This window comes from Salvelinus sp. IW2-2015, linkage group LG11 (genome assembly GCF_002910315.2).
Source record: "Salvelinus sp. IW2-2015 linkage group LG11, ASM291031v2, whole genome shotgun sequence".
NCBI classification, from domain to species: Eukaryota; Metazoa; Chordata; class Actinopteri; order Salmoniformes; family Salmonidae; genus Salvelinus; species Salvelinus sp. IW2-2015.
Window position 1 is genome coordinate 21,607,225 of NC_036851.1, and position 144,179 is coordinate 21,751,403.

General features: G+C 42.9%; 2 protein-coding genes and 1 long non-coding RNA gene across 3 annotated transcripts in view; 1 reads left to right on the top strand and 2 right to left on the bottom strand.

Moving 5' to 3' along the window:
* Positions 1 to 10,523: 10,523 nt before the first annotated feature.
* Positions 10,524 to 28,453, bottom strand: LOC111969969 (hematopoietic progenitor cell antigen CD34). Its single transcript, XM_023996391.2, has 8 exons — positions 28,285 to 28,453; positions 18,023 to 18,130; positions 17,622 to 17,866; positions 17,025 to 17,105; positions 15,132 to 15,252; positions 14,984 to 15,036; positions 13,399 to 13,548; positions 10,524 to 11,807 (listed from the first exon to the last, which is right to left on the bottom strand). The coding sequence occupies exons 1-8, from the start codon at positions 28,370 to 28,372 to the stop codon at positions 11,661 to 11,663; spliced, it is 993 nt and encodes a 330-aa protein (XP_023852159.1). The 5' UTR covers positions 28,373 to 28,453; the 3' UTR covers positions 10,524 to 11,660.
* Positions 28,454 to 50,169: 21,716 nt separating this feature from the next.
* LOC111969957 (plexin-A2-like) lies at positions 50,170 to 108,480 on the bottom strand. Its single transcript, XM_023996359.2, has 32 exons — positions 108,066 to 108,480; positions 97,308 to 98,651; positions 95,939 to 96,121; positions 83,095 to 83,229; positions 78,355 to 78,455; positions 73,894 to 74,017; positions 73,420 to 73,573; positions 73,143 to 73,239; positions 70,211 to 70,325; positions 68,231 to 68,431; positions 67,592 to 67,688; positions 67,056 to 67,255; positions 66,166 to 66,317; positions 65,212 to 65,329; positions 64,925 to 65,061; positions 62,834 to 63,001; positions 61,949 to 62,042; positions 61,551 to 61,790; positions 61,294 to 61,437; positions 60,336 to 60,570; positions 60,063 to 60,205; positions 59,649 to 59,917; positions 58,201 to 58,267; positions 57,835 to 57,981; positions 57,018 to 57,177; positions 56,772 to 56,875; positions 55,532 to 55,628; positions 55,208 to 55,401; positions 54,934 to 55,103; positions 54,608 to 54,820; positions 53,830 to 53,980; positions 50,170 to 53,616 (listed from the first exon to the last, which is right to left on the bottom strand). Exons 2-32 carry the CDS (start codon positions 98,526 to 98,528, stop codon positions 53,521 to 53,523), a joined length of 5,727 nt encoding a protein of 1,908 aa, XP_023852127.1. The 5' UTR covers positions 98,529 to 98,651; positions 108,066 to 108,480; the 3' UTR covers positions 50,170 to 53,520.
* Positions 108,481 to 143,073: 34,593 nt separating this feature from the next.
* Positions 143,074 to 144,179, top strand: part of LOC111970610 (uncharacterized) — a 1,668-nt gene continuing 562 nt past the window's right edge. The window contains exons 1-2 of the long non-coding RNA XR_002878133.2: positions 143,074 to 143,350; positions 143,570 to 144,179. The exon at positions 143,570 to 144,179 is cut by the window's right edge and continues 562 nt beyond it. This is a non-coding gene — a long non-coding RNA (uncharacterized lncRNA). The remainder of the gene's footprint in view (positions 143,351 to 143,569) is intronic.

Below are 144,179 nucleotides of genomic sequence, written 5' to 3' on the forward strand. Positions count from 1 at the left end.
GTGTTGAGGGTATACTGCATTCCTCATCGCCCTGAGAACTTCCCCAGGGACTCTGAAAGAAAAAGCAACAAATTGAGTCAGAGATGAGCTACATTAGTGGACAACCTGATCAGGCTGCTGATAAGCGTGACATTGTGTTTGGCTGGCAGGAGGGTGGGGTTAGCGGCGGGGCTATTGACGGAAGAGTTGGCTTACATCCTGTTCCACCTCTTGCTCTGCCTGTAGTGAAATATAAGCAGCACGTCACATGATCTGAGAGTAGAAGACAAATGATCTGCAGGTTTTTCTGTTTCGTACAAATACTTTGGTCAGTAGTCCATGAGTTCACTAGGCTTCTTCTGCGGTATATGCAGATAATTACTCTAATGGAGTTTTGCATCTCAGTGACGTATTGGAGATAAATGGTATTATTAACAGGGACGATAGCAAAGCGACGCAAATAAAAAAAAATGCGCAAGAGGTTTTCCCCTCAGCAGCACTTTAAGTGCAGAGCTGATAATGATGCCTGTGAACGAACACCGCTTCTTCCCACTTGTCTATTTATACATCATCATCCAGCAGGCAGTGGGGTTTAATTTTAGCACTGTCATCTCTCAGCAGTATTCCACCTTCCAAACTCTCATCTCCATGTAGGAGGGATAAGGCTCTGTTGTAAAGACAGGTGCCAGGGTCTCTTTTTTTCTCTAAATGTAATTTACATGTGATTCAGTTCCTGCAGTAAACAACAACATTTAGTTTGGATGTTTTCCTGCCATTGCTACGGATTGACAGATGCAGAGTATTGGCAGACAGAGATATAGCGCCTGCTTTTGCTAAATTAATTTAAATTGCACATTTTAAGTTTTTGTTTCATAGTCCTCCAACAAAAACATTGTGAAATACTGCAGCTATTTTAAATTAAGAAAAGTTGTTCTTAAACACGTGTGTCTGCTTCTGTTTGTTTGGCTGGAACAGCAGAAAACCTGCTATTAATGTCACAGATTTTCCTTGTCTCTGAAAGTGGGCCAGATCATTAAATGGTCAGTAGAGGGTGGGTATGGTAAACGTTTGAATTGTTTGTTATGAAACGGCTGTTTTTATATCAAAATATATAGAAACATAAAATAATCAAGTCAGTCTACAGCATCTTGCAAGCTTTTAATGCACAGTTGCTGAATATGTCTTTCTATTCAGAATATAACATGGGAAGTTATTTTAATGCACCTTTCTTTTTGACAAACTAGCATACTGACGGACTCTTTTTAGTGACTGGGCAGATCTACTTGGTGGGGGCGATCAGTGATGGTCCTGTACTGTGAATCACTTTCACCTGTGGAGTTTCATGACCTGCCCCCCAGGGTAAAGCAATGGGATGGACCTAGACATCGATAATTAGGGTCATTAGCCTGGGCAGGGAAGCTTCCCACTGGAAACAGATGTCAGTTCATCATCTAGTTCAAATTTACATTTGGTTGAGTTGTCAGCTAACATGAATTCAACATGAAATTAACAAAAAATGTCACTAGGTCATTGGATTTAGGTTAAAAGTTGAGAGAAAAAAATACTAAATTCCATTTACGTTTATGACTTTTTTCCAAATCCAATCAGTTTTCCATGTTGATTCAACATCGTCATATAAAATATTGGGGTTGAAATGACATGGAAACAACATTGATTCAACCAGTTTTTGCCCAGTGGGTTGTGGTTTGACTGTCAACAATAAGTGGCATCACAAACAGGTGTGTCGAGCACCTATTGTGAAAAAGGCTTTCTCTGGCAGGTGTACATTTAATTATGTTCCCAATAGAAACGAGGCAAGCCTGCTAACTGACTTAACGTATTTGTACATCCCGTCATGCCAATACAGAATAGGAGAAATCCAGGGGGTTAGCTTCTCTTATTTTTCACATTTATAAAACTGGGCTCATTTAGGCCCCTTCAGTTGATTATTCTGTCTGTAAATTATTGTAATATGGTGCAAAAATATCTACTTAATATGAAGCCTATATACTAGAGCTGGAGATGATAATGCAATGCCACGAATGGAGAAAAGTCAAGTCATGTGAATATGCCCAACAGCGCCCCTACACTCCTGGGAAGTAGCCTACATGGTGTTTTGGTTTGTTTACATCTAGGTATATCAAGTGCGCACTGTCATGCAATCACAACACCAAATATGTCAGTATGGCCTTCATTCACATAAGTCATAAGATTCATATTAATATATTATGTAAGTAGCACGCATAGTCCTTTATTAACGCGAACTTACTCATTATAAACATGACTATAGTCTACAGTAACTTAATTTAATCAGTAACAGCTTGTTTGTATACAAGTACTTTTTATTTTATTTTTCTGTCTTGTTTTTATTATTGGGCTTTGTTGTGTTTGATGATGTTTTATACGGCCATGAGGAAATAAGTAGTGATCATGCCAATATAAAGTGCAAGTGCGTAACATCCTCCTCGCTCCTATTTACGCACATCCATCTCTTGCGCAGCATCCTATTCCCAATCCCCGCTATCTCGTCGCCAACAGTTTTAGCCTGCCTAACATTCCTCTATCCAAAACAAATAGCCTATATTAAGTAATCGGCTTCATGCTATGTTTCTGAGGGGTTTCCAGTATCTGGGGTAGGCTACAATTCCCACCGAATTCCATTGCGTTTGTCACAATAGCACTCGCTCTGACGCAGACAAATTTAACTATACCTGTCGATCATAATTGAGAATAGTAATTGTATTTGATTAGTTTACTACCTCCACTATATGTATCGTTTACTAAATTGTCATTTTCATATTTATTTGAAGGCGAAGAGCATTTTAAGAGGACCATATCCACAATCACTATATTATAGGCTATATCAGACTTGTTTATATATGTTTGTGATAACACATTGTATTAGATAAATGTGTCGTTACTACATCGTTTGCATTAGGCTACTGAAATTGGCAACACGTCTCTGTAATTCCTAGAACAAAACTGATTTAGCCTGATAGCTTACCTCAACGTATGTCTTCTTTCCTCCCTTGGCGACCCTTTCGGCTAAATCATGTTTTCAATAACTGGATAGCACCTGTTTCCATGAAGCACCCCTCACATTATTACAGTATCCCCATCGATTTTTCCATAGCGCAACACGCGAAACCCGCCCCTGACACTCCCCCTTTTGCTGGTTGGCCAGGCCTTGGTGAATTATTTTGACTACGTCGGAATCACATGTGGTTGACGCATGTTTACAAACATTGGATGAGATCACATGGTGATGGGACCCAGTTTACCGTAAACCATTCGACATTAAGCATCAATTAGTGCTCGTCAGCTTGTAGTCCTAAAAACCGAAATGAGTTACCTCTGGTTCGTTCGGACATTCCTATGGGGAAAGTTGATGGGGTTTTGGGATAAACACCGAAAATAAAGTCTAAAGGTAACAAAGGCTTAGGAGATCTTATACGTTTTGTTCTGAGATATCAATCAACATTACCTGTATGAATTATGAAGCCTTTATGTGCTTGTTTTGATTAAACAAATGCTTCAAAAAGTTAGCTGATTTAAGATGATCTCATAGAACAAAAAACCTATAAGATCTCCTAAGCCTGTGTTTACCATATACCGTATTTTCGGTGTTCATCAAAAAACCTTCAGAAACCCCATTAATTGGCCAACTAGCCATGCAGAACTTAGTGCCTACAAAAATACGGCATTACTATTGCGCTTTATAGAGCTCGCCAGACTGTAGTCCTAAAAAACGGAAATTAAACCTCTGGTTCGTTCCGCCATTGCTATGGCATTGTGAATGCAGAAAATAAGGTCAGAGGTTAACACGGGTTTAAGAGATCTTATACATTTTGTTCTATATAATAATAAGTCAGTTAAAACATGACCTGAATGAATTATGAAGCCATTATGTGCTTATTTTGATGACATAAGTGCTTCAAAATTCACAAAAAGTGATGTTAGCCGATTAATAATATCTCAGAGAACAAAACCTATAGATCTCTCTAAGCCTGTGTTTACAACAGACCTTATTTTCGTGATTTATCCAAAAACCCTACAAAATCCCATTAATTTCCGTTAGTGCCTACAAAGAGACGGCATTACTATTGCTCTCTATACTAGTAGTTCTAAAGTATTATATAATCCCCTCGGCCTCAAAATAAACATATTCACATGGCTATACTATTGCCTTTAACATATATAATAGGCCTATGGGATTTTATAAGCTTATAGTAGGAGTGTATAAGGTACAAAAGCATTTTTCAGATATTAAAATGTATTACATAAGTATTACACAATGTCTAATGTTCTTGGAGAAAGTGGTACTTGATGTTCTGTTCCCTCCTGTTTTGGTATGCGGGCAGCGGGAGGAAAATTCGATTTAGCTCGCCCGGGTTCCGCCCAATGAGAGGAGCTACCACGGGGTTAAAAGTGATTGCATTCGTTTTGAAACCGAGCTGCCTTCCGGGAATGAGCCGGATGCCCCTTTGAATGCGGACAGCGAAGTCGGCGGGGGGGAAAAGTGTATGTCAAGCATATGGAGTAATGAGTTTGGATTCAGTATTTTCACGTGCAAAAGTGTAGAAATGCATAAGCTGCCTTCCACAAGGAAAACTACTTTGAAAATGTTATTATTAATTTGATGGAATAACACGTTTTATATTTCTCAAAGATTCATGCTGTTTTGTTGTCATTAAGGCCTGGTGATTCTCGATTTGAGCCGGACGCTCCCCCCTCACCGCTTTTGCCTCGTAATGTGCCGTTCTTAGCCTAGTTCACCCCGGTTCAGTCTAATCCAACTCCCTTAGTGTCCCTGAACTGTTATTGTAATTCCTTCTTCAATACAGCAGAGGGCAATATGATACAGAGTCGACATTGGCTTACACAAGTTGCCATTACTTTGCTGCGTAGTTTGAATTGAACAGCCATACGAAGTAACAGGCTCCTTATCATATCTCATTTTCTGATCGAAGGGTTTTGTCTGGCTTCGTGTCTTCTTTGCATCTCTATGCCTGTGCATTTTTACAACAAATGAAAATCAAAACACATTCATAATTTCAGCAGTGATTAAAATAATCATTGCTGACTTTTTGGTGGTATGATTACTGGCATGTCATGGCCTTCAGTTAACTTTTTTCCATTACACAGATTTGTGGAATGAGAAAGTACTTGTCTGAGACTATCATATGTGCAATATATCAGTGGTTGTAGGAGGAGGCGTGTTGATGTAATAGGATTGAAAGTGTATGTCAAAGGAATGTGTTACATTTCTAGCAGCGTCTATATCATATTTTACATGCTGTTGACTGTAATGACTGAGAGCCTGGGGTGTCCTGAGAGAGGGGGTCACCCTAATGCAGAGTTTCCCGAACTCAGTCCTCAGTCCTTGTTTTTGCCCCAACACTACACAGCTCATTCAAATGATCAAAGCTTGATTAGATGATTATTTGAATCAGCTGTGTAGTGCTAGGGCAAAAACCAAAACGTGCACCCCCGTTTGAGAAACCCTGCCCTAATGGAAGGGGAGAGGGTGGTCCTTCCGCTCTGAGCCAGAGTGAGGTAAGAAGGGAGGGGCTACAGGGTTTTCCTCTTGTGTGTTTTGAGAATTTMGGGTGGCTAGAAAACAGTTTTTCCCATTGCTCCTTACCTTATAGTATTTTATGCATGAGTCTCTGAGAAATGGATTCAAAATATTGTCTCTTACCCAGTACCCCTAAAATGAACTTCATGGTCAGCAGAAATGGGTGTATTGGGATAAACCTGATTGGTTGTAGGAGTCTGCTTTGTCTGCTCCTCTCTCCATGTCTGCACATGTGGCCCAGGAGATTGAACAGTCATGGTTCTACACCATTGATATCAATTAAGCAGATCAGTGCCGCCATTTCTACTTCCCATTATTTGCTGTTTCTAGCTAAACAGTTATACTACTGGCTTTATAATCAGAGATTCTTTTCAACTCCTTATTTTGATTGGTTAAAGTTAGTACAAGAGATATAACTAATGATGGAGACATTTTGATTTATAGCTTGCCATATAGAGATCCATAAATACATTTTGGTAAATCATGTAATATTCTGATAATGCATATCTGTACTGCACCTACAGTTGAAGTCGGAAGTTTATGTACACCTTAGCCAAATACATTTAAACTCAGTTTTTCACAATTCCTGACATTTAATCCTTGTAAAAATTCCCTGTTTTAGGTCAGTTAGGAGCACCACTTTATTTAAGAATGTGAAATGTCAGAATAATAGTAGAGAATTATTTTATTTCAGCTTTTATTTCTTTCATCACAATCCCAGTGGGTCAGAAGTTTACATACACTCAATTAGTATTTGGTAGCTTTGCCTTTTAAATTGTTTAACTTGGGTAAAACATTTCGGGTAACCTTCCACAAGCTTCCCACAATAAGTTGGGTGAATTTTGGCCCATTCCTCCTGACAGAGCTGGTGTAACTGAGTCAGGTTTGTAGGCCGCCTTGCTTGCACACGCATTTTCAGTTCTGCCCACAAATTTGCTATAGGATTGAGATCAGGGCTTAATGATGGCCACTCCAATACCTTGACTTTGTTGTCCTTAAGCCATTTTGCCACAACTTTGGAAGTATGCTTGGGGTCATTGTACATTTGGAAGACACATTTGCGACCAAGCTTTAACTTCCTGGCTGATGTCTTGAGATGTTGCTTCAATATATACACATCATTTTCCACCCTCATGATGCCATCTATTTTGTGAAGTGCAGCAGTCCCTCCTGCAGCAAAGCACCCCCACAACATGATGCTGCCACCCCGTGCTTCACGGTTGGGATGGTGTTCTTTGGCTTGCAAGCCTCCCCTTTTTGTCCTCCAAACATAACGATGGTCCATTATTGTTTCATCAGACCAGAGGACATTTCCCCAAAAAGTACTATCTTTGTCCTCATGTGCAGTTGCAAACCGTAGTCTTGCTTTTTTATGGTGGTTTTGGAGCAGTGGCTTCTTCGTTGCTGAGCGGCCTTTCAGGTTATGTCGATATAGGACTCATTTTACTGTGGATATAGATACTTTTGTACCAGTTTCCTCCAACATCTTCACAAGGTCCTTTGCTGTTGTTCTGAGATTGATTTGCACTTTTCGCACCAAAGTACGTTCATCTTTAGGAGACAGAATGCGTCTCCTTCCTGAGCGGTATGACAGCTGCGTGGTTCCATGGTGTTTACCATGGGTACCGTGGTACCTTCAGGCATTTGGAAATTGCTCCCAAGGATGAACAAGGAGGTCTACAATTCTTTTTTTCTGAGGTCTTGGCTGATTTTATTTTGATTTTCCCATGATGTCAAGCAAAGAGGCACTGAGTTTGAAGGTAGACTTGAAATACATCCACAGGTACACCTCCAATTTACTCAAATTATGTCAATTAGCCTATCAGAAGCTTCTAAAGCCATGACATAATTTTCTGGAATTTTCCAAGCTGTTTAAAGCCACAGTCAACTTAGTGTATGTAAACTTCTGACCCACTGGAATTGTGATACAGTGAAATAATCTGTCTGTAAACAATTGTTGGAAGAATTACTTGTGTCATGCACAAAGTAGATGTCCTAACCGACTTGCCAAAACTATAGTTTGTTAACAAGAGATTTTTGGAGTGGTTGACAAACGAGTTTTAATGACTCCAACCTAAGTGTATGTAAACTTCCGACTTCTACTGTACGTAATTGTGGGGTACAACAAGATACATTTTTCTATCTGTAAGAGCTACCCAATAAGCCTACACTAATTGTTGCATCTGAAATAGAAAATTATCCATGATATGAATTTGAAGTAATCAGTTTGAGCTGTAAAAAACGATGGGATGGGATTAGACCCACAGCAGACCGCTCCCTAATGAAACATAGTTTGATAAATTAGATTTAGTTAGACCACTCTCTGATTTTCCTTTGAGATTAATTGACTTCCTAGATAGTGGTACATTAGCAAACTCGGACTAATCACTTTARGGAAAAGTTCAAACAACATAGAATGGCGAAGCTTTTGTTTAAGCAGTATAGATTTATGCAATACCACATGGTATGTATGACATGAGGGATATTCCAGGTGTTGTTTTTCTTTATATGGAGAGTTTGACTTTGTTGTATGATTTTAACTATATTTACAGTCAGGTTCAAAATTATTGGCACCCTTGATAAAGATGAGCAAAAAATACATGATAAAATAAATCATACATAACTACTGAGCTTTGTTGTTTGCAACAAAATAAAGGAAATTATATTATTTTATCCTAATGCAGTTTCTCAAATGTTTTTGGTTGTTTAAAGAAGTAATACATTTTTCTTAAAATTATTGGCACCCCTGTTTTCAATACCTTACAATACCTCACCTTGCAAGGATAACAGCACTGAGCCTTTTTCTCAAATGTTTAATGAGATTGGAGAACACATTGGGTAGGGATCTTAGACCATTCCTCCATACAGATCCTTAATATCCTTTGTCTACTCTTATGGACTGTCCTCTTCAATTCAAACCACAGGTTTTCAATGGGTTTCAAGTCTGGAGACTGAGTCTGTGTTTGGCCTGATATGGTTCCCAATCAGAGGCAGGTGTTGGTCGTTTGTCTCTGATTGGGAGCCATATTTAGGTAGCCTGTTTTGTGTTGGGTTTGGTGGGTGGGTGGTTGTCTTTGTGTCTATGCACCAGATAGGACTGTTTCGGTTAGATTCACTTTRGTTATTTTGTATTGTGTCTTGTTCAGTTGATTATTATTAAAACATGGACACTTACTACGCTGCGTCTTGGTCCGATCCCTGCTACACCTCCTCTTCAGACGAAGAGGAGGAAATCTGCCGTTACAGAGGCGAAGGTCGAGAGCCGTGTGTCCTCCGAAACACAACCCAACCAAGTCGCACTGCTTCTTGACACAATGCTCACTTAAACCYGAAGCCAGCCGCACCAACGTGTCGCAGGAAACACCGTACACCTGGCAACCGTGTCAGCGTGCACGGCCCACCACAGGAGTTGCTAGTGCGCGATYGGACAAGGGCAACCCTGTCGGCCAAATCCTCCCCTAACCCGAATGACACTGGGCAAATTGTGCGCCGTCCCATGGGTCTCCCGGTCACGGCTGGCTGTGACATAGTCTGGACTCAAACCCAGAATCTCTAGTGGCACAGCTAACACTGCGATGCAGTGCATTAGACCACTGCGCCACTCGGGAGGCCCCTTCTTTGTGTATTTTGATATGTGGTTGTCTTGCTGGAAGATCCACTTGCGGCCAAGTTTCAGCCTCCTAGCAGAGGCTACCAGGTTTTTGGCTGAAATGTCCTGGTACTTGGTCAAGTTCATGATGCCGTTGACCTTGACAAGTTCCCCAGGACCAGTGGAAGCAAAATATCCCAATAACATCAAAGATCCACCACCATATTTTACAGTTTCTGAATATGCTTCAGTTTATTTGAAACCCACCACTGGTGTTTGTGGCTAAAGAGCTCTATTTTCATGTCATCTGATCATGGCACTGTCTGGAGTTTGCTGAATAGCTTTGGCACTTGGATTGGAACTAGTGCTATGGTCAGATGACATTTAATAAAATAGAGCTCTTTGGCCAAACACACCAGTGATGGGTTTCACGTCGAAATAAGAATGCATAAGGGCAGAATACTTCCTATGACTTCTGTACAGTACACTTTGTGCAGGGGTTGCTCTGCATACACCTCCCTGGAGATTTAAACATTAACACCCATAGTTGTTCCCTGGGCCATAGGGATCTACTTAAAGCCTGATGTAAGAACTTTTATAGTACAGATGTAGGATCTTAATTTAAACCAGTTTGCTACAGCAGGAAAAGAATCCTGCAGCAACAGGAAATGTGGATTATAATTAATGGACATTTTTGTAGGGGATGATACATTTTTCGTAAGGGAAATCATGTCTGAAATTTCAAAGTGGAAATTACAAACTTCAGAAGCCTTTTAAACCTCAAATATACGACAAGTTTGAAAGTTCTCCTGCAACAGGGTGATCAAATTTAAAATCCTACACCTGTACGAGGGCAGGCCCACTAACTCCCATGCTATCCCTGTACCACAGATGCTGGTCAGTTCCCCATAGAATAGGGTAGATCTATTTCTGTATGGACTCAACAATTAACACACGCAACAATTAACACACGTCATCTCTATGACCATAAACAAACATTTGTGGCTGTCATATGATCATGATATCTAGAATGGTTTTGCTAGAAATATACATGATTAGCATACACTGTCAGATAATTCAATGTCCAAAATAATGTAATCTGTGGGTAAGTTCATCAGGCAATGCTAGTTAATACTGTAAACTGTATGTAGTTGAGAATTTTTTTTTATAGCCGTTGATACCTTTTTGATTACACATTAAACATTTGGTTAAAAAAAATCTTTTTAAAAGAGGCCCATCATATCATAAGAACCTCATTGGAATAATGCCTTCACTGTTCCTCATATGGGGTCTATAAAGAGATAGAAGTGTGTGTGCCTTGCTTTGTGACATGGTTAGGCTAGTGTGACATGGTCAGAAAGACAAAAAAACAGTAGCAACATTGACACAATCACAATTTATGGGACACAGATATTACGAACAGAGGAAAAATGGCATATGTACACATGCAATATTGTATGAAAACAATCAGTCCTTAAAAAACAATAGCTAAAATACAGCTTTACTTTCATCCATGTATGTTTCATGATGAACTGATTTATTGAGGACATAAAGTGTCTTTGGAATGTTGAATATGTTATTAGGGGTTTTGTCGAAATCTAACGGCAGTGCACCATAGAGACTAATATTATTGATCAAATTCGCCACACAAAACTTGTCTGTTTGTTTTCCTGAATGATAAAAGGAGTCTACCTGGTTCAACATTCTCAAAGACACAGTGGTAAGTCAGAACAGAAAAAACATGTTTTAAAAAACTACAATAGAAAGTTTGTCTTGATAGAAATAGTGACGCACTAAGCCTACTGTACATCATTCTGAAACAAACATACGGCAGCCCCTCACAACTTATGACAGGCCTCGATTTAAAGGCAACAGGATTCAACTCTGAGCTCTGCACTAGCCAGTCATATTGATACTTATTTTAAAGCTGCCTATTCAACCTCTTTAATGGTTCAAATAATCTCCAGTAATTGAATCACTCTTTCTCCACTTCTGTTACCCAAATTTGACTTCTTACCTCGAACAGGCGAGTCAAGCAAACAATCACATAAGATCATACAAACAAATGAACCAAGCAATCAATACTTTAAACTACGATGACCCTTTAGTTCAAATGAGTATATTTCAGATCTGAAAGTGTTTAAGATATAGCATATACCTTGATTTATACTTGAATTTGGAAACAGCAACACAAACTGTCAATTCCGGTGATCTGTTGCCCTTTTTTTGCTGTGATTATTGTTTCTGGACTGCAGTCTGTCCCAGCTGTCCAGTCCCCCAAACTCAGAGTTTGGGCTCCTTCTCTGACGCTACTGAAACCTAATAGAGGCCAGTGATCACAATCTCTTTTTCACATTACAGACATCGTCATCATCAGTTTCCTCATTGTCATCATCCTGGGGGTGGAGGGTTGGATGTTGAATCTGTGTCAGAGTGCAGTATCCCCAGGTAACTGAGGGGGAGAGGTATTGGGAATGTGGTGATTGGGTGTGGGGGGTGTCATTCAGAGCTTGTTCACATTTCGGTGTCGACAACGGGGGTCTGGGTGGCGGAGTGGCCGTTGGTGGGGGGCTTGTCCAGGGGCTCCTGTGGTTGCAGAGGGGCCACAGACACCAGGGTGTTGGCCTGGTTCTCCTCATCCACCTGGAAACCCTCTTCGGCCTGCAGGCACAACAGAGGAACCATATAGATTCAATTAAAGAAACACTGATGGCAGGTTGGGATGGGCCATAAGTGTTAAGAGGTATAGAGCTTGGACTTAATACTGAAATATTGTGATAACAGTACAGATTCAACTGAAGGAATAGCAAACAACGGCACATCACATACAGTTTGTATTGAGTTTAGGACATGTTTTATATAGTGGCAAGAAAAAGTATGTGAACCCTTTGGAATTACCTGGATTTTTGCATAAATTGGTCCTAACATTTGATCTGATCTTCATCTAAGTCACAACAATAGACAAACACAGTCTGCTTAAACTAATAACACACAAACAATTATACTTTTCATGTCTTTATTGAACACACCGTGTAAACATTCACAGTGCAGGGTGGAAAAAGTATGTGAACCCTTGGATTTAATACCTGGTTGACCCTCCTTTGGCAGTAATAACCTCAACCAAACGTTTTCTGTGGTTGCGGATCAGACCTGCACAACGGTCAGGAGGAATTTTGGACCATTCCTCTTTACACAACTGTTTCAGTTCAGTAATATTCTTGGGATGTCTGGTGTGAACCTCTCTCGAGGTCATGCCACAGCATCTCATTTGGGTTGAGGTCAGGACTCTGACTGGGCCATTCCAGAAGGCGTATTTTCTTCTGTTGAAACCATTCTGTTGTTGATTTACTTCTGTGTTTTGGGTCGTTGCCCTGTTGCATCACCCAACTTCTGTTGCGCTACAATTGGCGTACAGATAGCCTTACATTCTCCTGCAAAATGTCTTGATAAACATGGGAATTCATTTTTCTGTCAGTGATACTGTAGCAAGCTGTCCAGGCCCTGAGGCAGCAAAGCAGCCCCAAACCATGATGCTGCCTCCACCATATTTTACAGTTGGGATGAGGTTTTGATGTTGGTGTGCTGTGCCTTTTTTTCTCCACACATAGTGTTGTGTGTTCCTTCCTTCCAAACAACTCAACTTTAGTTTCATCTGTCCACAGAATATTTTGCCAGTAGTGCTGTGGAACATTCAGGTGCTCGTTTGCATACTTCAGACGTGCAGCAATGTTTTTTTTGGACAGCAGTGGCTTCTTCCGTGGTGTCCTCCCATGAAAACCATTKTTGTTTAGTGTTTTACATATAGTAAACTCGTCAACAGAGATGTTAGCATGTTCCAGAAATTTCTAAGTCTTTAGCTGAAACTAGGATTCTTCTAAACCTCATTGAGCATTCTGCGCTGTGCTCTTGCAGTCATTTTTGCTGGACGGCCACTCCTAGGGAGAGTAGCAACAGTGCTGAACTTTCTCTATTTCGGACAATCTCATGAGGCTTTTGTAGGAGAGAAAAAATTTAACATATGTGGCCACCTGGTATGAGGATGAAATAGAAACAGCAGAGAAGACTTAGAGCTGTTTATGTGAGTGTGGGTTTGAGTGAGGAAGCAACCAAAGGATAACCTCTCCTCAAATCCAGTCATAACATTTTAAATAGACAAGCAAGAGGTGCATCAACCACCCAGTCTTCCCAGTGAACTTGGTCCTTTACACTGTTTTAGTTTTCTATGGGTCTCTCTCATATCATGACCACTCACCAGTCTCGCCCCCTTGGGTGGTGGGCGGTGGGTTTTCAGGTAGTAACCTGCGATGAGCAGAATAGCCAGGAGCAGTCCAGTGAGCAGCAGGGAGACCAGCACTAGCTTGGAGTTCTTCCCCCAGCGAGGAACAGCTTCCTCAAAATCAATCTGGAGAGACGAGGAGAGTTATACATGTTAATATCAGGAATTCAGGGTTTTCATAAATAAATGTAAGGGGGACGCAGAGGGGAGGGGGAAAAAAGTTCTAAATAGTTCTACAAGCAAAGAATCCACAATCTCTGCATGGCTGGAACTGTACATGGTCTTTCTTACAAAATACCCTGTGTGAATTACAGCAGTCATCTGCATTTTTCTGGTATAGATTGTATACTGTCACTAGTAATAGCAGGGCCTCTGATGCCATCTGGATCAGGATATTTTACCCCTAGACTGTAGAGCCGGGATAGGCAACTGGCAGCCCCCTTCAGTAGACCATGAATCAATTAAAACAGTCAGGGTCTCAACTTCCTGTTGAGAGATAGAATATACAAGGTGCAATTTAAAAATTTGGTTGTGTAACTGTTGTTTTTGTCACACTGCTTTGCTTTATCTTGGCCAGGTCGCAGTTGTAAATTTGAACTTGTTCTCAACTGGCCTACCTGCTTAAATAAAGGTGAAATTAAAATAAAACAAATAAAACTCAATTAGCCTATGTCAGCAATTTTATTTTAGATTGGTAAATTAGTTTAGCGGCCAGCTATCTAAACTTGTGGTAAGCATGGTTGAATTACTAACCAGGGTACTGCCCATTTGATCATCAGTTARCATATTAAAAACTGCAAACATTTGCCTCCACCCTATGGTAAAGTGTGTAGAACTGCAGTAAAATAGCTGTAAAACTACAAACGCAGACCCCCATGAGTTATGTTTTTTTTGTGGCCCCCATCAAAGTTGCCCATCCCTGCTGTAGAGGATGACTATAGGCTTTATGTACCCAGGCTTTACAGTATAGAGATAACTGACTGAGTGGAGAAAGGGCATAATCTCCCAACCCTCCACAGCAAAGTCTGAACACAAAGGTGCTATTGAACTGACTGACCAACATAATGAGAAAAGTGTGGCTGGGTGCAGCTCACTTAACTGTTTTTAGTGTTGCAAGGGGTGTAAGGACGGGTGTAGAGATGGAGCACAGTYTCTAATGTCAAAAGGACAACATGGTTGGAGAAGGAATCACCCATTCCTCCTTCCCGCTGGGAACACTCAACACCATGTCCACTGGGAAAAAAAGGAATTCCAGCGTATTTTTTTTCTTCTGTTTGTCATGCAACATCTTCCCGGCAGCTTGGAGCCTGGAGGCGTGTCTCCTTGTTTATTTCACTGTGGTTAGATCAGGAGCCAAATCAGCACTGTGACTTTTCCTCACTTACCACAAATTAAAGCCCTTTATTGTAGGTGTGACTGCAGTGGCCACTGAACATAATGTCTTTCTCATGACTCAGGCATGGAAGTGTACGTGGTGTGAATTATGTGAACTTCATATGTGTAATTGGAATAATGTGTTTTCCTGGTATTTAATTAGAAATAAAGAGACGTGAGACTCTACCTTGTCTTTTATATTGTCATTGTTGAACTTCTCTGCCATTCCTTTAGCATCAGCTGTAAGAAGAGAAAATGTGATTTGGTTAATATTTTTTCAACAACAGACTATCGGAGTCATCCCACATTATTAAAAAGCAGAGGAGGAGGCTAACCTTCTATGTATTGGCCAAAGATCAGGATTTCTTTAGAGTTGTCCTCCTGAAAGACCTCCAGTTTACAGTCGACCCCACACAGGTGCTCCAGAACACTTTCAATTTTAGACCTGGTCTCTTCCTGTGGAAAGACTAGTTGGATTAATAAAGTGTTTGCACTTGGGGCTACAGAACTTCTGGTTAGTCCTTGTCATTTAGATAACTGAAGTGTGAATTGTCTTCCCGAAGTGTGCTCACATACAGTACATTATTGTGCATACACATTCACAACTATGGCTCTTTAGAAATGTATACCCTGAAAGGAACCTACCTCATCCCATATTTCCCTCTTTCTTTCTTTCTTTCTTTCCTTCCCATAAGCCAAAAAATGATACCAAAACCTTGTGCAATTATACTCCACCCTATGTAACATGATCCAAATAGAGCCACCAGCCCCCACAGACAGCTCTGCTCAAACCCTTGATCCCAGCCCCAGAGTGGACAGCTGGCCTCATTACAAAGCTCACGGGCTCTGCCAAGGAAACTAGACCGCTCTCAAGGCCTCATCTGCTATGGCACTCAGAGCATGTACAATATAATGCATGTACAGCACACAAACCATAATCTTTATGTTGAAAACAGTTTTATTCACTTCTCTTTTCCCTGAATCAACTTATTTTCGAGTACTCTCTGTAAGGGGTTAGAATTGAGGGGTGAGGGGTCATTGGATGACATGTATTTGATAGCCTACTTTATGTTATCATTCAGGAATGTTCTATTAGAAGTTTGAGTAGTTGCTGTTAGCTCAAGGTAAAACATGTTTTGCCTCCAGCCCCTGGTGCAGCTATATTGTGTAGTGCACCAGTTTGTATCAGTAATTTGTTTATAATTGAAAACTTTTTATATATCTAAATATGATCCTCATATAATTGGACACATACATGGATGTGTCATTAAAGATCCCCTACTTCAAAGGAAATGTGGTGTCTAACACGGATGAAGCCAATCAAGTCATAACGCTTAGTCTGGTGTAAGAGTGAGCGTGTCACTGATTACATGCCATGCTGCAGGGGCATTCCCATGCAAGCCTAAATGGAGAAAGAGTGGGGGGAGCTCGGTCCCATTCAATACTGTTACATAGGCCCCTTAATGGGGGATAGACTCCTCTATTCCAAGGAACCATTTAATACAATTTAATCGTGACTGAGATCAGAGGAGCTGGAGCTCCAGACGGCAGGCAGACAGACACAGCTGAGAAATGCCAGACATCCCTTCCCTAACCTGGCCCGACCTGCACGGAGCGGAATTCCTGTTAGCCCAACCGGCACTGCCCCAAGACGCTGAGGAATCACTTTGATACATACGCTAAAGCAGCAGCCCCACCACCGCCCAGCCACCCTTCACGCCAAACCTTTCAACACGTTCTTCTCGCCCTCTCTGGACCTCTCTCCTGAAGGCATACCTTGAGTTGTAACACACGTTTGACTCCCCCAACCTGGCAGGCATAACTAGGGAGGAGAAGGGCTGGTGTCCCACTTGCCTCCTCGAAAACTGCCCACTGGAGACATATTAATCACTGCTGATTTAATGAAGAGGAATTTCCTTCTTAGCTCATGTGCAATGGTTTGAAAAGGGGAAATTGAAAGTGGCATCTCTGTAAACAAACTCCTTTTCCTTTTTCCTGTTATGATTTTGCTTCAAGACCCAGTCACCTGTAACTTCTTACTCTGACCATCTTAGCTTCCGCTCACATTTTCCACCTTGAGACTACCCTCTGGATACAGTTTGAACTGAGGTGGACACTGCTGCGAAGAGGGTTTCCTGAATGTCAGATCAGGAATGCAGTGGCTTTTCCTTTGGTGAGGTGTGTGTCCATACATGTGCGCGCGTACCTGTGGCGTGGACAGTACTTACACAGCTGGACGAGGCCTTTATTTTCAGACTCACTGCATCTCTGTTCTGGACCGCTTCTTTATCAACACACATCACACCAGCCTGTGGAGAGAGATCAGACCACCTGAGTGTGTATCATTCATTCGGAACTTGGATTGGGTGATTTGGATGGTATAAATACAAATAATATTATTCGTTTTGTACTTTTTACCCATTTTTCTCCCCAATTTTGTGATATTCAATTGGTAGTTAGTCTTGTCCCATCGCTGCAACACAGTGCATGCTTAACCCGGAAGCCAGCCACACCAATGTGTCAGAGGAAACACCGTAACAACTGGTGACCAAAGACAGCATGCATGTGCCTGGCTCGCCACAAGGAGTCACTAGAGCGTAATGGGACAAGGACATCACGGCTGGCCAAACCCTCCCCTAACCCAGACAACACTGGGCCAATTGTGTGCCGCGTCATGGGTCTCCCAGTCGCGGCCAGCAGCGACACAGCCCAGGATTGAACCCGGGACTGTAGTGACGCCTCTAGCACTGCGATGCAGTGCCTTAGACCGCTGCGCCACTCGGGAGGCCCAATTTGGTTGGTATTGTCACTGCACTCTGGGTCACCTCTGGGATGAGCACAATGTCACTTGACTGGGAGGTTAGAATCTGCTGGGGAGCCTGGGTCTCCTGGTCGTCGTCTGTGGTTGCTGCTTCACCAGCCTTCCCTGTGGCCTCCCTCATGTCTGTGGTCTCCTCTACCACCTCGGTGACTGGAGCCGCTGTGGTGTCATCTAAAATGTTTGAGAGGTTGGAATCCAGTCCAGGAATACTGGGGAATACAGTGATCTGGTCAAAGGGTGTATCTGCCTCTGAAAAAAAGGTTTAGGGTTTTAGGCCTATGTCCAATTGTATTTAATTCATTGTTGACAAAAAAATGATGGGATGAGCCTATAGGATGGTATATAAATACAGCAACACCCATAGTGGCTCTGTGGAGATAATCTGCTAATGGATAAGTTTCTTACCTTCATCTGCCAGTTGTGTAGTATCAATGTCGTCCCCACGAATGACTCCAGCATCATTCACTGGCCGTGTGGGCCCAGTAACAACCTCATATTCTGCAACTACGCCACCTGGAAGAGAASAATTGGATAACTTATAGTATAACACTTGCATCCCAACATGTACTGTAGCTACTATGACAACTTTGTCACAACAATGATGTCCAATCCTGAAAGAGTAGAGTCTTCTGTGTCACTTAGCTTGAGGGTTGCTATTCTAATTTACACCAAGCTACATGGTCATTTGTATTGATTTTTACATGACATTGTTTTTCCAAGCTATGCTCAACTGAGCCCAGACCTATCCTGGCTTATATCACCACCACATAATTCTACAGCATGTGTGCAAACAGACTTCACTTAGCACCTGGACTCGCAGAACTGATAGCAATCCTGCCACACCAATATATTCTGGTATTAGTAGTGATCCCAAGGGAGGGGGGGTCTCATGGGCTGTGAATGTAATCTAGAGTGAGGTGTTTGTTAAACCAATGGAGCCCGTCTCTAATAGGCTCCACCCAGGGCCTGACCTGAAATCAATTAGGCCCCATGCAGCACTAAAGAAGGACCTGTAATTAATAGCCTAACTGTGGGATAAGTCTTCAGCTCAGCCTGTTCCAAGTTCAAGTTTCTAGTCTTATTAGTCTCATGTACAGGATAAACATGGTAGACACCGTCCAATGAAATGCTTACTTGCAGGCTCCTCAACAATAATAAAATACAAGAATACCAACAAAGTAAATGGCTCAGTAGAATAGAATAAACAATTTAGCATCAGTATAATACAGGAAGGCACAATTTATAGTACAATGTTTACACATGTATCAGAAAAGGGGGGATTGTGGGCCAAGTGTTTAAATTGTGCACTATTAGCAATAGTAAATAAGAGTCTGGTAGCAGCAATTGTGATGTGTGTGTGTGTGTGTGTGTGTGTGTGAGCATGCATGTGTGCTAAGGGACGGAGAGTCAGTGCAGGTCGTCAGTCCAGTTCAAGTGTACAGCAGTCTGATGGCTTTTAGATAGAAACTGTTGCAGACCATGCTCCGATACCATCTGTCCGATGGTAAGGGAGTGAACACCTCATGAGTGGGGTCCTTGATAATGCTGCGGGACTTCCTCAGTAACTGTTTCAAGTAGATGTCCTGGATGCGTGGGAACACGGCCCCAGTGCAAATAAACGTTCTCTTGTCGCCGCCAGCCAGGGAGCCTGACTCCAGACACACTCCCGCTGGAATGGTAGGTACGAGCCCCCCAGGGAAATTTCTCTCTGGTCTAATGACAGACATTATGGGACCTATGTAGCAAGTACACTGGCTTTAATACATAGGCCTCTGTGTCATTTACTGGAAATGGAAGTTATATTATTACACTCCTTAAAGTCTTAGTATGTGCATTCATGTCCTCATACCCAGTTAGCTATGTGGCTGGACAGACAGATAAGATTCTTACTTCTTCAAAACTACATAACTACTCATGTGGATTAATATACACTGAACAAAAACATAAATGCAACATGTAACGTGTTTGTCCCATGTTTCAGGAGCCTCAACTGCAGACCATGTGCATGGTGTCGTGTGGGCGAGCGGTTTGCTGATGTTCAACAATGTGAACAGAGTGTCCCATGATGACGGTGGGCCTATGGTATGGGCAGGCATATGCTACGGACAACGAATGCAATTGCATTTGATTGAAGGCAATTTGAATGCTTAAAAATACAGTGATGAGATTCTGTTGCCCATTGTGAGCCCCATTTTTTTAAAGGTATCTGTGACCAACAGATGCATATCTGTATTCCCAGTCATGTGAAATCCATAGATTAGTGCCTAATGAATATATTTCAATTAACTTATTTCCTCATATGAACTATAACTCAGTAAATATTTTGAAATTGTTGCATGTTGCGTTTATATTTGTTTCAGTATAACACCTGCACCGCTTTCACACTCTCCAAAACTAACTTATAATTTCTAAACCCTTGAAGCATTTGATATTTCAATAAACCAACCATCAAATATGGTATGTCTAAAGTCTTCTTTGCCAGGCGTTATGCTATAAGAGAGGTGCCACTCACTGCTAAAAGAGGGTAAGGATATCTCTCCAGTGTGTAACACCCATTATCCTCCAACAGGGTGAAACCATGGGCATATAAACGCCATGGCAAGTTTTAAAGTGAAATATAAGTCCCTTGTGCCCGTCTGTGCCTGTAAGTGGGGCCTTTTGAATGGGGGTCTTGATATATCACTGATACCCTTACTTGGGGATGGCTGTCTTTTAGACTAATGGGATTTGATACTGACTCCATCTCAGTCCCAGCTCTCACATGCCACGAAGAACTAATAGGAGAGCTGTGCTTCCCTAGACAACACCAGTGCCCGTTTCAGACTCATTAGTCAGTGGAATACACAATATCAAATCATCTAGGTGAATTAAGTTTCCATCTAGCTAGCCTGTTAAACATCTGAACTCCTTGCTGAAATATATTACTGATTTACTGAAATTGTTGGCTCACAGTGATATTGAATTAATACATTTTTTCCAAAAACTTGTTTTTTTACTACTTCTACCCATCAGGCCCTCTGAGGTGAAAGCCTGTTTTACGTGAAGTGCCAATTTATATTTTCAAGTAAGTTACTGTGGTGGGTTGAATCAAGTTCAGACTTAACAGTTTGTACTATTGAATGCTACTATTGTCAGCTACTACGGACAGTGCTAATCCAGTGGATACCATGCTGGGCAGTGTATGTTTAATAGACTAAACTAGACATAGATAGTACTGGTATAAAAAACACTAATAAGCCATGCGTCTGACTCCCTTTTTCCTGAGATTGAACATGTTTACTGAGATACTAATGGCCCCCTCCTTTCCACTCCTCTCACACAACGTCATTACCTCACCCACTAGGCATTATGATATTTCTGTAGATCTCATTACGACTCTCTCCTCCCTCCCTGTCATTTCTCCATACAGTAACACATTGTTGTTTTCTAGTTAAAGCCACATAAGTCTTGTCCAAGCAAGAACAGGTCATAGCCATTCTAAAATAAAAGTGTGTAGAATTTGGCAGGGTTTTGGATAGGCTACTGTATCACTAGGTTGGACATTTCCGACTGTCTTTCCACCGTGTTTGCTTATGGAATTGAACATTTACGGTCAGTTGTTGCAGTGTGTTAAATGCTGTGTGTTGCATTGATTGGATTGGCTAAATCCGTATGATGGGCAGGTGCCACAAGTGTCAAACAGTCAGTGTGTCGTGTAAACAGGTGAGTCAACAGTACTGAGGGAGGTTCTCACACTGGTATACGTAGGCTAGCAACTGTTAATACACGTGTCACTTGAGTTTGGTTTTTCCTGCAATTTTGTGGCAATTTAATTGTGTTTACTAATGGATGCCCTGAAGCCCAAGGCAAAAAAAGAGGAGACTACTAATTATCTTGTTTGAATGACTTAGGGTCTCGTTTAAGGGACTTAGTTAAAAAAATATATACAGAGCATTTATAAAGTATTTACACCCCTTGACTTTTTCCACATTTTGTTGTGTTACAGCCTGAATTAAAAATTGATAACATTTCGATTTTGTGTCACTGGCCTACACACAATACCCCATATTGTCAAAGTGGAATTATGTTTTTAGAAATTTGTTCAAATTCATTAAAAATGAAAAAATAAAATATCTRGAGTCAATACGTACTCAAACCCTTTGTTTTGACAAGCCTAAATAAGTTCAGGAGTACAAATTTGCTTAACAAGTCACTTAATAAGTTCCATGGATTCACTCTGTGTGCAACAATAGTGTTGAACATGATTTTTTTCTGACTAAGTCATCTCTGTACCCCACACATACAATGATCTGTAAGGTCCATCAGTCAAGCAGTGAATGTCAAACACAGATTCAACCACAAAGACCAGGGAGGTTTTCCAATGCCTCGCAAAGAAGGGCACCTAGGTAGATGGGTTAAAAAAGCAGACTTTGAATGTCCCTTTGAGCATGGTGAAGTTATTAATTACACTTTGGATGGTGTATCAATACACCCAGTCACTACAAAGACACAGGTGTCCTTTCTAACTCAGTTTGCTGGAGAGGAAGGAAACCGCTCAGGGATTTCCCCYTGAGGCCAATGGTGACTTTAAAATCGTTACAGAGTTGAATGGCTGTGATAGGAAAAAACTGAGGATGGATCAACAACACTGTAGTTACTCCACAATACTAACGTAAATGACAGAGTGAAAAGAAGGAAGTCTGTACAGAATAAGAATTATTCCAAAACATGCATTCTGTTTCCAACAAGGCTCTAAAGTAAAACTGCAAAAAATGTGACAACGACATATAACTTTATGTCCTGAATACACAGTATTATGTTTGGGACAAATCCAACACAACACATCACTGAGTACTGCTCTTCATATTTTCAAGCATGGTGGTGGCTGCATCATGTTATGAGTATGCTTGTCATCGGCATGGACTAGAGTTTGTTAGGATAAAAATAAACGGAATAGAGCTAAGTACAGGCAAAATCCTAGGGAAAAACCTGGTTCAGTCTTCTTTCCAACATAAACTGAGACAAATTCACCTTTCAGCAAGACAATAACCTAAAAGGCCAAATATACTCTGGAGTTGCTTACCAAGATGTCATTGAATGTTCCTGAGTGGCCTAGCTAGAGTTGTGTCTTGGAAATCTATGGCAAGACTTGAAAATGACTGTCTAGCAATAATCAACAACCAACTTGACAGAGCTTGAAGAATTAAAAAAAGTATAATGTGCTGTAATCGCAGATGTTATCGCTGCCAAAGGTCTTGACTCAAGGGGTTGAATACTTATCTAATTAAGATACAGTATATTTGTGTTGTTTTTTCAAATTATCATTATAATTAGATTTTTTACCATTGTAAGAATTGTTATTCCATTTTGACAGAGTATTTTGTGTAGATCGTTGACAAAAAATGACAATTAAATCAATTTTAATCCCACCTTGTAACACAACAAAATGTGTAAAAAGTCAAGGGGTGTGAATACTTTCTGAAGGCACTGTATTAACACTGAGAACACCTTCCRAATATTCTGTTGCACGCCCTTTTGCTATCAGAATAGCCTCAATTTGTCGGGCTTGGACTCTACAAGGTGTTGTCTGACACCTACTACCATACTCCGTTCAAAGGCACTTAAATCTTTCGTCTTGCACATTGACCCTCTGAATGGCACACACACACAATCCATGTCTCAAGGTTTAAAATTCCTTCTTTAACCTGTCTCCTCCCCTTCATCTACACTGATTTTAAAGTGGATTTAACAAGTGACATCAATAAGGGATCATAGCTTTTGCCTGGATTCGCCTAGTCAGTTTACTGTCATGGAAAGAGCAGGTGTTCCTAATATGTATATACACTACCGCTCAAAAGTTTGGGGTCACTTAGAAGTGTCCTTGTTTTTGAAAGAGAAGCAAATATTCTGTCCATTAAAACAACATCAACTTGATCAGAAATACAGTGTAGACATTGTTAATGTTGTAAATGACTATTGTAGCTGGAAACGGCTGATTTTTAATGGAATATCTACATAGGCGTACAGAGGCCCATTATCAGCAACCATCACTCCTGTGTTCCAATGGCACGTTATATTAGCTAATCCAAGTTTGTCATTTTAAAAGGCTAATTGATCATTAGAAACCCCTTTTGCAATTATGTTAGCACAGCTAAAAACTGTTGTTCTGATTAAAGACGCAATAAAACTGGCCTTTAGACTGGTTGAGTATTTGGATCATCAGCATTTGTGGGTTCGATTACAGGCTCAAAATGGCCAGAAACAAATAACTTTCTTATGAAGCTCATCAGTCTATTCTTGTTCTGAGAAATGAAGGCTATTCCATGCGAGAGATTGCCAAGAAACTGAAGATCTCGTACAACGCTGTGTACTACTCCCTTCACAGAACAGCGCAAACTGGCTCTAACCAGAATAGAAAGAGGAGTGGTAGACCCCGGTGCACATCTGAGCAAGAGGACAAGTACATTAGATTGTCAAGTTTGAGAAACAGACGCCTCACAAGTCCTCAACTGGCAGCTTCATTAAATAATACCCGCAAAACACCAGTCTCAACGTCAACAGTGAAGAGGCGACTCTGGGATGCTGGCCTTCAAGGCAGAGTTCCTCCTTCCAGTATCTGTGTTCTTTTGCCCATCTTAATCTTTTCTTTTTATTGGCAAGTCTGAGATATGGCTTTTTCTTTGCAACTCTGCCTAGAAGGCCAGCATCCTGAAGTTGCCTCTTCACTGTTGACGTTGAGACTGGTGTTTTGTGGGTATTATTTAATGAAGCTGCCAGTTGAGGACTTGTCCAAATTAGATATTAGGTACTATATTTATTGAATATTATATGAATCGTATAAATTAAAATTGCCAATTTTTGGATGCAATCAATTGGCTTAATTTCTCAGAGATCAAAATATATTTCAACAAAATAATGTTGCATGAATGCTAATCTTAACAGAAATGATTTCAGAACAATCTTAGATGGTGGGTGTCAATCCTTTTTCTTGTGCTTTTAGAGGTGAAACGATGCTGAATAAAACCTAATTCTACTGGCGATTCTAGTCACTCTTCAGGTTTCTCTTGTGTATGACACTATAGTACACCTCTCCTAATGGACCTAAGGAATTTGCGTCTGAAAGTGCTGCTTTTAGTGGCTGAGGAATGTGACATTGGACCTCAGTCCCTCGGGGTATAAACACAGCTTTGCAGCTCTTGCCTCTGAAACAGCAGAATCCTGACCTGCCAACTTGATCTCTGTCTCTGTCCCAGAACCAACCCAGCCATCTTTTCCCTGGCATTAAACCCAGAAAGAGGATGGAGGATCTCATGTTTTCAATCAGGCCCTAATGCTGCACCCATGGCTGCCCCACCCTGGGGTTATGACAGCTAAGTGCTGGGGACTTCAGTCAGGATTCAGTACACACGACATCTGTTTCTACTTGTGTATGTWTTTCACTCCACCGATTGTCCGTTACAGTTTCACTGCTGTATACATTACCTTCTCTGTCCAGACAGGAACAGTTTAAATAAGAAAAAGTTTGGACATAGATTCAGTTCTAAGAGAATCACAAGGAGATCTCATATCTCCTGCAGACTAATTACTAACATGCCTCTGGAGGTGATATTGAATAACATTCATGTCCAGACTGGACTAAACAACARCAGGACACTCAAATGGAAAGGTGGGCTTGCCTTTAACAAAAAACAGCTTTTACATTTAGAATGATTCATTTATTTTGGTCCAATTCTTTTTTTAAACGGGTTGTGGAAAATTTGTGGATCTGAGAGAGCAACACGTATTACCACTGTTATTACTACTTTATTCTGTGCCGGACTGTAACAAAAAACGGGGGGTGAAATATATAGTTAAGTACTGAGGAGAGAACTGGGTGGAAAAGCAGCCTGCTTCTCATTAGGAATAGCCCAACATTATTATCACAAGTCCATGTGTTGTCTCTGAGATAAAAACAAATCTGCTTAATTCTGTTACGGGGCGGCAGGTAGCCTAGTGGTTAGAGCGTTGGGCCAGTAACCGAAAGGTCGCTAGATCGAATCCCCAAGCTGAAAAGGTAAAAACCTGTCGTTCTGCCTCTGAACAAGGCAGTTAACCCACCCATTGTAAATAAGAATTTGTTCTTAACTGACTTGCCTAGTTAAATAAAGGTAAAATAAATGTGTGTATACCTGAGTAGATATTTACAAGCAACCCCTGGCTCAGATTGGGTGCTGGGTTTTCAGCCGTAGACCATTTTGTTGGACATGTTCCTATGTGAGTGTTCAGTAGATGTTGCTAAAACAATATCTTTGATTCACATAATTACAGGCCCTGAGGTCAGGTCGAGTTCTTTCTGAAACTAGTAAGCCTCCTTAACCAAGGAAAAGCATATGGCTTAAATCCTWTGRAGTGTGTTTACAAACACAACCTCTAGAAATGTTAGTGAGTCTTCAGTTAAGAAAACAAGGTGGTTTTACTCAAATTCAAACTCAGACCGGCAGGCATTTACAATCTCCTCATGTGAAGCTGTAGGTGGAGCGATTGCAGATGATATCCATCTATTCTCTGTTTTGTTTAATTGAACTTTTAGAGGTGACATTCAAAACTTACAATTGCATCAAGTTTTGGGGTCCCACAACACCTTAGTAGATTCCCTCATCCTGCTGTTTGGATCGTTTCTCTAACCCCATCTCTCACAAGCACCTCCTACTACAGCTACTGTATGCCAGTGTCTTTTAGTTCTGACTCAATCCAGCGTACTACAGTAATTCTGCGTAGTGCTAACATAATACAGCCCTCTCTCTTCCACATCTCTAAAGTTGATGGTAGCACCCAGCAATAAAACAAATGGTATAAATATGAATTTGTTTGAAAACAAAAAGACTTGGCTCTTCTCAGGAAATACGGTCTTTAAACAAACTATAGACTGTTTTGTCCTTTTCCCTTCTTTTCTCACTCTCGCCATCTTTCTCCCTCTGTTTCTCTGTCCCTACTGTACCTCTTGCTTCTCCTGTTGCTTTTTCCACCTCTTGCACCCATGCATTCTCCCTCACACTGCTTGGAACAACTGTAAGGAATTCTGGTACCAGTAATTTATGTCAGCGAGCTTGGCATGGCATTGTGATGTTCATCTTTTCATTGAATGGTGAATTATATTAAATAAGTGTCCACGCATTCTTAAGATTCAAGATTTTGTAAGATACAATACCAGTCAAAAGTTTGGACACACCTACTCATTCAAGGGTTTTTTCTTTATTTTGACTATTTTCTACATTGTAGAATAATAGTGAGACATCAAAACTATGAAATAACACATATGGAATCATGTAGTAACCCAAAAAGGTGTTAAACAAATCTAAATATATTTTAGATTTGAGATTCTTAAAAGTAGCCACCCTTTGCCTTGATGACAGCTTTGCACACTCTTGGCATTCTCTCAACCAGCTTCGTGAGGTAGTCACCTGGAATGCATTTCAATTAACAGGTGTGCCTTGTTAAAAGTACATTTGTYGAATTTCTTTCCTTCTTAATGCGTTTGAGCCAATCAGTTGTGTTGTGACAAGGAAGGGGTGGTATACAGAAGATAGCCCTATGGCTACCACAGCATTCTGCAGCGATACCATCTGGTTTGCGCTTAGTGGGACTATCATTTGTTTTTCAACACAACAATGACCCAACACAGCTCCGGGCTGTGTGAGGGCTATTTGACCAAGAAGAAGAGTGATGAAGTGCTGCATCAGATGACCTGGCCTCCACAATCACCCAACCTCAACCCAATTGAGATGGTTTTGGATGAGTGGGCCCACAGAGTGAAGGAAAAGAAGCCAACAAGTGCTCAGCATATGTGGGAAATCCTTCAAGACTGTTGGAAAAGCATTCCAGGTGAAACTGGTTGAGAGAATGCCAAGAGTGTGCAAAGTTATCGTCAATGCAAATTGGTGGCGACTTTGAAGAATCTAAAATCTAAAATATATTTGGATTTGTTTAACACTTTTTTGGTTAAGACATTATTCCATATCTGTTATTTCATAGTTTTGATGTCTTCACTATACAATGTAGAAAATAATCAAAATAAAGAAAAACCCTTGAATGAGTAGGTGTCCAAACTTTTGACTGGTACAGTATAATGATTCCTTTTCAACATTAATGTACATGCATGTGTTCCTCAGATCGAGGTACTTTCCATAGCTGAACCAGCTGTCTTCTACTCGTAGAAYTATAATCTGATACTTCCACTACCATTGACATAATTTGTAATACATCCCATGAACATGGCATGAGTTTGAGATGAAACAAATTACTATCTCAATGTCATCCTCCACGGCAACAAAAGTCTCATGCAATTAAGTATAACATAAATAACTGCTATTGTTGTAATGTTAGTTTATGTGCAGTTTGGTGTTGCCATCAGAACAAAGACAAATGGCTCAAAGTTCAAGTGAAGTCTCTTCTCATTGGCAGGAAATGTGATAGATCAGATGGAGATAGTACAGGATTGAGGTTTAGCCTGCTATCAAGCATGTTTCCAGTGTTTATGTTCCAGACAATAGCTTCTATTCTGCCATGTAAAGACTAGTCTATATTCTAGGCACAGTGAATGCAAAGATACTTCTGAAGAGTCTCTACCCTGACCCTCCCTATCTCTGCAGATGGCCATGCTTTCTTTCAACTTCAGCTTGGAAAGCCTGGATGTATGAGTTTTTACTTACCGTGAAGGAGTGTGGCGATGAAAAGCAAAGCGAAAGCTATCATTTTGTGGGTCTCATTCATTCTCCTTTTGGATGCTGCTGCTAACATTCTCCTCCTGTCCAGTGTGAATGTGTGACAGAGAAGGAGCGTTTCCTCCTATCGTGAGCGGGGCGGATAAAGCGCCACTTTTGCTCTGGCACTTTTATATGGCTCTCCTCCCACGCTAAGGCTCAACCCCACACCCCTTCTCTCACTGGTTAATTAACCCTTCCTTAGTGCCCCCTACTGGGGGGGGGGGGGCAAGGCAGAAGGAGGGAGAAGAGAAAAATGGGGTGTATAGTTGAATGTAGTTTGAAAATCTGTTACTTTGTTATACAGATTATGTTGACTAATTAATAACTTCAAAGTTAGAACGCCTGCGGTTCATAAAATGAAATGTCTATCATGAGTGGCTATAACTTCACATTGTGAAGTGGTTCACTTCTATTGAGATCAGATCACTCCTTAAAGGGTTTGTAGGGAAGCAGTCATTCTGCACACAATGGAAGGTAGCCTGTGGGCCATTTGTGTGTTAATGGCCTTATGCAGATGCACTGAGGTAAAATACATTTTTAAGATGCTAGCCAAAACATTGGTGTGACCTGTTGTTAAGCTAAAATAAGACCTTCCTACACAAGCCTTTACATTTGTATTTTTTGATGCTGGAGAAACAGGCCCGTAACCTGATACCTAATGTCCCCGTCCCTGCTTTGGCCTCGATTCCCCTCTCTCCCTTCATCCATTTCCTCCCTTTCCCTCATCCCCCACCCCCCTAACCAAACCCATATCAGTAACATTCAATGAAAACAGCGGCCGCTGAYGTGGATAGTTGGCTTCTTGCTGCTTCTCAGCCTGAGCTTTGCCCTCATCCTGGGAGGAGGTCTGGAGGGGTTGATGGGGTAGGACTGGGGGGTTGATGGGGTAGTATGGGTAACTGGGGAATGGACACACCACAGCTGGCGAACACCGCCTATGTCACAGCAGTAAAACATTCACTACTTAGGCTGTTAAATAGTTAGAGGCATTTTGGCTGCTGGTGTCCCAGTGAATCATGACTTCCTCTCATATAGCAGTAAAAGCACAGAATTCCCTTTTTCCACTGTGAAAGAGCAGTTGGAAGTGCCATGGCAAATTCCTCTATCTGTTTCTCTCTCACGGTCTCTCTAACTCTGTCTCTTTTTACTTTCCTCTCTCTCTGCGCTCTATCCTTCCCTCTCTTTCTGACTCCAGCTGTAGTCTGTCTTTAGATGGCGTGCTGCAGCCCGGTCTGTCATCGTCTCAGCCCAGGAAACCAATACAGACAGCATGTGCATTCCTCTCCAGCCTGTGAAAAAGCTCATCTGGAAGGCATTTCTCCTCCTTACATTTAGCTGTGATTTAAGGCCTAGGCATTAAATATAGCTTTTATTTGTTTACAGTATGTTGACTGTTGGCCAAATCTGTTGTAGCTTAAGGAGTTTGAAAACACAGTCTCTGTCCCTTTAGCCATGTAAATATTTATAGGCCTACATTGAGTGTACAAAACATTAGGGACACATTCCTAATATTAAGTTTCACCTTTTCCCTCAGAACAGCCTCAATCCGTTGGGGAATGGACTTTGTCGAAAGTGTTCCACATGGATTCTGGCCCATGTTGACTCCAATGCTTCCCACAGTTGTGTCAAGTTGGCTGGATGTCCTTTGGGTGCTGGACTATTTTTGATACAAACGAGAAGAACTGCAACACCAGCCGTGTTGCAGTTCTAGACACACTCAAACTAGTGCACCTGACACCTACTACCATACCCCGTTCAAAGGCACTTCATTATTTTGTCTTGCCCATTCGCCCTCTGAATGGCACACATACACAATCAATGTCTTAATTGTTTCAAGGTTTAAAAATCCTTCTTTAACCTGTCTTCTCCCCTTCATCTACACTGATTTAACAGGTTACCTTGGATTCACCGGGTCAGTCTATGTCATGGAAAGAGCAGGTGTTGCTAATATTTGTTTTTTTTTTATATATTTTTTTTTTGAATATCCAAAACATACAATGTACTTGCAGTGAAGCAGCTCAACAACTACACCACACCAGTCATCCAACAAACTCCAATTCAGAGCGACACACAGAAGCATCCAGGGTCAACGCCCTGCTCAAAGGCAGGTCGACAGATCTCACACAAGGCCTAAAACGGGGACCCGAACCCTCCAAGATCCCACCACAGTTCCCCAAGAGCTGCCCCTCAACCATCCGAGACCTCTCCCACAGTCCCCCCCAAGAATTGTGTATGTTTGAGTCCATGTCTGGCACTATTTACATGTGTGTCCGTGTATGTGTGCATTTGAATTAGAGTGTATGTATATGCATGTGTACAAACACCTGCATCGGCATCAGGCGAACTGGCATTAGCTGTAAAACAGTGCCCCTCAGTGTCATTCAAACGTACTTTTTATTATATTTTATTTTGACTTTATTTTTTATACTTTTATCTTTGACCATCATTCTATCCCCCGCCCAGCAACTCCACTCCCACTTGTCTCCAATTCCACATCCCAACCCTCAGCTTCCCTCAGCCCATCCCAACTATCTCTGCTGGCCACCCTCTTTGGATTTCTACGCAACATACACTGCCGTTCAAAGGTTTGGGGTCACTTAGAAATGTCCTTGTTTTTGAAAGAAAAGCACATTTTTGTCCGTTAAAATAACATCAAATTGATCAGAAATACAGTGATCAGACATTGTTAATGTTGTAAATGACCATTGTAGCTGGAAACGGCAGATTTTTTATGGAATATCTACAAAGGCATACAGAGGCCCATTATCAGCAACAATCACTCCTGTGTTCCAATGTCACGTCGTGTTAGCTAATCCAAGTTTATCATTTTAAAAGGCTAATTGATCAATCGTAAAACCTTTTGCAATTATGTTAGCACAGCTGAAAACTGTTGTTCTGATTTAAAGAGGCAATAAACCTGGCCTTCTATAGACTGGTTGAGTATCAAATCAAATCAAAGTTTATTCGGCACGTGCGCCGAATACAACAGACCTTACAGTGAAATGCTTACTTACAGGCTCTAACCAATAGTGCAAAAGGTATTAGGTGAACAATAGGTAAGTAAAGAAATAAAACAACAGTAAAAAGACAGGCTATATACAGTGGTGAGGCTATAAAAGTAGCGAGGCTACATACAGACACTGGTTAGTTAGGCTGATTGAGGTAGTATGTACGTGTAGATATGGTTAAAGTGACTATGCATATATGATGAACAGAGAGTAGCAGCAGCATAAAAAGAGGGTTTGGGGGGGCACACAATGCAAATAGTCTGGGTAGCCATTTGATTACCTGTTCAGGAGTCTTATGGCTTGGGGGTAAAAACTTTTGAGACGCCTTTTTGTCCTAGACTTGGCACTCCGGTACCGCTTGCCATGCGGTAGTAGAGAGAACAGTCTATGACTGGGGTGGCTGGGGTCTTGGACAATTATTAGGGCCTTCCTCTGACACCGCCTGGTGTAGAGGACCTGGAGGGCAGGCAGCTTAGCCCCAGTGATGTACTGGGCCGTACGCACTGCCCTCTGTAGTGCCTTGCGGTCAGAGGCCGAGCAATTGCCGTACCAGGCAGTGATGCAACCAGTAAGGATGCTCTCGATGTTGCAGCTGTAGAACCTTTTGAGGATCTCAGGACACGTGCCAAATCTTTTTAGTTTCCTGAGGGGGAATAGGCTTTGTCGTGCCCTCTTCACGACTGTCTTGGTGTGTTTGGACCATTCTAGTTTGTTGTTGATGTGGACACCAAGGAACTTCAAGCTCTCAACCTGCTCCACTACAGCCCCGTCGATGAGAATGGGGGCGTGCTCGGTCTTTTCCTGTAGTTCACAATCATCTCCTTAGTCTTGGTTACGTTGAGGGATAGGTTGTTATTCTGGCACCACCCGGTCAGGTCTCTGACCTCCTCCCTATAGGCTGTCTCGTCGTTGTCGGTGATCAGGCCTACCACTGTTGTGTCATCTGCAAACTTAAGGATGGCTTTGGAGTCGTCCCTGGCCATGCAGTCGTGGGTGAACAGGGAGTGCAGGAGGGGACTGAGCACACACCCCTGGGGAGCTCCAGTGTTGAGCGTGGCAGATGTGCTGCTACCTAGCCTCACCACCTGAGGGCGGCCCGTCAGGAAGTCCAGGATCCAGTTGCAGAGGGAGGTGTTTAGTCCCAGGTTCCTTAGCTTAGTGATGAGCTTTGAGGGTACTATGGTGTTGAACACTGAGCTATAGTCGATGAATAGCATTCTCACATAAGTGTTCCTTTTGTCCAGGTGGGAAAGGGCAGTGTGGAGGGCAATAGAGATTACATTATCTGTAGATTTGTTTGGGCGGTATGCAAATTGGAGTGGGTCTATGGTTTGAAGTAGCATTTGTGGGTTCGATTACAGGCTCAAAATGGCCAGAAACAAAGAACTTTCTTCTGAAACTTGTCAGTCTATTATTGTTCTGAGAAATGAAGGCTATTCCATGCGAGAAATTGCCAATAAACTGAAGATATCGTACAATATTGTGTTCACAGAACAGCGCAAACTGGCTCTAACCAGAATAGAAAGGGGAGTGGGAGGCCCCGGTGCACAACTAAGCAAGAGGACAAGTACATTAGAGTGTCTAGTTTGAGAAACAGATGCCTCACAAGTCCTCAACTGGCAGTACTCGCAAAACACCAGTCTCAACGTCAACGATTTCTAGATTTCTAGGGTCAATTTGATTCTGTATCCTCACAACAAAATCTGCAGAGCTTTGATGATTTTATGCTCCAAATATTGACAATTTTGTTGGTGGCAAAAATTCTATGTAATAACTTTAGCTGAAAAGCATGAAGTCTTGAATCGTTTTATATACGTATCAACCCATACACCATGTACCATGGAATCGGTACATCAAAAATCTCTTCCCAACTATTTTGCAATCTGTATGGCACAGTTGTCAACACCCTGGTCCTCAAATGAAACTGGTTATTCCTCCGCCAGTTTTGATCCTTTATATTGGGCAGACAGACCAGTTCCCTACCACGTCCCACTGCCAATTGCCTCCTCCATTCTGGGGGTAATGCTGTAATCAATTGGTTGTACTCTTGGATTGAGCAGATCTTCCCGTACAATTCTGATAACTCCATGAAAGACATAACTCTACTATTCCAATTTACGATATCATATAAGAACAAAATACCCTTTTCAAACATCTTTCCCATAAATACAGGTATTTTATCAACCAGCACATTTGAGTTCAGGCATAATATTTGTTGTAATATATGTTCTATCTTTTCAGGGGGATGAAATTGAAATTGTAGCCAGCTCTGCAATGCTTGTTTGAAAAAGAAAGATACTTTAAAAAAAAGTATAATTTTCAATTAATCGAAAATAAGACATGGCAATCTGCACAAAGGCAAAAATACAATTTTAAACAATGGATGAGCTTTTCTTAGTAATCTAGTTGAGAACCATTTAAGGTTCAAGTAAAACTTTTGAATAAGTGAAGCTTTTAGAGAGAGGTTTAGTGCTTTTATATTTAATAATCTCAGCCCACCCAATTCATATTCATTATATAGATAGGCATGCTTTATTTTGTCTGGTTTAGCATCCTAGATAAAGCTAAATATTTTTGCGTCATATGACTTGAAAAATGAATCATCAGGAGTAGGCAGCACCATAAGTAAGTGAGTAAACTGAGATATGACTAAGGAGTTAATTAGGGCAATTTTTCCATAAATAAACAGGTAATTATCTCTCCATGGTTACAGGATCTTGTCTATTTTTACTAGTTTTCTATTGAAATTCATTCATTGCTCATTTACATTTTTTGTGATATGAATGCCAAGTATGTCTACTTCACCGTCAGCCCATTTTATAGGTAAACTGCAGGGTAATGTAAAAGTTGTATTTTTTAAAGATCCAATACGTAATATCGTACACTTKTCAAAATTAGGTTTTAGTCCAGAAAAGTTATCTAGATCTTCAATCTGACCTAGCAGGTATATCTTAATATAAAACTTGAGTCATCAGCTTACATGGACACCTTTGTTTTTAAGCCTTGGATTTATAATCCTCTAATGTTGTTGTTGGATCTGATTTTAATAGCTAACATTTCGATGGCCCTAACGAATAGATATGGTGGCAGCGGACACCCTTGTTTAACTCCTCTTGACAATTCAAAACTCTCTGAGAAGTAGCCGCTATTTACTATTTTACACCTGGGTTTGCTATACATTACCTTTACCCAATTAATAAGAGAATCACCAAAATTGAAAAATATCAGGCATTTATAAGTAAAATCCAGTCTTACTTTATCAAAGGCCTTTTCAAAATCCGCTGTAAATACCAGGCCTGGCTTCTTAGATGTTTCATGATGTTCTATTATTTCTAGTTGTTGTCTCCAATGTATCGTCCATGTAAAAAAAAAAATGTCTGATCAGGATGAACAATACCTGATAAAACCTTTTTAATTCTGAGTGCRATGCATTTCGCTAGTATTTTTGCATCACAACATTGAAGTGTAAGGGGCCTCCAGTTTTTTTAGATAGACTGGATCTTTATATTTGCCATCTGTGTCTTGTTTTAATAATAGTGAAATCAAACCTTCCTGCTGAGTACCTGACAGAGTACCATTTCTACAGGAGTAGTTAAAACAATCTAACAATGGATCTTTTAGCATATCAAAAAAAGGCTTTATATACCTCTACCAGTATGACATCAAGCCCTGGGGTTTCCCCAAACTGAAAGGATTTAATAGCCTCAAAAAGTTATTCCTCTGTAATTTGGCCTTCGCACTGATCTTTCTGTACATTTGTTAATTTTCCATTTTTTTATTATTTGGAAAGAATTTCTTACCGCAATCTTCATTCAGTGGGAGAGGATGAGACGGAAAAGAGAAAATCTGCTTAAAATATTTAGCTTCCTCTTTTAAAATATCATTCAGAGAATCATAGATGACTCCATCTTCAGTAACAAGTTTCTGCAAAAAATGTTTGCTAGCGTTCCTGTGTTGGAGATGAATTATTCTCCATATTCCATCTAGTTTGCTTTATTTTTGTAATAGACTACATTAGATTGTTCTTGAATAAGTTCCTCAAGTTCTTTTTGTTTTTCCTCTAACTTATTTTGTATCTCTGTAGTATAGTTTTTATTGCTATCTACCTGTACTATTAGTTCATGTATTTCCCTTGCTATTCCTGTTTCTTTAGCCAGAAACTGCTTTTTATTATTGATGAAAATTGAATTGAATGACCTCTGAAGGTACATTTAAAGGTGTCCCAAACAATAAGGGGATTTGCTGAACCTATATTATACTGGAAAAATTCAGTTCTAAATGATTTTGTCTTAGTTAAAAATCTGTTGTCCTCCAGTAAGCTTTGATTAAATTTCCAATATTCTCGTCCAAGTGGAAATTCTATAAGAGTTATGTGAAGGCCAATTAGATGATGATCCGATCGCATTCTGTCTCCTATTAAACCTTTTTTAACCTTTGATGCAAGAGAGAAGGAGACAAAGTATTCAAGGCGGCTAGCTTGATTAAGTCTCCTCCATGTGTATCTCACTAGGTCGGGGTTTTTAAGTCTCCAAATATCCACTATTTCTAATGTGTCCATAATATTTCCTTAAGCGCACGGTGATGATAGTTTGTAGAGTGATTTCCTTTGCGCTCCATTGAGGTACTTAACACCATGTTATAGTCTCCCACCATAATGTTTTGATAATTTGTTGCCTGTAAGTTCAATAAATTGGTATAAATATTTTGAAGATGTATGGATCATCCTGATTTGGACCATATAGATTGAGTCAAATCTCTTTTTCGTCCACTTTCATATTCAAAAAGATCCATCTTCCTTGTGAATCATTCCTGACTATTTGCACATTCAGATCGACATTTTTGTTAATTAATATTGTCACATATTATCGTTTGAGTTCCTTTGTCCATGACAGAAAAATATTTCACCTCCCCATTCCTTTTTCCACGCAARTTCATCTAAGGATGTAGAGTGAGTTTCCTGTCAACAGTATATGTTATATTCCTTTTCTTTTAGGCACTTAAAGACAGATCTTCTTTTTTTATAATCTGCTAAACCGTTACAATTGTAACTGGCTATACTTATTTCACCCCTTACCATAACTAGATACTATTCTCAGTCTAAATTGACCATAATTAGTGCTTGTAATGTCACTGCCATAAGAGGTATTATGAAGGTCAAAACTAGAGCTTTCAAATGTCTGATATTTAGAATTCAAGAAATAGGTTCTAGCAATATTTGTTTTATTCCTTTGCCTATTTGCCTGTGAGCCAATGTCACAGATGTTAGAAAATTGAGACAAGGTAGTAAATCTGAGTAGGTTGATGTGTATGATATTGGATGTGATTTAGTGAGATTGTGTACAATGTCTGTATTAGAGTAAGACTATAATGTGTGATGTCCAAATAAATAAATAACCCCAACAATTTGCATGCTTGAGTGTCTGTGTGTAACATGTAGTGTGTGTAGCCTTAATTTTCATGATGATAATTGTAATCCATACTGTATCCCCATCATAGTTGCATCATAATTACCTTAAACATAATTTTTAAAAACACACCAGCATTTCCATAGCAATTGACGTTTCACAACATCATGAAAGAGACCTTGCATTACTATAGAGACGGCTTCACAACAGTACAAATGTATCCGTACAATATGTTATTATTCCCATATGTCCCTTTTCTGATATCTTCCCCTTGATTGTTGTAAACATATATTAACATGTAGACAAAGACATAGAAAAGATAGACAAACAAGAAACATATGAAATTATAGAACAGTTCTCGACAATAGAGAGAGAGGGGAGAGAGGGAGAGAAGAGAATAGAAAAGAGAGAAAGGGAGAGAGAGAAGAGAGCGAGATCAAGTCCGTATGTGTAAGCGGGTGTTCCTAATGTTTTGTAGACTCAGTGTAAATTGAGTAGGCTATTCATCTTTTCTTGTTGTATTTGATTTCTGACAGCTTTGTGTATTTATTTGTAGCCTGTGTGTGTCAAGCAGCTTTTGGGGTTATGTTGTTAGCTTTGTTTGTTGTTCTTTTGATCGTGTGTGTGTGTGTTAAATGCTGGGTGAAATGGATAAGAGAATAGTAAAGGGATAAATAATAGTACACAGCAGGATTTGATTTAAACAGCATATCTTTTCATTCTGCTTTTCCACGAGGAGCCCTCTAAATTCAACCTCTACTTGAAAGACCACAAACTCTCAAGTTGTGTGCCAACTATCTCACAGACGCATGCATGCACACACCCAAGTCTAAAACACTCTCACACACATGCCTCTTACACACACATACTTTGGCACAATGTATACAGGCACATGCCCACTTCTCATGCATGCACCCACCCACAAACATATACACCTCCTACACACACACTTATACACATCTCTAACAAGCAGTGGCTGCATTTTACAGATGCAAGATGGCGCCGACAGAGATGGTCACCTCGCTTCAAGTCCTTAGGAAACTATGCAGTAATTCGTTTTTTAATGTATTATTTCTTACATTGTTAACCCAGAAAATATTAAGTGTTATTACATACAGCCGGGAATAACTATTGGATATAAGAGCGACGTCAACTTACCAACATTACAACCAGGAATACAACTTTCCCGAAGCGGATCTTTTGTTCGGACCTCCATTGGATCTAATCCCAGAGGCCGACCCAAAACAACGCTGTCGCCGCAGGAGAGGCAGACAGAGTGGCCTCCTGGTCAGACTTAGAAGGCGAGCACACCATCCACCGCTTCCGAGCATATTACTCACCAATGTCCAGTCTCTAAACAAGAAGGTGGACGAAATTAGGGCACGAGTTGCCTTCCAGAGAGACAGAGATTGTAACATTCTCTGTTTCACGGAAACATGGTTCACTCGGGATACGTTATCAGAGTCGGTACAGCCACCAGGTTTCTTCATGCGTAGCGCCGACAGAAACAAACATCTCTCTGGTAAGAAGAAGGGTGGGTGTGTATGCCTCATTATTAACGACTCATGGTGTAATCATAACAACATACAGGAACTCAAGTCCTTTTGTTCACCTGACCTACAATTCCTTACAATCAAAGGCCGACCGCATTATCTCCCAAGAGAATTCTCTTCGATTATAGTCATAGCCGTGTATATCCCCCCCCCCCAAAGCAGATACTTTGACGTCCCTGAAAGAGTTTCCCTGGACTCTATGTAAACTGGAAACCATATATCATTAGGCTGCATTTATTGTAGCTGGTGATTTTAACAAAGCTAATTTGAGAACAAGGCCACCTAAATTCTACCAGCATATTGATTGTAGTACCTGCTCGAGCAAAACACTGGGCCACTGCTACTCTAACTTCCGCGATGCACACAAGGCCCTCCCCCGCCCTCCCTTCAGCAAATCTGACCATGACTCCATCTTGTTGCTCCCGTCTTATAGGCAGAAACTAAAACAGGAAGTGCCCATGCTTATGTCTATCCAACGCTATCTGACCAATCGGATTCCACGCCTCAAGATTGCTTAGATCACGTGGACTGGGATATTTTCCAGGTAGCCTCAGACAATGACATTGACGTATACGCTGACTCAGTAAGTGAGTTTATTAGGAAGTGCATTGGAGATGTTGTACCCACAGTGACTATTAAAACCTTCCCTAACCAGAAACCGTGGATAGATGTCAGTATTCGCGCAAAACTGAAAGCACAAACCACCGKATTTAATCATGGCAAGCCGACCGGAAAAATGACCGAATACAAACAGTGTAGTCATTCCCTCCGCAAGGCAATCAAACAAGCTAAGTGTCAGTATAGAGACAAAGTGGAGTCGCAATTCAATGGCTCAAACATGAGACGTATGTGGCAGGGTCTACAGACAATCATGGATTACAAAAAGAAAACTAGCCCCGTTGCGGACATCGACGTCCTGCTCCCAGACTAATTAAACAATTTCTTTGCTCGCTTTGAGGACAATACAGTGCCACCGACACTTCCCGCTATCAAAGACTGTGGGCTCTCCTGCTCCGTGGCCGACGTGATTAAAACGTTTAAATGTGTTAACCCTCGCAAAGCTGCCGGCCCAGACGGCATCCCTAGTTGCGTCCTTAAAGCATGCGCAGACCAGCTGGCTGGTGTGTTTAAGGACATGTTCAATCAATCCCTATCCCAGTCTGCTGTCCCTACATACTTCAAGATGGCCACCATTATTCCTGTTCCCAAGAAATATAAGGTACCTGAACTAAATGACTATAGCCCCGTAGCACTCACTTCTATCATCATGAAGTGCTTTGAGAGACTAATCAAGGATCACCTCCATTTTACCTGATACCCTAGACCCACTCCCAATAGGTCCACAGGTCCACAGACGATGCAATCGCCATCAATCTGCATACTGCCCTATCCCGTCTGGACAAGAGGAATACCTATGTATGAATGCTGTTCATTGACTACAGCTCAGCATTCAACACCATACCCTCCAAACTCATCATTAAGCTTGATTACCAACAACGACAAAACAGCCAACAGGGAGGAGGTGAGGGCCCTCAGAGTGTGGTGTCAGGAAAATAACCTCTCACTCAACATCAACAAAACAAAGGAGATGATCGTGGACTTCAGGAAATAGCAGAAGGAGCACCCCCCCTATTCACATTGATGGGACAGTAGTGGAGAAGGAGGAAAGTTTTAAGTTCCTCAGCGTATACATCACGGACAAACTGAAATGGTCCACGCACACAGACAGAATGGTGAAGAAGGCGCAGCAGCGCTTCTTCAACCTCAGGAGGCTGAATAAATTTGGCTCGTCACCTAAAACCCTCACAAACCTTTACAGATGCACAATCGAGAGCATCCTGTTGGGCTGTATCACCGCCTGGTACAGCAACTGCACTGCCCTCAACCACAAGGCTCTCCAGAGGGTAGTGTGGTCTGCACAACGCATCACCGGGGGCAAACGACCTGCCCTCCAGGACACCTACAGCACCCGATGTCACAGGAAGGCCAAAAAGATGCCAGAAGGCAAGGTCAGTACAGGTGCATCGAAGCTGGGACCGAGAGTCTGAAAAACAGCTTCTATCTCAAGGCCATCAGACTGTTAAACAGCCATCACTAACTTAGAGAGGCTGCTGCCAACATACAGACTCAAATCACTGGCCACTTTAATAAATGGATTTAATAAAGGTATCACTAGTCACTTTAAATAATGCAGCTTTAATAATGTTTACATATCCTACATTACTCATCTCATATGAATATATTGTATTTTAAACCATCTATTGCATCTTGCCTATGCCGCACGGCCATAGCGCATCCATAAATGTACATGTACATATTCTTATTCCATCCCCATACATTGTGTAAGGAAACCATGTGAAACCATGTGTTTGATGTATTTGATACCATTTCACTGATTCCGCTCCAGCCATTACCACAAGTCTGTTCTCCCCAATTAAGGTGCCACCAACCTCCTCTGCCAACAAGGTAGGATAATAATGCTAATTCTCTCCCCCCACGCCCAAGTTTTGAAGGTAMATAAAGTGGAGTTGAATGCTAACCTTGTCCTGCGTTGGACATCAGAATGTGATGATGAATATGTAGACCTTTTTTATTATATCTGTGCTTTATCTTCCTATAGAAAAGCTGAGTAAAGACGAAGCTCCTTTGTTCTGACTGTAATGTCACAACTCAGGTCTTAATGAGGCAGAAAATGTCATCAGGGATTGGCTCCAAAAGCATATTATTTTCTTGAAGTGGGTTGTTACAGTCACTAATAAGGCTAGCACTGGAATGCAATGGATGACAATTTTTGTTGTTGTTGCAATGTTAGAAATACAAGTTCCCTTTTTAATTAATGAGAAATCGGTGACAATTTCAGTAGAGACATTATGAGMGATTTCAGACCACAAGTATGTTTTGAATTATTTTTCACATACACTGCTCATTGTAGACGATTAATTTAAAGCTGTTTTGTGGCAGACTGGGGAAAAAAGTGAACAAAAATCTGACAGAATTGTTGTTGAAACTGTTTGAATATCCATGTTGTTGTACCTCTGGTGTTCCACAGCGCTGTTCTTTTTGAACTGGGAGAGAGAACTTTCATCAGATAATTATTTGTAATTAGAAGAGCCTGAGGCTCTTCTACAGGAAGTTGTACAGGAAGTTGTAAATGGAGACTCCTTACTAATGTGACATCATTTTGTGGGAAGAAAATAAATTGGCACACAGTTTGTTACTGACAAGTGGCTTGAGTGATTCATGAATTAGTTGAGACCAAAGATACACTATCCATCTCTCTTCTGTAAATGACACAAACTGAGTGGGTGTTTGTTGATTTATTTGAATGTATGAGGCAAAACACACACACACACACACACATTTTTTTGACCTTTGAGAGCAGGAACCATAAATCCCACAATCATCTGTGATTGGCTGGAATGGAGGGAACAAGTCTTGAAGTGATTTCTGCTGCTGCACTCTAACAACCCCTCCCTCCCAAGTGTTGCGAGGGAGGGATTGTTAGAGTGGGAGGGCTTTCAGTTCAGACTGAGCTGTTGAATGTTAGGTAAACAAGAAGCRAACCCCAATTTAGCTTTCAACCCCAATCTATCTGCGTGGTGTGTGGTGAGGAGGAAGCAGAAGGAGAGGGTAGGATAGAACAAAGAAAGAGGAGAGAGGGAGAGAAGACAGAGGAAAACCAAATGGGAGTTGAGGAATGAGTTGAGGTGAGGACTGTGCATTGTCAGAGAACTGACTGAGGCTGTGCTACCATAGGCTTTTGACCTTTAATCTTATGGCTGTATGACCCTGTGCAGCTCAGCACCCTGTGCAGCTCAGCAGCTACCCTCAGGCAACCCTCTGATGAGACAGACGCTTTTTTTGTCACACAGACACTGGCATGCATTTACACACACATACTCACAAATAGACAAATGTATCCAGAGCAACTCATGTCAACACACAGACATGTTCACATTCCCAATCTTGATGATTTTATAGCACAGTGTTTGCACATCCAACAAATGTCTAGGTGTAGAGTGGAGGAAAGTCACACGAAAGGAAAGAACTACCCACACACAGCATTCACCCATATGTTTGGTTGCTAGCCTGAAGAAGACCACCTAATCGAAATGTTACAATAAAGGGAGCATGCCACATTGTGGGGGTATTTCTATTCCTTTCCGAGTTGTTTATTCCCTGAGGCTGTGATAATGCATTTGGCCAGGTGATGGCGCCATCAGACTTTTCCATAATCAATTATGCAATGTGTGAAAAAGTTTTTGTCAATATTCAATTGAACTCAAATCAAATTGTATTTGTCACATGCACCGAAAACAACGGGTGTAAACCTGACAGTGAAATGCTTATTTACAAGCCCTTAACCAACAATGCCGTTTTAAGAAAATCCCTGAAAAGTAAGAGATAAGAATAACAAATAATTAAAGAGCAGCAGTAAATAACAATAGTGGGCCTATATACAGGGGGTACCGGTACAGAGTCAATGTGTCAATGTGCGGGGGGCACCGGTGTCGAGGTAATTGAGGTAATTTAGGTAATTATGTACATGTAGGTAGCGTTATTAAAGTGGCTAGGCATAGATAACAGAGAGTAGCAGCAGCATGTGTGTGTGTGGGGGGGGGCAATGCAAATAGTCTGGGTAGCCATTTGATTAGATGTTCAGGAGTCTTATGGCTTGGGGGTAGAAGCTGTTTAGAAGCCTCTTGGACCTAGACTAGGCGCTCCGGTACCGCTTGCCGTGCAGTAGCAGAGAAAACGGTCTATGACTAGGGTGGCTGGAGTCTTTGACAATTTTAGAGCCTTCCTCTGAAACCGCCTGGTATAGAGGTTGTCTCTTATACACATCTAGATGTGTATAAGAGACAGGTTCAGCAGTCTTATGATTTGGGGGTAGAAGCTGTTTAGAAGCCTCTTGGACCTAGACTAGGCGCTCCGGTACCGCTTGCCGTGCAGTAGCAGAGAAAACGGTCTATGACTAGGGTGGCTGGAGTCTTTGACAATTTTAGAGCCTTCCTCTGAAACCGCCTGGTATAGAGGTCCTGGATGGCAGGAAGCTTGGCGACGGTGATGTACTGGGCCATACGCACTACCCTCTGTAGTGCTTTGCGGTCGGAGGCCGAGCAGTTGCCATACCAGGCAGTGATGCAACCAGTCAGTATGCTCTCGATGGTGCAGCTGTAAAACCTTTTGAGGATCTGAGAACCCTTGCCAAATCTTTTCAGTGTCCTAAGGGGGAAAAGATTTTGTTYTGCCCTCTTCACGACTGTCTTTGTGTGCTTGGACCATGTTAGTTTGTTGCTGATGTGGACACCAAGGAACTTGAAGCTCTCAACCTGCTCCACTACAGCCCCGTTGATGAGAATGGGGGTGTGCTCAGTCCTCCTTTTCCTATAGTCCACAATCATCTCCTTTGTCTTGATCACGTTGAGGGAGAGATTGTTGTCCTTGCACCACACGGTCAGGTCTCTGACCTCCTCCCTATAGGCTCTCATCGTTGTCGGTGATCAGGCCTACCACTGTTGTGTCACCAGCAAACTTAATGATGGTGTTGGAGTCYTGCCTGGCCATGCAGTCATGATTGAACAGGGAGTACAGGAGGGGACTGATCACGCACCCCTGAGGGGCCCCCGTGTTGAGGATCAGCATGGCGGATGTGTTGTTACCTACCCTTACCACCTGGGGGCGGCCTGTCAGGAAGTCCAGGATCCAGTTGCAGAGGGAGGTGTTTAGTCCCAGGGTCCTTAGCTTAGTGATGAGCTTTGAGGGCACTATGGTGTTGAACGCTGAGCTGTAGTCAATGAATAGAATTCTCAGATGGGTGTTCCTTTTGTCCAGGTGGGAAAGGGCAGTATGGAGTGCAACAGATATTGCATCATCTGTGGATCTGTTGGTGTGGTATGCAAATTGGAGTGGGTCTAGGGTTTCTGGGATAATGGTGTTAATGTGAGCCATGACCAGCCTTTCAAAGCATTTCATGACTACAGACGTGAGTGTTATGAGTCGGTAGTCATTTAGGCAGGTTACCTTAGTGTTCTTGGGCACAGGGACTATGGTGGTCTGCTTGAAACATGTATTGCTTGAAACATGGTATTACAGACTCCGACAGGGAGAGGTTGAAAATGTCAGTGAAGACACTTGCCAGTAGGTCAGCACATGATTGGAGTACACATCCTGGTAATCCGTCTGGCCCAGCGGCCTTGTGAATGTTGACCTGTTTAAAGGTCTTACTCACATCGGCTGCGGAGAGCATGATCACACAGTCAACCGGAACAGCTGATGCTCTCATGCATGTTTCAGTGTTACTTGCCTTGAAGCGAGCATAGAAGTTATTTAGCTTGTCTGGTAGGTTCGTGTCACTGGGCAGCTCTCGGATGTGCTTCCCTTTGTAGTCTGTAATAGTTTGCAAGCCCTGCCACATCAGACGAGTGTCGGAGCTGGTGTAGTACGATTCGATCTTAGTCCTGTATTGATGCTTTGCCTGTTTGATGGTTCGTCGGAGGGCATAGTGGGAAGTTTACGGATTAGAGTCCCACTCCTTGAAAGCGGCAGCTCTACCCTTTAGGTCAATGCGAATGTTGCCTGTAATTCATGGCTTCTGGTTGGGGTATGTACGTACAGTCACTGCGGGGACGACGTCCTCAATGCACTTATTGATAAAGCCAGTGACTGATGTTGTGTACTCCTCAATGCCATCTGAAGAATCCCAGAACATTTCCAGGCTGTGCTTGCAAAATAGTCCTGTAGTTTAGCATCTGCTTCATCTGACCACTTTTTTATAGACTGAGTCACTGGTGCTACCTGCTTGAATTTTTTCTTGTAAACAGGAATCAGGAGGACAGAGTTATGGTCAGATTTGCCAAATGGAGGGCAAGGGAGAGCTTTGTACGCGTCTCTGTGTGTGGATTAAAGGTGGTCTAGAATTTTTTTCCCCTCTGGTTGCACATTTAACATGCTGATAGAAATTAGATAAAACTGATTTAAGTTTCCCTGCAATAAAGTCCCTGACCACTAGGAGTACCACCTCTGGATGAGCGGTTTCCTGTTTGCTYATGGCAGAATACAGCTCATTGAGTGCGGTTTTAGTGCCAGCCTCGGTCTGTGGTGGTATGTAGACAGCTATGAAAAATACAGATGAAAACTCTCTAGGTAGATAGTGTGGTCTACAGCTTATCAGGAGACACTCTACCTTGGGCGAGCAAAACCTTGAGACTTCCTTAGATATCATGCACCAGCTATTGTTTACAAATATGCATACGCCCCCGCCCCGTGTCTTACCATACCTGCTTACCTGCTGTTCTGTCCTGCCGATAAAGTGTATAACCTGCCAGCTGTATGTTCTTAATGTCGTCGTTCAGCCRTGACTCTGTGAAACATAAGATATGACAGTTTTTAATATCCCGTTGGTAGGATATGCTTGCTCTCTGTTTGTCCCATTTATTTTCCAACAATTGAACGTTAGCTAGCAGAACGGAAGGCAAGGGCAGATTAGCTACTCGTCGCCTGATCCTCACATGTCATCTGATCTCTTTCCACAAAACGTACATTTCCTTTTCCAGCGAATCACGGGGATCTGGGCCTGGTRMGGTGTRRGTAGTATATCCCTCGCATCGGACTCATTGAAGAAGAACTCCTCGTCCAATTTGAAGTGAGTAATCCCAGTTCTGATATCCAGAAGCTCTTTTTRTTTTTTTTTCACCATAATTTGCAAATAAATTCATTAAAAATCCTACAATGTGATTTTCTGGATTTTTTTTCTCATTTTGTCTGTCATAGTTGAAGTGTACCTATGATGAAAATTACAGGCCTCTCTCATCTTTTTAAGTGGGAGAACTTGCACAATTGGTGGCTGACTAAATACTTTTTTGCCCCACTTTATATCATTGAGTTAATAAAGCCTCATACACACATGGTCTCTTTTTTGTTTTCTTGAGTAAGGCAGCTCCAAAATGCAGGTGTTCAGCCTAGCTCAGTGCTTTCTGTGGTAGTGGGGCGAGCCAGCAAACAATAGGAGCATTGCGCCGTGATTGGCTCAGTGTTCTGTCACTCATGGGGACACTACTTCATCACAAAGTTTATGTCCTTAGTAAGGGTAGATATCCAAAATGTCAGCCCTTTGGGTCCTGCCATAGAGTTATATTACAAGTGCCCTTCCAAGAAGGCTCAAGGTCATTGGCCACAGATAAAATTACGTCAAATCACGTCATATGTACAGTAGCTTTGATTGGACAGATCATGTCAATATCTTACTTTCAAAGTCTTAGCTAGCAGTCATCATCATGAATCAAGTTGACAATCTACTGGCAAATCCTTTTTAATCCTTGTCATATGAAGATAAATAATGAAGATAAATTATAGATAAAACATATCGGTGCTCATCGGTTATTGGACATAAAGATTCCACAACAAGTTGGAAATCGCAAATTCAACAATGAGTCGTGTGGAAGGAATCAGTGGCCAACTGCAAGCAGTGCAAAGCAACCAGTAGCCTGCTATTCAATGGAGTGGCTGTGTGTGTTTTTTTCCGAGTTCCCACCATGAATCCAGAGAATGCCAGACTTTGATGACAAAGTTTGATAACAAAACCGCCGCTCCACCTTCCTGTTTAAGTGAGCACATCACAAGCCAATGTGAGTCCAAAAATGTATTGTATACTGCTGCCTACATTATGTAATATGCAAGGGAGATATGTATACTGTAGCTAAGAAAGTAATACTAAGTTTATATTGTATAGTAAGCTGTTAATAGCCAGTGTGCGTCACCCTAATCATTTGGTCTATTTTCACCTTAATTTCGCCTAACGTTACTGTTCTGACTCGGTGGTGCTGCACATGTAGCCTATAACCTGTTTTTGAGAAACGTCATCTAATATTGTAAGAGGTTTCATTGTCTGCTTATATCCCCCCTTTATTTATCCTACGGTTCTGACTTGGTGTACAGGGAAAATTCTGTAATAGCAGCCCATGTTCTGTATTCTGTCACTGTACATTTCAAAAGTGCTGAACAAATAGTTATATTGACTACGTCCGTCGTCGCTCGCTCATTAATGTCTTCATCGAAATTACGGAAAGACTCTTGTCCGCTCATCGTTCCCTTATGCCATTGTTTGTACATCTCAATTGTTAGTAGAAACCACATTTGTTTAAGCAAGTCGGCCATATCAGCTATGTTTTTTAAAAAGGCAGTAAACGAGGCTGAATTAATTGTTTCGCTGCCAAACAAGGCTCCGCTGATAGCCAGGTGTATTGGTAGTAAGGATTCACTCCATTGTGCTTTATGTAGGCCCTAACAGTTTGTGGGCACCTCTTATCGCCATTATAGTGSAATTAATTTATTGTTTTTAGTGTTGTGTTGTGTAGGTCTTTGCTGGCATGCATCTAAGAAAAACAGTTTGAGTTTGCCCCACCAAGATTTACATGCTAAAATCGCCACTGGATACAGCAAAATGGCACTGTGTACCTCCACATATACTGTATGATGTTAAGGGAATATGTAATTATCACTCAATATGAGATGCCACAGCGTAAAACTCTTATATCGTTGCCAATAATAGCCCTATAGCTAACTAGAATAAAACAATGGAAGACAAATAGACTGACACAAATGCTTTTGCAGTAAGTCATTAGTCTAACATTTAATGGTGACTTTTGAATAGAATAGTCCGGCCACGAGCACAGTTTCTCTCTATCCAGGTCTCTGCAGTATTTTCCCTACTCAAGAGGGAGTTGTTTTGGCCAGCCTTGGTTTTTTCTCACTGAGGTTGGATCAATACTCTGATATATGGACATTTCATTGAAAAAGCACTTTTCAGGCATGGTTGAAAGTTTCCTGTAATGCAGTTTACACCTCCCAGCCTAAGAACTAAATGATTGTTGCCATCTGATTGTTGCCTACCGTCTAGTGGCATGAAAATGAATTATTGACTAGGGTGCATGAATCTTATGCAGATATGACTTGTGAATAAGTGTTTGAAAAAAGGTTAGGTAGACTTACAAGTAATCACCTTGTTCTTAACATGAGATATGACCAGTTTGTACATTTTGAAGAGGTAGTCTGGGCACCAGACTGGAGATTAACGAGCAACAAGCATTATAGGTCTAGCAGTCTAGACTATCCATCTATCCAACAACACTGACTATGATGGCTGTACTTAGCGCTTTTTTTCATAAACAATCATTTTTAACTACATTATGACAGAATGTGTGTTTGTAAATGTACACCTGCATAATGTATTATGCGCGTGAGAAAAATTGAGGTGAGATATTGAGTGATAAATAGTAGATACTAGTATGATTTCTATGTGTGCGTAGAGAACGGCTACACTTTACATTGACTGTTCTGTTGCTCAGGGTCCAAAGAGACTCCAAGGTCTTTCCCATTTAGTATTCATTGCACATTAATAGCTATGAACTGAAGTATTCTCGAAGATCTGCAGTGAAAGCAAGGTCTTGCTTTGCCTGGCTCAAACATAATGCAGCAAGGGCTATGGGGAAAGATGAGATATGGACTATTGAAGCAGCCATATTGTGACTAGATATAATCAAGTAGGCTTACTTATGTTCCCATCAAGCAGGGGAAATGCACTCTCAGATTGTATGGTTCTTGGGTTGTGATTAAAGTGCCACAGTGTGTTTCTTGTAGCTCTACTGTAGTGTGAATAAATCCAGTTGGTTTCTAGCCATATGCCAAATAATAGGACTTCCTGTAGGCTGATTGTCTGTCTGTCGCCGTCTGTCTGTCTGTCTGTGGGTGGAGAAGGTGTGAGCTCGAATGATGCTCCCCAGTGTTTCTCGGGGAGGTAAGCTGAATGCTAGCTGCTGGGTGGAGGGTGGAGGCTCTCTAACAGGCAGAGAAGTCAGGCTGTCAGTACTGAAAAAGGCCCCTCTGCCTGGATATGACAGGTACAGTATAGGGTCTTAAAGGCAAGGTACGTCTCCCCCACTCCTTTACATAGAGCCCCAGAGGGTTAGTATGAATAATTAATTACTCCTATGGTAAGTACCCTTGAGGCCCCCTCTACTGTACCTACATACTGTAGAATTGTGTGCTGGCTGTAGGACAAGTGGTCAAGTACCATCTCTAATTCAAAACATTTTCTTTGTTCAAATATAGCCACGTTTGTGGCTCGTATTTAATTCATTCTATTTTCCACAAATGGATTTTCAGAGATTCTGAGAATCCAATCCCTCTTTCAATTGCTCAAATGATTTATCTTAGCTCAATAAAATACTCAGGACAATTTTTCGAGAAAATAAGACAGGCCTGAAGTTATTTACTTTTCCAAGCTCTGGTTTCTGAGCTCTAAAGGCATCAATAATGGAGATAGCCAAATCAATGTTAGCAATTACCCAGATTAATGGACAACAGTTGAACAATATCCCAAAGATCAGTGTCGACCTCTGACATCAGACTGTGGGAGCCCTGTTCAGAGAACCACTCCAGGCAAAACCGATACCAATTTACAACACTATTCAATTTGCATGCTAATGCAGCCAAAGCATGATGAGTAGAGTAGGCTACAGGGCTGGTTTGGTTCTAGTGCTGCTTACGCCGGCAGACAAATCACCTACCCAATAATCGCATCAGACATTGGCTCCAATGTAAGAATGGGAACATGAAGTGGAGTTGCCATGAATTATGAAACACAAGATGCTTCAGTAGAAAATCCACTGCATGTTATCTTCATTGTGAGGCAGAAGGGCCAAGTCAGCGTCAAGGCGTCTATTCTATTGGTCTGAAATATTTTAAAGAATAATATGCATATCCATAAGCTACAAGTGTAACATATAATCAAGGCCTACACATGCTGGCAATGACTAATTTATGCTAATTAAAAACACATTGTTGCTGTAAAAGAATCCAGACAAATGTATTTCCATCAGTTGACATTTTAATGTATAGCAACAGTACAAAGTGAATCGTTTGCTTMCAAAATAGTAATGTTTTGTATGTACAATATTTATACAATAATTTATCATTTAAAAAAGGTTCAATGGTAAAATGTATTACAGTTTATTGCACCACACATTTATAAATTATCATCATAAAAACGTCACACATGAAACATTTAACACTTAAACAGGACATGGGTTTTCTTATTTTGATTTAATTGTTACTTTTTTTAAACTCTTTTACGAATATCTATTTGTGGAGTGCCCTCCAATGTTGACCAAAATGACCAGGGCCCGGTTTCCCGATAGCGATGGAATTTAGGCTTAAGAGTGTTTTAATAAGGCATCTTTCCTACAACTGCCAAAGATATAACATGCGTTTCCCATACTGATAGGCTCTCAGATCAGCTTTCTCCATGCAAATCTTTCCTTAACATTATAATTATTTAACAATACTGATGACTGATCAGTTTCTAGAGATATTACCACCTATGGCTGCAAATATTATTATAACGCTTACCAAATTACATTTATGAAAATGCACTAAATCACTGATTTGGCATATCAATGTGTACGTTATGCTACACATCATTAAATATATAGAGACAAATACAGACAGTAGCCTACAACTAGCAAAATAGAACTCAATTGATTGAACATTGCAAAAATCACTGAAGCTGGAAACTCATATCTCCCTCACTAACTTTAAGCATCAGCTGTCAGAGCAGCTCACAGATCACTGCACCTGTACATAGCCCATCTGTAAATAGCACATCCAACTACCTCATCCCCATATTGTTATTTTTTAAATGTATTTATTTTTTGCTCCTTTGCACCCCAGTATCTATACTTGCACATTCATCTTCTGCACATCTATCACTCCAGTGTTTAATTGCTAAATTGTAATTACTTTGCCACTACGGCCTATTTATTGCCTTACCTCCCTAATCTTACCTCATTTGCACACACTGTATATATATTTTTCTATTGTGTTATTGACTGTACGTTTGTTTATTCCATGTATAACTCTGTGTTGTTGTTTGTCTCGCACTGCTTTGCTTATCTTGGCCAGGTCGCAGTTGTAAATGACAACTTGTTCTCAACTGGCCTACCTGGTTAAATAAAGGTTAAATAATATTTTTTTAACATTAAATGTACTTCTATATGAATGAAACCGGCCTATAGCCTACTGTTTATATTTTAATGTACTCATCTCAGTTTTCATTTGAAGCATATTTTTATACYTTGCATGTTTGTATCAATTGCAAAGACATTGGTAACTTTGGATTTGTAGTCAGCTTTGTTCTGAAGTTATCGGCGGGCACAGAAACGGATAAACCATGTGATTCTAATGTTAGTGGATATCCTCTGTGTATAATGGGACGCGGGAGGCAAAAAGCGTCTAAGGACGCACTTAGCTGTTCTACGAATTGTCTGACACAGGCATTAGATTACGATTGTTTCCAAGTGCTACGTCAATAACGATGGTTTTGGGAAACAGCTTGGAGATGTAATAATGTTCCTACGAAGAAGGGTCTAACGATGAACTATGCTTTTGGGAAACCGGGCCCAGGACAAGTAACTGGTCAAAATTACTGTAGAATAATGGAGAAATCATCAAGAGGGTAATGAATGATTTCAGTGCAGATAAACATATCAAACAGAAACCCTGAATTAAAGCAATCCTATGGAGAGTCTAGTTTTATAATGATAATCTTTAAGATGACACTCAGTGAATGCAGCAGCAAAAATAATTTGTCATTTGAATATGTTAAATTCAAACAATTTAAAAGGCTATTCTCTCATCTTGACCTCATATTTTAAAAACGTTAATGGGACATATTTATAAGAAAGGTACAGTCTACTTGATACAACAGAAATCTTGGGGTGGCAGGATAGCCTAGTGGTTAGCGCATTGGGCTAGTAACCGAAAGGTTGCAAGTTCAAATCCCCGAGCTGACAAGGTACAAGTCTGTTGTTCTGCCACTGAACAAGGCAGTTAACCCACTGTCATTGAACATAAGAATTTGTTCTTAACTGACTTGCCTAGTTAAATAAAGGTTAAAAGATTGAGTTTCCACCTTTGAAAGTATGCTATATAGAAACCTGAGGATTCTCTGAAAGTATAACACAATGATCTACTGAAATTCAAGTATCATGTTCAATGTAAACATTGACTGATGGCTGAGGGGTCTCATAAACCAGGAGGAAACTGATCTGACCCACAGGAAGTGTCATTAATCTTCCAACTCTAAGGAATGATTCCCAAAGCTRCATTGGCTACTTTGGGTCACTGCTAATATACAGTTGGTTAAATAAATGGTCTAGAAACCCACTTCCCTCATTTCTGTCATCCCCAGAGTGCCTTAATAACTTAAGACCACCTTGTTAAACTTTTCTAAATATAATTTCTACTTTGGCTACAGGGCATTTTACATAGTATGAAACATGAGAAACTTTTAGGACTAAGAGCAAGTGATCATTTTAAATAAGGGGTATATTTTGGAATGGTTTTCTATTCAGATTTGTTTTCTTTACAAATGTACTGAATTCTGATGGCTTAATTCAATTAAATCTGGACTGCAGTATGTACACAACAGCATAAATAAATTAAAATAGACTCATAGAAGGTTTTGGGCACCAGATTACCTCCCCTCACAATGCATCCAGTTCCCAGATTTAGGCACATGTTTGCACAGGCAGTAGGCAGAGTTACTGTGTAAACATTACTAAGGCAGATTTGATTGAATCCAGCCCAAAGTACGCCATAATAGAATTGACCCCCCACCCTGTAATAAGAGCTTTGTGTGGGTTTTTATGATAGAGTGTGTCTGGTAAATTGAGTGTCTGGCAGGGCGGTAACCAAACAAAAATATTTTGCTACCTTGGATGATCTGGAGATTACATTTTAATYTCACCTAATCGCAGAGTTCATTAACTGAAACCTTCAAGGAGCCTTCATAAGGCTTCCTGAAGGCTTTATGATGCAACATTAGACTTGTCCACTGAAAAGGAAATGTCAGTCCAAGGCCAAGGCTATGATATGCATGTATTTAGTTTCTGTGGTACTGTTTAGTAGTCTCTCGTTGCCTGCTCATCCCTTACACCTCCACATGTGGCCCCACTGCAGCCGACAGAGAGAGGACAGCAGTGCTTGGTGAATTTGCTTGTATATCTGTGCTCTTCCCTTGTTGAGCACTCAGGCTGAGTTATTCTGTTGTTCAGTTTCCTTCACCTACTGCTTGTGGGGCTGCTTGCTCTGCTGGTAGCATGTGACCTGTGTCCTGGGCCTTGTCTGTCTGTATGTCTCTGAGTACACACGTCTGCCTCAGCTCTCCACAGACATGGCTGCGATGATCTGCTCCACTTTATAGGCCAGCCTCTGCTTCTGGGCCTGATCATCCTGCTCAAGGGCCTCAATGATCTGACACACACACATACAAGACAGACACGAAATCAGCAACACAGGCAAGGAAACACAAGGTTACTGTACTTTGTGCTGCAAATACCCTCCTGTTACTACAAATAGGCAGGCTAAGGGGTACTTTAACTTACGTTGAATCTAGATGCCCCTGTTTTGGATGCCACCCTAGCCCCCTACTGTATTTTGTAAAGACATTGAGGTATAGGGCCTCACCTCTTGGCTGTACTTGCTGACGTAGGCATACATCTCGTGCAGGGCACACAGCACATTGAACTCATTGGAGTGAAGACGGGCCTGCTCGGCCAGGTAGGCATTCATGTCCTGGTCACTGATGGCAGGTAGGCGGTTTATGTCCGCGTAGTACCTAGAGGGAGACAAACACACACACGCTGTTCTGTCAGCCAACATGTAACCTAAACATAGCAGGCATAAAAGAAACGCCTGAAACTACACACCCCACATTCTGGACATGACGAAATAAAAAAACTGTTGAGAAGTTCTCTTCTGCACTGTTCAACCAATCCAGTAAATGTGGAGGACAAGTTAAGATGGAGTGTTGCCGGGTAGAAACAACTTCAGAGTGCAAACTGGCAAACATGTCGTAGCTAGCTGCTACCCACTGGGCGCAGACGTCAATTCAACATCTATTCCACGTTGGTTCAACATCATTTAATTGAAATGATGTGGAAACAACGTTGATTCAACTAGTGTGTGCCCAGTGGGTATATGTTTCACTGGGGACTGTTAACAAAAAGCGCATGCCCAAAAGCGGAAGTCGTGTCACAGGTCTCTTCCTTTCCCCTGAAAAGCAGATGTCTCCGATTTTCTGCCGATGGCACTGAGGTGGTCCACCACCTGTGATTGTAAGCTATAAAGGTAGTCTGGACACTGAAGTCAGTCTTCCTCTGTGATTTCAGTGTAAAAGAATAACTACGAACCCATTAATAATATTACAGTTGAGTGATGTAAGTAAAACACACACTCATCTCACCTCTCCACCCAGCTCTTGTAGTTGGGGATGTCCTTGGCGTAGAGTAGCTTGGTGGAGGGGGAGTCCTTGCCCAGGCGATGCTCTGAGGTAGAGCAGGAGTCCATGAAGGTCTGGGCCACCACAGACAGACAGGCGTCTGTGATGCTGCTTTTATGGATGTCAAACACAAACTGCGGGTTCTTGATCACGTTCACCCAGAAGCGCAGAGGCAGGCTGGGACAGAGGGAGGATGAGAAAGAACAGTTTATAGACCGTCTATATATTGAGACGATCAGCATAAAATCATTATTGCTTTCAAGTAGCACATTAAATCTGCACTCCCTCACCAGTTGCTTTTCCATGTGTGGCGAACATCCATGTCATGGATGCCGTGCTTGTCAGCCTGCTCGTCCAAGAAGTCAAACATGTACTTGATGGCGAGCGGAAGAGCACTGCCCCGGCACACAGTGCTGAACAACGTCTCAAACAGGTCATCCACAAACTTCTGCAGTGTACCCTAAAGAAAAAAACACAGCAATGTTAAAAACACACCATAGTGTTGGAACAAAATTACTGAATCTGTAATTGCTAAGATGCTCTGGGGGGAGAGTAAGGGAATACCTTAGTAGCCAGTAGCCTGGTCAGGTATATCTCGGACACCATCTTGGAGCCGCGCTCACCCTCCTTCTGGTCCCCATGGTCGTGGTTCTTGACCAGGTGCCACACCTTCACCCCGCTCTCCATGTCCGGGGTGAGCATGGGCACGCGGGAGTGAGGGCTGTCAGGACTGGTGGGGGTGGAGCGGAACGGTACATCTGCAGAGAGAGAGAGGGTCCCAGACAGACGGTCACGATATATTATCTCAGTCGGTCCGGTAGAATAATGAATAGGTAAGTGAATGGTTTGGTGCTGAGAGTGGCTCCAGGGCAGGCCTGATTGACTGACCGTATCTACTGATGCTGCGTGGGAAGCTGGCTGAGGAGGGCAGGTTGTACGAGGACATCTGCTTGGGCACCAGGGCCACCACACAGTGGTCTGACACCTGCAGGGTTCATACGGAAGACACAAGGGTTCATGTCAGTTTGACCCACTCCCAAATCCACATTATTGGGTCAGAACATGACATTGATATGAGAAATTTGGCCCGATGAAGACCTATAGAAGTTATTCAATTTACAATTTGTGATATACAGTATAATGAACTTGAACTTAGGGGGTAGGCAATGGTGAAGAGGTGGGTTTTTAGGCGGGACTGAAAGATAGTGATGAACTCAGAGTCACATATGGCTGGAGGGAGGGAGTTCCAGACCCTCTGCGCAACCCTGGAGAAGATGCTGTCACTGAAGTGTTGAAGCTTGGACCTGGACACGAGTCACAAGCTGGCCTGCTGTGGTAGAACGGAGTGAGTGTGTGGGTTGCACAGGAGGTTGGTGGCACCTTAATTGGGGAGGATGGGCTCATAATAATGGATGGAACGGAATAATTGGAATGGTAATTCAAATCCTCTKTGACCCTTCTTCTCCCTTACCAACCCAGCACAAGAGGCTGCTCATAATAATGGCTGGCACCCATTCCATTCACTTCATTCCAGCCATCATTATGAGCCACCCTCCCCTCAGCAAGCTCCTGTGGTGGATTGGTAGTGGAGAAGAAGGTCAGAGAGGTGTGCATGCCTTTTGCAGTAAAGCAGTCTCCCAGCATGAGTGGAATTCACTGCTGCTGCTCTAGAGGAGCCACAGACCGGGCTGTCACAGAACCAGGTACGTAGCAGAGGGGAGCATTTCCCCCCAGAGAGACTAAAAGTAATCGAGGGAAATTGTTAATTTCCTTTATAGATTTTATCAACACATTAATCTCTTTCAAACCCCCCTCCTGGTGTGGCAGCTAAAGTTGGATGTCTTTGTCTCTTGGCTTAATGCAAACATGTTTTACACCCCATAGTCAGAAAATTTGTGAGTGCAGAGTGAGATGGACTTTAATGTGTTTACACTAGTGCTCTATTTAAAGCTGTTTAACATGAACACCCCCCATGATCTACCCATAGCAGGAGGCAGCTGACTCATACAGGAGATGAGAGTGGTGGATCAGTTTGGTTTACTATGGCCAGAGGCAGCATTGTGGACAACAGAATGTACATTCATGTTAGTGAACTGTGTGATGGGGATTGGGGATTGAGTGGTTTGACCTGATAATGCATGAGGGTGTTTAGTCTCTTCCAGTCTCCTTCAATCTTTGTGGTGATGTCTTCATCCTGCAGGACGACACGTGCCGTCCTCCCCTGGCGCCATTCTGGTGGGGGGAAAAACCCAGGTGTGCATCTATGAGTCCCTTTTCAAGGTTCAATACGTCAGACACAAGCAGACAGTGAATAACCACTGTATTAGTTATTGTATGTCCTCCATTCATTCTGACTGGAGCCAGTCTGTCTCACCCAGGTCCATGTCCGCAGCCCGAGGCCTCTGGGAGAAGTGCATGTTCCTACAGACAGCATCCAGAATCTTCTCCTTCACCTGGGTGATGGTGTCACAGTTGAGCACCTTGACGGGGAACTCAGGGCTGTTCTCGTTGTCTGGGTTCACACAGCTCAGAGTCTGAGGAGGGACCAGAAAGAGAGAGTGCTGTTATTAGTATTCACTGTRCCTCTGTTTAAATTGGCCTCCTGGCTGCATGGAAAAGGCTCTCCTCTCCTTGTGTGCCATCTCTCTCACAGCTTTGGCCAGAAATGTAATTTCACACTTTCAGCTGGATGTCGGGTTGCCAGCTCTAGTGGGGCATTAAATGGATAATGAGACACAACCGCTCCCACAGGGTGACCAGAGACATGTAATCTTGTAACTGGGCTGCCCTCAGGCTAATGCCTGGGGGATGAGCCACACTGCTGCTGCATCCAACTTCTGCTTTAGCTACGGACAAGTTCTCCCAGTGGCCAAGCCTTGATTACATCATCAGTTTTAACTCTTAGCTGATTGTGTCACTGAACAGCATGTGAAACATTATTTGTATCATCCTTTTGGCTCTTTACTGTTGTATTATCTACAGTAGCCAATGAATTCTCTCCTATTCAGAGCTTTAACATAAGGGCACCATGAGTTAATATTTACAGAGGCGTGCACAGCATGTCACCTACCAACTGTGGTGTAAGCAAGCCTCTCACTTTTATGGTGGTAACTATAATTAAGGAAATACTCCAAGTGGTTTTAATAGAATCTGACATCTAAGACATATTGTCGTATGGTATGGTGACTCACCAGGGTCTTGTAGTCAATCTGCTGGCGGATGAGTTTGTCTTCACTGAGGGAGTAGCGCGCCTCCCCGGTGATGCAGTCGATAGGTCCCTTCTCCATCTGCTGCTTGATGGCACAGTAGAGCATGAAGAGAGGCTCACCTGCACACTCCTTTGTCCAGGAAGGAAAGGAAGTGTGAGAGAGGAGAGGATTGAGAGAGGAAAGGAGAGGAGATGTACATTGTTCATAAAACACGTCCATATCACACACGTGTAATCCCAACGCACATAGAAATCCATCTGGTGTATAATCAATAACAATCATTCGAGGATTGTAGTGATATATCATGGTGACATCTGCAGTGATGAGGTTCCAAGTCATTGATATTACCTTAAGGAATTTGTGAAGTAGGAAGGCAAACCAATTAGTCAGCATCTTCTCTGCAACTGACTCGGTTCTGCAAGAAAGGAACAGACGGATACATTTTTAAGAGGGAGATGTCGGAACGTAGAGTGGTCTGACCATTTAGGTAGAGAGATTGCTTAAGAGGGACGGTAGACAACCCAGTGTTGTGTAAAAAACAACATGGTGAGTTAGTTTATGTAAAAGTAATATGCTGCTCTGCATGGTCTCAGAGGACTAACACTAGAACCTGAGTGCTGCTGCTATAGAATGGAACCTATTTGGGTCATGACATAATTGTGCAAAAGCTACTATCTGACCACTTTCTCTCCTTTCACTGTGTCAGCCGTGCTCATCCCATCATCAAACGCTGTATGGGCAAGATTGTGATTTATTATGTTTCAATAGATACACTAAAACATACTTGTATGTTCTATCTGATAAAACATTCAAAGATCTAACTGTTAAATATGAACCTTTCGCCTCCCTTTAGAGGTAATACTACAGTATAGCTCCATTGCAGCTTCCTAACTTGCTCATCTCTTTCCTTCTCGAAAGATGGTGCCGGTAGACATGGCAGCTCTGCTTCTAGCTCCTAGCTCCTGCTCAATGCTCATTCTCATACATATAGCTGGCTGTCACTTCTTTCCCATTGCCTGCATTCCATTATCTTTGGGATTGTTTTTGTGACTGCAGAATGTTTGGGCTAACAAGGTCAGCCTTGCTGGCTCCCATGTTAACACATCCTTATATTTAAAGAGTGTGTCTCAGATTGAGTGCCTCCTATGAAAGATTTAGCAGGCTTCTCCCAGTCCTGGGAAAACAATGTGCTGTGCAGAATAAAGTGAGGTGGAGGGGAGGAAATGTGAGCTACAGCTGAATGTTTCATGAGTGGCACACAGAGGATAAGTCAGACTGACAATGGCTGTCTACCCTCCCGCTCTCTCTGTCTCTCTCTCTCAATTCAARTCAATGGCTTTATTGGCATAGAAAACATATGTTATCATTGCTAAAGCAAGTGAAATAGATGATAAACAAAAGTGAAATAAACAATACAAATGAACAGTAAACACTACAGAAGTTCCAAAAGAACAAAGACATTTCAAATGTCATATTATGTCTATATAACGTTTTGTAACGATGTGCAAATAGTGAAAGTACAAAAGGCAAAATAAATATACATACGGGTTGTATTTACAATGGGGTTTGTTCTTCACTGGTTGCCCTTTTCTTGTGGCAACAGGTCACATATCGCTGCTGTGATGGCACACTCTCGTCTCTGTCTCTGTCTCTGTCTCTGTCTCTCTCTCTGTCTCTGTCTCTGTCTCTGTCTCTGTCTCTGTCTCTGTCTCTGTCTCTCTCTCTCTCTCTCTGTCATTCTGTGTGATATGAGGTTTTCAGCATTCAGAAAAACAGGTAACAAGCGTTGTCTGTACCTGCGCAGCAGTAGTTTAGGGTGGTTCTTGCTCTCCAGGTTGCGCTCGATGAGGTCAGAGAGGAGGTGTTTGAGCACGTCTGTGGCGTACTCCAGACGGCCCTGCAGCGCGGTCATGATGAGCGAGGCCACGTAGCCGCGGTCACGCATGGAGAAGGAGCGCTGGAGTTCCAGAGTACGGATAAAGGTCAGCAGGAACACCTTGTTATTCACCAGCTGGGCAAACTGCTTCAGAGCCTTCTCCACACCCTGCTGCCCGCTCCCAGACACCTACACACACACAGAGACACACACAGAACCCTCAGAGAGTAGAGGGATCTTGCATATGGGGTATATCATCTGATTCTACAAATAATGTACAGATACAGTAGATGGCAAGGGGTCAGGTGTTGCCAGGTTTGTAATGGTTGGTTACCTCCAGCTCCCTGAGTACAGGATGGTCATCGAAGCCAGGGAAGAGGACCCTCATGGTATAGGTGCGGTAGTCCAGGTGGGGGATCCCAGCCCTGTCCAGGTCACTGGTCAGCTCGTTGATGTCAGTCTGCAGCTCAGCGAAAGCTAGGCGCAATTACAGAGAGAGAGAGTGAGCATGATTGGAGGAATCTAGTCCATATTCAAGCTTTTTGTGAGTTATTAGCAATTTATTGTTCTCTTGTATGGGCAGTTGAGATTGTCTGATCAGATTCACCTTCCTTGCACTCCAGAGCCACTCGCGACTCCAGGTTGTCCATCTGCATCTGCAGGCGTTTAAGAGTGAGGTCATTCTCGTGTGACTTGCGTCTGTAGGCCAATAGGACGATGAAGACGATGATGAGCAGCAGGCCTCCTCCAGCCGTGATGCTGAAGATGGCGGGGAGGGTGAGCAGGCTGTCTGAGCGGATGTGGACTGCACCAGGAGAGATGTGGAGACCACCCACCTGGACCTGTACATAGACAATAAACCATAAACACACGTGTACATAGACAATAAACCATAAACACACGTGTACATAGACAATAAACCATAAACACACGTGTACATAGACAATAAACCATAAACACACGTGTACATAGACAATAAACCATAAACACACGTGTACATAGACAATAAACCATAAACACACGTGTACATAGACAATAAACCATAAACACACGTGTACATAGGCCCTCATGCAAAATGTAACACATAGCTAAACTATACTGATCAATAGTTTCCTTTTTATGTTTGTTTGACTTAAAGTCCAAGTGCAGTCAAAATTCAGTTTTCCGGTGTTTTGTATCATATTGTATAGCAGCTAATGAAAAGAACAGTGTAAAAGTCTGAAATAATTTGATCAGTGTTATTTCCAACCAGTTGCTGGTTGAAAATACAATCTACTCAAGAACTTCTAATCAGCAGGTTTTGCATGGGTGGAGTTTTGGCTTGCTTGGTGACATCACCGAGTGGTAAATAAGTTAATAGACCAATAATATAGAGAGTTCCAAACCTGTCTACCATTAACAGCTAGTTTTCAGTTTTCCCCTCCCCATTCAGACCACTCACAGACTGTCTTATCAAAATTCTTCCTTAATTGTTACACAGAAATTATTTGATACAAAAATGGCTGCTTTGGGCCTTTAATAGTTTATCTAGAACTGGACACAGACAGTCTGACAGACAAACTGACCAGGACTTTGTGCCGGCCTGTGAGGTTGGGTGGCTCACAGAGGAGCTGTGTGTCAGAGACGGTGAGGGAGCAGGGTGTGTCCCCGATCAGCACAGTGTAGTTCAACCTGGCCCCTCCAGATGCCGAGGGCACCAGGTTACGCCCCTGCAACACAGAGAGGGAAACCCCACATCCGTTAGGTCAGTAGATAGAACTCATCTTATGACAGTAGTGCTACAGAGTTATGGGCTGCTTTAGGTTGGGCTGGGTGGTCCCACCTTGAGTATGATGGGGGAGCCAGGTTTCTGCTCTAGCACCCCAGACAAGCTGAGGGGCTCTAGGTAAGGGTTGGGGTAGTAGATGAAACTGGTGCTGTTGTAGGTGAGCAGGGCCTGCACGTTGTTGAAGACAAAACCAAACTCCTCCACGTGTTTCACTGACTCCTGCTCCGGTGTGTACTCTGCCTTCAGGGAGGGAGCAAAGCAGCTTATCGTGGTGGTGTTGAGCACCTTACACACCTGGGGAGAGATCCACGGACAGAGACAGACAAGCACAAAGAAATACTTGTCAACACTTTTGAAATGACAATTAGAATTGGCCACCATTTCTCAGGACAAGACAATATACAGGACAGGGGAAAGAGATACAGTAATATGTTATCAGTGGACAGACTCACGTTGACAGACTCGTGACCGGCATACTTGACCCTGACCCTCGGCTCCTGCACCACATCTAGGTTGGTCCCCGTCACCATCAGGGTAGTGTGTCCACTAGAAAACACAACACATACACCATTTACACCTCCATATTGGCCACTGAATAGGTGATCCGGGAGATAAATGGCAGTTTCCTCTTCCTGTCGTCATCAAAACCACCTGATTTGTATTGAATTGTACTTTTTTCAACATAAATGCATCTTTGGTACCAGGAAAACATTGAACTGTTCTGGCCAGTTAGAGCCAAGTGGAACGGTTCTGCCAGCTGGCTTCCTGTTTATTCATCAGGTATCCAAGATGGGCATTTCCTGAATGCTACCTGATTGTGTTATATGTATTAACACAAACAAACTAACCGTGATATCACTAGGACTACATGTAGAGCTCAGAATAAAATGAGACCGACCTGAAGAGAAGAGAGAAACTAAATGGAAAAGTGGAACATCTGTCTAGTCAGCTTGAGATGGATCCAGTCATTCCCACACTTCAAAGGATACCTAAGCTTTGGTGGCCACATAGTGTGACTGCACACAGATGATGAGACGATGGGACTTTAATTATAAGTCTGTGAAATCCTCTGTCAGTTGACAGAGTAGAAAGCCACTAGCCACTCCACTGCACAACTTCTCCCTGGCTGGCTGCTTCTGTGTCCTCGAGTCACACCCCACACTGCACCAACTATCATGCATAATCTTTGACAGGAAGGCCAGCAGAGCAGGTTGCTGTGGTGCCTTGCATCTTCACTCACCTTATCCCTCAGTAATATACAGCTGAACCAAATAGGGGAAAAACATCAATAGTTTATTAAAATATCAGTTTATTCTTTACTGGGGGGGTTACTGTACCTAGTGATGCTCCACTCTGGCTCGATGCGCTGGACTGTGGGATCTTCAATGTACTCAAAGCTCAGGTTTCCTGGCACCTTGGCCAGATCCACAATGAGGCTGACCTGCACCAGGCCAGCGCCCGTCACAGAGGGTGCCGAGAAACACACAATCTCCGACATGGTCCGTCTGGGAAAACCAACAGGGAATACCAACAAGGTTAAATTCCTTTGATTCTGTCTGTGCCTACTCTTTACTGCGTGGGAATCTTAACTCTACTACAGTGAGTTATGCACATTACCATGCAGGGCGAGCGAGCATTACTGTCTGCCTCTTCCTCAATAGAGACATGTTACAGAGGAAAAGTGGTAATTAGAGGATTTATAGCTAATGGTTCCTTTTCTTCACCCTACTGACTCTCACAACGAGGGCCTTTTTGATCTTTAAAGGTCCAATACTGTCTTTTTTTTTCATTATCAAATAGCAACTCTTCTGGGTAACAATTAAGTACCTTCTGGGATTGTTTTAAATTAAAATGGTCAAAAATAAACAAAAATGGCTTCTTAGCAATTTCTCAATAAATAATTTCTTATTCATTTTCTTGGTCTACTAACTAAATTAATGCCTGGTGCTGTTACCAGACAGGCCAAAACTCCATCCCACCAATTTCAGGGATCTTTTCAAACAGCTCTTACACTAAAATCATAATTAATCCAACCTCATAGTGTGGAAAGATACACTGTATATACAAAAGCATATATACAAAAGTATATATGCAAATGAGAGGATTCAGCTATTTCAGCCACACCCGTTGCTGACAAGTGTATAAAATCGAGCACATAGCCGTGAAATCTCCACAGACAAATATTGGCAGTAGAAGGGCCTTACTGAAGACTATGGCATCCTCTGACTTTCAATGTGGCACCGTCATAAGATGCCACCTTTCCAACAAATCAGTTTGTCAAATTTCTGCCCTGCTAGAGCTGCCCCGGTCAAATGTAAGTGCTGTTATTGTGAAGTGGAAACTTCTAGGAGCAACAACGGCTCAGCCGCGAAGTGGTAGGCCACACAAGCTCACGGAACGGAACCGCCGAGTGCTGAAGTGTGTAATGAGTAAAAAACGTCTGTCCTCGTTTGCAACACTCACTACCGAGTTCCAAACTGCTTCTGGAAACAACTTCAGCACAAGACTGTTCGTCGGGAGCTTTATGAAATCGGTTTCCATGGCCGAGCAGCTGCACAGAAGCCTAAGGTCACCATGCAAAATGTCAAGTGTTGGTTGGAGTGGTGTAAAGCTCGTCGCCGTTGGACTCTGGAGCAGTGGAAACGCGTTGAAACAGCTCAACAGACGAATCTGGGTTTGGCGGATGCCAGGAGAAAGCTACTTGCACCAATGCATAGTGCCAACTGTAAAGTTTGGTGGAGGAGGAATAATGGTCTGGGGCTGTTTTTTATGGTTCGGGCTAGGCCCCTTAGTTCCAGTGAAGGGAACTGTTAACGCTTCAGCATACAATTACATTGTAGATGATTCTGTGCTTACAATTTTGTGGCAACAGTTTGGGGAAAGCCCTTTCCTGTTTCAGCATGACAATGCCCCTGTGCACAAAGTGAGGTCCATACAGAAATGGTTTGTCGAGATCGGTGTGGAAAACTGGACTGGCCTGCACAGAGCCCTCACCTCAAGCCCATCAAACACCTTTGGGATGAATTGGAATGCCGACTGCGAGCCAGGCTTAATCGCCCAACATCAGTGCCCGACCTCATTAATGCTCTTGTGGCTGAATGGAAGCAAGTCCCACAGCAATGTTCCAACATCTAGTGGAAAGCCTTCCCAGAACAGTAGAGGCTGTTATAGCAGCAAAGGGGGGACCGACTCCATATTAATGCCCATGATTTTGGAATGAGATGTTCGACGAGCAGGTGTCCACATACCTTTGGTCATGTTGTGTATATAAAACCCAGGAAAATCACATATTTAACTGCACAGGACCTTTTAAAATAGGTCCCGAAAAAATAAGAGTTGGCACTTTCATCAAGTCCCCACTTTTATATAAGGAACTTTGTAGGAACTTCCGTAGAGGGTTCTCTTTTGACCTTCTCCTCTGCACTCACCTGTACAGCTCACAGGTCTGGTTTCCAAAGGTAACATTCACTCTGCTACCAGCACCCAGGTTCTCCCCCACGATGGTGACCTTAGTGCCGCCAGACTCAGGCCCTCGGCCAGGGGTCAGTCCCACCAGGTTAGAGGTCTGGGAAAATAGTATTTTCTCAATATTACACATGGCATGTTACTTTGTCAACTCTGTTGTCGATGACTCATATGATAGTGTATGAGAACAAACTGTTACAGAGCAATAATACTGTAGTAGAGAGATGTGTACTATGTATGCATATCATACCACAAAGGAGTAGAGCTGGGAGGACTGAGTTCGTAGTTCTGGTCTACATTCACCAACACACAGCTGGACTGGACCAGGTGCCCTTCCCTGAGACGTAGAGTCCATCTCACACACAATCCTGGAGAGAGAGAGAGAGAGGGAGAGAGACTTTGCTGTACATGTTTTTCAAGTGAACAGAAAGTGCTATTTTCTGTTGGTCTCTCCATTCAATGTGATTGTGGCAGACTTTCAAAGTAGTGGTAGGTCAATATGGAAGGCCATCGTTCTTCCTAATGGAAAACCAATAGCACCAATAGAATAGCAATGTTAAACTACATCCCATCTCTACCACCCACCATTAACTCGGTCACCATGGCAACAGTGTGTTCTCCATAAATGTGTTAGCGTGTCAGGTCAATAAGATAAAGTACGCAATGAATAAGTCATTATAAAAACTGACCGACAGTAAAAATAATGGTTGGAATGCCATGCTTTAAAGCACTGTGTGGGGCCTAAATGAGTAGTCCCAGAAATGTCTTAGGGATTAACCTTTCACCCGACAATAACAGGACCCAATGAATCCTCTTCTCGCCCCCCCTGTGCTATGTCGGGCGAGTTTTCCAATTTTCTGCTGGCATGTTTCTTTATACAAGGATATAAATAAGGTGCCCTCAGCCATGGACCAATTGAATGACATGGCTGTGAGAGAAACCCATGGCTAACAGATTGTCTCTGCACTCAGTGACATGCAGCGCATTTCAATTACAGCGGTGCCGTCAGCCTCACGAAGACACACAAAACAGCTCTGCTCTCTACTCCTCAGTACACTAAAGCAAGCCTGCTGCAAGCTGTTTATCTCTATCTCTATCATTGGTTGTATTCTTTGTGTGTGCGTGTGTGTGTGTGTTTGCGTGTAAGTGCCTGAGTGTGTGCATGCATGTGTGTCTGGGTGCTTCTGTGCGTGTTGGTTCTTACTGTTCTGCAGTGATGTAGCCCTCTTCCTGTGGAGTGCAATGTACCCCTGCCACCTCCACGTTCCCCAACAGTTCTGAGAAGGACAGGCCCAGGTTCATTCCCTGTATGGTGACCAGTGTTCCCCCCTCTGGAGGCCCTGCCACTGGGCTCACCTACAGGGAGGAGACAGTGGCATGGAGAAGTGTGAGACTTAGAACACTTCAGAACACTGTATATTAGTGTTTCAAAGTGAGAGGATAAAATAATAGGTAGAAAACATATCAATCAGAAATCATGCAGTTCAAATACAGCCTTTAAGTAATATTCCATGCGTAGGCCTTGTAGCAGCACTGCATCACTATGTACAAAGATAATTATTCAGAAGCTCTCCTTAAAATGGCTTGAACACACAAACACCCCTCAGGTCTGTAGTGCAGCTCTATCCCTGTTCCCAGCAGCAGGCAGTAGTAGCAGCCTGGGTCTGAATCAATTCCCTCCCAGACTGCCACTGAAACACTAATAATGTGACAGGGACTTCAAAGGCTCTTTGAAGTGGGAGCATTAGTTATATGTCTGTCTGACCCACTATGTCTCTCGTAATAAAGAAGGAGTTAGGGCCAAAAAAGACTCACAAAATAGGCTGCATAGTGCATGGCTCATGGCTGTATTCATTTGGTTGCAGAGATAATGTTGACCTCTATATGGCACACGCTGTGTCTCGTATAGTCCTTCCTTAATTGTGTTCTACTGATTTGAAGGAGGATATGATGCTCATGTCTAAGGACCGATCCCAGTGTTTTTACTGGTTATTTCTGAGAAGGCCTCTTATTACTAAGGCCCTATGATGGATAATGATGAAGGTTAAAGTAGAGGTTTGCAGGAAAAGGTAAGGGTCTCACTGATTAACTAACCTCGGTGATGCGTGGGTTGGTACACCTGACATTCCTGGCGGACAGGTTGAGCCAGCGGCTGGCGTAGGGGCTGATGGGTGAGCAGTGCTGCTTCATGGTGCAACGGCCTTCTCCACTGCACCAGCCACACTGGAACTTCCTCTCGGCCCTCAGACACATGCCACAACTGTCCCGCTGGGCACCACACTTATACAGGTGCACTGTGGGATAGAGGAGGACCGCAGTTGAATTATATTCAGTGCTTGTATATTTCACAGTATTTAGATATTGAATGGCACTATTCTACAACCAAATACATAATGAAAGAGTTCTAACAGTCAGAAAACAAAATGTTAAACACAAAAGTTCACCCTTCACCCTCACAGCACAAATGATTGGCCAGTATTTAATAATAACACAGTAGAGCGTGAGTGCCATGTGAACTTTGTCTGAAGGCAGAGGGGAAGCTTTGACATGGGCTAGACCCCATCCATCCCAACAGAGTGACTGTTTTCCACTCCTCAGCAATTGCAGGCAATGATGGATGTCACAGGCACCTTTAATCTTCTCGGGATTGTCGATGATGAAATTGCCGTTCCAAACGATAGAAAGTTCCACCGCCAGGTCACTGATCCTTACACCCTCATAGATGTACTGAGAGAGAGAGAGAGAGATGAGGCTTTTAACCACCTGTCATTTCTATGATCACTGTCTGCTCCTCTCCACTGGGACGTGCCCAGGACTCTGCGGGGACTAGAGAGGCTGTTCATTGGACGTGAGAGAGGAGAGTGAGGTATAGATACATTAAAATGTCATGTAGTCTGTGTAGCCCTGTCTGCCACTCTTCCTCACTCAACTATCTGAGAAGTTGGTCTCCACTGAAACTTGAGTCTCAAGGGAACCTATTATGTCCCTATTACAAGGTCCTAGATGTATGTTTGAATGACAGGGACATGTTAGGTTTCAGACATAATTTAGATGTCTGTTTTACTCCTTCCACTGCAGACAACCTACTTCTTATTTTATCAAGACACCGCATGACAGATCATTTCAGTGGGATGAGATCAGATTCAGATTACGCTCAGAGACTACCTCAGATGTAATTCACTAGACTAGAGATAATGGTCCTGGATAATGCACAGCCAGGTTGAGGCTGGTTCCGGCGGGAGTGTTAGAGAGGGTCACACAGTACGTACCGAGCTGTTCTGACACTGCACGCTGGAGCTGTTAAAGCGCAGGGCGGTGACGCGGTGGTTGTTTCCCTGGACGTGGAGCACACACTCGTAACCCCGCTGGCCAGACTGGGGTTGGGGAAGGTTCCGGGCCCTCAAGGTGATGGGTCTCACCTCCCCTGCTGGGATCAGGATCTCTCCAGAGTGCAGCAGCTGGGGGCAGTCCTGTAGAACGTACGCCAGGAGTCAAAGGTCAGACATCAAAAAGCTTCTATCAAGGTCCATTCAATTATATAGATAGATTAAACACTGGTTAATGTAAACATGTGTTAATARAGTGGGGAGAACAAGTATTTGATACACTGCCGATTTAGCAGGTTTTCCTACTTCCAAAGCATGTAGAGGTCTGTAATTTTTATCATTGGTACACTTACACTGTGAGAGACGGAATCTAAAACAAAATTCCAGAAAATCACATTGTATGATTTTTAAGTAATTCATTTGCATTTTATTGCATGACATAAGTATTTGATCACCTACCAACCAGTAAGAATTCCAGCTCTCACAGACCTGTTAGTTTTTCTTTAAGAAGCCCTCCTCTTCTCCACTCATTACCTGTATTAACTGCACCTGTTTGAACTCGTTACCTGTATAAAATACACCTCTCCACACACTCAATCACAACAGACTCCAACCTATCCAAATGGCCAAGACCAGATAGCTGTGTAAGGACATCAGGGATAAAATTGTAGACCTGCACAAGGCTGGGATGGGCTGCAGGACAATAGGCAAGCAGCTTGGTGAGAAGGCAACAACTGTTGGCGCAATTATTAGAAAATGGAAGAAGTTCAAGATGACGGTCAATCACCCTCGGTCTGGGGCTCCATTAAAGATCTCACTCGTGGGGCATCAATGATCATGAGGAAGGTGAGGGATCAGCCCAGAACTACACAGCAGGACCTGGTCAATAACCTGAAGAGAGCTGGGACCACAGTCTCAAAGAAAACCCTTAGTAATACACTAGCCGTCATGGATTAAAATCCTGCAGCGCACGCAAGGTCTCCTTGCTCAAGCCAGCACATGTCCAGGCCCGTCTGAAGTTTGCCAATGACCATCTGGATGATCCAGAGGAGGAATGGGAGAAGGTCATGTTGGTCTGATGAGACAAAAAATAGACTTTTTGGTCTAAACTCCACTCGCCGTGTTTGGAGGAAGAAAGAAGGATGAGTACAACCCAAAGAACACCATCCCAACCGTGAAGCATGGAGGTGGAAACATCATTCTTTGGGGATGCTTTTCTGCAAAGGGGACAGGACGACCTGCACCGTATTGAGGGGAGGATGGATAGGGCCATGTATCGCGAGATCTTGGCCAACAACCTCCTTCCCTCAATAAGAGCATTGAAGATGGGTCGTGGCTGGGTCTTCCAGCATGACAACGACCCGAAACACACAGCCATGGCAACTAAGGAGTGGCTCCGTAAGAAGCATCTCAAGGTCCTGGAGTGGCCTAGCCATTCTCCAGACCTGAACCCAATAGAGAATCTTTGGAGGGAGCTGAAAGTCTGTATTGCCCAGCGACAGCCCCGAAACCTGAAGGATCTGGAGAAGGTCTGCATGGAGGAGTGGGCCAAAATCCCTGCTGCAGTGTGTGCAAACCTGGTCAAGAACTACAGGAAACGTATGATCTCTGTAATTGCAAACAAAGGTTTCTGTASCAAATATTAAGTTCTGCTTTTCTGATGTATCAAATACTTATGTCATGCAATAAAATGAAAATTAATTACTTAAAAATCATACAATGTGATTTTCTGCATTTTTGTTTTAGATTCCGTCTCTCACGGTTGAATTGTACCTATGATACAAATTACAGACCTCTACATGCTTTGTAAGTAGGAAAACCTTCAAAATCGGCAGTGTATCAAATACTTGTTCTCCCCACTGTATGTATTATAGAGACAAAACTGTTAATCTGGTGTTTGTTAATCCATAGCCATGTAGCTACCTCTGAGGCATTGACCCGGCCCTCCTGAAAGGAGCAGCTGGAAGGATTGTGAGTACACAGGTTGCGGTATTTACACCAGTGGCAGCGGAAGGTACTGTTCACACAGGACAGACACCTGCAGGGCAAAGACAGAAGGAGGGACAGATGGACACGTTACAGACATCATATGACCAACCAGCCAACAGACATCCAAATGCTTCCAGAGACTCTGTGGCCAAACACATTTCTAATAATCCATCCAAGATACAGTGCATGAAGAGAGCATAGTTAGTTTCCTCAACATTGTACCACTAACGCATAATGTTAATACAGCAGTGTATCAGAAAGGCCACGAGCAACAGTAAGTCAGTATGTTCTGTAACAGCTCTGTATTAATAGAACTGGCCTGCCAAGTCGTTTCAAACACAGGATAATTAATCACGGAGGCTGATGTGATGCTGCTGTGCTGTGTGAGGCAAAAAGGGAGGGGAGAGAAGGGGGAGGCTGACATTAATCACACTATAGACCAGAGAGGGTCGCTAGCTGCTAATGGACACCTCATTCTGATGAATTGGATGTGATGAGGCTTTGTACTGCATTTGTATTATTGTAATATGTTAAAGTTGAACTGACTGAGAGCTACACTACATCACCAAAAGTATGTGGACACCTGCTCATCGAACATCTCATTCCAAAATCATGGGCATTAATATGGAGTTGGTCCCCCCTTTGGTGGTATAACAGCCTCCACTCTTCTGGGAAGGCTTTCCACTAGATGTTGGAACATTGCTGCAGGACTTGCTTCCATTCAGCTACAAGAGCATTAGTGAGGTCGGCACTGATGTTGGGCGATTAAGCCTGGCTCGTAGTCGGCGTTCCAATTAATCCCAAAGGTGTTCGATGGGGTTGAGGTCAGGGCTCTGTGCAGGGCAGCCAAGTTCTTCCACACCGATCTCGACAAACCATTTCTGTATGGACCTCCCTTTGTTCAAGGGGGCATTGTCATGCTGAAACAGGAAAGGGCCTTCCCCAAACTGTTGCCACAAAGTTGGGAGCACAGAATCTTCTAGAATGTCAGTGTATGCTATAGTGTTAATATTTCCCTTCACTGGAACTAAGGCCCCTGCCTGAACAATAAAAAACAGCCCCAGACCATTATTCCTCATTGCACTATGCATTGAGGCAGGTATCATTCCCCTGGCGTCCGCCAAACCCAGATTAGTCCGTCGGACTGCCAGATGGTGAAGTGTGATTCATCACTCCTGAGAACGAGTTGCCACTGTTCCAGAGTCCAATGGTGGCGAGCTTTACACCGCTCCAGCCGACGCTTGACATTTTGCATGGTGATCTTAGGCTTCTGTGCAGCTACTCGGGCATGGAAACCCATTTCATGAAGCTCCTGACGAACAGTTCTTGTACTGACGTTGCTTCCAGAGGAAGTTTGGAACTCGATAGTGAGTGTTGCAACCAAGGACAGATGCTTCTGCACTCAGTGGTTCCGTTCTGTGAGCTTGTGTGGCCTACTACTTCGCGGCTGAGCCGTTGTTGCTCCTAGATGTTTCCACTTCACATTAACAGCACTTACAGTTGATCGGGGCAGCTCGAAATTTGGCAGACTGACTTGTTGGAAAGGTAGCATCCTATGATGATACCACGTTGAAAGTCACTGAGCTCTTCATTAANGATACCACGTTGAAAGTCACTGAGCTCTTCATTAAGGCCATCCTACTGCCAATGTTTGTCTATGGAYATTGCATGGCTGTGTGCTCGATTTGATACACCTGTCAGCAACGGGTGTGGCTGAAATAGCCGAATCTACTCATTTGAAGGGATGTCCATATACTTTTGTATATACACTACTGTTCAAAAGTTTGGGGTCYCTTAGAAATTGTAGCTGGAAACGGCTGATTTTTTATGGAATAACTATATAGGTGTACAGAGGCCCATTATCAGCAATCATCACTCCTGTGTTCCAATGGCAAGTTGTGTTAGCTAATCCAAGATTGTCATTTTAAAAGGCTAATTGATCATTAGAAAACCCTTTTGCAATTATGTTAGCACAGCTGAAAACTGTTGTCCTGATTAAAGAAGCAATAAAACTGGCCTTCTTTCGACTAATTGAATATCTGGAGCATCAGCATTTGTTGGTTCGATTACAGGCTCAAAATGGCCAGAAACAAAGAACTTTCTTCTGAAACTCGTCAGTCTATTCTTGTTCTGAGAAATGAAGGCTATTCCATGCAAGAAATTGTCAAGAAACTGAAGATCTCGTACAATTATGTGTACTACTCCCTTCACAGAACAGCGCAAACTGGCCCTAACCAGAATAGAAAGAGCAGTGCGGGTACTATTTAATGAAGCTGCCAGGGGCCTCCCACTCATCTTTCTATTCTGGTTAGATCCAGTTTTTGTTCCACAAATAAGGTTCAAGAAAACTTAAAGCTGATTTACCTAACTCAGTAGAGACCAATGGACTTTCCAGAGTTAGCCATCCCTGAGACCGGGTGTGGTAACTAGTATGTCTAAAGTTTAGTAATGAAGTTAGGTACAGTGGGACTTTTTGTAAAATAGCTTAATAAATGAAAACGTAGCAATGTATGAACCTACATGACATCAAAGAGGGCCAACCAACTTTCTGGTAGAGAATGCAGTGATGAGTACTAAAARTGTCACCTGTAATAAAGTGCAGTGCGCTATGATAAACTGCATAATCTAGTTAATGATCCCTGATGTACACTGTTCCTCAGGGAACCATTCTAGAAACACCAAGTATAACCAAATAAGCTAACAATGCGGGGTTGACTGCCTAAGGTCGACCTAAATCTGAATTTAGAGGTTACCTACCTGCCTGTACTTAAGTGGGGTTGCGTACATCAATGTCCTTAATGAGGTTGTACTCTACTATCTATTGAATGGATCAGATCATGTGTGGGCRGGGGGGTGTTGTACTCACGTGTGATGCACGCTGCAGTTATAGAACTTGACCTCTGTACTGCCCAGCATTTGACCTGTCTCCTTAGAGTTCAAACGCAGCTCCACACTCAACCAATCTGATAGATGGGGGGGATAAGGATACATCTGATTTTGAGTATATTTCTGGATTTCTAGGGTTTTGGTTATACATTGCTTAACTTTATTCAGGCTGTTGGTCCTCTGAAAAAGAGGTCACATCTGTATCACTGAGGAACACAGAGAAATAGGTTGTATACTGGAGCTATATCTTTTCTCACCTTGTCCTTCAGGTATGTGTGGGACCTCCTTGCCAGACGGGGACAGACACATGACTCTGTTGCCGTTGACATGACCCTCCATCTCCGCCTGCTCTCCAAAGGCACAGCTGATCCCAGCTGAGAGGTCTGGCACGTTGCTCACCTCCAACAGGAGCTATAGCAGAGGAGGAGAGGGATGGCTGGTTTGGAACTGTCTGGTCTGTCATGAAAAACTCAGGACCAAGTCACCCTCCAAAGGAGCTATAGCAGAGGAGGAGAGGGATAGCTGGTTTGGAACTGTCTGGTCTGTCATGAAAAACTCAGGACCCAAGTCACCTCCAACAGGAGCTATAGCAGAGGAGGAGAGGGATAGCTGGTTTGGAACTGTCTGGTCTGTCATGAAAAACTCAGGACCAAGTCACCACCATCAAACTCAGAACATGTAAGAATCAGTTTGATCAGAAGTAAAGAACGAACGGTTATGATTTGACTCACGGGCACACTGTGTGCTGACACGGCGATGCTGTCTGGGTGAGCGATAATTTTCACACAACGTTCGATATCAGTGGCGAACCGGAAAGGCTCCTCTGCTCTCTGACACCGGTCTCTTCTTGCACACCTATGGATGGGAACCAGGACATTATTCAAAATGTTAAGGAACATCTAAACAACATTGCTGCAACATCAAAGCAATTAAGGTCAACTAAGGAAAGTGAGCCCATATCAGTGTGATTGGATTGTTCTGGATTGTTGTAAGATGTGATAAATTGGGTTTTATGTTGGGGTTATATAATCAGTCTCTTTAAACGAGACATTGTGATAGCTTGGGACGTGGAGATTTAGAAAATGCACACACAAAAAAAAAATGCATGTAAGACAATGAGAGGATCTCAAGGTTGCATCTCTCAGCGATCACGCTTCCTCTTGACGAGGATTTGACAATAGAACGTGTCTCTCTTTTACATTTGTAATGCCCACTGCGGGATGAGACAGTGCTTAATGAACTCTCAGATGTTGTCGAGGGTGACATCTCATGAGAGCTTTCAAAGCGCACAGAGACCTCAACTGTAATTGCAAGACAATGAAGGCAGAATGGATGGTTGTTGTTCCTACCGTCTCCTTGATACAGCCTGTACCCACAGGGAGAATAGACACTAACTTCTTGGCCTCTCATTAATTGAAGTGCCTCTGGACAGCTATTTCATTCCAGACGCCCTTTCATTCCCTTTTATCTCATCTCCCCCTCCATGTCATGTCTGATAGAGCTGTTTGTTCTCCTGTCCTAGCCCCTTAGACATTAACACACCACACACACTCTTCTGTAGGTCACATGGGGCTTTACCTCCACATGCTTTGGGTGGGCATATACAGTGATTGCATGTTGCATTTTCTAACTCCCTGTTTTACTCTTGAGAGACAAGTTGAGTATTTAATTCAGGCAATATTAGCTATATAGTGAATAGTAGCTCATGGAAGTAACATGCATACAGGTATAATACTGGGACTTGGAGTGGAAACTGCACTAAAGTCAACAAATGACGAATAAAGTACCAGAACAAAAATATAAATGCAACATTTTARGGAGTTATAGTTCATATCAGGAAATCAGTCAATTGAAATAAATAAATGAGGGCCTAATCTATGGATTTCACATGTGTGGGATTACAGATACCTTAAAAAAATATATAAGGGCGTGGATCAGAAAACCATTCAGTATCTGGTGTGACCACAAAATGCCTCATGCAGCGCGACACATCTCCTTCGCATAGAGTTGATCAGGCTGTTGATTGTGGCCTGTGGAATGTTGTCCTACTCKTCTTCAATGGCCGTGGGAAGTTGATGGATATTAGCGGGAACTGGAACATGCTGTCGTACACATCAATCCAGAGCATAACAAACATGCTCAATGGGTGACATGTCTGATGAGTATGCAGGCCATGGAAGAACTGGGACATCTGTGAAGAGCACACTTCTACAGCGTGCCAGTGGCCATCGAAGGTGAGCTTTTGGCGACTGAAGTTGGTTATGATGCTGAACTGCAGTCAGGTCAAGACCCTGGTGAGGACGATGAGCACGCAGATGAGCTTCCCTGAGCTCATCAGCTTCTCTCAATCAATCCCTATCCCAGTCTGTTGTTCCCACTTGCRTKAAGAGGGCCACCATTGTTCCTGTTCCCAAGAAAGCTAAGGTAACTGAGCTAATTGACTATCGCCCCGTAGCACTCACTTCCGTCATCATGAAGTGCTTTGAGAGACTCGTCGAGGATCATATCACCTCCACCATACCTGACCCCCTAGACCGACTCCAATTTGCTTACCGCCCCAATAGGTCCACAGACGACGCAATCGCAATCACACTGCACACTSCCCTAACCCATCTGGACAAGAGGAATACCTATGTAAGAATGCTGTTCATCGATTACAGCTCAGCATTTAACACCATTGTACCCTCCAAACTCGTCATTAAGCTCAAGACCCTGGGTCTCGTCGTCTTTCTGACGGGCCGCCCCCAGGTGGTGAGGGTAGGAAACAAGATCTCCACCCCGCTGATCCTCAACACTGGGGCCCCACAAGGGTGCGTTCTCAGCCCTCTCCTGTACTCCCTGTTCACCCATGACTGCATGGCCATGCACGCCTCCAACTCAATCATCAAGTTTGCAGACGGCACTACAGTGGTAGGCTTGATTACTAACAACMACGAGACGGCCTACAGGGAGGAGGTGAGGGCCCTTGGAGTGTGGTGTCAGGAAAATAACCTCACACTCAACGTCAAAAAAACAAAGGAGATGATTGTGGACTTCAGGAAACAGCAGAGGGAGCACCCCCCTATCCACATTGACGGGACAGTAGTGGAGAAGGTGGAAAGTTTTAAGTTCCTCGGCGTACACCTAAAACCCTCACAAACTTTTACAGATGCACAATTGAGAGCATCCTGTTGGGCTGTATCACCGCCTGGTACGGCAACTGCACTGCACTCAACCACAAGGCTCTCCAGACGGTAGTGTGGTCTGCACAACGCATCACCGGGGGCAAACGACCTGCCCTCCAGGACACCTACAGCACCCGATGTCACCGAAAGGCCAAAAAGATCATCAAGGACAACAACCACCCGAGCCACTGCCTGTTCACACCGCTGTCATCCAGAAGGCAAGGTCAGTACAGGTGCATCAAAGCTGGGACCGAGAGACTGAAAAACAGCTTCTATCTCAAGGCCATCAGACTGTTAAACAGCCATCACTAACATTGAGTGGCTGCTGCCAACATACTGACTCAAATCTCTAGCCACTTTAATAATAAAAAATTGGCTGTAATAAATGTATCACTAGTCACTTTAAACAATGCCACTTTATATAATGTTTACATACCCTACATTACTCATCTCATATGTATATACTGTACTCTATACCATCTACTGCAACTTACCTCTGCCGTTCGGCCATCGCTCATCCATATATTTATATGTACATATTCTTATTAATTCCTTTACACTTGTGTGTATAAGGTAGTTGTTGTGAAATTGTWAGATTACTTATTAGATATTACTGCACGGTCCGAACTAGAAGCACAAGCATTTCGCTACACTCGCATTAACATCTGCTAACCATGTGTATGTGACCAATAAAATGTGATTTGATTTACATTTACATTTACATTTAAGTCATTTAGCTGACGCTCTTATCCAGAGCGACTTACAATTTGGAAAGTTCATACATATTCATCCTGGTCCCCCCGTGGGGAATGAACCCACAACCCTGGCGTTGCAAGCGCCATGCTCTACCAACTGAGCCACACGGGACCATTTGACAGTTTCTGACAGTTTGTGCAGAAATTCTTCAGTTATGCAAACCGACAGTTTCATCAGCTGTCCGGGTGGCTGGTCTCAGACGATTCCACAGGTGAAGAAGCCAGATGTGGAGGTCCTGGGCTGGCATGGTTACACGTGGTCTGCGGATGTGAGGCAGGTTGGGCGTACTGTCAAAATCTCTAAAACGAAGTTGGAGGTGGCTTATGGTAGAGGAATGAACATTCAATTCTCTGGAAACAGCTCTGGTGGACATTCCTGCAGTCAGCATGCAAATTGCACGCTCCCTCAAAACTTGAGACATCTGTGGCATTGTGTTGTGTGACAAAACTGCACATTTTAGAGTGGCCTTTTATTGTCCCCAGCCCAAGGTGCACCTGTGTAATGATCATGCTGTTTAATCAGCTTCTTGATATGCCACACCTGACAGGTGGAAAAATTATCTTGGCAAATGACAGGGATGCAAACAAATCTGTGCACAACATTTTTGAGAAATAAGATTTTTGTGCATGTGGACAATTTCTGGGATCTTTTATTTTAGCTCATGACACATGGGACCAAGATTTTACATGTTGCATTTATATTTTTGTTCTGTATAATTAGGATAAATCCATTCTGTGTTTTGCTAGTCAAGTAGGATGATAAGAGTGCACTCCAAGAGCTGCAATTTAGATAATGGTGATCGTAGAGATTGCTGAAATGCAAATGCCATATAATACTGCATATTAAATCCTTTCTGAGGTCTGTTTCTGTAAATGTTCAGAAACACTGCCTGGGTTTTAATCTTCTGAATCCCTTCTGGTCTGTCCTGTTCTATTACGTAAGCTAACATGCCGGTCAGGCAATTAAGATGTAAGCCCAGTCTCTCAAAGACCAAAATGTTATAGAGTCTGCAGCAGCCCAGTGTGTTACCCTGTCTACTCCCTGTAATCCTTCTGTACTCTGTCCCCATTGTCTCATTCTGTCCCCCCATACCAGCAGTGACAGTTTGTCTGTCTGTATCTGTGTGCTCAATAGCATCATTTTCTATTCAAGGGATTCTATAAACTCTTACTCCTTTTTTCCATCTAAATTCCAGCTGTTGGTAAGTTATGTGATTGGTGTGTTAAACCATGGCCATTGTGCCTTTTAAGAATAGTGTGGTAGTGGACTTACATGTTGAGCAAGACACACCAGCCACAATGAGGATCCTCAGAGCTCAGACACTCTCCGCAGGTCCCATATTGCTCACATGCCTCCACTGGGATCTTGGTCACCTACAACACAACAGAGGATGGCTTAGATGCAGCACAGAGGCCATGGAGGCTACAACATTCACATACACATAGATATGAGTAGCATATGATTTACAATAAGTGTAAAACATATTGCTCTATATAATTGCTTCATGACTTTTTTAGCTGGTTAATTGTGTGTGGTATGTGATAAATGTCATGTATCCATTGAAATAGTGTATTTCCTGTTGGCTTGACCAATGAAACACAGTTTACATGATCTAAGGAAATTGAGAAAAGACTGGTAGTCTGTGAAATCAGATTGATTCAGCTGATTGATTGTGGGAGGGTTCAACAGAGGAAGTGGCTCTGGCAAACAGGCTGAGAAAGGAGTAAAGCCACAGCAAAGATAAGCCTGATCTACATCGGTGAGCTCACAGCCTAGATCAGCCTACACACACACACACACACACACACACACACACACACACACACACACACACACCTCCTCTCTGTGTGGACGCCTGGCAAAGCATACGCTCCCATTAGTCGCTGTGACAGACGTTGCTGTTGAGTGGGCAGCGCCAGCAGCCAGTGCATACACAAACAGGTTGAAGCTTGGCTATTTTATACTTTGCTATTATTTTTCCCTTTGACGGACAATGCAAGCAATTTCTTGATGTAAGCAATCACAAATGAAGAGTGAATTATGGATTAGAACATCTCTGCTGCACTTGATAGCATAAGTGGGTTCTCTCCCAGGTCTGTGTTAGCAAAACTGATTATCTGCCACTTCCCGCAAAATCCGTTTCTATTTTTTTAAGTGTTCAGAACACAGTGCATTCCATTAGAACATTTATTTTAGAAGGGATGGACGGGCAAATCTGATGCAGGAGGAGTAATCGACCAAACCAACCCAACTCAGATCAGCCTCTTCTAAACTAGCTGAGAAGGGGAAAGAGCAGACAGACATGGTGGGCCTTGGTGTCACTGTGCCAACAGCGTGCCTCTGGTGCTGCGTGCCTCTGGTGCTCAGATGATGGGAGTTTATTTGTCCATCGGATTTTACCTGAGCATAAAGGCATAGCTGTGAATTACAGTGAGATGACATTGACAGCAGAATCTTTTTTTAGGACCACATTCTCCCACAAATGTACAGCCCTAGAAAATCCATAGAAATGTAACTAAAATTAATTTTCACATTGAAATCATTGGCAGTCACTTGATGAACGCTTCAGATTGTTATCTTTCTTCAACTGACCCTATCCATCAACCATCAGCTTATTATGTGACTAGTCGATCTGCTGGGAGGACAGACAGAGGTTGCTCTCCTCCCTGACCTGTTGTGTTCACAGCTGCTGACCCCTTGACAGGGATAACAAAAAGTTCAAGGACGGGTCAGGGGGAAGCCAGGACAGAGACTAATAACCCTTCCTGTCCAAACAACCTCACACAAACCATCAACAAAATGCCCAGATACGAAGTATTTCCRCCTCTGCCTTTGTGCCTTGACGATTCGGGTCATGGGTGCCTTTATAACAGGGCTCTCCGACCCTGCTCCTGGAGCGCTACGCTCCTGTTGATTTCGCTCCAACCCCAGTTGTAACTAACCTGATTCAGCTAATCAGCCAGCTAATTATTAGAATCAGGTGCGCTAGATTGGGTTGGTGCGAAATCCTACAGGACGTTAGCACTCCGAGAACGGGGTTGGAGAGCCCTGCTCTATAAGCACTACAGGCAGCCTATACTGTTTATGTACGATGTGTAGCCTGTATGATGATGTTACGTTTCACCCAGGTTATAGCTATTGCCTTCAGGTTAATTATACTGACTAAAATGGGAATAAGAGGGGAATTCATTATCTAATGTGTCCTAAACAATGGTACTCTCAGAAATTGAGTTTGTGAAGCAGCAAATGTGAAACTTTTAGCAAGTATTTCACATTTTACAGTGCAGCACTTGTAGAGAGATTGCCTTGTAACCAATGCAGGTTGTATTCCCTCTAAGTGAATAACTGTAATAACACTTGTTATCGTCCAGCTTTAAACCTCTGACCACATGCTACATCAGACCATTACAATTCAATGAAGAGTGTGTATGTTTGGACAATACTTCTCAACATAAAGCAGGGATAGATAGATGTTTCAACAAATAATCAACCTGAGGACTTCAAACTGATCCACTATTATAAAGCCGCTTGGTAGGATAAAAAAAGTCGATTCTTAGACTACTTACACACACACACACACACACACACACACACACACTCCGTTCCTCTCCACTCTGCATCATCATGCTCGGCAGGAGACAGAGAGGCTCATTGTTATTCTGCGAGGGTCGCCTGATCGCAGTCAAATCTGTTTGTGCCTCGCTCCTCATTTCACATAATTTCTCTATTGTTTGGCTCAGAGAAATCCCCAAATCCCCATACTCTGGGATCGGCTGGGAAAGCAGGAAATCTGAGAGAGCAGCCCAGGAAGCCCCTCTCCTCCTGGAATTCCTCTGTAAAGCTCTAGGAAGGTCTGATTGGAATAAGAGAAAGGGAGGAAGGCTTCACTCCTTTCCTGGTCCCTAGGGGCCAAAAGCCACAAGCAGACTGTATGATTCCAATATTAGGTGAGAGCGAGTGCATGGCCATGGGCTGGTTTGGTTGGTTACATGCGTCCATGTTCTCATACTACAGTCCGAATGGGAAGAGTATCTCCTTGAAGGGAGCATGTGTGTCTCCTTGAACAACCAGGGCTCGTCAATAAGTAATGTCCTGTCTCTTCCAGTCTATCACACTCTAGGAAGTGCTTCCTTCATTTGTATCAAGAGACACTTATGTACAATGCCTGGGCCCGTTTCTCCCTCATTTCTCACAGACAACCTAATTTATTCCTTCACTTGATGTTTAGAGATTATTTCGAGACACATTAAACTAATTTATGCCGCCTGTGTTGTTGAAACGCCCTCTGCCTCTTTGTCCATCAGTTTAGTTAAAAAAATATATTCCAACAGTTGGGAGACAAGTGAGTGTAGCAGTGATAGCAGGCCTTTTGGCCGTACTGAAATCTAATCCCATTACACAACGCCATGTGACTGTGCCAGAAAAATCACTTGATGGGAGTTGAAAGTGATTACCACTGTTCCCTCTTATCTCCAAAGAGGCCAGAGGATATCTGCCAACAACAACTGCTCTGCTAGCTGCTGTGATGCTGGCCCAACTGGAGAACACCAAAAAACATCCACAAACCAATGAAATGTCTGGTTTTCAATGGGATGTGTGTAGCATGTAGATTAGAAGATACATCGAAGGCAAGTCATTTCTATGGGATGTGTGTAGATGAATGGACTTGTAATGGTTTTCTGTGTGATGTGTGTGGCATGTATGAGATGCCTGTTAGTCGAGTGGTCTTCTATGGGATGTGTGTGGCATGTATGAGATGCCTGTTAGTCGAGTGGTCTTCTATGGGATGTGTGTGGCATGTATGAGATGCCTGTTAGTCTAGTGGTCTTCTATGGGATGTTGTGTAGTATGAAATACATGTTAGTCTAGTGGTTTCTATGGGATGTGTGTAGTATGAGATGCCTGAGTCTAGTGGTTTCTATGGGATGTGTGTAGTATGAGATACATGTTAGTCTAGTGGTTTCTATGGGATGTGTGTAGTATGAGATACATGTTAGTCAGTGCACATGGGTGAGTAATTAGAGCATCTGTCATTCTGTCTGAACATACCCTGCATATCTTACACACAACCCAACATGGAGTGTACGTATAATATAATATCAGAGAAGAATTTAAAATGTACAGTAATATCACAATGTATGAAGGAGAGCACAAGATCAAATATTTCGGATCAAATTCATCTTTACTATTTTCAATTCTCGTTATATACACTGCATGGCCATAAGTATGTGGACACCTGCTCATTGAACGTCATTCCAAAATCATGGGCATTAATATAGAGTTGGTCTCCCCTTTGCTGCTATAACAGCCTCCACTCTTCTGGGAAGGCTTTCCACTAGAACATTGCTGCGGGGACTTGCATTAGTGAGGTTGGGCATTGATGTTGGGTGATTAGGCCTGGCTCTCAGTCGGCATTCCAATTCATCCCAAAGGTGTTTGATGGGGTTGAGGTCAGGGCTCTGTGCAGACTAGTCAAGTTCCTCCACACCGATCACGACAAACCATTTCTGTATGGACCTCCCTTTGTGCACGGGGGCATTGTCATGCTGAAACAGGAAAGGGCCTTCTCCAAACTGTTGCCACAAAGTTGGGAGCACAGAATCGTCTAGAATGCCATTGTATGCTGTAGCGTTAAGATTTCCCTTCACTGGAACAAAGTGGCCTAGCCCGAACCATGAAAAACAGCCTCAAACCATTATTCCTCTTCCACCAAACTTTACAGATGGCACTATGCATTCAGGCAGATAGTGTTCTCCTGGCATTCACCAAACCCAGATTGGTCTGTCAGATGGTGAAGCGTTTCCACTGCTCCAGAGTCAAATGGTGGCGAGCTTTACACCACTCCAGCCGACGATTGTTCTTGTGCTGACATTACTTCCAGAGGCAGTTTGGAACTCGCTAGTGAGTGTTGCAACCAAGAACAGACCATTTTTACACCCTGTTCATAGTTAAGGGTCTTGTTAACCTATAAACATTTGCTTCTGATACAGCAGGAAATGGGAGATTCCTCACCAGACTGTCAGACATGACGTAGAGAGAGTTGCGGTCCAGAGTGAAGGCCATGTCTCGGAGGATAGGACTGCCATCTGTCATCACGGTCAGGGTCTCATACTGCCCCCCGCCCTCAGGAGGCCCATCCACTCGGATCTGAAGGAGAGAAAGACAGACATAGGTCTGGTCAATTACATCTGTATGCTTGAATATGAAATAAAGGGATGGTTTTGACCAAACATACCTATGGATTACTGTGGTTTTAGCTTGGCTTTGTAATGCTGTCCCTACTCCAGGATTAGTTAATGCTGTTACTGGTGGTGGCATTTTTCTGGCTTGTTTTCAAGTAAACCAGACTCTAAAGATTTGACTTTGGCATGACTTTCAAACCACCATCTTTTTGGAGCTCATTAAAAGCAMGCAGGCGGATAGGCGTCTACTTCCAAACAGAGAATTGAATTCCCTTCCCCTACCCCCTTCTGTCCACAGGCCACATTTTCATCAATACACAGAAAACACTGCCCTCATTAGTAGGCTGTATCAGACATCTGAATTGCTTCATACATCACAGTACATTATTATCACATCTACCCTTGACAGACATCTAGTCTTGACAGACAAAATTTATAAACCTTCAAGTTCAACACCCAAGAGAAAATATCCTCATTAGATGTACAATCTCAAATTTAATGGCTGCTAAGAAATCAGGCACAAAAATATAATTCAATGTACTTTTTTAGATAAAGACAATAATCCTCTAAATGCAGTATGAGAGGAGGCAGAGGAATAGACATTGAGACGTGAGAAGCCCATAATAAACAACATATCCTTCATTCTAGTTATCTGGACACTACAAATCTCCAGCACCAAGCTCAGGTTGGACTGCAGCAAATCTCCCTGCGTGCCGGGCCAGTACACACAGTCACTGGCAGACTCACAATGCTCTCTCAATAGACACAGCAGCAATCAATACAAACGGATTGCATGATTGGATCCCCTGGGCTCCAAAACTGCACCAATCAACCCTTCCACCTTCCAGTCAGAAGTCCTCTCCTGCAAGCTGGGCTCCCCACCAAAAACAAAGGGGAATACAGAGAAAAACATCTCTTGGGCTGAGATGGGAGAATCCTAAAGGACAATCCCTCTGGGACAAACAGACCAATGCCTGCAAGCAGCCCCAGAGCTGCAGTAATTTAGGGACACAGTCAGGGGATTCTCTCAGCAGGATCACCAGAGGATCATGGTGTCCACTCTGCTCCGTTTGTCATTTAACCAGCTCTGACCACCATTGATTTGACACTTTCAACCTCCTAACCAGTCACTCAATAGAAAGTTGTTCCCTTTAACTCCTCGTCTATTTACTGGATCCCTGCCCCCCTTCCCTGTCTTCCCCCTCATCCTCGGACTCTCTTACCACAATCCTTCCTTGTCTTCCCCCTCATCCTCGGACTCTCTTACCACAATCCTTCCCTGTCTTCCCCCTCATCCTCGGACTCTCTTACCACAATCCTTCCCTGTCTTTCCCCCCTCATCCTCGGACTCTCTTACCACAATCCTTCCCTGTCTTCCCCTCATCCTCGGACTCTCTACCACAATCCTTCCCTGTCTTCCCCTCATCCTCGACTCTCTTACACAATCCTTCCCTGTCTTCCCCCTCATCCTCGGACTCTCTTACCCACAATCCTTCCCTGTCTTCCCCCTCATCCTCGGACTCTCTTACCACAATCCCACGCAAAGTGGAGTCGGCTTCCATTCCATTTCCCACACTCCATATTTCATAAATAGAAACCAAAGCTTGTACGAGTTCCCTTAGCAAAATGTTATCGTAAATAAATCCTAAATTGTCCATAGAGATATTTAGCAGGGCATTAGGAGGTTGACCAGGGGCCACCATGGTGGACAGAGTCCAATTTATGAGCTCAGATGAAATGTTGACCTTTTGACCAGCCCAGAGTTTGATTTCAATCCATTTATACATGGGTTTATAATCTAAAACAGGGTTGTTACGGGCTCTGGCCCTGTGGGACTACAACAGGTCTTCAATCTGTCTTTAAGCCCACAGTCCGCAATGAGAGGAGGAGCATTTCACTGGTTTTATAATGAGCCTGCTGGTAGCTGCTGACATGTGCACAGTATCTAGAAGCTGTCCTAGTTCAGCCAGAGTTTGTGGTAGAAGTAATGTACATGACGAAAAGTGGCTAGTTCACAAGGATCAACCGATGACTGCTGTCCTATCAACCTTAGTCATGTAATGAAGAAAATGTTTTGTAAACAGAACATATGAACCGCAAACCACAAGTTATTTAATTTCAAGGCTCTTAATTTTTGTGCACACAAAGCTCTCTCTTTGTGTGCTGTCGATTTTACTGGATAGAAGGATACACAGCAAATTTGAGATCAGGATTTAACATCCACAGTGTTAAACTTACACTTTTCAAAGTTTTAACAAACTAACACCCCTAAAGTGTTGGTTTCCTAACACTATGGGTGTTGCAAATTCTGACTTAAATTTTTTGTGTTATGGAATAACACATGTAGTGTTACAGTATTTTGGGGGGAGGTGTTGTTTTAACACTTTAGAGTGTAAAGCCTTGTTTGCATATTTCCCAGCATGCCTTTATGGAGTGAATTTGAGAGACACCCACCCATGACTGTGTTTGTTGGTGACAGAGACATGGTTGTTGCATTCAAGAAGTTTTAGTCCTGAGCCTTCACCAAGTGGCTATCTACAGTAAGTGGATGCATTTAATTGAAAAGTAAWCCCTTTATGYCCATATATTATACATTTGAAGGCCTTCAGTTATGGCTTAGTTATCCCCAACATTGTGGTCTGAAAATACTGGGTCATGGGCCACATCAGACTTTCAAGTCACAATATGCTGGTTTGTGAAGTGATTAGTAATTCCTATTGGAATCCAGCCAGAGGGAGGAAATCCAACAATTGGAATATTTTATCACCCACAACCTGCATTCAGAATGACTGCTATGTGGAAGGATTTAAAAACAATCTAAACTGGAATAACCATCTCAGTAACCGTACAGATTGGATTAGTTTAGAAATGTTTTATTTATTTATCTTTGTATAGTATAAGATCAACGAATCAATCAATGTGCATGCAGAAACACAGGTATTGAAACAAACTATTCTCAGAATCAACTTTCAACAAACCATGCCGGCAAATATGATAATGAGGCCCCTCCCACATTTTTTTTCACTCAGAGAAATAGCTTAGTTTACCTGGCACTGTTTCCAAATACTAACTTTTTAGCATTTGTGGCACAAATCCCATTCAAGTCATGGCACCGATGTTAGCATTTTTCAAGAATCATGTGAAGCTCACCAAAGTCACTTATAGTCACTAAAACGTTAGCATTTGGAAACAGCGCCAGCTACTGCCAGGGAAACTAAATCAAATCATAGACTGCTGTCATACCTTGTCCACAGACTGTTTACAGGGTAAGGAAACCAATGTGTAATTTTCTAATTTGGGTGAACTATCCCTTTAAATGTCCAAACTAACCTATAAGAGGAAATGCTTTTCACTCCCGAATCATATTTATACCTACAATGGTGTGTTTTCCTTCCTGATACTGATGGAGGAAATGAATCTTAACCCCCTTAGAGACCAACATTGGATACAAACAAGAAAGTCAAATAACCCAAATAACTATTGGAATTTCATATGATCCCACGTAATTCTTAGTAATGAAAACAACCTGTTCCCCCCCAGCTCTATTGGCATGGTTTGCTGCTTTTTTCAGCTTGTTTTCAGTGGTTGTTTGTCTGTGCTTCCATCCTTAAAACAAAAAACACAAAACCTAAGGCTTAGATGTCATTAAAAAAAATGGCCTAATGGGGTAGTTTGAAAGTTGCAAGACAGCTACCCCGAGTCACATCTTTCTAATTTCTCCTCCTTTAACAATTAACATGCAGGATTGATTATGAGATTATTATGATCAAGGAATCAATTTAAAAGGGTTCTAGAAGAGGTACACATTACTGCACATAAATGTTCCTATTAGCTTTCCATTTCCCTGGAGGTTTGTGTCAAAGGTGATCAGTTTACAGTACATGTCGTTGGCCTGCCATTCCCACTAAATGTGACCAGATGTGACTAGCATGGGCAAAGTGTGTTAAGTGTATCCTACCATATGGATAATAGACTGGGGGAAAACTCTTCAGCTAGCCTATACGTTTTAGTCTAGTATTCACCCAGTCTCCCTTATTCCTTTGCCAGATACAGTATGGTAGTAGGGACACTAGCAACAAAGATTCATGACATTTTCCAAACATCTCTTTCTAACTGACTGAAAATACAGTGACATAAAGCCAGTACGTCTGGTAACCTTCAGGGTTGAACGGCTGTGTGTTTTGGCAAATTCTAGCTGACAGACTGGAGTGGACACTGATTAACCCGTATCCATCATGACTTTGGCTGAATGCTGATGAGGAGGAGCGTGTGTCTGTCCTGTTAAGACAGGATGGTGCTGCAGTGCTTAGTGTTTAGTGAGGTGGAGGTCTGTATTACACACCTGCTCTAATCAGTCAGACATCTCATCACTGCTACTAAGAGAGCTGTATTGATCCCTGACATTGAACAAGCTGTATGTTAGCAAATGCAATTGCCAAAGATGATTACTTACTAGGCTTAATGCACTCTAATTGTGTTTGTGTGTGTGTATGTTTGTGCGTACGTGCATACGCATGTGCTGTGTGAGAGGGCTCGTCTGACAAAGAAAAGAAAACATACAGCATGTGTGTCTGTGTTGGCCCAAAGGTATGAGGTTTGCTGAATGATCCCTGAGTTTTTCCCTGAACTTAACATTCTACATTGTGGCTAGCTTCCAAGCCCCCATAACACAATTTCTACGACATGACCACAGACTCATCTAGGTCTCTGTGTTTTCCCTTAAGAGCTTTTGGGCTCTCGTTCAGGGCCCTGCTTCCTGTTCTCTTGTTCCTGTCCTCCTCTATACCCCCTCCTCCATTCCCTTTGTTTTGGGGGGCAATTCAGGCACTGGCCTGGACTTAATTTTCTTAACCGCTATTTAATGGATGCATCCTGTGTGTGTGTGTGTGTGTGTGTGTGTGTGTGTGTGTGTATTTTTGCACGTGTGCATGTCTTAGCCTGCATGCTCATGGGTGTGTACTAAGTGCAGTACATGTTTCAGTGTCCTAATGCAAGCAAACTCAAGAGAAGCAGAGGATATATGGACATAGCTGCCCTTCAATCATGCATGAGAGTACTGTTCTGGACAACTGTGTGATGACGCTCTCCACAGCCCGTGTGAGTAAGACCTTAAAACAGGTTAACATTCACAACGCCACAGGGCCAGACGGATGACCAGGACGCGTACTCAGAGCATGCGTTGACCAGCTGACAAGTGTCTTCACTGACATTTTCAACCCAGTCTGTAATACCTACATGTTTTTTTTTTAGAGTAAAGTACATCGAAAAAAATCAAAAGAAAACTGCAAACTGAATAGGAGACCAAACAAGCAGCAAACAAAGAAGAAAGGCTTTTGAAAAAGTAACAATTTTTCATAAAATTATACCGTTTTCTTAGCTAGCTAAGTTGTTTACCTGTTGCTAGGCAGTTGCTAGGGACATTCCTGAAAGAAGCTAGCTAGCTAACAAGGAGTGTCTAGTTGGCAGAAGAGAAGAAGGGACAAAGAAGGGACAAAGTGGGACAAAATAAGGACAGAAAAAAAGGGAAAGGGGACATTAAGGTGAAGCAGTCCTCTAAAGACACAAAAGACAATAATACAAGAAACAACACTTCTATTGCCTCTCCCTTTACGATACGCACTTCCGTTGGTTTGGAGCGAGTTAGTTGCATTCCGCTTTGCTCCACAGTAGTATTACAGTAGTATTACATTTCATTTCATTACAGTACAACAGTTTGATTTGTTTGATCTTAGCTGGCTACATAGCCGTCTTGTATCCAAGATAATTGTGTAGTCTAGAGTAATTGTCGAGGTTACCTAGCCAGTTGAGGTTACCTAGCCAGCTACACTTTCAAACAAAGTCAACAACGCAGCCACTGCTAGCTAGCCTATTTCACCAGCCAGCAGTACTATATCATTTTAGTCAATAAGATTTTTTGCAACGTAAGCTTAACTTTCTGACATTCGAGCAAGTGTAGTCCACTTGTCATTCCAATCTCCTTTGCATTAGCGTAGCCTCTTCTGTAGCCTGTCAACTATGTGTCTGTCTATCCCTGTTCTCTCCTCTCTGCACAGACCATACAAACGCTTCACACCGCGTGGCCGCTGCTACTCTAACCTGGTGGTCCCAGCGCGCACGACCCACGTGGAGTTCCAGGTCTCAGGCAGCCTCTGGAACTGCCGATCTGCGGCCAACAAGGCAGAGGTCATCTCAGCCTATGCTTCCCTCCAGTCCCTGCACTTCTTGGCACTGATGGAAACATGGATTACCACTTATAACACTGCACTCCTACTGCTCTCTCCTCGTCTGCCCACGTGTTCTCGCACACCCCGAGAGCTTCTGGTCAGCGGGGTGTGGCACTGGGATCCTCATCTCTCCCAAGGGACATTCTCTCTTCTCCCCTGACCCATCTGTCTATCGCCTCCTTTGAATTCCATGCTGTCACAGTTACCAGCCCTTTCAAGCTTAACATCCTTATCATTTATCGCCCTCCAGGTTCCCTTGGAGAGTTCATCAATGAGCTTGACGCCCTGATAAGTTCCTTTCCTGAGGATGGCTCACCTTCACAGTTCTGGGTGATTAACCTCCCCACGTCTACCTTTGACTCATTCCTCTCTGCCTCCTTCTTTCCACCCTCTCCTCTTTTGACCTCACCCTCTCACCTTCCCCCCCTACTCACAAGGCAGGCAATACGCTTGACCTCATCTTTACTAGATGCTGTTCTTCCACTAATCTCATTGCAACTCCCCTCCAAGTCTCCGACCACTACCTTGTATCCTTTTCCCTCTCGCTCTCATCCAACACTTCCCACACTGCCCTACTCGGATGGTATCGCGCCGTCCCAACCTTCGCTCTCTCTCCCCGCTACTCTCTCCTCTTCCATCCTATCATCTCTTCCCTCTGCTCAAACCTTCTCCAACCTATCTCCTGATTCTGCCTCCTCAACCCTCCTCTCCTCCCTTTCTGCATCCTTTGACTCTCTATGTCCCCTATCCTCCAGGCCGGCTCGGTCCTCCCTCCTGCTCCGTGGCTCGACGACTCATTGCGAGCTCACAAACAGGGCTCCGGGCAGCCGAGCGGAAATGGAGGAAAACTCGCCTCCCTGCGGACCTGGCATCCTTTCACTCCCTCCCTCTACATCTCCTCTTCTGTCTCTGCTGCTAAAGCCAATTCTACCACTCTAAATTCCAACATCTGCCTCTAACCCTAGGAAGCTCTTTGCCACCTTCTCCTCCCTCCTGAATCCTCCTCCCCCTTCCCCCCTCCTCCCTCTCTGCTGATGACTTCGTCAACCATTTGAAAAGAAGGTCGACGACATCCGATCCTCGTTTGCTAAGTAAAACGACACCGCTGGTTCTGCTCACACTGCCCTACCCTGTGCTTTGACCTCTTTCTCCCCTCTCTCTCCAGATGAAATCTCGCGTCTTGTGACGGCCGGCCGCCCAACAACCTGCCCGCTTGACCCTATCCCCTCCTCTCTTTTCCAGACCATTTCCGGAGACCTTCTCCCTTACCTCACCTCGCTCATCAACTCATCCTTGACCGCTGGCTACGTCCCTTCCGTCTTCAAGAGAGCGAGAGTTGCACCCCTTCTGAAAAAACCTACACTCGATCCCTCCGATGTCAACAACTACAGACCAGTATCCCTTCTTTCTTTTCTCTCCAAAACTCTTGAACGTGCCGTCCTTGGCCAGCTCTCCTGCTATCTCTCTCAGAATGACCTTCTTGATCCAAATCAGTCAGGTTTCAAGACTAGTCATTCAACTGAGACTGCTCTTCTCTGTGTCACGGAGGCGCTCCGCACTGCTAAAGCTAACTCTCTCTCCTCTGCTCTCATCCTTCTAGACCTATCGGCTGCCTTTGATACTGTGAACCATCAGATCCTCCTCTCCACCCTCTCCGAGCTGGGCATCTCCGGCGCCGGCCCACGCTTGGATTGCGTCCTACCTGACAGGTCGCTCCTACCAGGTGGCGTGGCGAGAATCTGTCTCCGCACCACGTGCTCTCACCACTGGTGCCCCAGGGCCTGTTCTAGGCCCTCCCTATCTCGCTATACACCAAGTCACTTGGCTCTGTCATATCCTCACATGGTCTCTCCTATCATTGCTATGCAGACGACACACAATTAATCTTCTCCTTTCCCCCCTGATAACCAGGTGGTGAATCGCATCTCTGCATGTCTGGCAGACATATCAGTGTGGATGACGGATCACCACCTCAAGCTGAACCTCGGCAAGACGGAGCTGCTCTTCCTCCGGGGAAGGACTGCCCGTTCCATGATCTCGCCATCCAGTTGACAATCCATTGTGTCCTCCTCCCAGAGTGCTAAGAACCTTGGCGTGATCCTGGACAACACCCTGTCGTTCTCAACTAACATCAAGGCGGTGACCCGTTCCTGTAGGTTCATGCTCTACAACATTCGCAGAGTACGACCCTGCCTCACGCAGGAAGCGGCGCAGGTCCTAATCCAGGCACTTGTCATCTCCCGTCTGGATACTGCAACTCGCTGTTGGCTGGCTCCCTGCCTGTGCCATTAAACCCCTACAACTCATCCAGAACGCCGCAGCCCGTCTGGTGTTCAACTTTCCCAAGTTCTCTCACGTCACCCCGCTCCTCCGCTCTCTCCACTGGCTTCCAGTTGAAGCTCGCATCCGCTACAAGACCATGGGCTTGCCTACGGAGCTGTGAGGGAACGGCACCTCCGTACCTTCAGGCTCTGATCAGGCCTACACCCAAACAAGGGCACTGCGTTCATCCACCTCTGGCCTGCTCGCCTCCCTACCTCTGAGGAAGTACAGTTCCCGCTCAGCCCAGTCAAAACTGTTCGCTGCTCTGGCACCCCAATGGTGACAAAACTCCCTCACGACGCCAGGTCAGCGGAGTCAATCACCACCTTCCGGAGACACCTGAAACCCCACCTCTTTAAGGAATACCTAGGATAGGATAAAGTAATCCTTCTAACCCTCCCCCCCTTAAAAGAGTTAGATGCACTATTGTTAAATGGTTTTGCCACTGGATATCATAAGGTGAATGCACCAATTTGTAAGTCGCTCTGGATAAGAGCGTCTGCTAAATGACTTAAATGTAATGTAAAATGTTTCAAGCTGACCACCATAGTCCCTGTGCCCAAGAATGCCAAGGAAACCTGTCTAAATGACTACCACCCCATAGCACTCACATCTGTAGCCATGAAATGCTGGTCATGGCTCACATCAACACCATCATCCCAGACACCCTGGACCCACTCCAATTCGCATACCTCCCAAACAGATTCACAGATGACGCAATCTCTATTGCACTCCACACTGCCCTTTCCCACCTGGACCAAAGAAACACCTACGTGAGAATGCTGTTCATAGACTACAGCTCAGCGTTAAACACCATAGTGCCCTCCAAGCGGGGCCCCTCAGGGGTGCGTGCTTAGTCTTCCTCCTGTACTCCCTGTTCACCAATGACTGGATGGCCGCCCACGACACCATCATCAAGTTTGGCGATGACACGACGGTGGTGGGCCTGATCACCAATGATGATGAGACAGCCTATAGGAAGGTCAGGGACCTGGCAGTGTGGTGCCAGGACAATAACCTCTCCCTCAATGTGGGCTAGACAAAGGAGCTTATTGTGGACTACAGGAAATGGAGGGCCAAACGCCCCCATTCACATCGGCAAGGCTGTAGTTGAGCAGGTCCTTCGGTGTCCACATCGCATAATGTTTTTATTTTACCAGGTAAGCTGACTGAGAACACATTTTCATTACAGCAACGACCTGGGGAATAGCTACAGGGGAGAGGGGAGATGAATGAGCCAATTGGAAGCTGGGGATGATTAGGTGGTATGAAGGCCAGCTTGGGAATTTAGCCAGGACACCAGGGTTAACACCCCTGCTCTTACAATAAGTGCCATGGGATCTTTAGTGACCACAGAGAGTCAGGACATCCATTTAACGTCCCATCCGAAAGACATCACCCTACACAGGCCAATGTCCCCAATCACTGCCCTGGGGCATTGGGATAATGTTTTTAGACCAGAGGAAAGGGTGCCTCCTACTGGCCCTCCAACACCACTTCCAGCAGCATCTGGTCTCCCATCCAGGGACTGACCAGGACCAACCCTGCTTAGATTCAGAAGCAAGCCAGCATGGTCCAAACACACCAACATAGTCGTGAAGAGTGCACGACAACGCTTCTTCACCCTCAGGAGGCTGAAAAGATATGGCATGGGCCCTCAGATCCTCAAAAAGATCTACAGCTGCATTGAGAGCATCCTGACTGTCTGCATCACCGCTTGGTATGGCAACTGCTCGGCATCCGACCGCAAGGCACTAGAGATGGTAGCGCGTACGGCCCAGTACATCACTGGGGCCAAGCTTCCTGCCATCCAGGACCTCTATACCAGGCGGTGTCAGAGGAAGGCCCTAAAAATTGTCAAAGATTCCAGCCACTCAAGTTATAGACTGTTCTCTCTGCTACCACACGGCAAACAGTACCGGAGCGCTAAGTCTGGGACCAAAAGGCTCTTGAACAGCTTCTACCCCCAAGCCATAAGACTGCTAAATAGTTAGTGTGTAGTTAACCAAATAGCTACCCAGACTATCTGCATTGATTCTTTTTGACTCTATGCACACACACTGGACTCTCCCCACACACTCACACATACTTACACTGACACTCCAATACATACACACACACTGGACTCTCCCCACACACTCACACATACTGACACTGACACTCCAATACATACACACACACTGGACTCTCTCCACACACTCACACATACTGACACTGACACTCCAACACATACACACACACTCACTCACACATTACATGTACACACAGGCACACATTCTCCACACACACACACACACACACTTCCACACTCACCACATGCACTGCTGCTACTGTCTATTATCTATCCTGTTGCCTAGTCACTTTACCTCTACCTATATGTACATATCTACCTCAATTACCTCGTACCCCTGCACATTGACAAAGTACTGCCACCCCATGTACATAGCCAAGCTATCATTGCTCATTGTGTATTTATTCCTCGTGTTACTATATATATWTTTTCTATTATTATTATAATCTTTTTTTTGTATTTGAGATGTTGTGGATCTAAACATGAATGTTGTCTCTTGCTATTTAGAACTTAATTTGTGGTGAACTGTCTATCTGCTGTGAAGATATCTTTACTGAGGCTACTGTTCAAAGCATGCCGTTATGAAAATCTTTTCAATAGAGACTCAAACACACCTTCATTGCCAGTCCCCATCTTCCTGTCTGAGATTCTCCACTAATCACTTCAATTACCAAATATTTCCTTTCCGTTCTGAAGCTGTCTTTGAAAAGCTCAAGTAATTTAGTACATACACATTGGAAAGTGTCCTCACTTGGTCAGTTCTCAAAAAGCTATAATGAATGCAGTATCTGCACTTAAGATCATTCGTGAGAGCTGTGTGCTTATCATATTAATCCAAAGGAAATACCACTAAGTGATTATAGCTGACCACTGAGGAGAATATTGGAAGCATTCATGTCCTTCTCGTGTTTTGCCATGCAACACCTACTGTATTTTACAGAGGTCAATGCCCTCGTCTTGGTAAGTCAATAACTATGTCAAAGTAAGCCATAACATGCTGACACAAAGGTGCATTATACTATTTCATCTTATTAGAATGGAGCCTTACTGTCACTGGTGATACACTGGTGGATTACTGGCATACTCGGCATTGGTGTTGAGTTTGAGCCAGGAAAACACAGTAGGCTAGACAATGGAACAACAGAAGCCAATCTAGAAGGAAATTACCCAAGAAGACCACACTCCAACAACAAACATACAGACATATCTAATCCATTGATAAAAGACATGTCAAGTGAGCCTGCCCTTTCCAATGGCATTGTTGCCTGACTGATCTCCTAATGGCATTTATTGTCATGCCCCATTTCCACTCGGAATGATGGAATAGGAGTGCAGACATGATGTTCCATGGGGGAACCATGGAGTCTGCATCATGTCAGTGTAATGACAAAACCTGTCCTTACATAGACCCAAGGTGTAGACACACATACACACACACACAGAGGGAGGGAAGAGAAAGCAGAGGAGTTCTTGTCTAGTTATGTGAGCCTCTGCTCCAAGTCCACCTGCATGTGTGCCAGACAGGGTGACACTGTGCCCACTGGCTAATGTCACAATGTTCCCATTCATCCATACAATAATCTTTCCCTATCTTGATTTATGTCAATACAGTTATATATACATGTTTTATTTAACCTTTATTTAACTAGGCAAGTCAGTTAAGAACAAATTTGTATTTACAATGACGGTCTACCCCCCTGGCCAAACCCTCCCCTAACCCGGACGKCGCTGGGCCAATTGTGCGCCACCCTATGGGACTCCTGAACACAGTCAGTTGTGACACAGCCTGGGAATGAACCAGGGTCTGCTGCGCCACTCGGGAGGCCTAAATCAAGAGAGACTCTTGAAGAAACGAAATACTGTCAAAATTGCTTTGTGCCTCTTGCATAGCGATTAAACCCAGGGGGCTAGAATCTATGATATTGCTAGTCTTGGCTGTTGATTTATTTTTCCTGTTGATAAACCCTCATTGGTCTCTAACTGTTGGCTGCTTACTGTACGTGACTGTGGAGAAAGAATCCCCCTGCTATATCTGTCAGTGTATTACCCATGCTTACCTTCTTCAGTCTGCCACTCCTGGTGCCGAGGAAGGCCACGCTGTAGCCGTTATAGACGTAAGAGATGACCGAGGTCAGCCTGTCCCTGGTCTCAGTGTACACAGTCAGGCCAGATACCAGCTGGGAGCCCCCAAGGGGCTGGTTGATGTCCAGCCCACAGAAGTGATCATCGATAGGCACAGGCTGCAGAGAGGGATGGGGAAAGACGGGGAGAGATGGGTGAGACGACAGAGAGCAAGAGAAGGAGTAAGAAAGCTCAAAAAAACTACTGTAATAATCTTCACATTTGTTACACGCAATTACCATGGTATTCAAGGCAGCGACTTCAAAAGATATTGGGGCTGGTAAATTTGTCAACAATGCCAGGAGAGTGTGTTTGTTGATCATTTTAATTGCTCTTGGCAAACATGAAAACACTATGTATTTGGTGCCGGTTTCTGTGATTTTAAATCGCTTGATCTGACATCACACAAACACACAGCCCCAGAGATGTCAGCTTTTGATTTAGCATCAAAGAGGCTCACAAGCTAAGCAGTCCTGCTACAGTACATCTAGCACAACCCACCTCAAACCTCCACTAATGGCCTGTCAGGCAGAATAGAAATCTCACTTTTTAGGGCAACACATTTGTACTTTATTTCTTGCACCTCTCGAGAGAATCTCTTCTTTCTTCTGCACTGGAACAGTGATGATAGGGGTAAGAGGCAGTATGTGACTATTGGCGAAATGTGTGGTTGTGTGAGAGTTGCTGAATAACAACCTTGATGGATGTCCTTGTTACCTGTTTTTCTGAATTCTGAGATACTCCTATCATACTGACTAACAGAGAAAGAGAGACAGAGAGAGAAACATAGAGAGAGAGAGAAGGCTGACTTCAATTTTGGACGTTTGAAAAGGTCCTAAGAACGCCTTCCTCTGCACTCACCAAAATGTTTTAAATAAATGACCCAGCACTGGCGCTTACTCATGCTGCTCGGAAGAGAAGCGTGCTGCTCTGACCACTGCGCCACGCAGGGAGAGCCTAAACCTCTGAATGGAATCAAAGCCGCATATAAAACTCCTCTGATTAGAATTATAAATGAATCTCCCCCGCTTACTTCTCTGTTGCTCTTGTGGAATATAAAAACGTTGAAGGACTCTAACTGGATTTCGGCTACCTTTCGGCCTATCAGCTAATGTTGGTGTAATCAATGCTGTGGGGTAATCAAAAAGCTTTAAATATTAAATTATCTAAACCGACACCTTCAATGTCTGAACAATGTGTCTGTATGCCACATCAGAGGAGCCAGTGCTGGTCAGCCCCTGGCTTGCTGGATGCTAATGAAGGGAGTGGTTGCAAAGCCCTCTTCAGGTAGCTACAGGTACCTACCGCCTTGGTGCACTGCACATCCTTTCCCAGCAGCCAATGTAGTTCCAGGTTGCCCTCTCCCTGGTAGCAGGATTGCAGGCGCTCTTTGATGCGGGCGTTAATGTCTCGTATGGTAAAGATACACAGGGCTGAGTTGTCCAGGGGCTCGTGGTACTGCTTCTGGCCCTTGGTGAACACAGCAAAGAGGACGTCATCCTGGGCACTGATGTTGAGGGACCTGGCCAGTACTTTCCCTGCCTTGGACAGGTGGGCGCCCTGTAGGAGTCGATACTCCTCTCTCTTGTGTACACAGCCCACTGGCAGAGACACATAAGAGTGGAACTTCTTGTCCCCTTTGCAGAGGCGTATGATGCGGCTTGTGTAGAACAGGTCACCTGGGGAACTGCCAGCAGGCATCCCATTCTCTGGGGTTTCTGGCTGCACGGTCAGGAAGTAGACAAAGTTCCCACTGGCGAAGCCGTAGATGTAGTAGATGTCAAACCGCGGGACCAGAGCTAGCGTGTCAGAGGGGATCTTAATGAGAGAGGATACAAAGTCAGTGTGGAGCTCGTAGTCCAGCATGGCAGATGACTCTGGGTCACGGGGCAGCTTACGACTGGAGATGGTAGGGAAGTAGTCCTGCTTCCCACCCACGGCTGTGCCGATGAAKAGGGTGCCGTCCTGGCCCTGCGAGGAGGGCACAATGACCCCATACATGGTGCCTGTTTGGTTGACACTGGAGAGGTAGTGCTCTTTCTTGTGGGTGGGCTCCACCAGGATAAACAGGTCGTCCTGTCGCATTAGCTTACAGACGCCTTGGTAGAGGCTGCCACAGGCCAGCAGGCGGTTGTGGGAGTAGTCTATGAGCAACAGTTTGTTGATGTTGTCAGTGGAGGCCAGGGGCTCAGAGCAGGGCTGCACTATAAGAGGAGGGTAGCAGGCCTTGTTGTCGTACTCAGGTCCTGTGTCATGGGAGACCAGGAGGGTCAGGTTGGCAGATAGCTTGTAGATCCGGTTCACAGCACCAACATAGAGAGCGCCAGTGGTCTTGTGCACAATCAGGTGGTTCAGGGTCCATTCCCTTCTCTCTGACTGGAAGGTGTTGAGGGACTGGGACTGGCCTTGGCACATTGCTAGGGAGATGGGCATCAAGACCAACAGCCACCACGTCAGGGACCATGACTGCCCCTTAGTACCTCCGCTGTAAATGCATCCTATATCCAAACACGTCCCCATCCCCATAGGACTTCTAAGAGATGGCAAGTCCAGACTAAATGTCTAGTGCTGTAGGGCAGGAATGAATAAGACTGTTCTCAGTCAGGCTGCACTCTAGTTGATATCCGCAACAATGGTCTTCACATTATCCTGAAAGAGAAAATAAATGGTTTGTTTTAGACTTGAGATGACCTAGAATACTTTGAATGATTTAGAAACAAATCAAAGGCGTTATAATAAACATTTCATAAATCTTTAGCAAGGACTCATAAAATAGGGTTTTATTCATATAAGGTTTTGGTTCAAATACATATATGAATAACCTCCCTCCAATTTTACAAGGTTGACATTTTAACAAGTGTTTTCCATTATAAAAGACAGGGCTAAGAAGAGATACAGGCCAGAGACAGAACAAAATCACACTGATAAATACCATCTTGAAATGGTTTCACCATTGTTGTTCTCTCCCACTCTGCTTTCTCAGACACAACATACATCAACAGAACATGTAATTCCAGTAATCACTTCACATGAGCAGTGTAGATCTCCATCCCCATTGCAATCAATACAGAGTGCTAGATTAGCAGGAGAGGTCTCTCTGCTTTCCCTATCTGCAGGGGCTCATTATCTCTCTGTGACGACCAGGGAGGTCTGTAGCCTATTACTTCAACAAAGCAGTGACAAAAAGTGACTCTGTGCTTTACATACTGTTTAGACAGCGAATTAAACAGGATCRAAATGTATTAATTATGCTTACATATTTCCAGCTGCCTGTTTTCTTTCCTTCCCTCCCTCTTGTTCTCCTAAATGGTTAAATCCTCCAGGAATTAATCACTCTTTCCAGGACGGCTGACATTCCTAAATTAATCAGGCCTTTTGGCGGTGAATCATTAAGGATTCAGAGTCGGACAGCATCAACCCTTTCATTTCCCCTTTTAACTTCATTAGCATATTTTACTTCAACCAGGGGACAAACAATGCCCCTAGAATACTACATGGAATGGATGGATGGATGGATGGATGGATGAGTGGATTAGAGAAAGGAGAGTGAAAGCCTTGTAAAAAAAAATCTTTATTCATGACTTTCTTTCTTTTCACAATCTATTCATCATGTGCTGTATGCTTTGAGTTTGCATCTGTCTAAATAAAAAAAAATCTCACACCGATGAGATGACCTTGTTAGTAAATTTGGACCTGGAGAACAAATTGCACTTTTACCTTTTTTATATGAGTCCTTATTAATCTATGGTAGGGAACATTGATCACAATGAGGTAGAATTGTTGGCTTCATACATGCACTCACTTCATCCCAGTCCATTATAGTAGTAATAAAAGTGCCATGCGAGGAGGAGAGAACTGTAAATTAGGAGCCCACATCTGCGTGCACCCGCTTCTTTTGTCTGAGTCCCAGCAGCTCTAGAGACTTAGCCAAGCTGTCTCTCTAAGGCTGTGGAGCCGCCACACGCCACATGCTCTGTCCTGTCTGATGCCAGACCAATAGCTCTCTACTGTAGCCTCACTGCTTCACAAAACATTCAACTTCCCAGTGGAATGGTACGGAAGCCTCTGACCAGCTCAAAGCCTTTAGCTCGGAGACAATTGCCTTCTCTGTACCAGGTCCCCTTAAGATAGGAAAAAAGATAATTTACCTCAATGAGACTTCCTGTTTAGAATAAAGTTTAAATAAAAATMGTCATTTGTGTCCTCGCAGTGAACAGCAGTGGCCATGGCTACACTCTATTGCTAACTAATAACAGGGTGTCCGGCAGGGTGTGTTGTGTAGGAGCCAGGGATGGAGAGGACAGACAGAACTGGAGGACTGACACGGTGGTGTCTGGGTTTTCTCCAGCTCCACTCCAGCATCTCCTCTCCATCTGTCCCTGCCTCAAAGACGTCAGGGGGGAAATCACTGGAGTGTCCCTGTTTCCTCTTGTCCCTTTGGCAGGCAGACACTGTGTATTCTCTCCCTGTTCTCTACAACATACAACATATATCCAATTATATACTCACTCTCAAACTGATGACAATTATACACTGGGTGTACAAAACATTAGGCACACCTGCTCTTTCCATGCCAAAGACTGACCAGGTGAATCCAGGTGAACGCTATGATCCCTTGTCAATTGTTAAATCCAAATCCAATTTTTAAGCCTTGAGACAATTGCGACATGGATTGTGTATGTGTGCCATTCAGAGGGTCAATGGGCAAGACAAAGAATGTAAGTATKTTTGAATGGGGTATGGTAGTAGGTGCCATGTGCACTGGTTTGTGTCAAGAACTGCAACGCTGCTGGGTTTTTCCGGTTCAACAGTTTCCCATGTGTATCAAGAATGGTCCACCACCGAAAGAACATCCAGCCATCTTGACACAACTTTGGTAAGCATTGTAGTCAACATTGGCCAGCATCCCTGTGGAACGCTTTAGACACCTTGGAGATATCCATGTCCCAACAAATTAAGGCTGTTCTGAGGGCAAAATGGGGTCGGGGGCACAACTCAATATTAGGAAGGTGTTCTTAATGTTTTATGCACTATGTACATACTGTCACCGGCATTGCTGCCCTGTTATGTTGTCATCCTGTCATCGTGCAGTTATTTGGTTGTAATACATGTCAGCTACAAATTTAAGGCTGGATGTTAGAAGGAAAATGTCAAAACTCTCTATATCCAGATAAAAAAGAAAATGTGTCATTGCCCTGGCAGGTTGTACTGTGCAGGATCCACATAACAGTTCAATCCTGTGGCCCCTGGGAGGGAGAGCAAGAGATGCTAACTCCTGACGATGCCTTTCTCACATCTGCATGATGTACACTCTGAACAGGGTTGGAAAATTCCAGATTTTCTGGAAAACCAGGGAATTGATTGAAATTTTGGAACCCTAACTCTGAGACTTTCCTGATCTAGTTTCTATTCTGATATAATAACATACTGTATTCAGTTGGTCTTTGTAGTGAAATATAATGAATAGCCTTAGCCTAGTGAGTCGCTGGGCCCTGCTACAGGATTCACACACAGGTGTGAGTCGTAGCTCTGTTTTATGATGGCTTCAGGGCAATCTGGTTTGTCTCTATGCAGCATTTAATTGTTGTACATGCAGAGAGTGAATTCCATTAACAGGTTCCGCAAGCAAATGGATTGTCACTAATCATTTTTATCCCCCCAGGAGTACACCCCATTTCAAACTCTATATTAAGCTCCCAGTTTACAATATCATGGGAGACCACCTTGAGTTGCTGTGTTCAGTGGTTTGGGAAATCCAATATTTTATTCTAAATCATTCCAATCCAAAATCATATGACAAACTTCAGTGTTATGAACCTCAACATAATTTGCTTTAAGATGTTAGTTGCGCCTCAAGTGTTGTGCCTGTCTCTGTGCAAAATGATAGGTAATCCCTCAATTTTAGTTCCGCAATACAGAGACCTACAGAGGTTAATTCAGTGTTGTGAAGATCAAGTTAAACATAACAAGGTGGGCGAGAAGCAGGAAGCAACAGCAGCCTATCTATTTATTTTCTTCTCGATTCAGTCTCGTCTGAGGCGTGCAGTAATGCTGCTCTGTTTACCCTAGATTATAGAGACAGCATCTTGCTGGCTGCAGCCCTCCCTGCTGAATACACTGCCTCGTCAGTCAGATACGCTCCTGCCAACCCCAGCCTCAGCCCCAGACGTGACTCATTCACACAAACTCATAGAAGAACATGCTCAGGCCTCTGGCTACGGTGGCGGGCACCAATCTGAGTCAAAATTTCATGCCACCATTTTTTATTTGACCTTAAGACCCCCACCAAGATCCACAGGGCTGTGCCTATGTTTTCAGCATGCTTTGGGGTGACATTCTGGCATAAACTCTGCAGTGTCTTATTATGTGTGATGCGTTCCATTTGCAGCAGCCTTTGAGGCTCCTGCTGGGCACAGGCTGATAACATGTGAGAAGATTGGAATCAGACAGACTCTGACACCATCTTTCAGGCTGCAGGACAGACACAATGTTCTCACACTGAGTCAACAATAGCGTTGTGTTATTACATCAGATGTGATGAAAATTGTGTGTCTTGTGGCCTAGTCTGATCAGGKTGGACAAAACAGAGTAATAACACAGGTTGGAGGCACAGGGACAGGAGTGTACAAATATAGAATCTTCATTTGACCAATATTTTCACAGCAAAATGATCCTGCAGCAACAGGATTTGAACAGGTTTAGGCCTTAATGTTGCTTGGTCGATGGTTAGGCTATTAGCTGGTCAAAGGTAGGCTACATGAAAAGTATGTTATTTAAAAGTATGTTATGTAAATCACGAAACTCTGCATATTTTAGCAACAAGGACAAACAAAAGAGTGATCAAATTAAAATCGGTATGTGATCTGGTCATATCAAACCTGCACTGCCTCCAGAGAATTGCTCAACATCAATGTTCCCCACTTCTAGGTTTTAGGGTGGAATATCAGGGGCGTTGACAAAAACTTTACAAAGCCATATACCCATAAAGATATCTTCATTCCTTCTAGAGCTTGTCAATGCATTCTGTTCGGTATATTGTCATGTGCCACACTTCTAGGTTAGTCACAATGGGACACTGCAAAAATGTCTCACACTCAAAATGGCACTCATTTAATCATTGGCTAAATCACAAAGCCTGATGGGATACCTTTGCCGTGGTGTCTGCCACAAATCCATGTGGATGAGTCATGGGGGGAGGGGAGAATTGTACACGTCACACATGAATGAACTGGGAGGGCGCCAGCCCCAACAGAACTTGACTTCCAAATGAATAAATGAAAGCAATTAGTAGATCTGTTTACAATGATGCGGAGGCAGAAGTAGGTCATACGTGGTGGAGATGMGGGGAGAGCGAGCCAGAGCCGGAGGCTGACACTGGTACCTACAGTGAGGGGAAGAGGAATTAGGACATGAAAATGCCGTCTTTGTTAACGATGACTTTTAAACGAATGTCAGATTTAATCACATGGGACCTGTGGGGTTTATGGTAAAATAAATGTTTTGTGATCACTCCTCCGTGTCTTATTTGTGGTCTCATTGGAGGGCCAGGCCCGGGGCTATAGATTCTGCTTTTATTGGTCTTCTTACAAACCCACATTCAGCTCTAAAATGGCTATAATGACACATGGATGTTCATTTAAACCACTCAATACTGTGATTATTGGATAGGCATACAAGCAGTGAATTCTACCATTTAGTGACCATATCCCTCTTCAAATAAATTCAGGCTGTTCATAATTGTATTTGATAGCATAGTTTGTTGGATTGTTTGTTAACACATAAAATCATTTTTATATCAATTGTGTTGTTCAGTGAACAATTCTCAGATTGCTAGCTTTAGAGACCAAGCATTAAGAATGATGGCAGGGTYGCAGAGGACGTCTATGGGGAACCATAAAACAGCACTCTATCAATCTAGAATGTTATGCTCATAAAAACCACAGGGTGGTGAACCAAGGTTGGGGAAAGGAATCTCTTCAAGCATATTGCCAAAACACAATCAGTGACCTCTGACAATGCATGGCATTTTGCACAGCGATAAAATAGACATTTCTGCAACACTGCAGAATTCTGGGTCCGTATGGAAATATAGAGCATCCCAATATTGCCATAGTCAGATTCATTCATAAATTAACTTCCCTGGGCTCTGTCTTCCGTACCTTTCACTGTAGATCTCTACTGGCTAATGGTGACTTGAAACAGGCTTTTGAATCAGGGAGTGCTCATGTTGTATGTACTGTATGATAACAATCAAAGGGGAAAGTCAAAGTGACCTGTGCAGCCCAAGTTCAATACCAGGTCTTCTATAATTCAGCATTCAGTGAAAGACAGAGACCCACTATGTTCTGCTGTAGCCAGAGCACGTCTGTACGCTGCTACGACACGCCCATTGGTAGTGACTAGAAAAAGAACAAGGGGAAGAGTAAGGCTACGAGTGCACTGTTGGCATAACAGCTGATGGGAATGTGGAATAAGGCCAGGGAAATACAAGCTCTCTTCTCCAGTGTGATTGGGACAGGGACAAGGAACAACTATAGAGTTCTGTTTGGATGTGTTCCCTCAGCTAGATACTCAGACAGTTTTGTGCTGGTACAATATGACAGTCCGTTTCTGCCATGAGTTCATTTTTTTGGTATTGCTTACGACATCCTACAGTTATTGTAACTGTCCCTGTAGATCAGGTATGACTGTATAGTCTGCTATACTGTGTAAGGTTTGTTGGCATCAATCCTTCAGGATAGAAAAGTTAAACATAGCAGTGCAGATGTTGCTCTCTCAACTGATAGACAGTAGACTTCCATATACAAAGTAGGCTTCCAAGTACAGAGTACAGCATATGAGGAGGAAATAACATACACAATAGAACGAAACACATGAAGCGCAAATTCACACATGCACACACACCCTTATATGGACATGCACACAAAGCCAATAATAACTGATTCAGACCAAGCCTGTATGTTTCCTCAGTTTCCCTCAACTGGCCCATATGGCTGTGTAGGGAGGAGGACGCCAATGATGGAGGTAGCTGGCACGAATAATTACGATCAAAGATTTACAGAGCATCTGCTACCTTCACTGCTGACAAAAATTGCTGGAAGCCCAGAGAGAAACACAGCAAACAGGGAAGAGGAGGAGAGACAATTCATGCTGTCTACTATTCACAACTTCCTCTCTGGAGTCTCCGGTGCCCCGGCAGCCCCCATTCTAGATTTAATCCTAAGTGTAAATAAGGCCAAGGAGGTGGCTCACACACAGAGCTCTGCAAATAAAAGCATCAGCCTAGCTTCTTCCCATGGTCTGGAGGGTCCATCCTGCCCCTACCTTGAAACGCTGCACTAATGCCTGAGTCAAGGGCATGGTACAGGGAATAAAAGCATTGAGACTGACTTTGCTGCACAAATCACGTTCCCCTATATACGGAATTGCTTCCTCCTCACATTACATGTCTGACACTGTCAAATTCCCTCCTAGAGTCCTGTATATCTCTTTATCTCTGCTCTTATCTCTTAGTTCTCAACCCTGCTCATCTATTCAATGTCCTGTCATTGGTCTCGTTCTCTCACTAATTCATCAGTGTGTCTCACTTAATATCTAAAAGGCTCACCCATTTACACTGGCACAATGCCATCACAAAGTGCCAGAGATTACAAATCAACATGGAAGTAGCCTGTAGGAGATCATCCAATACAATAGCACTGTGACAGCAGCATTTACATTGACAATAGTGATAACAATCTGGAGGCATTGTGCCATATTGCAAGATAGCAATCCKTGCATGCAGTGTACTGCCAAAGGAACCATATGGCAGGTGAGCTCCCTGTTTCCCTCCAACTGTATCTCTCCTCCCACACTCTCCACTACTTTGAATATACATGTGCAMTCGTTTTACCTCAATGTTGGCTCAGGCTCTAAATAAACAGGTGCTTGAGGGAGGACTGAGGAGAGAAGAGAAGAGGGAGCACAACAGCTACAAGAAATGTTTGTTCATTTGGGGGATTTTATTTATCTTTCTTACTCTCATACTCTCTCTCCCTGCCTTTCTTTGTGACGCTCCCTCTTTCACATATGCTCTTCTCCTCAGGCTGTAGCATCTAAGAAGTTGTGTTTAATCAGTGTCTCCGTGGGCAACGGGGGAGTTTCCAGCTCTGGGTAGTGAGCTGCTGTGCAGTCACACACCGTGTAATTGTTTTACATACACTAATTTGCCTGACTTACTACTGCAACTAGAGTACAGGGCATTGCCGCTGACCCACATTGCTCCTGATGATGTTTTGATCACACAACAACCATAGCTATATAATGTCAACATTTGATCAGGCTATCACTCCACGCTAAATATATCTCATATGTGAGTGAACTGCATTCTTTTATCTATATTCTTTGTTTAAATCAATAATCCTTCCCAAAGGGGGATCATGACACCTCGGTAAAGAACACACTAGGCAGTGCTGCAACATTGAATCTAAAGATATGAAGGGAACTCATGACTGATGAAAGGCAATGAAAACGAGAGTCCATGACAGATATTACATATTATCTAATCAGTAGATTACAGAAAGTCTAATTTAATCAATACATTACAGAAAGTCTAATTTAATCAATACATTACAGAAAGTCTAATTTAATCAATACATTACAGAAAGTCTAATTTAATCAATACATTACAGAAAGTTGTGCTGCAGCAAAATAGCACTCTGTTTGCCATTGGCACTTGCAAATAAATATATAGAGAAATACAGTAATGGAAGCAATTCTGAGTCACCTCCAAAGGAAAATGCAATCTCATTATATTACAGTGTAGCAATAAAAAATGAACAAAAATAAAGACCCATTTAAATTCTAAATTTAGCAAGCAACTGATAAAGTAGCGGCCTGGCATTAGTGAGCAAACAGAGAGAGGCCAATCTCCCTCTCTGTGAGAAGCTTTATAGCTCTGGTGGGACCATCTGAATAAATTCAGTCCAACTGGCCAGTGAGATAAGCAGGAACACAGAGAGCCCTGGGTCCATCTGGTTTGCTTGACTGGGAGAGTCTAAAAGGCACCAAATCCAATACCTCTCCCAAATACACACACACAGAACAAAGATGAGATGAGCTTGGTAAACATCATTGTGGAAGTTTGCACTGCGGCTGCATCTACTCTGGCTGTTTAGGCTCCAGCTCTTCTCCGCTTTGCACTTTGTCTCCATCAACCCAATAGATTCTGCTCTCACTCCTGTGKCAAGGCTGTGCACCGCATGTGTACCGAAGCTACAGTAAACAACATACAACTACAGATAATGGCCAAACACCTCTCAACAGGATCAGATAACTCTCTCCACAGCTGGTTTGGAGGTACCTGATGCCTTTATCTCTATGAMGATGCACATTTTGATGTATGTCCATTAAGGATGATGATGATTATGATGKTTTTATTTATTTGTATTTAACCTTTATTTAACTAGGCAAGTCAGTTAAGAACAAATTCGTATTTACAATGATGTCTCATGAAAGGATATTTAGGTTGTGTGTGCTGCTGCTGCCTAAACCCAGAATCCCTGACAGTTGGCAATCAAGTAAAGTGCCTGCCTCAAAAACCCATTTCCCACAGAGGTCTTATCTTGGTGTTCTCATGATCATACCAGATGATGCCTCTATAGAGAAATCTGTCCATGATTGTGCAGTACCACTAAATAGCGACTCCATAGAGAATTTATCAGAATCTGAGATATTCCAAATAGTCAGATACTTTATATCCATATAAATAAGTCATGAAGCATATGCGTGTTGCATGCGTTTTGTGCCCATCAGCTGCTCACTGTCTGGGAAAACGAGATGATATCACAGTAGCCTATAATTCAATTCAACATGACATCTACGGAATTGTTACCATTTGAATAGCCTACACCCTGAAATAATATACCGGTATGTAAATACATTTCGAACAATAAGAATGTACCGGTAGCTCATTTATTTTGGACGCGCGCTTGTCATTTCAATGCGCCCTGGTCGCGTAAAGTAACACAACTTTGCAATTTCGTCCTCATGGGTTGCAATTATCAATCTTAGTATGGTACTCACCTTGAGCAGTAGAAAGTCTCAGTCATGATGTGTCTAGTGTGTTGAATGAATAAAGGATCTGCTGAATTCAGTGTCCTTCCTTTGGGGTTGGAAAATGCCCCACAATGGCACAGTCAGCTGTGATGCGCGCAATGTCCATATACCGAGAAAAAAACGTTGAGGATGCGACAATTTTGATTCTCATGTATCACGCTGAAACAGTTCTCTCATTTGATCAATGGACATTTAGCCTACGTGTTTTCTAAACTCGCAACCCCAATTGCACATTTCAAAAGACTCTTCACGTTTCCATTCGGTGTTTGAATGCCGGTGGTAGGCTTCAAGACAGGACTCTCATCAGTTAACTTTCATCTCACGTACAGTGTGTGCGGATTAAACCAAACCTCCCTCGCGTCATCCTTTCGCGAGGGCTCAGTGCAATATTTTTTCGTAGACAGTGAGRGTTGGCTTCATCGACAAGTCTGTCCACACGACCGAGTCATCTGATGCTCTCACATTCACATACTGTGCTCAGTTGTATTGTGTGTTTTACTTCATGCGTATAGTGACAAAAGCTAGAAAGACTGCAATTACAGTATCAATCAATACATTTCATATTTCTTTGTTTCTTGTTCTCAAGTGTGTCTATCGAGGATAAACTGGAGGGGAGGGGTGTGTGAATTATTTTAATATCAGAGCAAGTTCGAATATATATGTTTTTACTGCATTCTCTATATGGAGATGTAAATGTCACATTTCCCTTTAAAACACTGACATCTGTAGGTTCATTGCTGCAACCACACTTGTTCAATGTACTTTTTCTCCTTGCTTCTAATCAGACTAGTAGAGAGCATCCAGAATATCTCTTTTGAAATTGTACATAAACTACCCTCAGAGGCAATTCTGTGAATAAGATTTCTGATTTCTGGAGTTATTCTGCTATAGACACAGCCTGGGAGAGGACATAACCGAACAATATTAATCAAATACAGAATAAGGTCACATTTTGAGGTAAAATCAACCATGGTTTAAATAATAAACAGGCAGTGGGTGCCATTGTATACACTTCAAAGTCAAACCCAGAGTGTCTTGACCAGAGAACTGCTTACATTGCTGAAAAGCTCAGAATGCCTTTCGGACAGTTTTCCTTGAGGCAGTAGCAGAGCCTGTCAGTCGGCCAGCTGTCTGGCCCTCATTACCCAGCGGTTGACGATAGAGATGTCAGACCCTCGTGGTGGTGCTGAGCGGCCCCTAGGTGGCCGGTGGGCTGGCTGGGCTCCCCCACAGCAGTACAGATGGCAGGTACTCCCCCACTGGCCCACTCCAGGTGAACTAGCCAAGAGCCCCAATTACACAGAGAAAAACAGACAGCCAGAGCACTCTAAAAACACAAAGGTTTCAGAACAGGAAGGAGTTGAACATATAACGAGTTATTCAGTACAAAGCTGGTTGGCAGAGTAACAAGAGAGTGAATGTAGGGAATAGASAGAATAATAATAATCAAATTCAACCGCATCAATTGTGTACTGTCTGCCTGTTTAATATAACATGTGAATATGAGCTGGACAGGACTGGTACTTGAGTTATTTTAGTCATTGTGTCTGAATATTCCATTGTTGTATCAAAAACCCATCATGGTGATGTGAGAGGTCTTTGAATTCAAAGGGGAAAAARATGGACAACAAGAAGTACATCTTGCATTTTCATCATGGTTTGTAATTCAGTTGCCCAGCAAAGTGATCATGTTGGTCATTAATACTGTTATTATGTGTCCACCATACAAAGCATTGTTCAGATGTCTTTGCTGATGACCCCATTCACGTGTAGTGACAGAATTGAACAGCTAGATGCAATCTACTGCATGGAAATATATTATCATAAAAGAGAAAAGCYAAGGGGGTACAATGGAATTGTATTGAACTGACTGGCTGCTCAATCAAGCTGTCATAACAGATGGATAATAACAAGAAAAACCTGAGCTGATAAAATGAACAAGACTAAGAGGACTGCTAAACCAACACACTGAATTAGTTTCATACTTTGTTCACTTCACATCCATCATTTTAGGAATATAACAAGACATTTATAAAAATGATACTTGAATCTTGGAAAACTGGAAAACAGCTGGAAAACAATTATCTATGGTCACTCAAACATGCTGAGACTTACTTGAAAAGTAATCTACTTTAATAAACTTGATAACCTAATGAAATGTATGTACCAAGCAGGAAGCTGTACTGTACTGCCATGTTTGAAAATAATTGTACTGCGGTCATAGTGAAGGCAATTACAGGTAACTGCCAAAATAAAGGAAACACCAAGAAAGTGTCTTAATAGGGCATGGGCCACCACGAGCCACCAGAACAGCTTCAATGTACCTTGGCATAGATTCTACAAGTGTCTGGAATGCTACTGGAGGGATGCAAAACCATTCATCCATGAGAAATTACATCCCTTGGGGTTTTGTTGATGGMGGTGGAAAACGCTGTTTAGGGCATCACTCCAGAATCTCCCGTAAGTGTTCAATTTGGTTGAGATCTGGCGACTGAGACACACACACACTTTTAAACCCCCTATGCTACTTTGAGACCCCTCTTTCAAAGTCACTGAGATCTCTTCTTGTAGCCAAAATAATGGGCAACTGTCATAAACATGATGAGATGATAATTGCTTAATTAACTCAGGAACCACACCTCTGTGGAAGAACCTGCTTTCAATATACTTTGTATCGCTCATTTAAGTGTTTTCTTTATTTTGGCAGTTACCTGTACCTTAAAACCTGTTGAGGACCAGGGGGTGCTATTTTCACTTTTGGGGAAAATCGTATGATATTTAAACGGCCTCGTACTCAATTCTTGCTCGTACAATATGCATATTATTATTACTATTGGATAGAAAACAGTCTCTAGTTTCTAAAAGCGTTTGAATTATTTCTCRAAGTGAAACAGAACTCTTTTTACAGACATTTTCCTATCCGGAAGTGAGATTTCCAAATGCGAAGTCTCTCTTTAAGACCTTGTCTATAAAAGGGCATGTCACTTATGACTGTAGAAACACGTCATACACCTTCCCCTGGGTGTCATGCGGAAGTGAGAGCAGAAATGAGTTGATTATCTCGTTCAGGGGTTGTATACAACCTCTTGGAGTGAGAAGTGCGCACTTTAATTTTTTTTGGAAGGCGCGAAGTTGGATCTGTACTCGGCTCATGGAAGAACCTTTTTAAAGGTGAATATGATCTCTGGCTTCGATTTTATTTGATACATGTCACAATATCATCCTAAAGTATGTTTTTTCAATATAGTTTAATTATATTATTGAAATTTATTCTGGACTTTAGACGTGATGCGWCGCAAGAATTGGTTCAAGAATGAGAGGTTAGCATCGCACGGCAAGTGTGCTTGCTAATTCAAGAGGGAAATTGTTCGTTCTGGATCGAAATAAAGACGTTTCTGAACAAAGGACCCCTTGGAGAACATTCTGATGGAAGATCAANATTTGGGATGCTTTTTCATATATCTGTCGAACTGTGCTAACGCTACCGTTTGACTAGAATCAATGCTGCTGTGTGCTAGCTATTGTAGTAAGCTAATATAACGATATATTGTGTTTTCGCTGTAAAACACTTCAACAATCGGAAATATTGTCTGTATTCACAAGATATTTGTCTTTCATTAGCTATCCACCATATATTTGTCTGAAATGTTTTATGATGTGTAATTAGGTAGTTGACGTTGGTGTCTGTATTTTCTCTGGCTACTCCCGTGCGATTTCTGACTGTAGCTGTAATGGTAGCAGTAATGTAAAACTGATTTATAGCTAAAATATGCACATTTTTTGAACAAAACATAGATTTATTGTGTAACATGTTATAGGACTGTCATCTGAGGTAGTTTTTTCTAGGTTATTTAGGTTGGTTCTAGGTTAGTTAGGTTGGCTTGTGCATGCTACCTGCAGCCTACTTGTGCTGTGAAAAATGTCTGTCTGTCTTTTTTTATTTGGTGGTGACCTAACATAAATATATGTGGTGTTTTCTCTGTAAAACATTTAAAAAATCGGACATGTTGGCTGGATTGACAAGATGTTTATCTTTCAAATGCTGTATTGGACTTGTTAATGTGTGAAAGTTAAATATTTCAAAAAAWATATTTTTTGAATTTGCCGCTCTGCCTTTTCAGTGGAATGTGGGAGGAGTTCCGCTAGCGGAACCCCTGGCCTAGACAGGTTTTAAGGGGACACAGCTTTTTACTGTTGGCTGCCTAGTAAATGTGTACTGTGTTTTTATTTGTTTGCATTATTTACAGCRACATATGACATTTAAATATTCATGAAGCTGCCTTGTGAACACGAAGAGCTTACCACATCAGAGAGAACCTGAACTATGGTAATAATGCACTGTATCCAGTGTATACATACGTATGTATAAACTTTTTTTTACAACGAATGGGTCTAATCCTGAATGCTGATTGGTTAAAAGCGCATTCCTGCCAGTGTCTATTCCACAAGTTACCACCAGCTAAATCTATGACGTTATAATGCCTATATACTCTGTTCCATCTGACTGCACAATCCACTGTCTCATCAGCCCAGCCAGGGCAGTTATAAACTTGATCTCCACTATAAAAAGCATCTAGACKTATAAAAAGCATCTATATTATCTCACATTTCTTTTAGACTAACATTTAGTTTTCAACAGCAGAGATTTGTATAAACTTTGCTGTCTGTCTCTCCGACATTTGCAACATTGTTTCGATATTCAAATTCAATCTCCAGCTGTCCCATAGTAATGAACATGTCGGGAGTCGGGACGAGACAGACAGGCAGGCAACCTTTCTCATCCAGTCGAAATCATGAATCAGCTGGCATAATTTTTATGGATATATGGATGAAAAAGTATGAATAAATTCATAAAAATAAAGTTTTTAATTAAAATATGTCAATCATTATTTGAATGGCTGGTAACCCGTTAAATAAAAGTGATAATGCCCTCAAAGCCGGTGTTTAGAGGACACATTTGCACGGTTTGCCGGCCCGAGACAAACCCATGCCAATATATCCTCCAAACACCGGCTTATCGGGCATTATCACGTAAATAATGACTACTAAGAAAACTGCATCTTGAGAATAAGACATTCTCAAGATTATTGACACTTTGTGGGAAACATACTCTACCTGCAGTAGTAAGGTATTTTAGGATCCAGCATCTAATCCATCTTCATGTTACTACCCCCATGTCACGGATTCCCCCGGTACTGCTGCTCATTCCATTCACCAGCTCCAGAGGTCTACGTCACCGCCCTTCTAGGCGTCACTGAATTGGATCATTACCACCAACCCCGGACTGTCTTGTCTCATTATGCACACCTGGTTCCCATTCCCCCTAGTATGTGTATATATGTGCCCTCTGTTCCCCATTGTCCTTGTTGATTATTGTCACATCAAATCAAATCAAATTTTATTAGTCACATACACATGGTTAGCAGATGTTAATGCGAGTGTAGCGAAATGCTTGTGCTTCTAGTTCCGACAATGCAGTAATAACCAACAGTAATCTAACCTAACAATTCCACGCTACTACCTTGCACACACACACAAGTGTGAAGGGATAAAGAATATGTACATAAAGATATATGGATGAGTGGTGTACAGAACGGCATGGCAGATGCAGTAGATGGTATAGAGTACGGTATATACATATGAGATGAGTACTGTAGGGTATGTAAACATAAAGTGGCATAGTTTAAAGTGGCTAGTGGTACATGTATTGCATAAGATGGCAAGATGCAGTAGATGATATAGAGTACAGTATATACATATGAGATGGGTAATGTAGGGTATGTAAATCCATGTCTGTTGGTCTTGTGAGTACCTGTACGGCTTTCGTGTTAGCGTGTTAGTGTGCACTTGTTATTACGGGTCTCATCCCGGTATTTATTAGAGGTTTACACCTAGCGCTTTGTTTGGGTTACAGCCCTGTGTTATATATATACTTGTTTGTTTTGTGATTCATCCCCTGTTCATGATGTACTCTATTTTGGGAAGAGAAATGTAAAAAACTATCATATTCCTGCGCCTGTCTCCTATCATTATACAATGTGACAGAATAATCAACCCATCTAATGGAGACAACGGGAAAGGCCGAGCTGGCGACCATCGTAGGGACAATCCAGCATCACAAGGACTGTCTCTCCTGACTCGGCAGCGCCATGGACAGCTTACTGGCAACCATCCTGCGTTTGGAGGGGCATGTGCAGTCCCCTCAGTCTCCAGCACCGGTTCTGGCACCAGCCCCCACACCACCACTACCTGCCTCCGTCCCATCTGAGCCGGTCTGCGGAATACCCCTGTCCCTCCCGGAGCGCTTTGACGGCACTCCAGCGAGATGCAAGGAATTTCTTCTGCAATGCGACCTGTACCTCYCTCGCTACGCCGAGACTGTCTCCGGGAGAGACAGGGTTGCCACCATCATCTCGGCACTGACTGGACGGGCACTGGACTAGGAAAGAGGAGGACCCGAGGTCGAGTCCTACGAGCGCTTCACCCTCCTCTTRCGCTCAGTGTTTGGAGGGCTGAGAGGGGGGTGAGCACCTACTCTGACTACGCCAGGGATCTAGGACTGCCTCGGAATTCACCCTGGTGTTTCTGACCATCGCGGTCTCCACCGAATGGAACGAGTCGGCTTTGGTCACCGTTTTCCGCAGCGGACTGRGGGAGGAGGTACAGATGGAGTTAACCTGCCGGGATGACAACCTGTCACTCGGCCAGCTCATCAGCATGGCGATCCGGTTGGTCAACCTCCTGAGGTCCAGACGAAGACCTGCCCGAGGCAGCGTGTAGGAGAAGGAGGAATCTGGGCCTCTGCTCCTACTGTGGAGAAAATTGTAATTTCTCCCCAACCTGCCCTCTATTCACTAATAGGCGAGGAGGTGACAAGCCAGGGAATTCCCCTGCTCCAACCCAGGGGAGGTGTCTCGCGGTGTCTGTCAACAGCACTATGGTGGAAAGTTCGGACCACGCCCCTCAAGGGGATTTACCAGAGGAATACCAGGATCTGCACTGAGTTTACTCTAAGACCCAGGCTACACACCTGCCTCCTCATCGCCCCTGGGACTGTGCCATTGACCTGCTGTCTGACGCAGCCCTCCCGGGAGGAAGACTGTTAGAGCATCATCTACAGTTGAAGTCGGAAGTTTACATACACCTTAGCCAAATACATTTAAACTCAGTTTTTCACAATTCCTGACATTTAATCCTAGTAAAAATCCCCTGTCTTAGGTCAGTTAGGATCACCACTTTATTTAAGAATGTGAAATGTCAGAATAATAGTAGAGAGAATGATTTATTTCAGCTTTTATTTATTTCATCACATTCCCAGTGGCTCAGAAGTTTACATAAACTCAATTAGTATTTGGTAGCATTGCCTTTAAATTGTTTCACTTGGTTCAAACGTTTCGGGTAGCCTTCCACAAGCTTCCCACAATAAGTTGGGTGAATTTTGGCCCATTATTCCTGACAGAACTGGTGTAACTGAGTCAGGTTTGTAGGCCTCCTTGCTCGCACATGCTTTTTCAGTTCTGCSCACAAAWTTTCTATAGGATTGAGGTCAGGGCTTTGTGATGGCCACTCCAATACCTTGACTTTGTTGTCCCTAAGCCATTTTGCCACAACTTTGGAAGTATGCTTGGGGTAATTCTCTATTTGGAAGACCCATTTGTGACCAAGCTTTAACTTCCTGACTGATGTCTTGAGATGTTGCTTCAATATATCCACATCATTTTCCTACCTCATAATGCCATCTATTTTGTGAAGTGCACCAGTCCCTCCTGCAGCAAAGCACACCCACAACATGATGCTCCCACCCCCATGCTTCACGGATGGGATGGTGTTCTTCAGCTTGCAAGCCTCCCCCTTTTTCATCCGAACATAACGATGGTCACTATGGCTAAACAGTTCTATTTTTGTTTCATCAGACCAGAGGACATTTCTCCAAAAAGTACGATCTTTGTCCCCATGTGCAGTTGCAAACCTAGTCTAGCTTTTTTATGTCAGTTTTGGAGCAGTGGTTTCTTCCTTGCTGAGTGGCCTTTCAGCTTATGTCGATATAGGACTCGTTTTACTGTGGATATAGATACTTTTGTACCTGTTTCCTCCAGTATCTTCACAAGGTCCTTTGCTGTTGTTCTGGGATTGATTTGCACTTTTCGCATCAAAGTACGTTCAGCTCTAGGAGACAGAACGTGTCTCCTTCCTGGGCGGTATGACGACGGCGTGGTCCCATGGTGTTTATAATTGCATACTATTGTTTGTACAGGTGAACGTGGTACCTTCAGGCATTTGGAAATTGCTCCCAAGGATGAATCAGACTTGTGGAGGTCTACACATTTTTTTCTGAGGTCTTGGCTGATTTCTTTTGATTTTCCCATGATGTCAAGCAAAGAGGCACTGAGTGTGAKTGCAGGCCTTGAAATACATCAACAGGTACACCTCCAATTGACTCAAATGATGTAAATTAGCCAGAAGCTCCAGAAGCTTCTAAAGCCATGACATAATTTTCTGGAATTTTCCAAGCTGTTTAATGGCACAGTCAACTTAGTGTATGTAAACTTCTGACCCACTGGAATTGTGATACAGTGAATTAWAAGTGAAATAATCTGTCTGTAAACAATTGTTGGAAAAATTACTTGTGTCGTGCAGAAAGTAGATGTCCTAACCGACTTGCCAAAACTATAGTTTGTTAACAAGAAATTTGTGGAGATGTTGAAAAACGAGTTTTAATGACTCCAACCTAAGTATATGTAAACTTCGAACTTCAACTGTATATGTTAAATAAGAAAAATGTTTGTTTTTCCAGCGGTCCATGTCCTTTTTAGGCTACCTCATATCCACGGAGGGAGTGGAGAATGGAAGAGCAACACGTCAGAGCAGTCAGGTCATGGCCCATCACCAACTTCGTGAAAGCAGTCCAGCGATTCCTGGGGTTCGCCAACTATTTCCGGAGGTTCATCCGGGGCTTCAGCACAGTGGTCGAGCCTCTTACCTCCCTGCTGAGAGGAGGTCGCCAGCGGCTTCGTTGGACGACGGAGGCGGAGAGGGCGTTCGAGACGCTGAAGGCACGCTTTACCACTGCTCCCGTGCTGGCACATCCAGACCCCTCACTCCCCTTCATCGTCGAGGTGGATGCCTCCGAAGTAGGAGTCGGGGCAGTGCTGTCCCAGCACACCGGAACCCCTCCAAAGCTGTGGCCCTGCACCTTCTACTCCAAACAGCCGAGCCCCGCCCAGAGGAACTACGACATAGGGGACCGGAAACTTTTGGAGTTCAAGAAGGCTCTGAAGGCGTGGAGGCACTGGTTTGAGGGGTCCAAACACCCTTTTCTGGTGTGGACGGACCACCGCAACCTGGAGTACATCAGGGCAGCGAAGAGACTAAACCCGAGACAGGCCAGGTGGGCTCTATTCTTCGCCGGGTTCCAATTCACGCTTTCCTGTAGGCCAGGCTCGAAGAKCATGAAGGCGGACACCCTGTCTCGCCTCTATGATGCAAAGGAGAYGCAGGGAGAGGAGACCCCCATCATCCCTCCATTCCGAATCATCGCACCAGTGGTGTGGGACGTGAACACCGACATACGGGAGACCCTGTGTATGGAACCCGCACCTMCACAGTGCCCAGAGAACCGCGCCTACGTGCCCACAGGTGTGCGGGACCGCCTCCTCACCTGGGCGCACATGGCGCCTGTGTCGGGTCATCCTGGGATAGACTGTACCATCGCCTGCCTGACTGAGAAGTACTGGTGGCACACTGGTGGTACTGGTGGCACACCTTCACCTCACGCGTACCTTGGCATTGTTTTGGGCTTCATGTTCATGACGTACTCTATTTTGGGTAGAGAATAAAAACAACTATTTCTTATTCCTYCTCCTGTCTCCTATCATGATATAACATGACACCCCATTGGCTCCAGAGGGGAAGAAAGAGAACCAATGATCTGTAAATGTGATATTCAAACAGCCTTCTCTCCCGTCACTCGTGCATTTTCAACAGCAGAAATGTAGCTGATATTTTGTGCCCAGCAAAGGAGTAAATACAMATCTGGAGGACGGTAATGAAACAAAAGATGCATTCATTCTGTTTAAAGTGTTTCTGAATGGCTGGAGTACTGGCATCAATGTTCTCCTGCCTTCATAATCCATGTATGGTACTCAAACGTTCATAATTTCAGTAAATGTTGGGCAAAGCTGGCAATAAGCTAAGTGTAAAAAGGTAAGGTTGACTTTATACTTTAGAATACTTATTTTTCCCTCTTCCACCTGTCTTCTATCCTTTCATCACTATTTTATCAAATGTTTCCTTTCCCCTCCTCTCATCTGGAATAGGCTCATGATGCTGATGAGTCCCCCTGTGATCTGCTACCTGGGTCTGGAGGTCATTCCCTGGTGAACAGGTGGACTAGAACAGAGCAGCCAAGTCAGCACATCCCCACATCCTGCAGAGTGGTTTGTGATCAGAAGCCAAATGGTTTTGGTGACCTGCCTAATGCACATGGTTTAGTTCTGACCATTTCATGGAATGGTCTCAGGGAAGATGTTGAAAAAGGTTTTGAATACTTTATCGTGTGCTTTCAGATAATATAAACTTTGGGATAATAAAATTACATTTTTCTGTTTGTATGTCAGGACACCTACACCACCCGATGTCACAGGAAGGCCATAAAGATCATCAAGGACAACAACCACCCAAGCCACTGCCTGTTCACCCCGCTATCATCCAGAAGGCGAGGTCAGTACAGGTGCATCAAAGCAGGGACCGAGAGACTGAAAAACAGCTTCTATCTCAAGGCCATCAGACTGTTAAACAGCCACCACTAACATTTAGCGGCCGCTGCCAACATACTGACTCAACTCCAGCCACTTTAAAAATGGGAATTGATGGAAATTATGTAAAAATGTACCACTAGCCACTTTAAACAATGCCACTTAATATAATGTTTACATACCCTACATTACCCATCTCATATGTATATGTATATACTGTACTCTATATCATCTACTGCATCTTGCCATCTTTATGTAATACATGTACCACTAGCCACTTTAAACTATGCCACTTTATGTTTACATACCCTACAGTACTCATCTCATATGTATATACCGTACTCTATACCATCTACTGCATCTTGCCATGCCGTTCTGTACCATCACTCATTCATATATCTTTATGTACATATTCTTTATCCCTTTACACTTGTGTGTATAAGGTAGTAGTTGCGGAATTGTTAGGTTAGATTACTTGTTGTTATTACTGCATTGTCGGAACTAGAAGCACAAGCATTTCGCTACACTCGCATTAACATCTGCTAACCATGTGTATGTGACTAATAAAATTTGATTTGATTTGATTTGAGTTAGGAAGACACTTCAATTTCCTCTTCCATTATAAACTAGCAACATCCAGACCTTTTCAAATGGGACTTAAATGCGATTAACCTTCTTTCCTGGAACTCGTTTGCATCTTGCATATTGGTTAAAAGCAAATGCGTCTGCCTGGTAAATTTGCCTTTTTTTCAAATAAAAGAAGTGTATTCTACAGGACTGAGGGAAACACACCTCAGGCTGTAAATAAATGTGGTGAAAGATAGATACTCTGGTTTATAGAATATTGCCATGTTGGAAAGTAATGGAAGGGAAGCTGCTTTCTGTAAAGACTCATTTAACCTCCATCTCCCATCATTGAGACTATAAATTGCTCCAATGCAAATTGTGACTAAGGTCATCCACAGAAATCTGAAAGCAGAAGAGTTGGAGGAGATTTTAATTTTGTGTTGTATAAAAAACCTACAGTTTGACAATGGCTCTCTGATTGAACTGCTGTCTATTATCGCCCACCTTCAGACTTTTTATTAGATTATTTCATTGCTCCATAATTGAAGTCTACCCACTCTAAAGTTTGGCTTCAATACACCTGATTTCGAAAGCTGGATGCCTTGTATTGGAAGACATACATACCAATGTGTCTGTCATGGTCACATTTCTGCCATAAGGTAGAGAGCCTGACCCCCTCTGTGGCTCTAATTGTGTTTTGGTGAGGGAAAACAGTGCACTTAGCACATGTTCCCTTTCAGCACCATGGACAGCAGCTCACTTTGTCGACATAACTTCCTGTTACTTTTGGTCTGAAATTACCTGTCTGTTCACTGTAATAATTTTCTATGTATAAAACTGGTACAGTGGCCAGAAACGTGAGATGTTTCACACAACATGTATTCACACATATAATGCTGTAGAAAGCTGAAGAAAATCCTCACTCCAGGGGTGCAAACACATATTTCCATTTCCAAATAAAACATTATAGGCCTGAAATCTGTTAGGCCTGTTCACACCTCATTCCAAACTGCCCACCTTTCGCTCAGCTTTTTGAACTGATGTTTGAATTAGGTGGCGTGGATGACCAGTCTGCCTAGTGGTTAGAGCATTGGGCCAGTAACTGATGGGTTGCTGGATCGAATTCCTGAGCTGACAASGTAAAAATCTGTCGTTCTGCCCCTGAGCAAGGCAGTTAACCCATTGTTCCCTGGGTGCCGAAGACATGGATGTCGATTAAGGCAACCCCCCGCACCTCTCTGATTCAGAGGGGTTGGGTTAAATGTGAAGGACACATTTCAGTTGAAGGCATTCAGTTGTACAACTGACTAGATATCCCCCTTTCCTTTAAGAACAGGATGTCATTTTTCAAAGGTAGCCAGCTTGTTTGCTGTCATCAAGAGAAGTCGAGGAGGGATGGAGGGAGGAAAGATAACCTATAGAAGAGGTTGAGATTTTGCCAGGCCGCTGCACATCTATTGACAGGCCTATTAACAGCTTCCACCGTCAGCCAGGGGAGGATGTATAATATCAGCCGTCTGATCACCAGGGCATCTGGGATTACAGCCTGGGCCCTGTCTGATAAATGAATCATTACCTCTCATCTGTCATTCAAAACACAATCTGTCCAGAGGCGCGTCTGGAGGACGTCAGATATGGAGGACGATGGGAGTGAAAACATATACGCAGTGTTGTCATGAATTTATAAAACCTCCCTTCGGGGGGACGAAAACAAAGTTCTGTTAGGTGTGTTTTTACTGCAGTGGGCTAAATCAGGTTCACACAGATTGTTTTTGGTAGTCTTAAACAAATCTACTTTGAAACAAAAGTATACACCTCACACACATGGTTATGGGCTTTAAAAAAGAAGACACTTATACCATGTCAGATATAGAGTTGAAATGTATTCCATTTTGAGTTGACATCCAAATATTACACTTTATATACATCACAAAAGACTGAAATATAGCAAAACCGTTTGACATATAAACACCGGATTTTCAGCGGGTTTAAAAAAAAGAATGTCTATGAATTATGAAATTATGAAAAATATTAATAACATTCAACCAATTAGGCCACTAGGTCACTGCAGGAAAGGGCTACATGCACTTTTCGAATAGTGCTTCTGGTTTACAGCCAGGAGACTCATTGTGATATCAACTTGACAATTTTTTTAGCTTTGCAACACATTTTCAGAGTTGTGTCTGTTCAACTGAATATGCATTGATACTTTTTGGACTTTTTGGGGGGGCTGATATGATATGTAGTTGACATCATGTAAATATCTGTGCACATTCATAGTATTTTGCTGTAGCTATGAAGCCTTGTTGTTGCCCTACTCAGAGTATGATGTCTGCATACATGACATTGTACAGTTGCAACAATGGTTGTAAGTTGTAATATTTATTATGGATGCCAGTCTCTAAATAGCTCTAAATTGGCAGTTTCTCTGAGACATAATACAATTMGCACTCTTGTTAAACAGATGTTGAAATTGAATCAGACTACTGTTCTTCAAGCTTTCATTTCTCATTTGTTTGGGCTTGTGCATTTGTTTAAATTCCCTAAATAATGACCATCCTCTGATGCAACCTTTCTTTTACAATGGCTTTCATGAATCAACTAATCCTTGTTATGCCCTGAGATCTGCCAGAGCCTCATCAAAGGTTAAGCCACCCAACAGCGAGGGAACCATTTCAATGCATTATTGAGAGTAGGGATCATTAGTCACCAGCTATACCCATGTCAGATGAAGAGATTGGGGCATTAGGGGCTGAATTACAGTCCAATGACGGTAGAGCTGTCGGTCTGGAGGAACGACAGAGGCCTTGTAGAGATCTGGAGGGAAACATTGCAGACATACAGCAGCAGAGAATCAGTATCACGTGCTACACTCTGGGCACTCTGGTAATGCCTGGAAAGGTCCCAGAGATACCAACATTAAACCTGCCTCTCTGTCTCCTCAGAGCTGTCATCTGTCAGAAGTATTTTCCCCAAGGCTATTACTGCATGGCCTCCCACCCCACTGGTTTCATCTCCTTCTGTTTAAATGCTCCACTTATTTCACCTCTTGGGGAGGATGGGCAGCAGAGGAGAATCTCACAGGCACTTTCCTACATACAGTAGGTATGATGATTGGTTAGGGTGCACRATAGTTTTATAGTTGCTCAAAGGAAAACTCCCATAGCGAAGATGATATCAGGGATTCAATTGAACAGACAGAAAGAAGATACTGTGCTGAATATGAATAGCTTTCTGTGACCTGAGAAATATATTGGATCTATTATATTGTAGTAGTGTGATACAATGCTGAAGCAATGTGTCCAAATCCTTGTAAATTGGTTTGTCATGTACAATGCTACAGAGATGAACAGAAAATGCCAGAGACCACATTACATTATGAATGTACATTCATAATGTACAACATTTAAATGAGACAGTCATGCTCTGCCAGTGTTTACGAGATGTAATACGGCAATAAAATCACAATMACTTTGTTTACTTCCTTCATTATTGACATGCTTGGGGTAGTATTTTACACAGTCACATCCTCTTGAAAACTTGTATCCTTTAACTAATCTGCTCTACAGGCTATTTGCAGTTTGTCCCTTTTGACTCTGAGGATTAAAGTAAACATCCYAAAGAAAGAAGGCAGATATGACACAGAGACAGGCCACAGACAGCAAAGCAACAGAGGAATATGTGAACCTTATTTCAAACATGATAATGATTATTAATTTCCACAACATGTATATATGCCTACTGTAGTTCAACGGAACCAAGTGATTTTGAGATGCATTTCTTTCATATAAAATAATTGAATCAACTATCTCTTTACAGTGCCTTCGTTCTACAGTGACCTTTCATATGAACAGGCTCACATAGAGGTAATAGTATAGTATGTGTGTGTTGCTGGCACCTAATATCCTTTCCCGGTGCAACAAGCTATTACAGCAAAATATGTCTTGAGGGGAGGGGAAAAGAAATGGAAAGAAACTGCTGTGTGCAGTGACCTTTGCATCTCCCTAGCATGATAAAAAGTCAAAGGTTCTCTGTTCTTAATTTGTCAACGTTTACAGAGAAAACGTACCTACCCCTTTTCTCAGCCATGGTATTCTCATCAAAGCAGTCAGTGGACTGGCACTGCTGCAGCTCCTCTATTACGGTTCCCATTGCCAAGTCTAGTGTCACTGCCGTCAGAGCTACAAATTAGCCTATTTGCAACCTTTCATAATGGATTCCAGCAGGGAGCATCATTTTTCTCTGAAAGGATGACGTTAGATGCAATGACACATAGTGAGAATGTAATATTAGAGACATGGTACATACTTTATTTTGCAATTTTTGGGCTGTCATTTTCATCTTGCTGTGCTATCCATAACATGCTGTTTCCAGACAGTTGGGAGTGTCTCTGGTATCTCTCATTGGTCTCTGGGCAGATTTTGGGCAGCTTTGAGATTTAACCCAGTTTGTGGTATTTTCCAAGGAAATATACTTTCATCCCTCTCCATCAAAAATGATTTAAAATGGGAGCGTTGAGGTCTTCGTCAGTGCAAACATATGAAGCACAACATTGTGACACACAGCAAAAGCTTAGTATCTCCAGTGAAAGAGTAATCATCTCTCAATGTATTGTCTGTAACCAGGTCTAAGTGCCTGACCAATTGATGGTTTGTGACAATGAGAATACCTTCCAATCGATTCGTCTTTAGACTTTATCATTCTAGTTTCTGACTCTACTCACTCAGAGTTATCAGACAACATTGTGTAGTTATGGTTTAGATTAGAAAACAGTACCTTACTTCAGATGTTTAGAGATTGCTTTCTTCTGCGAGAGAACAGTCAGTAGAATGTGTTCCATAAAATGCTTGTTTTAGATAGGTACTGTACTCAGCATGCAGTGAATATACCGTATGTTGACCTTCTATGTTGACCCTTAGTCACTATCTCGATCCTGTGTTGTGAAGGGGTCCTGATCCCTGCCTTGGCTCATTTACCATAACAGTGTCTGCTGGTGATTGCTGGATCCTTACGGTAAAATGTTCACACAAAATGAAATCGCCCTGACAGATACACAAGAGCATTTCCCAAGTTGAATGTGATAAAGACAAAGTTACCTTGTCTAATTACTTGTGATTAAGAGCCTGCCATCGTATTGATTGGAGTAGGAGTTCGTGATAAGGGAGATAAAGACTAACGACTCAGTGGAGGTCACAACGGGCATCTGGAAGGTAGACATTAGTGCTGGTCTAACTGGTCAATAAATGAAATGCTGACAAGGATTATGTGGGCATGGATGGAGGGTGTAATGGTATGTGTGTCAGGGGAATGAGGAGAGGAAATAAGAAGAAAAGCACTGCTGACCCGAGAGGACTTGGGTCAAGTTTATAATAAGCAACTGTTGTGACAGTGGGTATTGTCTGACTGGAACACCTGAACTTTTGCTGCTGCTCATTGGACACCGCATGGAGAATGTTCTCAACCGTTATAATTTGTGGCCTCTCCTCTCCCTTCAGTGAAAGAAAACCACAATGTATGGCAGAGATTGAAAGCTTCAGGCAATCAATGTACCCTCATTACCAATAGGCTACCTACTGTGATTGTATGTATTTGTTGTATGTGCTGTATGTAACATTTACTGCTATAGCATGTCAAATTCGCCAGATGCATACACTACCGTTCAAAAGTTTGAGTTCACTTAGAAATGTCCTTGTTTTTGAAAGGAAATCTTTTTTGTCCATTAAAATAACATCAGACTCCGAGATGCTGGCCTTCTAGGCAGAGTTGCAAAGAAAAAGCCATATCTCAGACTGGCCAATAAAAATAAAAGATTAAGGTGGGCAAAAGAATACAGACACTGGACAGAGGAACTCTGCCTAGAAGGCCAGCATCCCGGAGTCGCCTCTTCACTGTTGACGTTGAGACTGGTGTTTTGCGGGTATTATTTAATGAAGCCGCCAGTTGAGGACTTGCAAGGCATCTGTTTCTCAAACTAGACTATCTAATGTACTTGTCCTCTTGCTCAGTTGTGCACCGGGGACTCCCACTCCTCATTCTATTCTGGTTAGAGACCGTTTGCGCTGTTCTGTGAAGGGAGTAGTACACAGATCTTCAGTTTCTTGGCAATTTCTCACATGGAATAGCCTTCATTTCTCAGAACAAGGATAAACTGACGAGTTTCAGAAGAAAGGTCTTTGTTTCTGGCCATTTTGACCCTGTAATCGAACCCACAAATGCTGATGCTCCAGATACTCAACCAGTCTAAAGAAGGCCAGTTTATATTACTTATTTAATCAGTACAACAGTTTTCAGCTGTGCTAACATATTTGCAAAAGGGTTTTCTAATGATCAATTAGCCTTTTAAAATGATAAACTTGGATTAGCTAACAAAAACGTGCCATTGGAATACAGGAGTGATGGTTGCTGATAATGGGCCTCTGTACGCCTATGTAGATATTCCATAAAAAAATCAGCCGTTTCCAGCTACAATAGTCATTTACAACATTAAAAATGTCTACACTGTATTTGATGTTATTTTAATGGACAAAAAAGGACATTTCTAAGTGACCCCGAACTTTTGAACGGGAGTGTACATTGGAGAAATATGATGTATCTTTGATGTAGAATGCTGTAAAATCCACAAACATCTTCATCTTTCATTCCATTTCAACTAATGTTATCTCTGAACATCATATTACTGTACATGAGGGAGCCAATTCTCTCATTTTCTTCTGTCATTTATTTGGACTAATTAATCCATGGCTACATTGCAGATAGGTTAAGTAATAGTAATATTACAGGAGAGTGATCCTACAGACAGTGACGACACATTTTTTAAGACTTTGACTCCATGCAGAGGAGAGCCTTTTAAACCTACAGCATTTGCCTTGCTCAATATCCACCACCACATCACATGTCATAATGGTTGTACGATCCCGTAACCAATTGTGCTATTGTGTATGTTTTTTCGCGTTATTTGTAAATTATTTTGTACATAATGTTTCTGCCACCGTGTCTTATGACTGAAAAGAGCTTCTTGATGTCAAGACAGCAATTACTCATCCCGTACTGGAGGAATTCTTCTTCAATGAGTCGGACGGGAAGGATGTACAGTACAACAGACACCTGACAAGGCCCTCATCCCCGTCATTCGCAGGAGGAAAAGACTGAGGTATCGTGGACAACGGTCCGGGTGCCTTGTAAGGATTCTGTTGCCGAGATGGTAATCTACCTTTATCATCGGTCCTATTAGCCAACTTACAATCAATCGATAATAAAATAGACGAACTACGAGCACGTATATCCTACAAACGGGATATTAAAAACTGTAARATCTTATGTTTCACCGAGTTGTGGCTGCACAACGATATGATTAACATAAAGCWGTTTTTTTAAGCTTTTTCGGCAAGATAGAACAGCGGCCTCTGGTAAGACAAGGGGCAGCTGGTGCCCGAAATCTAAGGAAGTCTCGAGGTTTTGCTCACCTGAGGTAGAATATCTCATGAGAAGCTGTAGACCACACTATTTACCAAGAGAGTTTACATCTATATTTTTCGTAGTTGTCCCTATACCACCACAGACCGATGCTGGCACTAAGACGGCACTCAATCAGCTGTATACAGGCTTAAGCAAACAGGAAAACGCTCATCCAAAGGCGGCGCTCCTAGTGGCCGGGGACTTTAATGCACGGAAACTGAAATCATTTTTACCTCATTTTTATCAGCATGTTAAATGTGCAACCAGAGGGAAAAGAACTCTAGACCACCTTTACTCCACACACAGAGATGCGTACAAAGCTCTCCCTCACCCTCCATTTGGCAAATCTGACCATAATTCTATCCTCCTGATTCCTGATTACAAGCAAAAACTAAAGCAGGAAGTACCAGTGACTCGGTCAATAAGAAAGTGGTCAGATGAAACAGATGCCAAGCTACAGGACTGTTTTGCTAGCACAGACTGGAATATGTTCCGGGATTCTTCCGATGGCATTGAGGAGTACACCACATCAGTCACTAGGGGTTCATCAATAAGTGCATTGATGACGTTGTCCCCACAGTGACCATACGTACATACCCCAACCAGAAGCCATGGATTACAAGCAACATCCTCACTGAGCTAAAGGGTAGAGCTGCCGCCTTCAAGGAGCGGGACTCTAACCAGGAAGCCTATAAAGAAATCCCGCAACGCCCTCAGACGAACCATCAAACAGGCAAAGCATCAATACAGGACTAAGACTGAATCGTACTACACCGGCTCCGGCGCTCATCGGATGTGGCAGGGCTTGCAAACTATTACAGACTACAAAAGGGAAGCACAGCCACAAGCTGCCCAGTGACAAGAACCTACCAGACGAGCTAAATAACTTCTATGCTCACTTCGAGGCAAGTAACACTGAAATATGCATGAGAGCACCAGCTGTTCCAGACTACTGTGGATTACGCTTTCAGTACCAAAGTGAATAAGACCTTTAAACAGGTCAGCGTTCACAAGGCCACAGGGCCAGACGGATTACCAGGACGTGTACTCCGAGCATGCGCTTCCAACTGGCAAATGTCTTCACTGACATTTTCAACCTGTCCCTGACTGAGCCTAATTCCAAATGTTTTGGGACACTGTGAAGTCCATGGAGAATATTAGCATCTCCTCCCAGCTGCCCACTGCACTGAGGATTGTAAACACTGTCACCACCGATAAATCTACGATTATCGATCATTTCAATAAGCATTTTTCCACAGCTGGCCATGTTCCACCTGGCTACCCCTTTCTCAGCACCACTGCAGCAACTTGCCCCCCCCCCCGCCCCCCGCTTCTCCTTCACCCAAATCCAGACAGCTGATGTTCTGAAAGAACTGCAAAATGTGGATCCCTACAAATCAGCTGGGCTAGACAATCTGTACCTCTCTTTCTAAAATTATCCGCCGAAATGGTTGTAACCCCTATTCTACCTCTCTTTCGTATTGTCTGAGATCCTCAAAGATTGGAAAGCTGCCGCGGTCATCCCCCTTTCATAGGGGGAGACACTCTAGACCAAAACTGTTATAGACCTATATCCATCCTGCCTCCCTTTCTAAAATTTTCGAAAGCCAAATTAATAAACAGATCACCGACCATTTCGAATCCCACTGTACCTTCTTCACTATGCAATCTGGTAACTGAGCTGGTCATGGGTGCACCTCAGGCACGCTCAAGGTCCTAAATGATATCATGACCTCCATCGGTAAAATACAGTACTGTGCAGCGTCTTCATCGACCTGGCCAAGGCTTTCGACTCTGCCAATCACTGCATTCTTATCGGCAGACTCAATAGCCTTGGATTCTCAAATGACTGCCTCGCCTGGTTCACCAACTACTTCTCAGATAGAGTTCAGTGTGTCAAATCAGAGGGCCTGTTATCCGGACCTCTGGCAGTCTCTGTGAGGGTGCCACAGGGTTCAATTCTCGGGCCGACTCCTTTCTCTGTATATATCAATGATGTCGCTCTTGCTGCTGGTGATTCTCTGATCCACCTCTACACAGACAACACCATTCTGTATATGGTATATGGTATATATCTGGCCCTTCTTTGGACACTGTGCTAATAAACCTCCAAACAAGCTTCAACGCCATACAACATTCCTTCCGTGGCCTCCAAATGCTTTTAAATGCTAAGTGCATGCTCTTCAACRGATTGCTGCTCGCAKCTGCCCGCCCGACTAGCATCACTACTCTGGACGGTTCTGACTTAGAATATGTGGACAACTACAAATACCTAGGTGTCTGGTTAGACTGTAAACTCTCCTTCCAGACTCACATCAAGCATCTCCAATCCAAAATGAAATCTAGAATCGGCTTCCTATTTCGCAACAAAGCCTCCTTCACTCATGCCACCAAACATACCCTCGTAAAACTGACTATCCTACCGATCCTTGACTTCGGCGATGTCATTTACAAAATAGCCTCCAACACTCTACTCAGCAAACTAGATGTAGTCTATCACAGTGCCATCCGTTTTATCACCAAAGCCCCATATACTACCCACCACTGCGACCTGTATGCTCTCGTCAGGCTGGCCATTACTACATATTCGTCGCCAACCCACTGGCTCCAGGTCATCTATAAGTATTGGCTAGGTAAAGCCTCGCCTTATCTCAGCTCACTGGTCACCATAGCAACACCCACCCACTGGTCATCCCCAAAGCCAACACTTCCTTTGGCCGCCTTTCCTTCCAGTTCTCTGCTGCCAATGACTGAAACGAAACTACCTCATCCCCATATTACTTACCCTCTTGCTCTTTTGCACCCCAGTATCTCTACTTGCACATCATCATCTGCACATCTATCACTCCAGTATTAATGCCAAATTGTAATTATTTTCACCTCTAGGCCCTATTTATTGCCTACCTCCCTACTCTTCTACATTTGCACACACTGTACATAGATTTTTCTTTTGTGTTATTGACTGTACATTTGTTTATGTGTAACTCTGTGTTGTTGTTTTTGTCGCACCGCTTTGCTTTATCTTGGCCAGGTCGCAGTTGTAAATCAGAACTTGTTCTCAACTGTCCTACCTGGTTAAATAAAGGTGAAAAAATAATAATAAAAAAATAAAAAAACCTAGACCCACTCCAATTTGCACACCGCCCCAACAGATCCACAGATGATGCAATCTCTATTACTCTCAACACTGCCCTCTCCCACCTGGACAAAAGGAACAAATGTGAGAATGCTGTTCATTGACTACAGCTCAGCGTTCAARGCCATAAGGCCCTCAAAGCTCATCACTAAGCTAAGGACCCTGGGACTTAACATCTCCCTCTGCAACTGGATCCTGGACTTCCTGACAGGCCGCCCCCAGGTGGTAAGGGTAGAGAACAAGACATCCGCCACGCTGATCCTCAACACGGGGGCCCCTCAGAGGTGCGTGATCAGTCCCCTCCTGTACTCCCTGTTCACATGGCCAGTCACGACTCCAACACCATCATCAAGTTTGCCGATGACACAACAGTGGTAGGCCTGATCACCGACAACGATGAAACAGCCTTTAGGGAGGAGGTCAGAGACCTGACCGTGTGGTGCCAGGACAACAACCTCTCCCTCAACGTGATCAAGACAAAGGAGATTATTGTGGACTACAGGAAAAGGAGGACCGAGCACACCCACATTCTCATCGACGGGGCTGTAGTGGAGCAGGTTGAGAGCTTCAAGTTCCTTGGTGTCCACATCACCAACACACTATCATGGTCCATAACATACTAAGACAGTCGTGAAGAGGGCACGACAAAGCCTATTCCCCCTCAGGAGACTGAAAAGATTTGGCATGGGTCCTCAGGTCCTCAAAAGGTTCTACAGCTGCACCATCGAGAGCATCCTGACTGGTTACATCACTGCCTGGTATGGCAACTGCTCGGCCTCCGACCGCAAGGCACTACAGAGGATAGCGCGTACGGCCCAGTACATCACTGGGGCCAAGCTTCCTGCCATCCAGGACCTCTATACCAGGCGGTGTCAAAGGAAGGCCCTAAAAACTGTCAAAGACTCCAGCCACCCTAGTCATAGACTGTTCTCGCTGCTACCGCATGGCAAGCGGTACCGGAGCGCCAAGTCGAGCTTCTTAACAGCTTCTACCCCACAGCCATAAAACTCCTTAACAGCTAATCAAAGGGCCACCCAGACCCCTCTATTACGCTGCTGTACTCTCTGTTTATAATCTATGCATAGTCAATTTAACTCTACCTACATGTACATATTACCTCAATTACCTCAGCTAAACTGTGCCCCGCACATTGACTCTACTGGTACCCCCTGTATAAAGCCTTGCTTTTATTTTACTGCTGCTGTTTAATTATTTGTTACTTTTATTTTCTATTTTCTATTTTTTTACTTACCTATTTTTTACTGAACACTTGTTTTACTTTTTTTTTACTTAAAGCACTGTAGGTTAGGGGCTTGTAAGTAAGCATTTCACTGTAAGGTCTACACCTGTTGTGTTCGGRGCATGTGACAAATCAAATTTGATTTGATTTGACATTCTAACAAGATTCCCTCAAGTGTGTTTTATCTCTTTGCCTGCCGGAGATCCTAGAAGTGCTTCTATGCGCAACAACAAAACAGCGTGCTCTAAGCTAGTGTGTGGCTCTGCCATAGTAAGGGGTAAGGAGGAGTACAAGCATATCTGGCACARAAACCAGAATTAGAATAGCAGTCATTATTTCAAGATGTGTCAGTCAAGCTCAGGATCTTCAACCCCACGCTGTTCATGGCTAATAGTGTAGCATCTTGGTGAAGAGCGATTAGTCGGCCATCAAGATTAGTTAGGTTAGACACGCAGCACAAAGACAACCAAAACCAGTTAATATAATCTATTATATGTGGCTTAGCTCAGTTGATATGGGCAAACACTGTACATGTAGGCCTACATGTGTCTATAACATGTTATTGCAAAGGTATCTGGATAATGGCGTCCAACTCATAGTGTTCACAACGCTTGACTTCAACAGAACATGACTGAGGTGTTTCCTATTCAGGTGTGTCCTAAAGACCGGATTGCAAAGACTATTGGTAATCCTTTAGTTGCTGCACTGTTCTCGTGCACTCTGTCTCTCTTTCTTTTGAGTTATAGTAGGGAAAAATRACCTTGAATAAAAAAGGTTTAAAACTCTCCCTCCACTGGGCAAGGTAGTGAGGTGGCAGCTTTGTGATCCATTTCCATGCCTAACACTCTTCACACAGTCAACAAACCTATGAAGTGTGCATAATCATCTTGGGTTTCAAAGAAAACTTTCTGTGAATGCTCCTGTGAGTTCAGCCTTGGACTGAGTTAGAATAAGCCTCTTATGTAGAGACGCTATCAGAATGAGTCTGTTTAATGAAGCAGGCAGCCTTGGAACGGTGCAGGCTCTTTAGCTTTGTGCTCTTGTTTTTGTCCTCTACTTAATCCCCTGTAAAGCCTATTGGCAGGGAAGGTGTTCAACTAGAGTACCTACAGCACTGTTTCAAAGGCACAGTGCTTAAGCGACACATGAAAATCCAGGTATGAAAAGGGTAAATATTAAAACCTGTTTAGGGGATCTGCATGGTTCTGGTACCTGTTCTGACCAACATTTTTGCTTATAAATCGATCTGTGGAAACCATGGATTGAAATGGCTTGCATTGAGCGGTAGCCATGATTCTCACGACACGGGAGTATGTCTATTCTGCCTGTATGAAGCAGGATGTGAAATCTGACACCATTTGAAGCTGAGATGTCCCTCCTACCATTTAATTTGCTCTTCTGACTGTCCATCAACTCCTAGCTGGACCCTACATCACAACCACTAACAACACATATGCCTGGAATCCTTACATCGTAACGCAGTAGAAGAAAGTGGTTTCGTTGCTGTAGCACATTCAGAGATCGATTTATAGCCAGTAATCTGAAATAATTCATAGATTTTAAATGGAAAACACTTTCTGTTTGTCATAGACAGAGTTTCTAARGAATTCAGGAAGCCAAGCAAGAGCTCTGTGAGACATTRACAGCGATGGGTGCAGACGTTTTGATCAAGAGAGACCTTTAGAAAATACTGTAGTATGTACATTTTCTCTAACACTAAATATACAAATATGTATTTTACAGTGATAAGGAGGGTGAAATCTTACAGTTAGTCATTTTATAAATTGATTATACTACTGTATATTTGGGGAAAAAAGTCGTTTCAAGACTTATTCATGCAGTTTTGTTGAATATGAAATARATCATATAAAATATTTCATATTTTTATCATAGTTGTACTGTGCACCTCYAACGTGAATACACCTCAGCAATTTATAACTATTTTTACCAGAAACGTGAGATTTTAAACTTTCTTGGAGTATGTAGCATTACTAGTTATTGTTTATGGCCCTCTCATAATAAATAATAACTTTTGGGGTTTACTTAGATTACATTTTCGATTACATTTACTTACATTTAAGAGGTTTTAGATAACGCCTCCAGAATCTCACAGTGCAGATTAAATTCAATCTCCAAAGAGATGGAAATCTTTTTATGTGTGTTTATAAATGTATAACTCTTGTGTATTGCTCGTAGAACAACCTGCATYTTATTCTGTACGTAAATCCGTGACACTCCATTTAGAATGATATGTTACATTTCGTATCYTATGTAGTAATTTGTYAACCCCACTCTGAATTTGCAGACAGACCAAGCTTGAGCTTTGTAGTTTTGAGCCATGCAAGGCAAGCATCTACATTATATATACAAAAGTATGTGGACACCCCTTCAAATTAGTGGATTCGGCTATTTCAGCCACACCCGTTGCTGGCAGGTATCAAATTGAGCACACAACCATGCAATCGCCATAGACAAACATTGGCAGTAGAATGGCCTTACTGAAGAGCTCAGTGACTTTCAACGTGGCACCGTTATAGGACACCACCTTTCCAACAAGTCAGTTTGTCAAATTTCTGCCCTGCTGGAGCTGCCCCGGTCAACTGTAAGTGCTGTTATTGTGAAGTGGAAATGTCTAGGAGTTACAAAAATTGCCTCTCCTCGGTTGCAACACTCARTAACAAGTTCCAAACTGCCTCTGGAAGCAACGTCAGGACAATAACTGTTAATCACYAAGCTTCATGAAATGGCTTTCCATGGCGTTGGCTGGAGTGGTGTTGGACTRTMGAGTAGTGGAAATGTGTTTTCTGGAGTGATGAATCACACTTCACCATCTGGAAGTCTGACGGACAAATCTAGGTTTGGCGGATGCCAGGAGAACTCTACCTGTAGGAATGCATAGTGCCAACTGTAAAGTTTGGTGGAGGAGGAATAATGGTCTGGGGCTGTTTTCATGGTTCGGGCTAGTCCCCTTAGTTACATTGAAGGGAAATCTTAAAGCTACAGAATTATAGACGGTTCTGTGCTTCCAACTTTGTGGCAACATTTTYGGGAAGAACCTTTCCTGTTTCAGCATGAAAATGTCCCCATGCACAAAGCGAGGTCAGTACAGAAATGGTTTGTCGAGATCGGTGTGGAAGAACTTGACTTGCCTGCACGGAACCCTGACTTCAACCCCGTCGAACACCTTTGGGATTATTTGGAACGCCAACTTTGAACCAAGCCTAATCGCCCAACATCAGTGCCCGACCTCACTAATGCTCTTGTGGCTCAATGGAAGCAAATCCCCACAGCAATGTTCCAACATCTAGTGGAAAGCCTTCTCAGAAGAGTGGAGGCTGTTATAGAAGCAAAGGGGGGACCAACTCCATATTAATGGCCATGATTTTGGAATGAGATGTTCGACGAGCAGGTGTCCACATACTTTTAGTCATGTAATGTATTTATGTGAAGCACTCCCTGAAGTAAAGTGAACCCACCAGGCTTGTACGTTGTGAGGATGTTGTACTAGCATGCTGAGCTCCTCTTGCCTTGGGTGTGCTGTGCATTCATTCCCCTCTGTTTACCAGACTGAGCACAGATGTCACTGGATCTCTGTCAACCTCCACGTTTCAAGTTACCGTTGCACCTTAGAAGCCATACCATTGTTGGTCAGCAGGTGGTGCATTCTCCTACCCCCTCATTTTATATCTTTGAGCCTCACTGCACAATATAGTAGTACTAATACTAGTAACAAGCCAAACTTTCCAAACTAAAGGCCATGTCACACTTTACTCAAGGAAGCTGCAATATGTGACATTTTGGACGACCCAAATAAAATTCACATAGAAATGTGAGATATAGATCTGTAATTCTCATTGAAAGCAAGTCTAAAAAGCAGTAGATCTGTTCTATGTGCTTCCCGTTCATAAGTTTAGTTTTTGCATCTTWWACATTCGGTACATTCGGTACATTCGGTGTACACCAGCTTCAAACAGCTTAAAATAATATATTTTTGGTTGTTGAAAAGATATTTCACAGRGGTTTAGATTGTACAATGATTCTCTACACTTGTTTTGTCACATAAACTTAAATTAGGTGAACTATTCTAATTTTAGCATATTGCAGTGATTTCTGCATATTGCACCTTTACTCAACATTAGAGCACATGGCATTTATGTGCTACACATTAAACTGCTATGTTGTCTTGAAAACTGATGCTGTTTCATTCTCATGCTGCAGGGGATCACAGGAGGTTGGTGGCACCTTAATTGGGGATAATGGGCTCGTGGTAATGACTGGAGCGGAATCAATGGAATGGTATCAAATAGACCAAACACATGGTTTCCAGGTGTTTGATGTCATTCCATTTGCTCCATTCCAACCGTTATTATGAGACGGTCACCCCTCAGCAGCTTCCTGTGCAGGGGATGTAATATAATGTGCGACTGAGGACCCATCAGATATCCATTATTCAGGTTTGAGTGGGCAGAGTTGGCTCCTCTTGCTCTGGGACAACACAAGCAGATTCACTTTTCCATAATATCTTCATGTAAAGCTGTGTGAGGCTCTTAAAATCTCATCCACTCCTGGTGTGTTAATGTAGCCTAAAGTACCTGTGCCTGTACCAGTGATTACTGTGTATTCATGTTAAAGAGCTTGCTCCTGTGATTTAAAACACTTTCTTTGAAGAATCAAAGCTTCATATTACTTATGCTGGTCTAGTTCCACACCGTGTGTATATGTAACAATAATATCTGAGTGGCGCAGCGGTCTAAGACCCTGGTTTGATTCCAGGCTGTATCACAACCGGCTGTGATTGCGAGTCCCATAGGGCGGCGCACAATTGGCCCAGTGTTGTCCAGGTTAGGGTTTGGCCGGGGTAGGCTGTCATTGTAAATAAGAATTTGTTCTTAATTAAGGATCCACCCCTTTTTTTAAGTTTTCGCCTAAAATGACATACCCAAATCTAACCGCCTGAAGCTCAGGCCCAGAAGCAAGGATATGCATATTCTTGGTACCATTTGAAAGGAAACACTTTGAATTTTGTGTAAATGTGAAAGGAATGTAGGAGAATGTAACATAATACAGTAYATCTGGTAAAAGATAATACAAAGAAGAAAAAAAAACGTATTTTGTATTTTTTTGTACTATCATCTTTGAAATGCAAGAGAAAGGCCAAAATMTATTATTCCAGCCCAGGTGCAGTTTAGATTTTGGCCACTAGATTTCAGCAGTGTTTATGCAAAGTTTTAGACTGATTCAATYAACCATTGTWTTTCTGTTCAAAATGTTGTTATCAAGACTGCCCAAATGTGCCTACTTTGTTTATTAATAACTTTTCATGTTCAAAATGGTGAACTCTCCTCAAACAATAGCATGGTATTCTTTCACTGTAATAGCTACTGTAAATTGGACAGTGCAGTTAGATTAACAAGAATTTAAGCTTTCTGCCAATATAAGATAAGTCTATGTCCTGGGAAATGTTCTTGTTACTTACAACCTCATGCTAATCGCATTAGCCTACATTAGCTCAACCGTCCCATGGAAGGGACACCAATCCCGAAGAAGTTTGAACTGACTTGCCTAGTTAAATAAAGGACAAATAAAATCACCACCCCCATGGGAGCAGCCTTACGGATGTATCGCTATGCCATCCTGACAATGTATTCCCATGCTTTACATAAAGCACTTTMCCATTTTTGTCTGGCAGTGGTGGAAAAAGTACTCAATTGTCATACTTGAGTAAAAGTTAAGATACCTTAATAGAAAATGAAAAAGTGAAAGTCARCCAGTAAAATACTACTTAAGTAAAGTGTAAAAGTATCTGGTTTGAAATGTACTTAAGTACAGTGGTGGAAAAACTACTCAGTTGTCATACTTGGGTAAAAGTTAAAAGTAACATTAAATGCTAGACATTAAATTCCTTATTTTAAGCAAACCAGACTACACGATTCTCTTGTTTTTTTAATATTTACAGACAGCTAGGGGCACACTCCAACACTCAGACATAATTTACAAACGCAGTATTTGTGTTTAGTGAGTCCGCAAGACCAGAGGCAGTAGGGATYACAACGCGTTATATTGATGGGTACGTGAAATAGACCATATTGCTGTCCTGCCGGAGCATTCGAAATGTAACAAATACTTTTGGGTGTATAGGAGTAAAATGTACATATTTTCTTAAGGAATGTAGTGAAGTAAATGTAAAAAATAAATTACAGATACCCCAAAAAACMACTTAAGTAGTTCTCAGAGTATCTCACTGGAGGAAAATGTAATAGTCAAGATAGATTTTCCAGCTGCAGCATACTTTTAGTGCCTCATGTTTTACATTTTGGCAAGTATGGTCTTGTTGTGCCACATTTCAGTCTGTTTAGGGGAAATAGTTGAGAATCTGTGATTCTGCTGCTTCTTTGAGGTCTCGACCTTTCCTTAAGGTCTTCCCTTTATTTACCTATAMGGGTGGTAGAGGAGGGGAGAGAGCGATGTGGTTTTTAAATGTATTATTCTATACTTAAATCCAAGACACTCCATTTAGTATGATATGTTACGTTCCGTGTGGCATGTATTAATTTGTGGATGTCGATTATCCATTTCATATGATATGTCACAAATTGCAATTTGTACAATATGTTATGAATTTTTCAAAAACTACAACATGTTACAAATTTGCWAAATGTATGACATGTTACAAATTRCAGTTTGGTGTGACTAACATTAGCTAGGGGTGGCTAATYCTAACATTAGCTAGCTTGCTAAACTTAGCTAGGCTAGGGGTTAGGGGATAAGGTTAGGGTGAAGGTTAGGATTGATTAGGTCAGGGGAAGCTTAAAAGGTTATTAAGGTTAGGGTTAGGGGAAGGGTTAGTTAACAGGTTAAGTAGTTGCAAAGTAGCAAAAAATTGTAAGTAGTTGTAAAGTTGCTAATTAGCTAAAATGCTAAGGTTGTCCGTGATGAGGTTCAAACACACAACCTCTGGGTTGCTAGACATTCGCGTTATATACGCCCACCCATCCACCCTGACCAACCACCTTCCTAACCTTCTGTCTTATAWAACCATACCAAACTTAACATATCATACTAATTTGAGTGTCCTGGAGTTACGTTTACTATGTCATGTCTAGTCTATGAGACCAGTCTGGAGAGAGATGGAGAGAGTAGTGAGGCTGTTGCTATGTCATCACATGCCCTGCCCATGATGTATAACTTTACAAGTTCTGATTTGTTGCTCCAAGGCGAAGATAACCATCTCTGACTGTTTATAGCGGAATCGTAAATGTCTGAATCAGCTCTGTACGTCAGCATATGTGTAGTGTAAAGACATCCTCTCATCTGTGTTTTCAATGGTATTTGCAAGACCAATTCCTTGTGGTAAAAAATGCTCCTCAGCAACTTGTTTTAACTAATATGGTACAGTAGTTGACTGCTGTAAGACCCTCTGGGCAACGAGTCAGTAGCCCCAGTGACTAGTGGATGTAGCCTACATTCTGAGTAATTGACCACCCCTTTGGAAAAGGATTCCCCTTTATCAGGCACTGGAGATGATGTGCACAAGTAAAGTACTACACTACAACCCAAGACTGCCAGAATTCAGGACAGGTGCAGCGTGTTCCATCTTGTCTACATTCCACACCGGTCTATGGAGCTCCCATGGTGGAAAATTCCACCTCTGTGGATTGAAAGAGAAGAAGGGGTGGCCAAGGGACCACAATAACTCAACCTAGTACTGTGTGGAATAACCTGTTTCTGTAGAACTGGCCTCTTTAAAAGCTTTAGTTTCAAGAAAATACTGTATTTTATGGCTATTCCTCTCTTCTCACCAAATTTGTTGCCATGGTGAAACACTATGGAGCCAATGTTTTACATTTTGAACTTTATTTTTGTATTTTTCCACCTTTTTTGATCGTGTCTCATCGCAGCAACTCCCCAACAGGTTCGGAAGGCAAAGGACGAGTCATGCTTCCTGCGAAACACGACACACCAAACCATGCTTCTTAACACCCACCTGCCCGCTTAACCCGGAAGCCAGCAGCACCAATGTGTCGGAGGAACACCATTCACCTGTGACTGAGGTCAGCCTGCAGGCACGCAATCCGCCACGAGGAGTTGCTAGAGCGCGATGAGCCAAGTAAAGCCCCCCCCCGGCCAAACCCTCACAACGGTAGGCCAATTGTGCGCCGCCTTATGGGACTCCCGATCACGGCCGGTTGTGATACAGCCCGGGATCGAACCCAGGTCTGCAGTGACGCRTCTTGCACTGCGACGCAGTGCCTTAGAKCGCTGCGCCTTAGACCGATCCTACATTTTGAACTTTTGACCATGCTGCCAGGCTGTGTCTCTTCTGTGTCATTGCTGGAAGACAGATGAGGTGACATCCTAATCCAAAATAAAATAAACTTCAATCAGGGCCAGACTCAGGGTCCCTCAGGAGTTACAATCAACCCTCCCCAAGCTTCAGCCTTCAGCTCTTAACCACAATCATTAAATGAGATTAGAATCTTGGAGCTAGGGTTTTGTATTCAGGGAGCACACAGCACGCCACAGACACCCCCAAGGGATAACACTGGATTGGCTCATTGGTTTTCATCAAAATAATTGATCTCTGTAAACTGACACCGTAATGTAGATCAGCCCTTCCAGATATTGATTCATTTCACTTCCCGGTCCCAAATAAACTGACCAAAAATGTTCCATACTCACAAGAAGCTTATTTCTCTCAAATTTTGTGCACAAATTTGTTTACATCCCTGTTAGTGAGCGTTTCTCCTATGCCAAGATAATCCATCCACCTGACAGGTGTGGCATATCAAGAAGCTACAAGCATTTCGCTACACCCGCAATAACATCTGCTAAATATGTGTATGTGACCAATAAAAAATGTATTTGATTTAAAAAAAACATGATCGTTACATAGGTGCACCTTGTGCTGGGGACAATAAATGGCCACCCCTTTGTCACACAAAACAATGCCACAGATGTCTCAAGTTTTGAGGGAGAGTGCAATTGGCATGCTGACTGCAGGAATGTCCACCAGAGCTGTTGCCAGAGAATCGATTGTTCATTTCTCTKSCATAAGCTGCCTACAACGTAGTTTTAGAGAATTTGTCAGTACGTCCAACAGCCTCACAACCAGAGAGCTCGTGTAACCACGCCAGCTCAGGACCTCCACATCCGGCTTCTTCACCTGAGGGATCTGAGGAGTATTTCTGTCTGTAATAAGCCCTTTTATGGGGAAAAAGTCATTATGATTGGCTGGGCCTGGCTCCCCAGTGGGTGGGCCTGGCTGCCAAGTGGGTGGGCCTATGCCCTTGAAGGCCCACCGATGGCTGCACCCCTGCCAAGTCATGTGAAATCCATAGATTAGGGCCTAATTAATTAATTAATAAAAATTAACTGATTTCCTTATATGGACTGTGTGTTCATCTACTGTACTGCCAGGTTGGCTTGTCACAAATTCTCACAAAATGTCTGCTTGCCTCGTGATGGGGTTCTGCTTTGCTTCCCCGCCTTCCCCTTCTATTTTGTCTCTGCTTGTACAATATTTGGCATTGAGTAATGTGTTGGCTAAAGGTGAAACTCAGAGCTGCACTCTCTCTGATCCAAAGCGTTGCTGAGGAAGATTACAGCCAGCCTTGAATGTTGTGCAAGTCCAGACAGAGCAACACATATCTCACCTGAAAGTATAGGCTGGGAGGAGACTGTGGCTGTGACTGGCCCCGGGCCCTCAGAGGGCTCTTGCAACTCCACATCCCCCTATCGACTGTGTGGCCTGCTTCACCCAGGGGCTCATCTGACATTCAGTCTCCTCAACTGGATCAGAGTAATATGCTCTCATCACATGGTTGCWTTAAGACATTTGTCAATATCACTATTATTAGAGAATCCTGCATGATAGACCTTAATGRGTTATTCAGGACTCTGGAATAGTCCTGTTAATATATTCAAACAGGGTATGAAGTCAAGATAGAGACAGCAATTTTTTTACACATTACATGAGAACACACCAAATATAGTAAACTGACATTACAAAAACTGTGCATTCATGTTGATATGATATCTACCATCACAAAATTGAAACATGTTCTCATTCAGGCAGGAAGCAGAATATAGAGGTGCTGCTGTATTCCTTTCCTGCATTGCAGCATTCCAGGCATGTTGAAACATTGTCCTCTCCTCTCCCTCTGGAACTGGGGAAGTGGAAATAGAGCTATGGGCCACATACATTGGGGTCCAAAATGTTTGACACATGATAAAGAGCAAAAATGACTGTGTGAAATATTGTAAATAATTCAAACACTGAGCTATATTGTATTGTCAATATTTTTATTTTTTATTTTATACTAATACAATTGCTCAGAGAAAGATATTTTGTTTAACAAGTGATACAATTTRTCTCAAAAAGGTAGGGGTCAATGGCACTGAGCATTTTTCTAAAATGTTTTATGAGTTGGACAATACATTGGGAGGGATCTTAGACCATTCCTCCATACTTAAATMTATTTTTATTTAACCTTTATTTAACTAGGCAAGTCAGTTAAGAKCAAATTCTTATTAACAATGACGGCCTATCCCAGCCAAACCCGGACAACGCTGGGCCAATTGTGCACCGCCCTATGGGATTCCCAATTATACAGAATCCTTCCAGATCCTTGATATCCTTTTTCTGTGCTTATGGACTGCCTTCTTCAATTCAAACCACATGGCCATTGCAAAATGTTGATTTTATGGTCAATTAACTATTTATTTGTGGATTTTAATGTGTTCTTGAGGTTATTTTCTTGCTGGAAGATCCACTTGTGGCCAAGGCAACTAGGTTTTTGGCAAAACATTTCCTGGTACTGGGTAAAGTTCATGATGCCGTTTACCTTAACAAAGGCCCCAGAACCAATGGATGCAAAATAGCCCCATAACATTAAAGTTCCACAACCATATTTTACAGTAGGTATGGGGTTCTTTCTTGCTTATGCATTCTCATTTCGACGCCAAACCCACCACTGGTGTGAGTGGCCAAAGAGCTCTATTTTCATGTAATCTGATCAAAGCACCTATTCCAATCAAAGTACTAATGCCGTTTAGCAAACACCAGACGTTTACAATTGTTGGATGACATGAAAAAAMAGCTCTTTGGCCACGCATTCTTTAAGGGGCTACCTGTGTCTATTAAATTACTGTTATTTTGCATACAAGTTTCATGCATGAAGTTTCATTTTTATCTCCATGTTCTCTCCCCTAGTTGCAGTCCTTCAGAATACCAGTAAATTCCATTGTCAACCTGTCCAGACAGGTTCCACTCTGGTGAGAAGGTAAGGGAGGGGAGGATGGGTAGTTGAGGGATGAGAGGGAGGAGTGARGGGCTGGGTAGATGATATCCCACACATTTCCATAGAATTTCTGACCAAAGATGCACAACTTACATCAATAGATGCACTGTTGTCAAGCATAGACAMTCAAAGACAAAGCTATTGAACAATCTACTGTGTTGACCTATAATAGTAATAGAATAAAGCCAAATGGTCTATCCATTTCAACAGTTTATGATTGTTTATGCTTTGAGTATGATAATGTGTTATTATAATTTCTTATACTGAATTGTACAAATGGATGTGGAACGAACGATACTATTAACTAATGTTAGGTGTTTGTTGGTGGGATAGTTTMTTTCTCAAGGGAGGGGAATACATTTTATTCTGTCATTAGAATTTGTCCAGGAGGGCTATATTAGGGCATTCGCCAGATTTAAAATAGGTGGGGCGAGGCTTGCCCTTTTTGCTGCAATGCCATTGGTCCATGCTGTAAGCTAAAATYCCTCTACATAGGGCAGGTAAAAAGACAGTGAGACTGACATTAGGCACTGCAGAAAAAGGATTCATCTGGATTACTTCATTTTATTTATCTTTCAATGCAAATTTACAGAAAACTCTCAGAGACATCTTGACTTTTTTTTGTCTTCAATGATTACTCTTAAATCAGTCCTCAAATATTTGTAATAATCTTTTGATGAAACTTGCTCATAGTGTTTGATGACTGCTGTTTGATGTTTGGTATTTGTACTTGCATTGTGTTTTGTTTTTAGTTATGGATCAAACAAGAACCAAGAGTTGAAAAGTCAATCTCCAGTAAGGTGAGTCAGATTTGAAATGTACAGTATCGATGTAAAGGGAGAGTATGCAGTGACCCAGACATTCAACCCGTTGATTGATAGGTAGCAGTCGTGATATTGAAATGTTATAATCTATTCCGTATTGCAAAAATAAAAAGACAATGTTCCTAGTCCAGGATTACATACAAATCTATGTGATTCTGAGCCACAGAAGCATCAGTGCTGTCTCTACATGTCTAGCAGGGCTAAGGCATTCACCTGGGCCTGGAACACACTGGAGGAATGGAACAGAACAGGAGCAGGTCTCATCTTGTGCAGGGAGAGGCTGGCACACCCTTTACACACGCACAATAAACAGATACATTCCCTCTATAAGTATGTCATTCTTCTCTCCTCAGTGTTTCCTCAGTGTTTTATGTTCCATTTTGACTCATTTTGTGTTTTGTTTTCTGATAAGGTTCCAAGGAGTACTCAGCTATGAATTGGGGCAAAGGAAAAGACTCATAGGCTGACTGGAATTAGCCATGCATTCTATCCTTCATTCCACCGGAGTCTGTGGCATGAACCATTCAGATTTCAGTGTTGTGAAGAGTAAGAAACATGGACTTTATCGTCAATAGAAAAGATTAGAGAATTGGATTCTCTACTCTGTMACTATGGACTCAAATCAGTAACTTAAATGAATTTAACATTGTTTTCAGCATTGTACTGCAGACATACTGTATATAAAAAAACATTAGGAGTATTTTTTACATAGATCAGTAAAGAATCAAAGCCTGACGGAGCGGTGCAAACATGAATAAAGTGTTACTACCTGCATTAGATTTAATTTATATTTCTGTTTATCGTT

What these genes read in the sequence shown, in the direction of transcription:
- LOC111969969 (XM_023996391.2), bottom strand. Translation starts at nt 28,372, where the DNA reads ATGTTAGCAGCAGCATCCAAAAGGAGAATGAATGAGACCCACAAAATG. An exon ending in TAAAGGCCTCGTCCAGCTGT is followed by an intron (nt 15,253 to 17,024) that starts GTAAGTACTGTC and finishes GTCTTTCCACAG; the next exon opens with GAAGAGACCAGGTCTAAAAT. An exon ending in CTTTGGCCAATACATAGAAG is followed by an intron (nt 15,037 to 15,131) that starts GTTAGCCTCCTC and finishes CTCTTCTTACAG; the next exon opens with CTGATGCTAAAGGAATGGCA.